Below are 144,179 nucleotides of genomic sequence, written 5' to 3'. Positions count from 1 at the left end.
GCATTAAGAGTATTCATGCTGCTGTGCGAACATCACCAGCATCCATTGCCAGAATTTTTACATCTTCTCAAACTGGAACTCTGTGCCCATTAAATACTAACTCCTCGTGACCCTCATGACCTTCTCCTGAAACTCCAGCCCCCATCACCCAACTATTATATTTCCTGTCTCTATGAACTTGCCTGTTCTGGGTATCACATGCAAGTAGAATCAGACAATATCTGTCCTTCAGTGAAGACTTACCTCACTCAGAATAACGCCTCCCAGGTTCACCCTGGTGGTAGCAGGAATCAGCATTTCCATCCTTTAAGGCTGTATGTGTACACCACACTTTGTTCATCCATTTATCTGTAGATGGACAGCTGGACTGTGTCCATCTTCTGCTATTGTGAATAATGCTGCAAGGAACTTTATAATAATGTTTTTAAGTACTGGGCCCCATACCTCAGAGGCACTCCCTTTCCCTGAACCATTCCCCACCCCCACAGCTGGCAGACGTTCCTAGGGCCCTGGCACAGTCTCCTAGACAGTTACCAAATTCCTCTCCCTCATATGGGTTTTCTCTTCAGCAACCCCACTTGGGCCTTTTACCCACAGATGAATTAGCTATCACAGATAGTATCCTCCATGCTCTCATCAGATACACCCAAGAGGAACTTCCAGTAGTGAATACAACTTAGGCTTAAACTGGGACTTCTGGGGTGTGTATATGTTATAAATGCACATTTCCACACCATACTACAATTCCAAATTATAAGAATGTTTTTAAATTGGCTGTTGGTTACCCAGGATACAATTTCCCCTAAGAGCGATGCTATAATTACTAGTGAGGCTTTCAGAAACCCATTTAATCCATAATACTGAGCCATAGTTTAATATTGACTTAGCATTATTAGTATTGATTTAGTATTGACTCCTGGGATCAGAAAGGCAGGAAAAGAAAGGAAGAAATGGGGAAAAAAGGAAGAGGGGGAGGGAGAAGAGAAAGAGGAGAGGGTAGGAGGAAGAGGAAGAGGAGCAGCAGGAAAAAGCTATTCCTGCTACCTGAGTCCCCCTCCATCTATACCTCATGTCCTATATGTTCTCATAGCAAAGCGTGGAAGTGTTCTGTATTTACTATCTCCGTTTTCTCAATTCCTGTTTCTTTTCAATCCACTTCAGTGAGCCTTGTATCTCCAGGACTCTGCCAGAACGAGATGCCCCCTTTTAAGGTCTCCAATGGCATCCAGCCTAATCCAACAGTCAAGTGCCTGTCCTCATCTTACTTGATCTCTCAGGGATATTTGAGGGGATTGACCACTGTGTCCTCCTGGAAGCTGTCCTCTCTGGCTTGCCATGGTCGATTGCTCTAGCAGGTGCCATTCTTCACTACTCCCCGCATGCACACCCTCTGCCATGATTTTGGAGCTCCTCCCACCAAATAGAAGGAGTCTATTTTCCTGGGCTTGACATTAGTTTCTGGTTGTGACTTCTTTTGGCCAATAGAAGTTTATCCAGTGGGATGTGACCAAAGGTTTGGAAAGTGCTTGTGTGATTAGGCTTGTTGTCTTGCATGGCTGCCATCACCAAGAGAATGTCCCTTGTGCCAGGGTTGGGGGGATGAAGGACATGTGCAGAGGAATAGGACTGCCCTAGATGAGCCAGCATGGAGGAGCTGCTCCCCAGTTGACCCACACAGTTTTAAGCTAAATAAATTCTTATTTTACACATCACAGAAGTTTGGGGATTGTTCGTTACACACCAAAAGTTGACAATTACACTTTCCATAAAACCACTCTCAACTCCTCTTTTACTTACTGCTTATTCTGAGAGTCCTTTTGGTCACCCCTAATCATACCCCACTCCACCAGGCCTCTAAATCTCAAGGAGCCCCAGGGCTCAGCTGTTGACTTTTCTTTATCCACAGTCTCTTCCCAAATGACTCATCCAGGGTCACAGCTTTCAATTGTATGCCAATGACTCTCAAAGTGATAGCCTAGTATCTTCCATGAACCCTAAATTAACATAGCCAACCATCTTCTTAACATCTTTAATTGTCCCTGTATTTAAGGGTGCAGGTATGGAAACAGAGGATGAGGGACAAGCACTCACCACACCACCCTTGGAGAGCAAGAGGGCCGCAGCCACCCCTACATATTCACCTTTTATCCTTCCAAATCCCCTAAGAGTCCCTGGGGCTTGGCCCAGTGCGAATCAGACCAAGCAGGTTAGTCACCTCCCTCCCCTTCTCCTGGGGAGGGAGTTGACTGAGAGAGAAGGAGGTGAGTACCTGGGGTCAGTGCCTGAAGCAGCCCTGCTGGGATTCTGCCCTCCTGGGAGCTAGTGTCCGTCCCTCTGCTATCCTGCTACCCTCAGCTCGCGCTCTCTCTCTCTCTCCATTTGTGGTCCCATATTGTCTCTAAAACTCAATATTTTCCCCACAACTCCCCAGACAGCAGCTTCACCTCCAGGCATCTTGCAGAATGTATGCATGTGATGTGTGGGATGTCTGTGTCAGGCATGTGCTGCGGTGTCACGGTGTGGTGTGCTTATGGTGCATTGTAAGAGTAGCATTGTGATGTGGGATGTTGTATGAGTTTGGCATAAACGAGTGTGTGTTGGAGGAGGGGTACATCTGTGAGGTGGTTGTGACAGGGGACTCCACACCAGCTCAGTGATAACCTTTTGCATATACAAGTCAGGTCTTGTGAGTCAGAAACTATGAGAAAAGAAAGGAGAGAAAAAGGGAAAATTGGTGATACCAATAACTTTCCTTATATGGATATCTGTTTGGCTTATTTACATGTTGTTTAGGCCTTAAGAGTTCTGAAAAACAAAATATGATATCAGGCCCAGTTAGATGCTTAATATGACTTTTATGATGACAAATGTCAGTGATGATAATGAGACAGCTCCCTCCACCTCCTCCTGCTCAGGGCGCCCTTGGCTCTTCACACTTGAAGTTCTCTTTGTAAGAAGCCTCAGTCTCCCCACAGGAGACATTTTTACAGGTAGGGCCTCCCCCAATCTTCTTATCTTTGGACACCTGCTCAGGTGCCCCCTCATATAGCAGGTGCTCATTTAATATTTCTATCTTTAACTCTTAGTGGCCAAGATGCTCCTGGAGGATGCTGCAATGGAGGCAGAAGACCTTTCTTCATGCCACTGTCCTCACTTCTACCAGACCCAAGAGTAGCTCCCTCTTTTTGGTGAAGCTCAGGACTTATGGACTTGCACAATGCCCAAGAGTTAAACAAAACATTTCTCTGTGTTCTTGCAAAATGTGTGTCAGATCCCATCCCTTCCCCAGGAGTAACCAGCACACGTAGAATAAAACACAGTCCCTCATGGCTGCTCCCTCCTTGCTTCACCTCCATCTTTCCTCAGGGGGCCCTTCTCCCCATCAACCTGTAAGTCCTGCATCTTACCTTGCCCTATTTGTCTTTGTACCACTCCCAAATTGCAGGGCATAGTCTCAACAATTAAGCTCCTGAGGATGGGTACTCTTTCTTTCTTATTTACCTTTAAACTGCAGGTTCAGCCAGGCATGGTAGCGCACACCTGAAATCCCAGCAGCTTGGGACACTGAGTCAGGAGGGTGGTGAGTTCAAAGCCAGCCTCAGCAAAATCGAGGTGCTAAGCAACTCAGTGAGACTCTGTCTCTAAATAAAATACAAAATAGGACTGGGGATGTGGCTCGGTGGTCGAGTGCCCCTGAGTTCAATCCCTCATACACCTCCCCCGCAAGAAAACCACAGGTTCAAATAGTGCATGACACGTAGTAAAATATGTGTGTGTGTGTGTGTGTGTGTGTGTGTGTGTGTGTGTGTATGAGTAAATAAATAAATGGGTGTGAAAGAACATACATTTTCAAGAACATATAAAGTCACTATCCTAAGGGCAAGATCCTCCTTTCCTAAAAAAAAAAATATACCCTGTTGCAATTATGGGGGTGGGAGAACCATCCAAGCCCCAGGAGGTCTTGGATTGTAAGAAGACCCCTCCTCTCCCTCTGTACCAGATATTATACCCAGCAGATTGACACACACGTACCCGGAGGACTGAAACACCTGGTTTGCATTTCTAAAACGATGAGGATTATTAATTACATGCATGTTGTTCTCATTCGCTGTCTTTTGGAGGGGACTATCAGCCCCAGAAGACTAGAAGCTGGAGAATCATGAAGTCATTATGACTGCCTCCCCCACACCCTTCTCCCTGTCACATCTGGTTGGACCCCTCCACTCAGATTCACCTTTGGTTTTCTCGACAGGTAGCTGTGTAGAAGCATCTTCCCCCTGCCCAGGTGTAGGGACTCCGTATGACCCACATCAAAGGCAAGAGGAGACAAAGCCCACAGCAGCTGGGCCAGGGACTTGAGATTCCTCACAAGCTGTCACAAGGATGGCTAAAACCTCACAGAGTCGTTTGCCTGCCAGACCCAGCCCCAGGCTTTTCTCTACAGCCCCTCCTCTTACTTCAACCCATCTCCACATCTGTTGGCACCACCCTGGGATGCCCAGGGCTTCCCACTACCCTCAGTCCCTCCTGCTACCTGGACACACCGACTGTATCTCTCTCTCCCTCATCATAGCTCATTCTTCACGCTCCTTCCACCGTGTTACCCTCTCCAGTTCACCTGGGCTCCCTATTTTGCATTGTTCCCAGTTTGTTACAGCGGCCATAACAGCACCCCAAACCAGGGACCTAAACAATAGGCACTTACCACCTCCAGTTCTGAAGGCTGGAAGTCTGCGATCAAGGTGTTGGTGTGGTTGAATCTCTACCATTCTCCTGCGTGCATACGCCTGCCTCCGAGTTGCCCCTTTTGAATAATGCCAGGTTGGATAAGGGCCCACCCTACCCAAGGATGACTCCACCCTCACTCGGCCCAAGTTCAAATAAGGTCACATCCTGGGCTAACCCAGACTTTAACACACGAATTTTGAAGGGACATAATTCAACCCATAACAGCAGCTATCTACAGAATAGCTTATGGCATTCAAGGCTTTCTCTAAACTTTTCGGATCCATGTTTCCAGCCGTCTCTCCCCTACTTCTTTCCTACCTGCACATACGGGTACTCTTTGACATAAAGGTGAGGTTTCTAAGATTAAGGACAGTAACGCTCACTGACTCTATTTAAATGCCGCACTTAGCAACAGAGCTTTTTCATCTACCTCATTTCCTATCGTCCTCACAACAATCATGTGTGATAGGCATTATGCCCATTTTACAGGTGAGGAAACAGAGGCTCTGCAGAGGAGAGCATCTCGATGATCACTTCCATGGACAAGGAAAGCTATGAACCACCTGAAACCTTCATGTGGTTCTCCAAAGCTTTGGCTCCTACCGCTGTGCAGGGTGGGAGAGGAGCCTCTGAGAAGGATGGAGACAGGAAGCAAGAGGCTGGGAGAAAGCCAGGCCAACAGACTGCAGTGAGCACAAAGCAAGAATAGAAGGCAGTGCTGGATGTTTGATAGTGATTCCCCACACAGAAGGGACATGTGGCTGGAAGAGTGGAGACCACCCAACATTGGTTCTCTGAGGAGGCAGGTCAGGAAGATGAGGAAGGCTGAGAACATTCCTACAAGGTGCGAAATTGCAGGAGAACTCTGCAATGTTTAGGCAGCTTCCAGAGGCCTGGGAATGCCCAAAGGGACTCTGTCACAGGACTGTGCCATCAGCAGCTCAGTCCCTGGAATGGGATGATTGGAGCTGGCTTTCTGGAGGCACGTTCCTGGTGGATGCCTTGACACAGGCAAAGAATGCTCCAGGGCATGTTATCAACACCTCTCAGAAGCCGCATGGGGCTTTTCAGGGAGTGAGAACCCTCATCAGTATAAACTGACTGACAGCAGAGTCTCAGAACCCGTATGTGGTCTTGTCAGGCACCTGGCAGAGGAGATTTTCAGATGGGGCTTTCAGGATGGCTCAGGATGATGTGACTGGGAACTGGGGTTCCCACACGGTGAATGCTATTTAAAGTGAAAGATACAGAAGTATTCATATTTCCCACTACTACCTTCCCAGGTCCCACATTTCAGGGGGATATTTTGCCAGCTCTCCGTTCCCTCCTGTAACTTCTTCAAAAGGGAGGTAACTTGAATCCTTCCTGAAAAGAAAAGAGAGGGCAGTGGCAATAGAGCTCACAACCAGGGGTTCACCATGGAATCCCTAGTCTTGGCCACATATTGGAATCACCTGGGAGCTTTAAAAGGCACTAAGGTCTGGGTGCACCAGAGAGTCTGACTTAATAGGACTCGAGGACAGTATTGGGCATTTTGTAAAGTTTCCATGATACCACTTCACACCCACTGTGTGATAGGATGACCACTATCCAAGAAATAGAAAATCACTAGTGTTGAGCAGGATGGAGAAGAATCGGGGCCCTTGTGCTCTGTTGGTGGGAATGTAAAATGGTACAGGCAGTATAGAAAACAGTACCACAGACCCTCAAAAAATTACACATTGAATGACCATTTGGTTCTGCAATTCTGTTTCCATTTACCCAAAAGAATTGAAAGCAGGGACTGAAACAGATGTGTGTACACCTATGTACACAGCTGGGCGATTCACCATAGCCAAAGAGGGGTGGACATAATCCAAATGTCCATTGACAAAAGAATGGATAAACACAATGCAGAAGACATATTCTGGAATAGTTTTCAGTCTTAAAAGAGAATAAAATTCTGACACATGCTTCAACATGAGTGAAACTTGTAGACATTGTACTAAGTGAAAGAAACCAGTACTGTAGTGTTCTGCACATCTGAGGTCTCTGGAATAGTCAAATTCAAATTCCTGTTGACAAAAAGTATAATGGGGCTGGAGAGAGTGGGACAGGGAGTTAATGTTTAGTGGTTTGAAGTTCCACTTGGAATAATGAAAACATTGTGGAGATGGGGGTGGTGGTGACGGCTATACACTAATGTGAATGCTTATTGCCACTGAACTATACACCTAAAAATGGCTAAAAGGGTAAATTTTATGTTATTGTATATTTTGCCATAATTTAAAAAAACAACTACAAAAAATAAAAATAAAATATGAAAATAAGATCCAAAGACCCTTGCAGTTTTTTCTCCAAAGGCCTCAGCAGTTGTTAAAAGAGAAGTTTCCCAGATAATTCCAACATGCAGCCAAGATTTAGAACCATTGGTCTTTGAGATAATTATCTTCATCCTTTCTTGGAGGAGAACCTTCCTCTTCTGTAAGCTGCCAAAGACAGCCCACACCATCTTGGGTCCTAATAAGGACCTCATGTGTATGAGCCAGCTCACCTACAGTACAGGGATCAAGAGCATGGACTGGGGCCACACTGCCTGGGCCAACCCTGCATGCACCCTCTGATTAAGTGACTTCAAGTAAGTTGCTTCACTTCTCCAAGATATCAGTGGGGCCAATCACAGTGCCTGCCCCTGAGGTTGTGTTACGGAGAACCACATGAAAGGAGCCTGTGTAAAATGCTCACCACGTAGAAAAAGCCCCCAATAAATGTTGGTGAATATTATAAGATTTCAAATCACCCAGGAGTGAATAATTCCTACTCTATTCCATTGGCCATGGCAGAGGAATACAAAGATTTGTCGGAGCTGCTTCCTCCCTCCAGGAGTTAACAGCTATGTGACTTTATGACTACATGTGCCATGGTAGAATAAGATGAACTAAATGCTGTGGGAATCCTAAAACAGAGACTCACTAGCCATGGAGTGGGGAATTAGGAAAAGCCTAAAGGTAATGGTGTTTGAGCTGGCTCTTGTTGGGATGTAAATATAAAACTGACCTCTGACATCTTCTCCTTTCCCAGGGAGATACCCAAACCTCAGAAGGGTTAGACACCCCCCCATAGGTCACAGAAAGTTAGTTAGAAAATCCCACTACCCTCCACATTCACACAAGAAAGCAAGACTTAAGAGTCCCATGACCCTCGGCACTGGACAGCACACTGAGACACCGAAGGACCTCCCTGGCCAAACGTGATTCCATCCACCTGTGCCTCCCCACCAGGCTCCAGGCCACAGGACAGCGTGTCCCAGCCACAAGCAGCTGTCCAAGCCCAGGCAGCTCCCTCCTGCCACAGCTTCAGAGGCTGCTCTGGGTAGTGCTCTCTGCTGAGGACTCTAAGCATGAACCACAAATGGAGGTGGCTGTGCTGGGTCACCAGCTGGGTGGAGGAAAGGAACTTGGTCACCCTTAGTTGTCCTGGTATGGAGCTTTCATAATGGAGAAGACTTCTCCAGAGTCTGCATTTTTCCTTACCTCAGAAGGAGCTTCTGGAATATGTTAAGGGGCAACTTGATCATTAGACAGAGTCCCTCTCTTCCTGTGGACCTCTTGGGGTCTGTGTCATTTAGGTTTTTATGGAACACCTGGGCTTTGGAAGCAGCTGGAGGAGTGCATCCAGGAATGAGTGGTAGAGCTGGGTCCGGACACTCTAAGCAGAATAAACTTCACCAGCTGAAGTTTATTCTGAGATGGAACAGCCCAGGGCACATTGGAAACCTGAGAAGAGTCTGTCGGTTCTGACTGGGCAGTGCCACACATGAAGGCTGGAGAGGAAAAACTGGAAAGATCAGAGTTGGTGTGAGGAGTGGGAGGGTTCATCCTTACTTCCAAAGATGATGGGGGACCATGGAAATTTCCAGAATAACAAGTAAAATGGATGACTGTGACTTCTTCATAATTTGTTGAATAAATGAACCAACAAACTAGCGTCTGAAGTGCACACAATAACTATATGGAAAACACTTGTTGCTGAAGAGCTTCACAGGTGGACTCTACTTCTGCGTGTACCATAGTTGTTTTTGTGGTTGGGTAGCCAATAGGAACTGTTGCACAAATTCGGAGTGCAAGAAAAGTCATATCTATTCTGTTTTTTTTTTTTTTTTAAAAATGAGCTCAAACCTACATATCAAGTTAATGAGAAGTCCAGAACTCTCTCCTGATGCTCCCCAGGGCCTTTCCTTGCTTTTTGATGCAATTGCTATAAACATTGGTCCTCTAATACAGGGCTGGAAGGCCACTGCCCCAGGCACAGACTTCCTTTGTCTCTAAGGGAAGGCAGCCCACTGTCTGGTACTACTCAGTCTCCACGGTTCTCTGTGCCTGGGGAACACAGGTCTCCACTCTGCCATTCCACCAAAGCTAACTATTCTAGAAGCGCTGGCAGAGAGTTGGCTGAGGTCTCCATCCTGTGTGACTCCACTTGCTCCCTTCCCTGGAGACCCAACCCAGAGGAGATGGGGCAACTTTTCCTTTCCTGGCCAAGGGATTCAGAGGAAAGCATCTTTTCAGGCAAAGTGGTCATCTTAAATATAGCCAGGAGCCCAAGAGCCTCCAAATAAAAATGGTATAAATGTAACTTTTTCTTCAAAGATAAAGTCACTTACTTTCTTCAGCAGAGACCTGGATCCTCTCCTGGGGACCCAATACCCCTCCCCTTCACGTACCTTTAGTACCTCAAAGATGACTTAATCCAACTAAGAAAAACTGTGGAAGCTCCCCAGTTCCTCTTCAGGAGCAAGAAGGGAGAAAGGGAGAGAAATTTCCCATTATATTTATATTATAACAATCTTCATACTATATTATTATTATTGTTGCTTTACTTGGTGTTTTTCTGAACATTGTATACCCTGCCTATGTTATAATCCCTAGCATAAGACATTTCTTTATTAAATATTTATTGAGAAGGAAAGAAGAGTGAACAGCAAAGTTGCAATGTGGAAACTAAGGTTCAATGGTACCTTCTGCAAGCACACAGTGATAGGCACTTTGCAAACATAGTTTGTACACAGTGATGCACATCTGTGATCCCAGCAAATCAGTGAGCCGAAGGCAGGATAATCACAAGTTCGGTGCCTCAGCAACTCAGCGAGACCCTAAGAAAATGAGCAAGATCTTGTTTCAAAATAAAAGTGAGCAAGTGGTATAGCTCAGTGGTAGAGCACCCCTGAGTTAAATACCCTCAGTACCTAAAACAAACAAACAACAACAACAAAAAAACATGGCTTTATTTAAGTTTTCTAACAACTTTATAAAGAAGGTATTATTATTATTTGTCTGGTTTTATGACCTAAAAAACAAAGAAGTAAATGAGATGATTAAATGAACAAATAGCCGTGCCATTTATCTCTCTCTTTACGTCACTCAAAGATGGCCTACTTTTCTGAATTGTAAAACCTTTTTCAAAGAGTCAGAGAACAAAAAATATGTAATAAAAAAACAGATGAAAGCAGTTATGATTTCTGAACCATTCAGCAAAGGATGAAAACAGCTTTGTTATCCAGAGCCTGCCTTCATAAAGTCGTTGTTATCGTAAGTTAGGGCCTGTATTAACTCAGGAAATTAAAATAATAGCCCCATCTGTGGTCAATTCTGAAGACACACTCGATGGTTTTCAGAGCACCTATTATTAGTCTCCTGCACTTTAGCTGGATCTGAATGATTTACAATAAGAGGAGCCAGTTGAACTGTTCTACTTCACAAAGAAAAAGAAATAAAATAGGATATCTCTGAAAAACCTCTTTTTGTATTAATTAGGACCAAAGTACAAATTCTAAAGTGATCAGAACAATGCTGGCGTTTGTGGAAGTTTTTATACGTGTTCCCCACAAGGTTTCCCAGCAGACAGTTCTGGGACCCCATGAGGAGACTTGGAACATTCTATGGAACAAGTTTATTTGCAGACTTTATTCCAGTGGATCCAAACAGCAGCAGCTGGGACAATACATTTTTAATCAAATCGAAAGGCAAACTTAGGAAAAGATAAACATTATTCAAAGAAGACACACAAAGCATTTGCTTAAAATATATTATTTCACTTTCTGAAAATGCATCTAAAATTATGCCATAAAAAACATTCTGAGGGGGTTAACGATCGTGTCTCCCTAGCAATCAAAGGTCTGGGAGGTTTATTCCTGTTCTACCCTTCGAGATGTATTGCACTCTCTATTTCTCTGCATCTGTTTCTAACATTCTGTTTGGGGCATCTCATTCTGATGGGTCCCTCTAGGGAATGAGCTTTCCAAGAGCTCACAGTTTTCAGCCCTGGGTTTAGACACCTGAGCTCTCATTCCGCTTGCTCTGCCTGGCCCTGTGAGGTGTTCCCTCTGTTGATTCAGTACTTAGGACATTTGCATTTTCCTGTTCTACCACTCAGAGGCCAGCGACCCTGGATATGAGCTGTTTGTATCACAGAAACAATGCTTTGAGTGAAGAAGAGAAGACTACAAATGAACAGGGATCCTTCTATATTGCTTAAGATATACCTTCCTCCAAGCTGCCTGAGGTCAGGTTTGATATCGTATCTCTCACAGCATTTGCAATCAAAAAAAAAAAAAAATGTCTTTACCCAACAAGATTGTTCAGCTGATTTGATTCACTGGACAGATGCTAGAAGATAGAAAAGGAGAGAGGGAAACCAAGGCAGGGAGGGAGGGAGGAAGAGAGAAAAGAAATCCCCAGAATCTCATAAAAAGTCCAAGCTATGAGAAGAGAGTTCTTTATAAACAGAGATCAAATACAAGACTACAGTAGCAGTGAACTATTTCCGTTCTCATTTACCTCTCATGGGAAAAGGGAACCCACACATATTGAAATATCACTTGCAGTAAAAAAGAATTCTTATTTCTACAAAAATTCTTTACCCAGCTGGGTGAAGTGGCTCACATCTGTAATCCCAGTGGCTTGGGAGGCTGAGGCAGAAGGATTGCAAGTTCAAAGCCAGCCTCAGCACTTTAGTGAGGCCCTGAGCAACTTAGCAAGACCCTGTTTCAAAATTTAAAAAACAGAAATTAAAAAAAAAAAAAAAAAAAAACTAAAAACCGGGATGTGGCTCAGTGATTAAGCACCCCTGGGTTCAATTCTTGTTACAGAAAAAAAAAATGTCTTTACCCAACAAGATTGTTCAGCTGATTTGATTCACCGGTGGTTCAAGAAAGACAAAACAACCACAACAAAAAAAAACACTCTCATCCTCTTCCCCCATCTACATACCAGAAAGCAGGGTTTAAGAATCCCATTGGCCAGGCACGGCAGCTCATGGCACATGCCTGTAGTCCCAGTGACTTAGGAAGCTGAGGTAGGAGGATTGTGAGTTCAAAGCCAGCCTCAGAAATTTAGCAAGTCCCTAAACAACTCAGCAAGACCCTGTGTGGATTGTGGCTCAGTGGTAGAGCGCTCACTTAGCATGGGCAGGACCTTGGTTCAATTCTTAGCACCACATAAAAAAATAAAGGCATTGTGTTGTGTCCATCCACAAAAAAGATTCTCTCTCTCTCTCTCTCTCTCTCTCTCTCTCTCTCTCTCTCCTTTAAAATAAAAAAAAGACCCTGTGTCCTGTGTCTAAATAAAATATGAAAAAGGGCTAGAAATGTGGCTCAGTGGTTAAGCCCCTCAAGGCTTAAGAAAAAAAAAAGAAGAATCCCATGGTCCTTGGCACTGGTCAGAGCTCTAGAGACTGATGGCCCCTCTGGCTGAATGTGACTCCATCTACCTGCAGCTCCTGACCACATGACTGTGTCCCGCCATAGGCAGCAAGGTTCTGTCAAAGCCCAGAACCCAGATGTGCACACCCCTGAGAGGCCACTATGGGTAGATAAGTCAGATTAAATTTCCTTCTCTGCTAAGCAGAGAGATTTGATCTCCCCCAAATGGAGAGGACTGTGCTGGGTCACCAGCTGGGTGGAGCAAGGGAGCATGGTTTGTATTCTGTCCATGGTCTTTCTTCACCCCTGGTTCTCCTTTGTATTTGAGTTTTTATGATGCTTTTTTAGGATGTCTTCTCCAGAGTCTGCATTTTTCCTTACCTTAAAACAAGCTTCTAGAATACTTTTGGGGGTGATTTGGTTATTTGAGCTTAGGAGAAAGAGGCCCTCTCTTCCTGTTGACTTCTTGGTGTTTGTGTCATTTAGCTTTCTGTTGCACACCTGGGCCTTGCAGGCGACTGGAGGAGTGCTCTAATGGATTTGAAGATTTGAAGTGGCCCAGAAGTGTCAAGAATCCAGGTGTACCTGGAACGTTAGCCATTTAAATGAAGGGATGGCAAATCAGGCCAACCCAGCCCTCAGCCTAATTTTGTACCTCCAGTAAAGTAAGAGTAGCTTTTACATTTTTAAAGGTTTGTAAAACAAATGAAAAAGAATTCGTGACAGACGTACATGGTCCACATGGCCTAAAATATTTACCCTCTAGCCCTTTGTACAGTAAGTTTGCCTGCCTCTGGTAAATGGAAGTGCTATAGACCATGAAATGTCCAAAGTTTACAAGAAAAAGTGAGGATCCAGAAGAATCCTTGAGGGCAAACATCCATTTCCAATTGGATGCAGACATCTTAGCAGGCTAAGGACTCCCTCTCAGCTGAACCCTGCCTGCTTATTATGGGATGTGGTTTGTTAAGGTGATGGGGCCAAAGTCTCCCAGGATTCAAATGAGCTAGAGATTGTACAATGTGGAGGGGGGGTGGTTAGTGTTATATCAAAGGCACCCAGATGCCTTGTCAAACACATCTGGATGTTGCTATAAAGGTGTTTCTAGATGAGATAACATTTAAATCAATAGGCTATGGTTTGAGTGTCCTTCGAGTCTTTGTCTTCATGTGTAGAGATTTAATCCCTATGGTGAGGTATTAAGAGAAGGAAATTTAATCTGACTATGGTGTTGAGAGGTAGGGCCTTTGATAGGTGATTAGGATTAGATAAGATTCTTAGGTGAAGCTCTATGGTTGAATTCTGGTGATCTTAGAAGAAAAGAGAGAGACCAGATATACACACACCTGCAAACTTCCTGACTCTTACCAGTTAGTGACCTGCACCACCTCAGGTCTCTGCCAGGAGGAAGGCCATCAACAGAGGTGGCCTCTTGCACCTTCAGAACCATGAGCCAAAATAAACATTTTCTCTTTATAACATTAGCCTGCCTCTGGTATTTCATGATTGTAACAATGATGTGGTGGATCTCATCTAAGAAGTCTTTACAAGAACAGAGTCTGACCTCCCCCAAGCAAGAGGGTATTCTGCCAACATATGGCCTCCAGATTTCTCAACTCTACAGCATCTACTCTTCCTAGGGGCTCCCACCTGTCAGCCTATGCTGCAGCTTTTGGACTGCCAAATAGAAAGATGATGGTGAGCAGAGCCAGACACCTACCAACTGCTCTGGGATCCTTAGATGCAAGCCCTGACTCTGAGCCCTCTTTCAAAGTCCTGGAGATGTGCACCAAAAAATAGTTGGAGTCCCTAGAAAGAGGGTGTTGCAGTTACCCAGATCCTGTTTCCTGCACATCCCCAGTCCCAAGGGGGACCTTGGGAAAAATAAAGAAAGCAGAGTCTAGTCTAACTTATAGACACCTTGGGCTCTTTATTGACCTGGATGCCCACTAGCATCACAGAAATTTGTATATGGTCCTGCCCCATGGACAAATGAGAAAGTCAAAGCCCATCCTGGAACAAGTATATACAACACTTTATATTAAATTCCTCTCTTATCAGCATCCTATTGATCTGTTTCTCTGGAGAATGCTGACTACTACAAAGGGCAGGACCATATACAAATCTTTGTGATACTAGTGGACATCTGGGTCAATAAAGAGCCCAAAGCAACCTCAAGTTAAACTAGACTTGGCCTTCTCTATTTTTCCCAAGGTCCCTTTGGGACTGGGGACACACAGGAAATAGACTCCCAGTAATTGCAACATTCTCTCGCAAAAGACTCTTTCCATTTTTTGTGCACATCTCCAAGGCTTCGAACGAGTGCTTGGGTGGGGCTCCTATCTAAGGGTCACAGTGTGGGTGGCGGGTCTCTGGCTCTGCTCACTGACATCCTCTTACGTAGCAGGCAGTGCAGTGATGTAGAGACCACAGTCTGTGAGCCATCCTAGCTCAGGCTCCCGGGAAGCAGATTCTGGGATGGAGCTTAGAAGCAGGAGGGTACTGGGCAGTGGTCTTGGACAAACACATTTGCTGGGTGAATGAGAGAAGCAAGGTTGGGCTAGGGAGTAGCTAAGCTGCCGTGCAGCCAACAGAGACATCTGACTGTCTAGAACTTGCCAAAAGAGTTGAAAAGCTCCCTCTTGTTCCATTGCCAGTGGGAGGCGGCCCACCCAGAAACTCTCCCAAAAGAATGATGACAACCCAGCTTAAAATGACATCAAACAAAGAAACTGGTGTCTTGCCATGGGGAATTTAACAGAGGGATAGAAGAAATGCTTTTCAAATTCACATTTTGAAGTTCCCCCACCTATACCTGGGTAACAGCCACAGCTCCACTGGTCACACCCTCAGTGTGGCCAGGACTGGTACCACAGCAAGGTGGGTCAGACGGATTCTTCCTCTTTTTGCTCTTCCCTTTTCGCTTTATGTACTTGTTCCAGCTTGACTTTCTCTTTTATAAAACAGAAATATTCCAGCCTTGACTATCAGAGCATAAACTTGGACATCAAATAGAAGGATGTCTGAGAAAAAATTTTGTACACTATAAATTACACAAAGGTAGGGTCTCCTTTTCTGGGCTGTGGTCTAACAGCCTCAGCCATACTGTCATTTCTGCATGCTGCTATTCTCTGTTCCTCAGCCTTGGCCTGTGCACCTCAGATAGAGACAGGGACCTGTATTGGCATCAACTGGGGTACAGCTATTAACACACCCACCCCCGAAACAAGATTCTGATATACCCTGGTGGCTTTGGAAAAAGCTCCCCATACAGTTTCAGCATGAACCTTCACTCTAAGCTCAACCTCCCTATTTTCCCCAAGGCCAACTCCTCCCAAGGAACCCAGTGAGAATCAATGACCCAGAAATTTCCATCACTTTTAGCTTGTTCAAAGTTTGCACCCAGCAAAAACCCATCAAACCTTCCTGAACAGTAAATGTCACAAGGCACACATCCCTCCCTCTCCCTTAGCGTCTTTGCTCCACAGCACATTCCTTCCTGTTCCGAGGCTGATGGCCCATCTGGAGACGGTCTCTGCTGGAGAGGCCTGTGGTGCAGCAAATGGTTTCTAAAGGTCCCTTCCAGCTCTGAAGTTTAAAGAAACACATCTTTCCTAAAGCTGTTCCACAAAGTAATAGTGCTTCCACTGGGAGGTAAAGAGCCTCCCTGGAAGCCATTAACCTTTCTGGATCACATGGGGTGTTAGGAAAGCAGTTTGGAAGGATGCCAAACCAAATCAGGAGCACAGGGAGCTTTGGGGTGAGTCTGGCAAGCCCACATTCCAAGAGTATACCTCAACCTATAACAAGGCCACTGCTGGCACCCAGATGGGGCTCCCAGCCTGGGGTGGGGAAGGGAGAAGGGAAGAGAGGAGTGGCTATCGTAAGCTGTGCATCTGCTGGGCCCCAGGGCAAGTCTTCCATGATGCATCTCTGAATCCTCACAATCACCTCAGAAGGTGGATTCTTTGTGAATCCGATTGACAGATAAGGAAGCCAAAGTTCAGAGAAAGCAAGAAACTGTCACTGAGAGCCAGCAAGGGTCAGAATGAGGATGTGACCCTGACTGTCCAACAAAGTCATTATACATGCAAAGAGAGGTTGGGGCAATAACTCTCAGAGAAAACCTGAATGAGGGGGAAGGGGATAAGGAAGATGTTGTTCAAGGGGGTCTAAAGTTATAGTCATACAAGTTGAGTAAGTTCCAGACATCTGTGCAACCTAGCATCCATCACTTTGTTAAGAGTAGATCTCATGTTAAATATTCTTACACAATAATCACAAAGAAATTCAGAGAATGTTTTGGCGGTGGTAGAGATGTCTATTACCTGAACACATACACTCCACAAATTGTACACATTAGCCCTGTGCAGTGTTTTGCAATCAATTATGCTTCCATATGGGATGTTCAGAATCCAGTCACCATGCTGCGAGAAGTCAATGTCACATGGAGAGCCAGGAGAGGGACTTGGGGTGATAGTTCTCACCTAGTACCTAATCAGACATCCAAGTGACTGTGAGCAGAAACTGCCAATCAGATGAGTGAGCCATTCAGGATGTCCAACCCAGTCAATCCTTCAGATGACCTAATCCCCAATTGACATTTAACATAAACCACAAGAAGAACCTCAAATGAGAATTACCAACCACAATCAAATACAGAACAGGAGAGTTGATTTGTAAAAATTATTTTAAGCCACTAAGTTTAGAGCAGTTTGTTACCAGAAGTAGGCAAATAGAACACTTGCTGAATTATACAAAAGACATTTGTGCATCGCATGATATGCAAATTTTACCTCAATAAAAATAAGGTTATAAGGGAGTATGTTGTATTAGGTTTAGTGACATATAACAAATAAAAAATAACAATGGGTCAAATAAATGACTGTATCCCCATAAAACTGCCAGGGGACAGGGGAATGAATGTCCTACTAGACAGAGAGCTTGGACCAGTTCCTTCTTTTGAGGTTTGGCATGCATAGAGTCAGTGGCCTCTGTGAGCTGGGAATGTGGGAGGAGAGAAACATCCCTTCCTGGTGGGCAAGCCTGCACATTGACCAGACTTTCTGTTGCTCCTTGAATTCTCAGGAAGCATCCCAGGTAGCCCATCTTTATCTCAGGGGAGCAGCCTGAGCTTCCACACCTCTTAAAGCACAGTGGAGCTGGCCTCTGCTTGTGTTGTCCTGTCTGTCCTGCCTTTCTAAGGATCCAGGAGAAGGGTGTCTTCATTTGAACTGAAAACAGCCTAGGCTCTTCAGGAGCATCCTGCAAGCCTAGGTGTGGGAGCGGTGGCCCAAAATGTGAAGGAGTGGGGAAGGCTGGATCCTGCCTTCCCTCCACACACTGGCCTGCTCAAGACAAGCAGTGTTTTTCCATTTATTTTTTTTTTCATTTCTTTTTTATTTTAAACACTAATGTTCCATAATAGCTGGTATTCTTCAGTGTTTGCACTCATCATTATAAAGCCTTTATTCCTTAAATATTTGCTTAATGTTTTTTTGTAGAGTGAAAGAGAAAGCTCTATGGGCCTATACAAACATCTGCTTCCCGAAGTGGAAGGAGGGATATGCTCAAGGGAACGTTAAATCCAAAGGGTTCATTGTCCCAGAGGCCATGGCTGAGCCCTGGGAAGCTTCTCCAGGCAACCAGAGAGCTGTGGCCCATTGTGGATGCTGCAGCATTGCTACCTTCAGAACCACTCATTGACTGACAAGGTGCTACAGGCTATGAAGCCTTTGGAGGCTCTTAGAGGAAAGGCTGTTTCACCTCTCACACAGCAGGACCACATGGGACTTACAGTGGCAGCAGCAGGGAAATCCAAGAGACCCATATCCCAGTTAGGCATCTGTGCTCCAGCTCGGCAGGCCAGAAGTTTCTTTGGAGAACTCTGAGAACAGGTCTAGCTCAGGAGTAGCCCACATGGCACCAGTAATGGCGCCATTTTGCAAGTGAGTAGGCACTGATGGTAGGGTTGGCCTACCATCCCTTGAATTCTAGGAGGATGTCCTGGTATCAGAAGCCAGGCCTTGTCACTGTGCACCAGTGGATTTTCCACCACACCACATGCCTCCATGCCTCCCTGCCTCCTGGGACACAGTCCTTGGCTCAGGTTTCTCCAGGGCAATTGCCCCATTCTCTAGCTCCTGAAGCAGAAAACTAGGTGTCACTCTGACTCCTCCTCTAGTCACCCTCCCACCCTTACCCATTCTACCCTAAAAATTTCTCCAGGTCATCCCCCCACCCCCACACTCTGTCCCTATGGTCCTTATTTCTTAAATGGCTGAATGAACATCCTTCACAGCATTCTGCACCTGACAGAGCACAATCCTGCTTATGATTCTTCCTGGGGAACCCTTCAGTGATTCCCCACAGTCATACCTGCCCTCCCCTGGATCCCAGCAGGAAGGCTCACAGGCACAAGGGCATCTAGTGTTGTGTTTTGTGAGAATCCTATGGAGATGTCCTTAAGGGAGGGCGGCACAGGATTATCAGAGAAAGCTTCCCAGAGGAGGCAGTGCCTTTGCTGAGTATGAAAAAAGGAATAGGGAGCTTCTAAATGAGAACAGAAGAAGAGAGCAGGTGCCCAGATCAGGTGGAAATCCTCAAAGACTCCCTTCCATCCACCGGACTCCTCATTCTCCCAGTGTCCTGCTGACTGCAAAGCAAACTACATTAAAGAAAGACACTTCCCTCCTCCAAGGGCTAAGGATTCACCAAAGAACTAATTAAGAAGAAAGACAGCATGAAAGAATCTCCGGAGGAGAAATCAGGTGACTCACACACTAAAAAGTGTGTTCTTGGCTCCCTTCCTGATCAGAACCACTACGGCAGGTGGCACACTGGGACACTGTGAGTGGGCACCTTCATTTCTCAGGCACGTGGTTTCTAGAGGAACAGGAGCATGCTGCCTTCAGGGAAACACAGCCACCCACACAGCTTAGGACAGGATTGATCCTCCAAACAGCCTGCAAAAGAGGCCTCAACTGATGCTGGACACTGGGATCTTTCGACCTGATGATGCTGAGAACAAAACTGAATGAGGGGAGTGAACGTGCAAACAAGGCTTTTATTGGGGCCTTCTATTTGCAAAGGGAGACAGCTCCAACAAAAAGATGTCAGGCTGGCTCTCTGAACAGAAAGAAGAAAGCTTCCCTTGTTGGTTCTTTGCAGGGATGGGAATGTGTATCGGCTGTAGGTGCGCTCAACTCAAGTATTTTGCCCTGTTCTAAAGATAAGTTACTACAGCTCTTCCAGAGAACACACACACAGAGCACCCTGACCTCAAGATACAAAGAGACATTGGCACACACCACACCTCCTGGGGTTTGCAGCCAAGCTGTGAGTTGCAGCCTGGAGTGCATTTGCCCTTTGTCCCCACCCCACAGCTACTTACTGCCATCATTCATATTTCCCCTGATGATCAAGTGATGATTTTCTGGAGGTGAAGACCTGTGTTCTCACCCCACCCTGCTTCTCTCCCTAAGATGTTCTGTGGGTGAGTCTGGGAGAGGTGACTTGGCAAGGGCCTTCCCCCACCCCTCTCTCGTCCCCCCCACTCCCTTTTCACTGCCTTCAAAGCTCTCCTCGACAGAGAGCTTTAAAGCCAGAATAATAGAGTCCCTCTTCAGGAACTTAAGGCTCCTGCACATATTATCTCATTTGTCTTCACAACATCTCTGTAAGGTGGAGAATTGATGGGAATAGTAGGAGGGGGAGTGGGGGGAATAAAGGACCTTCCTTGTGTATGTTCAGCACCAGAGCAGGGCAGCCCTGAGCGCCCATGGGATGGATGCTCCCAGAGAGCCCGCTGAGTCAGGCACATGGAATTCAGCAGCAGCAGCTCCACCCTTCCAATAAGCCTGGAAATGGGGTGCTTTCCAACTGGAAGGGACACCATGGAATCCATGTAAAGGAAGGAATGAACACTGCCCAGAGCATCTGCTCTGAATGACCATGTGACATTTATGCTCAGCCTTGAAGGATTGGTTGGACCTTGGAGGTAACTCAAGAGAGAACAGGAATGATCTGGGCAGACAGGCACCCATGTGTCCCTGGCTCATTGCAGGTGGATCATCAGGAACCCCACAGGGGAAGTGGTGGGAGAAGGAGGACTAGAGATCAGAGGGCAAGCTCAAACAGCAGTCTCCAGGAGAGCAGAGCCAGGGGAGGGTCGACCAAGCAGGAACCAGAGGCCTGTGATGAAGGCCTGATAAGTGACATAGGGAATGAACTAGAGGAAAGATGGAGGGGCCTCCAGGTCAGCTGCTGCTGAGGTGCATGAAATTTGATGAGGTGCTGGATTAGGGCAGGATCTGGAAATGAGAATCCCAGCAGTCTTACTCCACTACAGAGGGGATGTGGTTTGTGCTGTAGGCTGAGAGCATACAAGTGAGCTGAGACATGGCCTTGCCCAGGAGGAGCCCCATAATCTGATTGGACATGAGTAGACATTGACCAACTTGAAAGAAAATTGTCTTGGAGGATGGAGCCCTGGATCCACCTGAAATACAATGTTGGAGAAAGGACAGATCAAGTATGAACGAGATTTGCCCTAGAAGCCACGTGGGAGGGAGGGAGTTGAACTAAGAGGTGCATCGGAAGACATTTGGACTGGCAAAGAGGACAGGCACTCAGAAGGAGTGAGAGGGAGGTTGAGTGAAGGTCCTGAGCTGGGAGCAGGTAAGAGCTCTCCCATTCCCTGCCCTCCATTGCCCCATCATGACCCACATGCCTCTCTCTGTTGGTAATTTGCATAGACAATAAAGAAAGTCATTATATCCCCCTCTCTTTTATATGGAAAATCCACTGTGAGTCCTTTTTTGGGGGTGAAGAATAAATCTGCTCCCCCCGCACACCACAGAGGACCCCAGAGAGCTTGCAAGATATTGGTCCTCACAATGACTTATTGAATACATGAATGAATCAGATTCCAAGCTTTTTTTATTTCCTTTCCCCTGAGTGTTACGGGCAGCTCACTGTGTTCTGGCCTCAGAGCGTTGGAGCTGGGGGAGGAAGGTGCATGATATTTTTATAGAGAAAAAAGTGATGCTGATAATAACTGTCTCAAACTCAGGATGAAATGGAAATGACTCTGCCCCGGGCCACGGTTTCCTTGTTGATAATGTGGGGACTGATGATGCCTACAAGTCACTGGGGTTAATGTAAAAGTCAGTTGTGCCGATGGATAAGAAATTGACCTATAAATTAAAGTGCACACCCCACCTTCAAGGGGTTTTAATCTTGATCTGGACCTGTTATAGGGCCCTGCTTGTTTGTAGAATTGAAAATTTTCTATTGAAGCAGCATAAATTATTCCCTGCTTCAGGGATCATGCCTCAGTTGCTAGATAGATATGATTATAGTTATCACCCTGCTTCTAGCCTGCCATGCAGTGCAGACAACTCCTTTTAATTCTGTGTCCCTAAAATTCTGCACAGGCATTTAATGTGTGCATCTGAGTGAACAAATGATGCTCAACTCTGGCCAACTGTTCTACTTTAGGTGACTTCTTTATATCACTCCTCACTCCCTCAACAGCTCTGTGGCTTTGTTCTTCCAGATCCAGTGTCTAAGGAAGTGCAAGTTCAGAGAGGTTGTTAGTAATAGTATCAACGATTGCTGACCCTCACTAAGCACTGCTTATGGGCCAGGTACTATCCAAATGGCAAAGACAAATCATGCCATTTAATTCCCACAACAATGATACAGGGTAATGCTAATAGCATTCTCATCTTAAAGATGAGGAAACTGAGAAAGAGTTAATAATGCACCAAGTTCACACGATATGTAAATGAATGAAGGAGAGGTTAAATTTGCACTAAGAAAGCATGTGCAATCAACAACAATAGGAAATCACTTCCTTGCACAAAATTGTCACCTTGCACAGGACTGTCTCTGCAGCAGAGGTCAAGGGGACACAAGTAGACTTGGGCCTTGCCCCTTCTCCTGACTCCTCTAGAGGAACCAATGTGATTGTGCCACATGTCCTCTGTCCTCACACTATGGGCACGACCACCAATGCTGAGATATTGCTCTTCAAATGATAAAGGACTCTGGGAAGGGCTCCAGGGGAGAAGAATTAATTAGTTCACAGAAAATAGAGCAGGAGTCTGATTACTCCCACTGCAGGACATTGATGACTTGTGATAAAAGCAAAGCTGGCCCCAGAAAATTCTAGCCTTCTGTACCTGTACAGAATGATCCAGAGCTACCAACCCAACAGAGTAGGATTAAAGGAGACCCCTGAAGTCTCTCCAAACTGAAACCACTCCACCTGTCTTGGCTGGACTACAATACAAGGCCAGCAACCATCTTACACTCAGTAGAGTACAGAGTACAGAAGGCTGAGTTGGCAGGCAAGGCTGCTGGGCTTCTTGTTCCTGTTCAATTGGCTGGATATTCTGAAAGACTTGTTTGGCCTTTTCTAAGGTCCCAAGGTCCACCATTTATAGAGGGCAACAAGAACAGCCCAGGTCTGGAGAAAGATAGTCTTGGTTCGAATCTTGACACATTTATTTACTAGCTATGTGAACTTGGCTACACTTCTTAAATTCTCTGAACATCAATTTTCTTTTTTCTTTCTTTGATATTAGGGATTAAACACAGGGCCACTCAACCTCTGAGCCACATCCCCAGCCATTTTTTTTTTTTTTTTTGTATTTTACTTAGAGACAGGGTCTCACTGAGTTGCTTAGGGCCTTACCAAGTTGCTGAGGCTGCCTTTGAACTTGCAATCCTCCTGCCTCAACATCCCAAGCTATTTGGATTATAGGTGTGCACCACCAACCCCAGAACATCAATTTTCTTATTTAAAAAAAAGTAAAGAAGAACTAATTCTTGAGAACCCAATGGAATAGCATATATAAATTGCCCAACACATTACTCAAAAAACATTCATTCCCTTTCGATCTATAAAATGGGACGAATCTTGCCTTCATCTCTCTCCCTTACGGAGGCTAAATGCTGGTAAGATAAGGCATCTAATATGAAGATGATCTGAGACCCATTATTATGCGGAGCACAACTTTCCAGTCATTCTCATGGGGCATATATGACATTGACTTCCTCCTAGGTCTGCCTGGCACATCTAACTTCTAGTAAAGCTCAGGAGAGAAAAGGAGACAACACCTATGCCCTCGCAAGGAGGGACTAATGCCTAGGACAGCATCCCAGAAGACCAGGGTGTCAGAGCACAGAGTCAATAAACCAGACTGGAGCACAGAGGGAAAAGTCTGTCTAAAGGTCAAACATGCCCACCAGAGTTGGACAAAGTTGGAGGTCCCAACCTGCCTGTGGTGTGAGGCTGCAGGGTAGCTCCTGGCAGGTTTCCTAGCAGGTGAGAGACTACTGGGGAAAGGAGACAGCACACCTGTGTGCCTGGGCTCCCCTACTGCTGTAGCAGTAGACCCCTACTGCTGGGGTCCAGGGGCAAGTCCTTGGAAATCTGGTAAACACAGGCAGGCTCCAAGTGCAGTGGAATGATACCACCCGGGACCACACAGTTCCCAGACAGGACCTTGAGTGTGAAGACAGATGTCTGTTGAACAAGATAAAGGCTGGGGTAGGTGGGCAGGAGAGAGGCTGGCCATGAAGCACAGAGCAGAAACCAGAAAACCAGAAGCCCTGAGGCTAGAGCAAAACCAAGACCAGACACCTGAGGTGATTCCTGATCCTCTTTCTGGCTTCCCACACCCATGACCTTGGACAAAGGCACGCACCCATCCTTCTCAGTACCATTTTCTCATTAGAAAGCCAGAGAAAATAGTAATTATCTGCTTCACTTTCAGAAAGTCTTTAAATAATTAACATTTATGGGATGGCTTTGAACTTCTCAGATATGAGCTGCTGTGAAAATATTATTATTGTTTTAAAAAATAATATGTCTCCAGTCACAAGCTGTTGCTGAAGGGGCTGTTATCTTATCCTTGGGGGTAGCTGTTTGCAAGCTGATTAATTAGAACTCAATTTTTGCCGACTTTTTAATTTAGATGTTAATAAATTCAATAATTTTATCCATTTGTTGTTCTAGATAAGATCCTTTGGGAATAACTTCTCATTTACGATAGTGACCTGAGTGAGAAGGCTCATAAACTATATTATAAATGCCTCAGATATGAAATGATGAAAACCATACTCTGAATACAGCAATCTCTCTGGCCTTCAAATTGCCAGACCCACTCTTCAGGCCAAACACCATCATAGAGTTGAATTAATATTCCTATAAGGAATATAATACTTTCATAGCCTGACTTTTTTATTGGATTTTCAAACCAACTCTACTGACTTTTGCATTTAATTGACTTTACTTCAATCTTTGTTCAAAGGAAAAAAGATATAGAAACAGAGAGAAATGGCTTCAATTGTATCCTTTTCCCCTTCCCCTTTACTCTCTATCTCCTCTCTCAGGCTAAGAAACAGGTTGTCCAGAAAGAAAGACATAGCCTTCAGCCATTGCAGGCCTTGGGCACCTGTGCCGGAGGCAGAGAAGAGACAAATCTGACTCTCGTGTGAGATGGAGTGACTTTTCTCTGCATGAGGAGGCCCAGAGACGGTGCCCAGGAGTTAGGAATGGTCAAAGATTTGGGGAAGGTGGGGGCTTCTGCTAAATTCAAGAGAGCTGTCTATAAACTCCTTCCCTGGAAATCTCTCAAGGACTGGCTCAGTCTCAGAACCTGTCAGCAGCACAGATCCACCCTGGGCATTTTACATGAGGCATAATTTTTTCAAAGAATCCAACTTCAGATCTGTCCAGGTTTCTAGGCCCTTTCAGAGAGGACCCCAACCCTCCTCTGGTTATGGTTGTTGCTATAGTTTGGATTTGGAACGTCCCCCAAATGCCCATGTATTAAAATCTCAGTCTCCAGCTTGGCAGTATTGGGAGGTGGTGACAACTTTGAGACAGGGCTAGTGAGAGGTCTTTAGGTCACAGAGGGTGTGTTCTTGAAGAGGACACTGGGACCCCAATCTCTTCCTCTTTCTCTTTGCTTTCTGGCTATTACATAAGAGTTTTTGCCACAAACAACTGTGAAGTTTCTAAATCTCAGGGAGCCATGGCCTGGTCCTTCCATACCCTTGTTCCCAGGCTCCTCTTCTCCAGCCTGCTCCTCTGTCAACCTTCCTCTCTCACCTCTCACTAATCCGTGGCTCTCCTTGGTCAGTTTGACTCCATGTTCCTAGTAGGTCATAATTGTCTAATCAACAGTTAAGTTTTGCCAGCAGCTCTCAGGTACCCGCAGAGACTCCAAAGCCATAGGTGTTACTATTGTAATGTGTTGGGGGATGGTTTTATAATTATATAAACATAATTATATAATTATCTCAATATTATATGAAATATAAAATTTAATTATATGATTAAATATAAATTTATATTTATGAAATATAAAAATTTTAAATAAATTTAATTTAATGATATAATTAAATATAATTCTATAAAAGTTATTTAAAATTTTATAATTTAATTTTTGATCCACTCCCAATTATGCCTTTGTTAGGGAACTATTAAAATGAATCTCACTCTGTGAACATGGGCTGCTGGCTTGAGGTAGTTTTTCTGCAGGGCTAACAAGGACTGCAGGAAGACACTCCAAGTCCCCCCCTACGCCCCCACTGTGTGCAGAGGGATCATGGAGTCAGCTGTCCCCCATTAGGCTTTTTCTTAGCTCCAGTTTTAAAGGAGAGATACAAATAGCCCCAACATACCCAGGATCAGGTTGGATGAAGAGATTTTCCTTTGAAAGTGAGCAGTATAATCAGACCATCTGCTGAGAAGAGAAGATAAATCCCCTTGGACTTTAGACACAGAAAGAGTACTAAGTGTGTTTTGCCATAGGCTGTGCTGAATCCCAGTTGCATGACAGCTTCCTTCCAGCTGTGCAGACAGACAGAACCCGCTTCCTCACATTAGGGGTTGACCCTGATCCCTGCATCCCTGGGAAACCTCCCACTTCAGGTCCCCACAGGGCACATTGGGTCTCCCCAAAGCTCTGAGCTCACCTGCTTCCCATCTCAGTAGACATAAACATGCTACTTGGGAAGACTCCAGAATCTGCCATATATACTGCAAATTGTGTAGACAGGCAGAGAGGTGAGCACAGGTGGCCTTCTGTTCTGCTCTGTTCCCCTTTCCAATTAGCTCTTGCCATGGACTGCTAAGCACTTCCTGAACTAACTATGTCTCTGAACACTCCACTGCAACATTCCACTCAAGCCCTCTCTCTCATCTGCCCCTCTCCAGCCTGCCCCTTCCCTGCATCCCTTACCTAGCTAATTCCTACTTATCCTTCCAGATTTACGGGTGCCCTTTCCTCTTCCCATGACCCAGTCTCCTCAAGATTTCCCAAAAGTCCTGCAAGGGTTATTTTGTAGCTCTGAAACTCTTCTCCTTTTTCTCCCCCTCTCTCCAGTACAGTCTATGAGGACAGAGTCTATGTCTTCTTCTGATCTGCAACCCCAGAATCTGACACAGTGTAAGAACTCCTGGAAGGAACTCCAGAGCTCATAATGACTTTAATTCCCTCATCACCAAAGCAGAGAGAGACCTGGCCTGGCCAAGGAAACCCAGGTGAGTAGCAAGCAGTAAGTGGCAAGCAGTTGAGCCCAAGGGCTCTAGACCCAGATAGCATGGGCCCTATACCTGACTCTGCCACCTTGCAGCCAGGTAACTATGGGCAAGTTACTAACCCTCTCTATAAACTCATTGTTCCCCTCTCTAAAATGGAACTAATATAGCATCCATTACTACAATGGATTGTCACATGAATTAAATTAATTTATTTAAATATATATGGGTATGTCTATGTATATATATATGATATATATGTGTATATATATTATATAAACTATGATATCATATATATGATATAACTATATATACATATGTGTGTATGTATATATATAGATAGATTAGAATATATATATAGCTTAGAATATATATATAGCTTAGAATATATATATAGCTTAGAATATATATATATATATATATATATATATATATATATATATATATATATATATAGTTAGTGTCTAACCATAGTAAGTGCTTTGCAAGCATTTACTATCATTATTAATAGGGTATTTAACCCTTTGAATGTAAGATCTACATCCCCATATGTCCACACAGTTCCTGACACATAATAGCAAATTCTTCCTGTGTAAAGGCTTAGAAGAGATTCAAAACTGAATTCGAATCGTGGCTGTGTGATCTTGGATGAGTTATATATTAACAATGAAGCTTGGTCTTATTATCTGGAAAGCTTGCAAGTTTGATGTGAGATTTGGAATCCCTGATTAGGGATAAGGGATTTGTTTGTAAAGCCCTTAATAGCATAGTGCCCCCAGTAGACACTGGATAAATGAGGGCTGCAATCTTTATTATTATTGCAGAATGAATGAGGTGACAAGTGAGCGGCAGACCCTCCAGGGTTAGAATTACATCAGTAAATCTTCAGGAAACTGCGCCCCCATGGGCAGGTCTAGCTACATAAATCTCAGGGCTAGGAGCAAAATGAAAATGTGGACCCTGTGTCCAAAAATTATTCAGAATTTCAAGACGGTAACAGTGGAGCATTAAACCAAGCATAGACCCTCCTTAGTACACAGATCCTGCCCCCAGTATGTGAGCAGTGGAAGTTCAGCTGAAGGGGCCAAAGTCCTTTCATTTTGCAGACAAGAGTTCCCTGCCCAAAGAATTCAGGTGCCTTGTGTCGCTTTTCTTTTGAATCTCTCAGCAGGCAAATCCAAAAATTCAGAACTCTTGTTGCCAAGTCCAGCATCCCCAATGCTATCAGTTTCACAGTAGCAGCCCAACATTCCTTCCTGCTCTGCTAAGAACCTGGAGCACAATAACTGAACAACTTAAAGCCATCTTCATGATTGACCAAATTTGGGAACTAAAAAATTTGCATGGGACCTATATTTAGATTGAATTGTTGGTCCTAATTGTTCATTTTTTTCTCATAGTATTAGAACACCACATCTTGTTTATGACTTCACAGTGGTAAGTGTGCCACACCACCCCATGACTTTTTGTTTGTCCATGTTACTTCCTTTGGCCAACGGGAATGGTTGGACTTGTCCTCTTGCATGCCTGACTCACCATGGGAAGAAAATGTTCTGGATGTCCATTGTCTCAGGAGGATGAGAGATATGTGGAGTAGACCTAGACCCAACCTGCAGTCTACATTCAAGCCTAGCCAAATTCAAGCCTAGGTATATGAGCAAGACAAAAGTGCTTATTGCTTTAACCCACTAATTTTCAGGTAATTGGTTAAGCAAGATACTGTGACAAAAAACAACTAATGTCATATCTTGCAACCCAAAGAATCTATCACGTAAAACTCAGACACTTACCAAATAGCTATAATGTATCAGGCACAGTTTTGGGGGACTTAAAAATGAAACACACACATGCACAAACACATACAATGGTGATCTCTGTGAGGCCGTCTAGCAAATTATCAAAAGTAATATTTGGGGGAATTTGGGGGACCTCCTGAACTTGGAATTGGTGACAGAGTAAGGACAATCTGATGAACTGTCCTCTAACTTTGCAGATCTTGGAAAAATTCTCAGAAGGGCAAAGAAATAGATTCAGGACTGCCACCCCTAACTTAAAACAGAACTTCAAACTTATCTCTATACCTGTGGTCCCAAAGATCATAGTTATGGCTGCTACCCAGAGTCCGAAAACTTTAGATATCACTGTGGAGCTTTCCAAACAGCCCCAAGGCAGGAGACTGGCTGAGAGAGAGAAGCCTCTGGAAAACTCACACTAGCCAAAGCTCACACTCCTGCCGCCAAGCTGGATGGGAAGGAAAGGCTCTAACTTCTACTGTGGTTTACAAATCTAGGGCTGAGATGTCTCACTGACAGAATTAAATCTTACCCAGTGCTCTGCAAATTAAATAGTCTAGGAACAGGCTTCTAGGATTCCTGAAATAGGAAAGATCTCCAGGGGATGTAGGGACCTGTCCCCCATTGACTCACCTATAACTCTCCCAGAAAAATCTACTTTCCAATTCCAACTTCCAAGCCAGGTGCAGTGGTGCATGCCTGACCAACACAGGTGCATTTCTCATCTAATCTTCTAAGAAGGAAGATTCTTCTCTTCTGTGTGTATCACTTAGGATGCTTTTGGCTATAAGTATAGCTCAACCCAAATGGATTAGGCATCTATCATCTCACACATCAAGGATTCTAGAGATAGGAAGTTCTAAGTTTGGTTCATTCCATGGGATGAAGTCATCAAGGACCCATTTTCACCATGCCACTCTGCTGTCCTCAGGGTCAGCCTGGTCTTCTTGAGGAGGCAAAAGGTCACCAACCACGAGTCCTCTGGCAATCATATCAGAAAGAGGAACAACCTCTTGCATATTTCTTTTTGTTAGAGAGAGAATCTTTCCCAGAAGTTACCTAGAAAACTCAGGAGGCTGAGGCAGAAGGATTGAGAGTTCAAACCCAGCCTTAGCAACTTAGGGATTGCCCTAAGCAACTCAGCAAGGCCCTGTCTCTAATAAAACATATTTAAAAGGGCTGTGGATGTGGTTTGGTAGTTAAGCAACCCTGGGTTCAATCCCTGGTACCAAAAAAAAGTTTAATTTTAACTACCAAGCCTCTGATGCCCTTACTAAGGAGAGAGGTTTTAGAATACATGTGGCTGGATTTTGGAATGCTCCATGGTATGTTCTGTAAATGGCCTCCTTCCTTTGAATGCTGTGCTAGGAATTAAATATGTGCTAGGAATTATAGCCATGTTCAAGAGCCTGATATTCAGGTCTGAAATTACTAGAGAGATAAACTAAAGGATGAATATATGTTTACCAAACAGGATACCTGGTTTACATCATAATGTACTTTAATAGTAGGAATTTACAGATATTTAGCACTTGTCAAAACAGAAGAAACTACAAAGTGTTAGGCACTATAATTAGTTGAATACCAATTATGAATGCTGAGAAAGTATCTTGGAAACATGTATGAAATCAATGAAGAATTGTAATTTGCATCACACATTGTTTATATGAATGCATCTTCTTAGTAAAATAAGGCCTATCTGTAAATTATGGTATGACATGTATTGGTAAATTCTCCCCAGGTACCTGACAGATGCTGTTATGGTTTGGATCTGGAATGTCCCCTAAAGTCTCCTGTTCAGAGATAGGGCTTTGGGGAAGTGGTTGGATCAGAGGGCTCTGACCTCATCAGTGGATTAATCCATTTGTAGACTACTGGGAGATGGAATCTAATTGGAAGAAGTAGGTGACTGGGGAAGGATTTATCTTTTCTCCAATCCCTTTCCCTCTTTCCCCTCCCTCTCACCATTCCCTCTCCCTCTCCCCCTCCAGGCTGCCATGATCTGTTAGCTTTGCTCTGCCATGCCCTTCTGACAGGATATTCTGCCTTGCCTCAGGCCCAAAGAAATGGAGCCAGCTGACCATTTCAGCTGTCTGAAACCATAAGCCAAAATAAGGTATTCATCCTCTAAGTTGTTCTTCTCAGTATTTTGATCACGGCAACAAAGATCTGACTAACACAGGTGCATTTCTCATCTAATCTTCTAAGAAGAAAGATTCTTCTCTTCTGTGTGTATCACTTAGGATGCTTTTGGCTAAAAGTATAGCTCAACCCAAATGGATTAGGCATCTATCATCTCACACATCAAGGAAGTTCTAAGTTTGGTTCATTCCATGTGATGAAGTCATCAAGGACCCATTGCTTTTCATCATGCCATTCTCCTGTCCTCAGGGTCAGCCTGGTCTTCTTGAGGAGGCAAAAGGTCACCAACCACGAGTCCTCTGGCAATTATATCAGAAAGAGGAACAACCTCTTGCATATTTCTTTTTGTTAGAGAAAGATCTTTCCCAGAAATTACCTAGAAAACTTCCCTTGCTGGTTCCTTCATCAGGACTGGTTCCATGTGCGCTCCTCAGCTGCAAGGAAGCCCGATGGCATTTTCAGCCTCTATTGTATGTAGCATACTCAACCAGAGAGGAAGGAGAAGATTGGGAAAGACAATTGGTTCCATAAACAAGTATATCTACCCTAACGCTATGATTGCTCTCTCTCTCTTACAACTAGAGGCCAATGCTCTGTACATAGTTGGCTGGCGTTCAGTGAATGTAAACTAAGAAATAAAACATTCAAGAGACAATGGAGGCGGTGCTCACTCAACCCAATCTCAACTTCCTATAGGGCATTCACAACTTTGGTACAGGAGGCTCCTTCGCTGGCATCAAGTGGATTAAAATCCATCAGTGGATTAATCCATTCGTGATGGATTAATCCATTCATAAGTGGATTAATCTTACTATCCAGTAAGACTAATACAGGACACAAGTCAAGGCACATTTCTAGGTTTTGTCATCATCTTGTTCTCAAGTCATGCAAGAGACTTGCCCAAGAAGTGAAAACCTAGAGATCCCTGCAGAAGACCAGCTATTGACAGGACCAAAGCTCTCCCCACAGAGATGAGAGTCTTTCCTATGCTTGACCGCAGTACCGGAAATAAAAAAAAAAATCTTTATTCATGTTGCTGGAGAAATCAAGGAGAGTACTAGGACTCTTAAGTTAAAACAGATGCTTCATTCTGGTCCTTTAGAGGAGCTAAACCCAAATGGCTTTCAAGAAAAGAGGACAGTAGTTTCAAGGCAAACTAAATCAAACTATCAGAGAGCCCATCCCAAGCAGGGACCTATGGGTAGGAATACTCCCCTATCCGTCAAAATGTGGAGGGGACTTGTTAAAGTGTCAGAGCCTCTTTAACTTGCAGTGGTGGCAAAACCTCACAGATCTCAGTGGCCCTGTGGCCTCTTAACTGTATTCTTTCTGCGTGCTTCTAGCTTCTTCTAAGAAACCAGAGAAAAATTTAGAGACTTTGCCAGAGATCATGTCAAACAAGGAGATCAGAAGCAGATTTTGCCACTGACAATAGAGGTGAATACCAGGTGCCTCCCAGAGGACTGCAGAGCATCAGCCACGAGTACAAAAGATACTTGTTTCAGCCTGAAGGAAACTGAAGCCCAGAGACAGACACACAGGTACTTCAGCTCATTGGAGAGGCTAATGAGCCCAGTCTCCACTCCTAATTAGTTGTATAATCTTGGACAAGTTGATAACCACTTAGAATATTGGATTTTTCATCTGTAAAATGGAGTTAATAGCACTGACTCCACAGGGCTGCTGGGAGCATCAGACAAGTATGTGGGGGTAGCTCCTTCTGGACTGGGAAGTCTCCATGACCATCTCCCCTCCCACCTGCACTCCTCACTCTGCCTTGGGGTTCCTGGGGCAGCAAGGGACTGGATTTCATCACTAGATGACACTCTTCTCTCACCCCAACACAGCTCTGAGTCTGCCATCCCATTCACAACATCCCAAGAAGAAGACGTAGGCAGGGGACTCACACCCATGAGTCCCCACACTTGGGAGTGTGGCACCAGCCAGTGGATGGATGGTCAGGTGGAGAGGAGGCTGGTTGATAGAGCCCTCTGAGGGACTGTAGATACCCCACTTCCACCCCACACTTGCTTTGAGCCATCTTTTCTTTACCCCCATGGAAAGACCAAACCTTAGAGCCTCAAGGAAAATGGCAGCAGCTGCTGAGATCCAGGATTCATTTCTCCTGCCTCTTCCTTCCAAACCCACACTAGTCCTGCCCTCATGAAGCTGCAGGAACCACTTTCATATACAACAGCCTCCAGAACAGGGAGTCCCTGCCCTCAAGGACCAGGGACACTATCTCCACCTCTTTCCTTACTACCCCCAGGAGTGCCTGGACAGGACACACCTATTATCCCAATTATGCTACCAATTTCTGTACAGTGCATGATCATCTTAACAAGAGCAATATGGCTGGGGGCATAGCTAGTGATAGAATGTATTCTTAGGGTACACAAGCCCCTGGGTTCAATCCCCAATGCCATAAGTAAATTTTAAAATATAAACGAACAACAAATAAATCAATATCAAAGAACAGACCACATGGACCCTCCTGAAATTGCATCCTCAGGAAAATCATTGTTTGTAAAGAAGAATTCTTCTGCCCTATAGCTCCTACTAGGCTCCTGGCACAGGAGAGCCCTTAGGTGTCCTGGGCACTGTGCCCTAATCAAACTGTAGCAACCCTATGTTTAAAGTCTTTCTGTTCCCTGCGAATCTCCCATTTGAATTGGAAGTGTCTCCTTCAGAGGAAGCTTCCAGCACTAATAGAGATATCCAGAGCCTGTGGGCAGCCCTGAGGTGGCAGCTAGCATTCCTGCTAGTGACTTCTCATGGGACCTCAGCAAGTAGCATTGTGCCTCTAGATCCTCCAGAACTTCATGTGTAGACATGATCTCCTCACAAGGGACTTGTAAGGAGTAACTGAAGAGCAACTGTATTTTTAAAGTACTTTGCAAAGTTACTACATAAATAACTCCTCGTGTAAGTGATTGTCACATATATAAAATGCTGGAGATGACAGGAAAAAAAAAATATATCGCCAGAGGCAGAGACACACATCTCCATGCCAGAAAAGCAGGTCTCTGGGAGTGATGCACTTACAGTGTACTGAGAATTAAATGTCAGCCAAGATCTTTTCCCATTCCTCATTTCCCTGATGCTACATGCAGACAGCAAGAGATGTGTGTATGCATTTAAAAAATCATCAACAGTAAAATCCACTTAAAATATTAAAGCAACACTGATGTGGGGTATTTATGGTGACTTTGATTCTACTAATTACTGCCTTTAATACTCTGAAAAGTGTCTGAGAATAATGCATTAGCATTATTTTGCAGTCTTATCTGTGGTTGCTAATTCTTTACTAACTGAATACCTGTAAAGACTTCTAAAAGGAGGACTCATCCTTCCCCTAATAGTATGGTGTTAGTTAGATATCATTTATGAGAGTAGCTCAAGGCCAAATTCCCTCCTGTCCATCTCTCTCTCTCTCTCTCTCTCTCTCTCTCTCTCACACACACACACACACACACACCCACACACACACCCCTTTCTCTATTTCAGTAGAAAAATGTTGGGTTATCTTTAGTCTTAGTGTGAAAAGAAATGGAATACGATTATGTAAAAACACCCAATCCTCCAATCCTTTAGTGAACAACTTTAGTGTTCTAGCTATGAGTTGAAAACAAACAAAAACAGCCAAACATTGAATTTCATCCTGATGACTAAACAAGCTGTTTCAAAATGGAGCCAACAGAGAATATGGACAGACCAAAGTTTCAAAACATTGATAACAAAAGAGATAAGACCTGCCAGGCACAGTGGCACGTGCCTGTAATCCCCAGTGGCTCAGGAGGCTGAGGCAGGAGGATCACGAGTTCAAAGTCAGCCTCAGCCACAGCAAGGTGCTAAGCAACTCCGTGAGACCCTGTCTCTAAGTAAATACAAAATAGAGCTGGGTATATGGCTCAGTGGTCAAGGGCCCCTGAGTTCAATCCCCAGTACTAAAAAGAGAGAGAGAGAGAAAAAGAAATAAGTCCCTAAGAAAATTTGATTGAAGAAAAAGTATAAATAAAATAATGGAAATGAGAGAGGATATAATTCAAAACAACTGATATTTAAGCATTTTTTAGAAAACATTTGAACGAATTTGTGCCAATAAAGTTTAAAACCTAGATGAACAAAACAATTTCCAAAACAATTAAATTCATTGACTTAGAAAGAGAAGGCAGATTTCTGGGTGAAGACCATATATTGAACATATATGTCTAATATTCTTCCCTCCCTAAAGTCCACCATAGAGGACTTACATTTTTTTAAAAGGAAGTTGGAAATTAGGTGAATACGTGGTGATTACTTTAGCAGTTATGAGAAAAATGAATCTGGCTATTCCTAAACAGTGTCTCTCCTGAACTTAAAAACAGTTCTTCCCTGTACTGCTGCCCAGATATCCCCCTATCTGGTGATTGCTATTGAAGGACATATGAGGGGGGCTTCTCACTGTGGCCATGGCTTACTTGTGTTTGATGTCTCCCATAAGAGAGCTGGGGCATCCACCTCATGTTCTCTCCTAGTGCTCCCAAAGCCATAAGCTCCTCAAGGGCATAAGTAACACCACACTCTCTCCCATTCTCACCAAGCCATCCTCTACTAAGGAAAGGACCCTCTGCCACTTTGTATCACACTCCCTGTGCCTTTGCCATACTGATCCTCCTGAAGGCAGCTCTCTGTTTCCATCACAGGGCCAGGGTGAGGCTGGCACATCTTACTTTCCCTACACCAACATCAAATCCAATGCCCTGATGCCCCATTCTCTCCTGGATACTCTTGGAGAAAACACTCCTGCAAAGGGCTGCTGAAACTATCCAGCTACCTCCTGACAATTCACAACACACAGACCCACTGAAATACTACCACTGAGCACTTTAGGTCCCATTATAGGTCCCTGCTATTCATGCAATCTTATATTTTTAAATCTTCTATAGGTGTTAGGAAATAGAAAAATAGATTATGTCTAACTTGTTTGCACTCACAAGGATCGTATCTGATGAATTCAATGTAAATGTGTCCTTCCTCACACAATATTTTGAAATGTAATTAAATTTACTTCAAGTCATTTTAAATTCTCATTTTTTCAGTGGAGCCCTGAGCAACTGAATTCTTCAGCAAACTAGCATCTCTTAGCTTTTATTAGGTTATGATAAAATGAGCAAATTTCAGAGAATACAAGTCACCAACCATACCGTGACAAAGGTAGTTATTATATTTTTTAGAAATAAGTGTCCTCTGATATCAAGAAGGTAGAGAAATAATTTTTTAAGAATAAAAACATTTCTAAAATTTTGGAATGTCTTGTCAGTGTCCCACGTAGGCAATGGAAATGGGGTTCCCCTCGGTGAAATAAGCTGGCTGCAAAATAAAAGCTAAGAAAAATAGAATGATGAAAAAAAACCACAGGACATAGAATGTAGTTTCAAAATGGGGTGGTGGGGGCAGAACAGGCAAGCCAAGCAGATGGATGGAGCTTCTGTACTCTGGCAAAATAGGGCCCATGCTTGCTTTATTTATATCAGGGACATCAAAGGCAGGGATAAGGTTTCAAGGGCAGAGTCTTGCTTTGTGTTGACTTGCAGTCAGCAGGTTGATTGACATATTGGCAAGTCCCACCCATCTCAGGTGCTGTGTGGGATCTCTGGCAGAGCTTGAGGGGGAAGTTCACCTGCATCAAGTGATCAGTCCCTGTGGGGACACCATGGGAGGTTCCCAATGCCAGACTTATCCCCTCATTAGGCTACTATGCAAAACATAGTCCACACACAGCCCATGGATGGCTCATGACAGGAATGTGATTTTTGCTTTTAACACTAAGAAGAGCTATTGCTTATGGACTATCTCCTCTGAACCCAGGGTTGTACATGCATTAATTCATTTAATACTCATAGCAACTCTGGACCAGTTGACCACTAGTGGCCATTTTACAGATGAAAAAAGAGAGAGAGAGAGAGAGAGAGAGAGAGAGAGAGAGAGAGAGATGATGCAGTTATATTAACTTGTCCAGAGTCGTACATCTAGTAAATAAGTTCTTTCTGGAATTTTCTCTAAAATTCTCATTTCTCTTTCTCATTTCTACTGCCATTAATATTCATTTTATTGGGCTTGAGAAAACTAACTTATGCTCAGAATGAGAATGAATTCTCTATCCCTTCAGATGCTCATTCATTTCTTGGGTCAGAGTACAAACTTCTAGAAGTCAGTTTCTCTGCTGAGGTGAGAGTACCAAGGACTCAGGACTTGTGTCAAGTGCTGCCAGGAATAAAACCTGTGGCAACCTGGCCGCACCAGTATTGCTCTCCTAAGATGCCTACTCTAACAGTTTTTGTTTGCCCTAGAACAATATTGAGAAGAGCTTGTGATCCATGGTTTGACTGGTCCCTGGGTTCTGTCCACAAGGAGTTCCTCACTGACCTACAGAGATTGGGTGGTTCCTCTGGGCTCAGTCAGGACCCCCAAACCTCCACCACCAGAACACCCTTTTCTCATCCTTTCTGGGCACAGAGAAACCTTCTAGGTGTCCATATCCCATAGTTACCAAGTGGGATACCAATGGACTCCCCACCTTTGACTCCTTTAAAGAATCCTACATACTCCATTAAAAAAAAAAACACAGTTGTCAGCAACTTGAGCTCAAGACCTGCTGCAGGCTGTACCCCATTACCCACAACCACCCACTTTGTTCCTTCTTATCATCAGTTCCCCCTAATTCACTACTCTTCACTGCATACCTGGGCTCTGCCTTTTTCATCTGACTCCATGGTAACCTGGTCCTTAGGCCAACTATTCAACTCAATCCTTGGCCCCTTCAGACTCAGTTTCCATTCCCGCTCATTGGTTCCCCTAGGCCCCTCCTAATAGGGTCCCCCCACCCCCGCAAAGCTGTGTATTCCTCCCACAGGTCTGCCCTGCTGAGAGTTGTAGGTAGTCAGGGAAACCCACTGACAAGAGAGGAAGGAGCAGTCATAAAGGCCAAGACACTTTGCAATTGTCACTTAATCGTCACAACAACTTGCAACTTATTTATCCTCTATTCCAGAAATGAGTTAAGAAGTCATAGGAGACTACATAAAAGACCGACTTCGCATGAATTAGGAGCAGACAGCAAAAGGAGAAAGAGGCAACAGGGCACATAAACCAAGATTAAAGTGCAGAACATGCTACATAAATTCTTCAATTATGTGTGACCCATAACTTGACTCTGATGTTTCCAGTAGCTGAGAAAAGGAGAGCTGAGGGCTGGGGCTCTAGCTCCGTGGCAGAGTGGTTGCCTGGCATGTGTGAGGCACTGGGTTCGATCCTTAGCATCACATAAAAATAAACAAGTAAAATAAAGGCATTCTGTCCATCCACAACTATAAAAAAAAAATTAAAAAGGAGAGCTGAGCAGTTTTAGGAAGCAGGCACAATCATTTCTGGTTTACAGTTGAGGAAATAGACCCGAGGTCACACAGCTGAGAGGTGGTGAGTGAGGTTTCAATCCAGGTCTGCCCAAATAGAAGACACATTCTAAGTATTATATATAGACTTTCCTAAGCTCCCTGCTAGAAGAACACCCCCAGCTCTTATCTGGGCCAGAGCTTCTTCCTGGACCAGAAGCATCCATCAACTGTGGTCCTCCTCCAGCCACAGCAGCAGCATCTGAATGAGGAGAGAAAGGGCCACCTCAATGCTGTGGGCTTGTCTCTCCTGGGACCGTAGGAAGGTGTCAGGGTAGTGAGGAAAGTGGCCTCCTCTTTCTGTTCTGTCCTAGTGAGAAGCAGAAACCAATTAACCACTGGCACAAGGCAGCGCCAAGGGAGCTGCAGGCAGAAGGGGAAGCCCTTCAAGGAGTCCCACACTACTATGTGACTGTCCTGTTCCCTGCTTCAACCGAAGGCAGCACACAGCTAATAAGCTTGTCACCTGGAGAGAGAACATTAGCCTCATCATTACCATTTTACTAAATAAGTCATTTTAAATTAATTACACTGCACTCTGGAAAGAATTAGCTCTGGTTGACTTTTCCATTTCTACTGATTACCGAGTTGGCAGGATTCATTAGTCCTGTAGATAAACCAGAGTGTTTGTGTGTGCTCTGGATGTAGACAAGCACATGCTCCCAGATGGGTGTCAGGGGCAGGGAACCAACATACACTCAGGAAAGGGTGAGTCTGTGGTTGGGCAGCATGGTCTCAGGTCCTTCTGGGAAATTCTCCCTCAAGTGCAGTCAGGGGCCTCAGAGTCACTTCAGGCTGTAAATAGCCTTTTCATTGGTTGGTTTTGTCCTTTGCCTTTCTCATGGGTTCTATGGGGAATTCATGTGAATTAACACATCAACTGTTTTCCTTGGGGTTTGAGAGTCCTACAGAACAGCTGGGAGCCATGCTCCCAGGGCAAGGACAGGAGGAGGCTTCCTTCTGGGGCCTGGACCTTGTGCTGAGAAACAGGCCAGAGAGAACAGCGCTGGGAACAGGGAGGTGGAATATGGCATGTGGACAGTCATAGGCTTGAATTCCATGTTGGCCCCCCTCTTCGTAGCTTCTTTAAGCCTCAATTTTCTCAGCAGTAAGTGGAAATAATGGTACCTACCACCCAGTGTTAATAGCTAAATTTTAATGGAGTATTTAATGGAACACTGCTGAACACTATTCTGAACACATGGGCCAGTTCATTTAATCTGACCACATGTCTCTATGAAGTTGGTACAATAATTATTCCCATTTTCAGACTGAAAAAAAAAAACTTAAAAAACAGAATATCAAAATAACCACTTGGCCCCAGACCACACGGTCAACAACTGGCTAGGATCTGAAGCTAGATGGTTCCTTCCGCTCTCTGCACTTTGGCATTGTTGATTAAATGAGATGATGTATAAAATATTTAGTAGAAATTCCGGCACTTAGTAAAAACTCCACAACTATTAGCTATTATTGCAGTTAATTATGCATCAGTGGAATGGAAAGAAACATCAAATGGGGCAAAGTCACAAAACTTTGGTTAGAAGAGACTCTACTACCCAGTCTCTTTACTTCCTGTGTTCCCCACTTTTCTTCAGATCTCCATGCTGAAAGGGGCCATGGTTATGAACTCCATTTGGGAACTGTTCCCTTCATAGACACTAATAGTTTCTCCTAACCCAGAAAATTACTTTAGGAGGGCTAGAAAGGAAGCTGCACCACCATCTACCCAAGTCCCTCACACTACAATGAGTCCTGCTAAGGCCATTAAGCCAGTGGGGACAGATCCAGCAGGAACTGGATTCTCTGACACCTCAGGGGTTTTCCCTCAGGTCAAGGTAGATGCCTGACCAGTGCGGTCAAACTAGCAGGTTCCTGCAAGGGATGATGGGAGCTTGGAAGAAATAAGACTCACGAACTCAGAGTGTGAAATAGACAGCTGGGATTGGGTGGAGCGCTGCTCTCTGATGGAGAAGTAGGTCTAAAGAATTACACCAGCAACCTTTATTATATATGTCTCATTAATCAGATTAAAGACTATGCAAGCCTTATTCTTTGTATTCATGGAAGTTACAGAGTTAGCAACAGTATGCAGCTTATTCCTCAGTCACATTCTACAGTTGCAATGTGCAATGCTAGCATTATGCAGCTCTCAAGAAAGTTTGTTGTTTAAAGTTACTGTTATGGGGGCAGGTTCAGGAGCAGCAGAGTTGGTGAAACATTGTGGTTATCTAGAGAATTCCTTCATTCCCAGGAGCTGTGTGCCTGAGAGCAAGGTTGAGGCTGATAAGACTCTAGCACAGAGCCTCCCCAGGAAGGGCATTACTATAGCAACCGGGCATCCTGCACCTTTGCACAGAAACTTTCCCAGGCACCAAGCATGCCACAACCATGAAGTCATCAGGGACTCCAATCTCAGACACTGGTCTCCCAATCACTGTCACCGCTCTCCATAGGTAGATATTCTATACCCTATGTTTTGACAGTGCTGGGGATCAAACCCGGGGCCTTATGCATGGTAGGCAAGCACTGTACCACTGAGCTACACTCCAGCCCAATGTCCTGCACTCTTATTGCCCAGTACTTTCCATGCATGGGCATATTGGTCTCCAAAGACTGTATCCAAAATAAAACAAAAAAAAAATTGTGAACCATTCATTCAAACTTACTAATCAATACTCTTGTAGTGTGGAAGAGAGCCCCAGGCTATAAGGAAAGGGCTGCTAAGGGCCTGGGGAGAAGGATAGACGAGCAGGATGCAGGCTTCCTTGGTGCACATTGGGGGCTCTGGTGAAGGGAGCGAGTCACCCGATACCTAGCATGACCTAGTGGCTGCTATAGGAAACCATGGGAAGAAGCCCTTCACACTGCCCAGCTAGAACGTAGGCGCGTAACACAAATTTTTCTTCATGAGCCCTGAGGCCCTGAGAAGTATAGGGACTTCCCTAAAGTCACTGGATAGTCAACAACAGAGCCAGGATAAAGCTCACGTCTCTTGACCAGAAGTGCTACAATTATGGCAAGTTAAAGTTGCAACAAGCCTCCACTGAAGTGTGATCTGTTCCCTGGCTGGGCAGGAAGAGCCTCGGGATAGCCATCAAGTCTCCCTCATTGGCTCAGGGTGTCTCTCCTAAGGAACTGTCCCCTTGGAAAATCCAGAGGCCAGGAGGCCATGAGCATCTGGTCTCAAGGATAATAATTGCTGGTGTTGTATGGACACAACCTGGGTGGTCCCCTGGGGCATATACCTGGGACAGGCAGCCTCTGATCATGATCTGTCTAATCTGACAACATGGCTGGAGGTAGAACACAGATAAGGAGAGAAATAAAAGTTCTGCAGAACCCTGAATGGAAAATAGAAGTCAATGGAGTATCCTGACCCTAGCTAAGGGGAGAATACTAGGACTGGGGGCCCAGGAATACCTCAGCTCTCTCCTCAAGAGCCAAAGGAGGACCAGGGAAGGCTGAGAAAGAGAGAAGCACAAAGTTAGTTGGGCCCTGCCCCAGCTGGGAGAAGAGACCTGGGGAGTGGTCCTGAGAGCTTCAGTTAAAGAGAGGCTGGCCTGGGGATCCTGGAACACTGAGAACTCAGTAGAGCCTCTCTCTTGAGAGTCAAAGCTGAGGTCAGAGACAGCCTAGAAGATAATCCTTCAGTCTGCTGCTGTACTGCTGGCAGACTCGGCTAAATACGGGAACTTACTGGTTGATTTCATGCAAGGGTCTGCCCAGCACAGATCTCAGGGATGATAAAAAACAGGATACAAGACCATCTTTCTGGATGAGACTGGAACGGAAGCTGGGAATGTCAATGACTCAAGTCCAGACCCTGCAGACCCTTTCCTTCTGGTTGGGATCCTGGCCTTATCTCTCTGCCAGGTTAAGAGTTTCCAGCCAAATAGCTTGTGTGCATGTTGGCATGTTGGAAAAGAGGAAAGAGTCTCTCCCTACTCCTCTAGTGGGTGATGGAAGAGGTGGTGGCAGTGTGGGTGGGGCAATCATAGAGGGGAGAAGAGCAGAAGGAGCACACAGAAAGCACACTTGGTTGTTTTACTTAATACAAAATTTTATCAGGGTGATAAAAAACATAGCAATGAAACTGGAGGAGAATGTGGAAAGATGGCTGGAGATCCATCCAAGAAGGTTCTTGGGTATGATGCTAAGAAATCGAACATTCATTCTGCTGAAAATAGAACCCCACTGAAGGTTTTGAGAGAGAGAGATCCACGAGGTGCATTAGGAAGTAACTCCTAATGCAGGGGTCAAAGAGGCAAGTGTCTGAAAGGTAGTGAGATTTGTTAGATCTGGAAGTTGAAGGATTAAGGAGGCTGAGAAGAAAGAGACTGAAGACAGGTGAAAAATGAAAAAGAAAGCCCAGAAAAATGCAGAGTGGATGAAGGATGGACAAGCAGACAAGGCTTGGTAGCTACAGATGGAGAGGCCACTCATGAGGAGCCAGAGTCAAAAATAAAAACAAACAAAAAGTTTCTACTAGAAATGATGGGCAGATGTTGAGAAAGTGGAGCTTCAGGACATACACAGTCACTTTAAATCCCAGGGCCTATGTGGGAAGTAAGAATTTCTATGTTCATTTGGACTCTTGGATTGTTGGGAAAATGCAAATATTACAGATTATTCAGAAAAACAATTTATATACCTCAGAATATTATAACTTTGCATTGTTCAGACTAATCCTCTCTAAACTAATTAAAATCTTTTTCATCATTTTATAATCATAAATGACTGAAATATTAAAATCAAACAGCCAAACAAAAAGCCTTCAGTTCACGTCAGCCTGATTCTGCAGTTGTTTCAGCCAAAATTTTGTGGTTCTCTTTGACTCCTTTGTTCTGCTCATAACCCCTAACAGATCAGCAATTCTATAAGCTGTCTTTCCAAACCATGTCCAGATTCCAACCACTCCTCCCCACCTCTACAGCTGCAGAAGGGTCTACACACGGTCTCCTCTCACCAGGATTGTGGCCCCCAGCTCCTGACGTCTCTCTGCTATTCCTCAACCCAATGGCTAAAACAGTCCTGACAAAATGCATTTGGGACCTTGTCACTATTCAGCTCAAACCTTCTGAAGACTTTTATCTTCATTTGCTTTTGCTGCTACAACAAAATATCTGAGACTGGGTGATTTATAATTGAAATTTACTTCTCATGGAGGCTGGGAAGTCCACAATGAAGGTACCATACTCCCAATCTTTCCAGAACATTCTATTTGGAATTGAACTACCACACTACCACAATAACACAGTCTCTCTCTCTCTCTCTCTCTCTCTCTCTCTCTCTCTCTCTCTCTCTCTCTCTCTCCTTACACTATTCCCCACACTTGCTTTCTCTTCTTATAATAAGCTATCTATACTACATGATTTATTCATTTTTTATTCATTTATTTGTTTATTGTCTATTTTATTAATTAGAATGTAAGTCTGCCAAAACAGGGATTTTGTCTGTTTTGTTCGCAGATGGGTCTCCAAGCCTAGAAAAAAAAATGTCTAACAGTTTTTAGGTGCTCAAAAATCTCTAGTGAATGGCTGGATCTTCTCCATCCAGCTCACCGGATCTCTATCCAAATCCTGAAGCTCTACAGCTATGATGACTTGCTACATGACCACGCTCTGCCAACAGAGGATGAAAGCAGCAATTGAATCCACTGTAGTTTTTCCAACATGTGTAGATTCAGCCTCCTCCTGGCATAGCCTCTCCCTCCCCAAGACGCCAACTCCTTGGAGGTCTGAGTTGCAACTTGATGGAGTCTCTCCTTTAAGTTTCTAGATTTTGATAATCCCAACCGTAACTGGGCACAGTGACACACAGCTGTAGTCCTAGCTCCCCAGGAAGCTCAGGAGCATCATTTGAGCTCCAGAGTTCAGGACCAGCCTGGACAACATAGTGAGACCCTGTCTCTACCAACAATGATGATAATAATAACAGAAATTCCAATCCCTTCCCTTTGTTCACTCAGTTCCTATGATACCTTGAGCTACTCTTTTTTATCCATTTAGCTACTAGTTTCAGCTTTGTACCTAGTTAGATTTGTGACATTAAATTCTTTCTGTTCAAATAACTGGTGCAGTTTCTGGCTCCAGATGGACATGGAAAATATGACCCATCACTCAGGATAACCATTGCCTAGAGCCTCCCTACCTGACCTACCTATAACCCAATACTGAAGGGCAGCCAGGGCTTTCTGGTCCTCATGATCTAGGCAAGATTAGAGGCAGCTCCGGTTTCATGTTCTCCTGTTCCATGTGGCCTTACCTGAACCCCGAGACAGAGCTCGTGTCTCCTTGAACCCTCATGGCTCCCTATATTGGTCTCTACCACTGCTCCCAAAACCTCAAATCAAAACCACATACCTCCGTCTCCCTCTTCAGACACATGCAAAGGCAGGGCTCTCATCTTATTCAAATTCGTAGCCCTACTGTCTAGTGTAATCTCCCAGCACATAGTAGGTGCTTGATAATGTCCAATGAGACCAATAAACATTTCATAACCCAGACATTCCAACATGATATAAAAGCCCTCATTTGGGTGTGATGTCCAACCTGGAATCTTTTTTACTTTTTTAATTCCATGCAGCAGTTAAAACAAAACAGAAAAGAGGCAGAGAGAAACCGGAGACTGCTTTAATCACCACCATGCAAAATGGAACTTCCAGATGTGAAAACAGGGCCATCCCAGCAAGTCTCCCTCCTCATGATGTGGAGCTGTAATTATGTTTGCATCCAGTCTGCATGTTATTATTTACATTTCTGTGTTGGCGTTTGCACAGTTGACAGGGTTTCCAAGGAACTCCCTCCTATCTGAGCGCAGAGACACAGCTGCATATCTCCTGAAAGGATCACTGAGGTCCCGAGAAGTCAGCCTCACCCTGAGGATGGAGGGATCTTATCGGCAGACTTTTCTTCTCCATCTCCATCTGTCCATCTCTCTCCCTGTTTTCCTCCTTCCCTTTCTTCTCCTTCCTTCCCTTTTGCCCTCCCTGTCTCATTGCTGGTAGAGCAAGTATTAGAATCATTTGTGCAATAGATAATGACCCCGTTATAGCTGCTAGTGCTTCCCCTGTGTAATTAGGAAGTGCATTGTTGTGTAATTCAGGAATTAATTACCAGCAAATGTTTCAAGAATGCAGGTGGAAGTGGAAACCTACTGTGCTCCATCAGCCATGCAGCTGGATTGCTTTCTAGCTCCAGGGGAGCATTTCCGGGCTCACCCAGGGTCATTCCCCATAAAGAACACTATCCAGGTCCGTGAAGTTCTGGGGTATGGCCCCCTCTTCTTTTCCCCTCTGTGATAAAGATACAACTACAAAGGGCTAAACCTGAACACAGGTATTTTAGTCAGTGCTGTACAGTAGCCACCGAAGATATCTCTTAGTTACCCAGAGAGCTCTCAGGGCTCCAACCAAGAAGCGGATGGGGTAGATGTTGCCAAGCAACCTGAACCCTAGGGAGTCTAAGAATTCTCTATGTGTGGAGTAGCTTGAAATTATTTCCCACTGATGAAGTGGGGGAAAGTACCATGTTGCTTAACATAGGCAGGATCATCGTGCCCAAGACAGGAATAAGCAAGGAAGATGACTATATCCTGGTCCAGGCCGTCCTTCAAGGTGGCAGTGATGGCCTCAAAGACACAGGGAAGCTTTGAATTCTCTGGAAGAGCCCTGGCTTCTCCAGCTCCTCTTGCCTCTCTCATGCTCTTCCTTACATCTGGAATAGCTTTCCCTCTCACCAGTGCCTCACGTGACACCTAGAAGATGCCTGATGCTTAATAAATATTTACTGAATGGATGAATGAAGTTCCATCTGTCAAATTCCTACCCATCCTGCGTGAAACCTGCTCTGAAGCATCATTAACCTCCCTCTCCCCTTGGCTGGTCTGGCTTCTCTGTTTCTCTTTTACTGCCTCATGTCATGCTGCTTCAAATTATTATTTGTATACAGATCTGTCTCCCCCATTGGACAGAAGATTCTTGGAGGCAAAGATCTGACTTATATGACTTTGCACCCCTCTCTGCAATTCCCAGGGCAAGCACTGAGCCCTGATATGTGATCGGTGCTTAAGAAATATTTATTGATTGCATTATTGAGCAGAATTGAATGACTTAACCTCCTGAAAGCACCCCCCACTTCCCCTGGGATGGTGAAGGCATGCCACTTCAGGTAGGCAGAAGCAGCCAAGGGACTACACAGGAGCATTCCATGCCCCTTGGGAAGGTCTACTGTGCAAAACCATGTGTTAGTATCCATGATGCTCTGGAACAGACTCCCCAGCAATCCCCCGCCAGAGCAGAAGCAAAATAATTTTGACTACTGGATGATTTTGGCTTGAATTTCATCACCAGATCATGTCTTTCATCTCATTCGATTCAATGAGCCTAATTGAAGGCTTACAATAGGCACAGAACCTTCTACGGTCCTGGAGCCTTCCCATCTGCTTTCCTCTGTTTTTGCTTACATGAGAAATTGGAAGCAGGCTCACTTTGGCAGGGTCTCTCCTCTGGGCTTGGCATCTTCCAAGCCTCAGGAAAGGCCAGGGCAGGCACAGTCTGCACTGGTCAAAAGGAACATTCGGTGAGACCACTGAGAATATTGCTGAACTTCAGGCTCCTCTGTGTTGGACTTAAAACTGATCAAGATCAAAGGGAAACCCAGCAGGCAAGCCTCGAAGAATAAAAGAGAGTCAAACCTTGCCTCTAATAAAAACAAGCATGAAAACAATAGCAAACACTAATATTTATGGCGTATTTCCCAGGGAATGGGCACTGGTTTTGTGTTTTCATGCTGTAAAACATTGATATTCACAACCATCCTATATGATATGTATCTGTTAGCATCCCATGTCTCAGATAAGGAAGCTGAGGTGAGACAGGGACCACCACTGGAAGGAAAGATGAAAACCGGAGGCTGAGACCGCTGACCTGTTATCATACAGTTTGTGGAAAGGACAGAAAAATGCCCGAAAGACTTCAGCCCCTAAAAATTGGCATGCATTTTTTTCTTTACTTTGATCCTTCTCTTCCAGCTTTTTCAGAAAAGCCAAAATATTGGTGCCATAAGGTCTCTAAGAATAGACTAAATAACCACTGATCTGTATCTTCCACAAGGAAAAAAACTTCCTAAAAAAAACCACCACATCAATAAGAAATACCACCCCAGCAACTCAATACAAAGTTGGCCCGTTCCCTTGTCTGGGGAGCAGCCTCAGGTCTCTATCAGTGCTATCTCCCCTCTTTTTCAGGTAAAAATCCCCCAGTTAAAGCTTTGCCTCCTTAGCTTGTCCTCCCCCTAGTTTGTACTCCTTAGCTCTCTCTCATTTCTACTGTGGCTGGGTCAGAAGTTCCCGGCTCGGGAAGCAGAGGCCCAGAGGAACTGGCAAGATGACAGTCTAAGAGATTGTAGAAATCTGCTTGCAGATGGACAAGGGAGGGTGACTCATGTTTGAATGAATGAATGAGCGAATGATGTGAAATTCCAGCCCAGGGGAGCCCTTTTGGAGGGATCTGGAGCCCAACCTTTGCCTTACCTTCCCCTCTCAGCACCAGTGAGCTCCTCCTTTAGTATCATCATGATTCACTAAGGCCTCAAGTCTAGCTTGTTCTCCTTGTGATTTTCCTTCCCACAGCGATGGCCAGAAGGTGGTCAAGCTATGGGCTCTCTGGCTGTTATAGCTTGGATGTGAGGTGTCTCCCAAAAGCTCATGTGTGAGACAATGCAAGAAGTTTTAGAGGAGAAATGATTGGGTTATGACAGCCTTAGCCCAATTAAGAGCAGTTAATCCCTGATAGGGATTAACTGAGTGGTAACTGAAGGCAGGTGGCATATGGCTGGAGGAGGTGGGTCACTGGCTCCTACCTTTGGGTTGTATATTTTGTGTCTGGTGAGTGGAGTTTCTCTCTGCTGTCTGATCATCATCTGATCATCCTGTGAGCTGCTTTCCTCCACTATATTCTTCCACCATTGTATTCTGCCTCACCTCCAGCCCTAAGGAATGGAGTCGGCTATCTATGGGCTGAGACCTCTGAAACTGTGAGCCCCCAAATAAACTTTTCCTCCTCTATAATTGTTGTGGTCAGGTCTTTCAGTCACAGCAGTGAAAAGCTGACCAAAACACTGTCTTCAGTGGATGAATTCTCCCTCCCTTCCTTCCTTCCTTCCTTTCTTCTTTCTTTTTAGGGAGGTAGGGATCATACTGCTAGGATAGAACCCAGGGCATCCTAGGCTTGTGCTCTACCCCTGAGCTACACCCCAGCTCAGGGACTGACTTATGAGAAAACTAGGACTCCAGAAGGGAGCAAGGAGGAGTTAGGAGGAAGGTCACAAAAGGAGGGATTTCTAGAAGCCAGGAAGGACATGCCCCCCAGGATCCTGCTTCCCCACCCAGGGAAGTGCTCAGGCAAAGAATAAGACCTGATAGAAGTTAGGTGTGGGTGCTAGAAAGACATTCCCAGCCCAGACAGTCCTGAACCGCCAGGCCTGGGAGCAGGAGAGGCTGCTTCCAAAGATAGGCAGGCTTGGACAACACCCACAGCAGGATGAAAATTAGACTCCATTTTCCAGCCATGATGTATGGCCCTGGGGAGAGGGAGGAAGCTGGCTAGAAAGGAAACTCTGAGGGGAAACTTCTCAGTTAGACTGAGAAGCATGTAGAAACATTCACCATGCCAGTGTTCTTCTTTAAAGTCCAATTACTCATTAATCATTCAATGGCATGAAAAAAAGGGGAAGATGGCTATAGATTATAAAGAGCAAAATGAGGATCTTCTTTGAATCCCCATTCAAATAAACCAACTCTAAAAAATATTATGTTGAAGTCAATAGAGGAAATTTGAATATAGATTAGTTATGAGATGTGATTAAAGAATTATTGTTAATTCATTAGGTTGGATAATAGTGTTACAGCTGTGTAATAAAATGTCCTTTCATGGGGGATGCATAATATAAAACAAAATGTCATAATGCCTGTGACTTTCTTTAACAAAAAATTCTTCTGAAAACAGATTTGGCAAAACATTAAAAATTGTTCAATCTAGATGGTAATATATAAGGTTTCAGTATACTTTCTTAATTTTACTTATCATGACTTATATAAATATAAATACCAAATAAATATACAAATTGTATAAATATATAATTTTATTTTATTTACTATTATTTTACTTATCAAATATATATATATAAGTAAAATAATAATAAATATATATTTGATAAGTAAAATAATAGTAAATAAAATAATTTACATAGAAATGAATTTATAGGTACTGGGAGTATAGCTCAGTGGAAGAGCATGTACTTAACATGAGACTCTGGGTTTGATCATCAGCATCAAAAAAAAAAAAAGAAATGAATTTATAAAATATATACATGCAAGAATATATATATGTGGGTGTTTTCAAAAAAACAGGAAAATGTCAATAGACGGCAGTTAATTAAAGGATCCCTACTGCCTGCAGCCCTGGCTCAGCTCAGGGAAGTGGGAGACACATCATCAGCCTTCCGGAGACCTCAGGCGGCAGGGACAATGCCTCTGCCATATTTCCACCCCCCCATAAAGTCCTCTCATATTTAACTAGCACATACCTCCCCAAATTGGGAGGAGCCAGCATCTGTCTCCACAACTTGCAAACTCCAAATTATCTCTTGTTCTCCATTGCTGGGATCCCTTTTTCCATGCAGATGCCACTAGGAGTAACTATCATGATCCTTCCCAAAGACCAGAGCCATTCAACCAGGGCAAGCTCTGCATCAGACAAGATTGGAGGCAGAGAATATCCAGGATGCTTCTCTCCACCCTTTCTGTTTTAGTCCATTCAGGATGCTGTAACAAAATGCTACAGACCGGGTAACTTACAAAAACAGACATTTATTTCTCACAGTTTGGGAGACTGGGAGATCCAAGGTCAAGGTGCTGGCAGATTTGATGTGGAGTAAGGGTCCACTTCCTGGCTCACAGACAACGATCTTTTTGCTTTGTCTTCACCTGGCTGAAGGGACCAGGAAGTTCTTGGGTTATCCCTGTATAAGGGCACTATTGTATTCTCCATCCCTGGAGATCTACCCTCATGACTTAATCCCTTCCCAAAGGTTTCACCTCCCAGTAGCATCACATTTAACATGTGAATTTGGGGGAGGGGACACAAACCAGTCTATAGAGCCTGTTATACCACAAAAAAAATGGTCCCCATAGTCACATGGAACTAAATAATGGAGGAAAGCTGACAGACAAATCCCCCTTAAATGGGTTCTTCTGACACTGTCTTTTCTGAAGTGTGTAGAGAGATCAGTGGGAATCCTCATTATTCACCATCAATTCTGTGAACTCTCAAGCTCCACCACACCCATAACTCAAAGGAAATGGTTAAAGTCCAGAATGGAGACATTGATAGATGACTGGAGGCCACCATGGGAGATGAGCAGAGAAGGAGTGGGCTAAGGAAGAGGGGGACAGCCATGTCCTGGAGCCAGAGCTAGAAATGGTTGGTGTTCACAGGAAACTGAGACATCTGAAGCTGAAAAGACACTGGACATCTGAGAAGCAAAGCAGGTTAAACTGGAATCGAGAAGTCGGAGAGAGTGAGCCTCGTCAAGCAGAAAAAGCACAGCTGATGAAAGAAGAAAGACTTTGTTCCAGAGACCCACTGCCCCAACTCAGAGGAACAGCTGGCATTGAAAAGGAGCCAGGAGCCAGAAAGAGACCACCCAGGCCCGGGGAGGGGGGAGCCTCGCTGCTCCTTGTGATGGCTGGGATGCAGATCCGAAGAGCCAGGCTGCTGAGACCCCAACGTGGTCAGGACCTTGGCTGGGAAGAGCCTTCTGTAGCCTGTGGATGGACTGTCTGCCTGAATCTCCCAGCCGCGCTCCAAGCTGTTTCTGTGATTTTGTGTAATTACAAAAAGCCCTGCCTGGGCAGCGGATGTGAGGGGAAAGCTAATCTGTGATTCCCAGCAGGAAAGAGGGACTTGCTGAAATGGCCTCACTGCTGTGGAATGACACAGACTACTCAGTGCACTCTCACTACACATCAGCTTCCCTGTCCCGGGAGGTCTCAGATGAGTCTGGGGGTGGCACGGCAGCCCGTGTTTCCTCACATCAACTAATGAGGATGCAAACGAAGGAGAAACAAATTGGCTCCACGGGCCAGGAAGGGCTGGGGTGCATGAGACTCTGCCCGTGTCTCTCCAATCTGACTTAAGCTCCCCGTGAGCTGCTTTATTTTCACAGAAGATGAGAGAAAAACCAAGAGCTCCTAGGGACTCTGCACAAACAAAGACCTGCTGACCACAGTGGCCACAGCTTCCCCTGTACCTGGCATTGTGTAGATGGGGAGGAGCTTGGGGACGGAGCAGGTACCACATCTTTCCAGAGCCACATGGCCTTCACACCTAACAGAGGCCTGGCTTTCATGCATCCACATGTTAGCAGTATTCCCTCCTGTGGCTTCTGTTCCCATCCACTGCTGGGTCATCTGTGAAGGACTAGTGCAAACCCATCCCCTCTGCTAGAGAAAGTGAGTCACCCTTGTTTGCAAGAGGAAAGATATCATTTCACTCACTGAGTGTCCATCTGGGCCAAGTACAGTGCTAGGGTCTGGGAGAACAAGGAAAATACCATTTCTGCATCCACGACTATAGGACTGAAACAGGGAAGACAGGCAAGTCAACATGTTAACGCAACAAAGTTCACTGTGGGGTCTGACAGGGGAACTGCAGGATGCCGTGGGAGGAACTGATCTCTCTCAAGATGTGCCACATCCAGGACTGCCATAGGTTGACTATGGATAGTGTCTTCAAAAAGTCCATGTGTTAAAGGCTTGGTGCCGAGGGTGGTGCTATTGGGAAATGGTGGAACCTTTAGCAAGTGAGGTCTTATTAGAGGTCTTTAGGTCACTGTGATTGTGAAACCAGATGAGTCCTCTCACTCTGCTTCCTGGCTTATGATACAAGTGGTTTGTTCTACCATATGCTAAAGTCATAATATGCTACCATCACTTGAGGCCCCAAAATATGGGGCTGCCCAATCTTGGACTAGAATCTCCAAAACCTATAAACCTTTTCTCCTTATATGTTAATTGCCTTAGATGATTCATTATAGTCACAGAAAGCTAATACAAGGGGCAAGGAAGAGGCCACAACTAAAAGCAACATCTCTTACTGTTTTAATCTGAGGAAAGGTTGGGGAGATGGGAGTATAAAGCAAACTCTCAGATGTTTGAGTGGAAAACTCTGTAGTGCAGGGGTATTCAACCTGCTTCCTGACTGTATTGGGATCTGAGACCCTAAAGCAAATGTCATTTTTGTAATGAGACTATTTCATTACCAGACTATTTCCTAAAGTAGAGGAAGCCTGTAGGCTTAATACAAAATTAAACTACCTGTTGCAAGTTGACCATACTACAGATGGTCCCCAACTTACCATACCATTTACAACTTTTTTTGTTTTACAGTGGTGCAAAAACTATATACATTTGGTAGAAACCATGCTTCAAATTTTGAATTTTGATCTTTTCCTGGACAAGTAAGATGTAGTGTGCAGCTCCCAGTGAGTCACTCTGTCACAGGGGAAACAAGTGACATTTCATGGTATACAGTGTTGCCAGTGTGGTTTGGATACAGGTATTCGATAAGTTCCATAAGATATTCAACATTAATTATAAAGTAGATCTCTTATTAGATAATTTTGTCCATCTGTAGGCTAATGTGAGTATCCTGAGCACAATTAAGGTAGGCTGAATAAGCTACGATGTTCAGTAGGTTAGGTTATCAAATGCATGTTTGATTTATGATATTTTCAACTTATAGAGGGATTTATTGGGACACAGCCCCAATGTAAGTCGAGGTGCATTTGTACAGCACTTTAAATTTGGGACTTGGTTTGCAGCACTGTGTTTTTAAAGAATGAGGTGGGGTAAGGACTCTTCCTTACTGGATGGGCCTGGGAAGAACATCAGCCAGGCCCACAGTGGAGGCTTGGGGGTATCTCCAGGCAGCCGGAAGGTAGCTGGATTTGTGCCTGCTGGAAACTCTGGCCCTCCCCCACCTGTGCCCCTAAATGGATGAGAAAGGATCCCTTCTGGGACTCACAGGCCACTAAAACAAATATACCTCCTTCTCTACCATGAGATTAACTGAGCATTCCCTCCCTCTCCCCAGTGGGTGAGGCCCCAGAGCCTTGACCTCCCCTGTTCAGCGAAGGCCACCCACCCTGTCCATCCCTCTGTGTCCCAGAAGATGTGAAGGCAGCATGAAGGTTGACAGGTGTGTTGCCATCCTCCCAGGTCACATTCCTACAAGGAAAATTCATCTAGCCCCACTTCTGGAGGAGAAAATCAGTCCTTAATCAGACTAACACAGAGGCCAAGGCTTGTACGTGTGTTTCCCCCTCTGTGCCTCATTTCCAAAGGCAGTGTGTAAGAACCAGCTCCATCTTCATCTACCCAATGGGACACTGTGGTTGTGGCCTCAATTGTTCCAACCACCACACAATTGCTGTGTTCCTCTGTGAGCAGAAGCAGCCTGAACTGCATTTGTCTCTAGCTCTTTGTCAGATAATACATCCCTCTCAGCACAGCACAGCCACACCCCCTGCATGGAAGGAAGAAAGCTCTGGTCTCCCCTGAACCCCATCCTGCATCCTTCCCCCGGCAGGACTGGAGCTGGGTCTCTTTCCTAAAGGTGGCCCCTGGCAGCAGCTCCATATTCAGCAGGGCTCTCCTCCAGGAAATTAATCCACATGTTCAACCTTTTGGTAATTTGGTTCATGTCATTTTCCAAAACATCTTTTTTCCTACAGTGGGAAAAGCCCAAGATACAGTCTACACTTCATATCGCTAGAGAAAGGCAGAATCCACCCTGGCACACAACTTTTAATTGATTGCTTTCCCCCCACTGGGCTCTGGAATCAGCTTAAGTAACTCATGGCTCCAAGCTGTTGAATGAGACCCAGAGACCCCCAGCATGCTCTGGCAGGAAAGACCAGCATTCAAGGAATGAGGATAGGCTAGAACCATATGAATTTGAGTGTCACTTGAGGGTAAATGTTCATGAGATTGTAAAGAAGATGGGGGCAAAGAGGTTTGTGGAGAGGCTGGGAGTGCCATCGGTGTCCAAAGCACTGGGTCAGACCAGCACACAGCACAGCCACTGCAAAAGAAGAGACAGGGTGAGCTCACAGCTTCTAGGGAGCAAGTATCCTTCCACCACCATGTCTCCCAGCCCCACCTAGGCACGACTGTTTATATCCCCACTCTCTAGTGAGTGTCTTCCTCTATCACAGGAAGCCCTTAGCTAAGTCACAAGCTAGCCCCTTAGCCAAAGCACTAGAAAAATGTGGCTTAGAAAAAGCTCTAGACCCAAAGGGGACTTCCAAACATAGGGGTGTGTGTGTATGTGTACAGTTGTCCTTCCACATCCCCAAGTTCTGCCTTGATGGAGTCAACCAACCACAGGTTGAAAATATTCAAATAAAATTGCATTTGTATTAAACATGAACAGACTTTTTTCTTGTCATTATTCCCTAAATAATACAGTAGAACGACTATTTACATGGCATTAACATTTTACTAGGTATTATAAATAATCTAGAAATGATTTAAAATATACAGGAGGATATGCGTAGGTTATATGCAAATATTATGCCATTTTAAATATGGAACTTGAGCATCTGTGAATTTTGGTTTCTGAGGAAGGATATGGAACCAAGCCCCTGTGGATACCCAGGGACAACTCTGTGTGTGTGTATTTCTCATAATTTTTCTTATTTCTTATACTTCTTATATTTCTATATATGTATACATGTTGTTATATATGTTATCTATATTTTTCCTATTTTCCTGTATATGCATCTGTAATATATATATACACACACACACACATATACACACACACACTTCATTTTAGGTTCCACATTATTGCTTGGACATCTGTAGAAATATACAGGTATGTTGGAAGGAGGGCCTTTCCTAGATCTCAGAAAAGGGGTCAACAACATTTCCATTTCAGAGAAGAAAGAAATGTGGCTGGGCCAGGCAACTTGGCAGGGTCAGAAATAACCTGGTCCACTGCCTCAGAAGCAGGACCAGGGCTCATGCCTCCCCACTGACCTGAACCTTTAGGACATGTCAACACCTCCTGCTGCACCCTCAGGCCAGTTAAAGGCTTCTGCTGCCTGAGGCTACAGCTCTTGACTGGCAAGCAGTAGGGTGGTTTCTGCATAAAGCATTATGTAACTTGTACATGGCAAAGAAAAAAAGAACCACTCATTTATTTTGTATTTTCATTCTACCTTGTTGCAACTTCATTTCTTGCCTCTGATGTCCTTCTATATTTCAACCTGAGATAACTGGCCCTAGAGTCAGAGACTTCAAACTATTCCTACTACACACAATTCCATCCAAATTAACAAGAGCTTGCATCTTTGAAAGGATTTGAAAAGTAGTCATTGCTTTATCTTTAAGATAATAATATTAATAAATAACAATGTTTGAAAAACTTCATGATAGACAAACACATTCCTTCCCCTATGCTCACCTAGCCCATGCATGGTATTCATGTGGAAATAAGATGGTCAGTAGGAACAAACACCACCCAGCACTACACCGCCCAAGAATTTCCACGAATTTGCACCCTCAGCAATCAGTTCATCAAACCAGATCATTTACCTCAGCCAGAGAGAGCTGGACAATTCCATTCTGGTCCTTGTCCAAAAGCCTGAATAATTCTAAAAGAAGAATAAAATACCAGAGAAGAATAAAATTAGCCTGTTTCTGGTCTTTGGAACAGAGCCTTGCATCTGTCCAACCCGTCCCGACTTGGAAATCCCCTTTCTCTTACATCCCCCTCCCCTCCAGCTCTTACTTAGCCCCAAGAACCTCAAAAAGCTAGATCTAGGGCTAGTGGTGTAGCTCAATGTAGAACATTTGGCTAGTATACATGAGACCCTGGGTTAGTCTCCCAGTATCACCAAAAAAGAAAAAAATATTCAAGTTAGATCTAGACTTAGTACCCAGGGTGAGCTTTTTTGACAGTAGATGTCCTAAACGGATAAACCTAGTTATCAGTAGAGATGGTCCCTTTCACATCTCTACCCTCAAAAGCTTCGTCTCAGACACTTGCAATTATATTAGCAGGAGGTGAAGTAGTGGGTATCCAAGTCCCTTAGCTCTGTCTCTGACTACTTGATCATTTCTTCTTAAGACTTACCATTTCCCACCCTCCCCAGCCCACCCCCATGAAAGGAAAACTCCCTCTCTGGATGAAGCCTCTTATTGATTATAAAATAGCAGGCTCCCAAGGACCAAGGTGGCGGGAGAACACTTACTACTTTCCAGAGAGGACGCCATCCCTTCCCTGGATGGCTCCTAATATGACCCTCATGGAAGGGCAAATGTGTATAGATACTGAATGCCATCTAAGGACCATTTCTGAGATTCATTCCCCTTGACTAGTGACTGCACATAGTAGATGCTCAATATTCTAGATCACAGCTTTTCAAATCTCCAAGGAAAGGCAATCTCTGTCCTTGGGCCTGGCCAACAGGACCACCTTAGGCCCCTTTAGTGTCCACCTCCCCTTCCCCCAAGGGAGCCTCAGTTGTAGAAGCCCTGGCTATGATTTCTTAGAACCACTGGCCTCCCAAAGGCAATGTTTGGTCCTGCCCCTGTACTTCAGTCCTGTATATTTGAAAGAGAGAAGGACTTACTGAAAAGGGTCTCCAGGCGGATCATACAAGCAATGAAGCCATCAAAGTCAATGCCAAGCTTGCTACACGCATACCGCATGGCGATGGTCTGCTGCACTTGGTTGTTGAGGGTGAAACCTGAGGGCAGAGGAGACCTGAGTCACAGGTAGTGGAGGATTCAGAACTGTCCCTAGTAAAAACTCAAAGGGCTGACATTACACGGGCCCCTTCATGATTCTCTCTAAATTGGCAAACCAACTGACTCTGCCTCCCCCAGGGGCTCCCAGAAGATGTCCTGTCATCCAGTCTATCTTCTCTTAGATAAGCCTCATCAGTCCCTTCCCTGGTCCAACACTAGCTTCAGCCCTGTCTGAGGCAGGGTCCCATCAGCCATAGCAAGCAAAAGCAGAAAAGGTGAGGGACCGCCCGTGTGGCTGGGCCCCTCCCTGTCCCCTTCAGGGCCCCATTCTCTATAATGGCTGTCACCTTCCCAGTAGCACACAGTTCTTGGAACATTCTGAAGCTCTATGCTACCTAGAGTCCAGCAGCATCCTCTCCTTCCTGAACAGGAAGGGTACTTGACAAAGCTCTGTAGCCACACTGAGCTCCAACAGAAGATGGCCCAGTGATTGGGAACATTAACAGTCACCATTCTGAGAATAACTATTAAAACTGGGCACTTCTGGGTCTTAAGACCTTCTCTACAGGTACCGTCCTCACCTGCTTTCTTGAGTGCTGTCCTCATCTCGTGGGCATCCATGGTCCCTAAGTGGTTATAATCTGTTTCCCGATAGATCTCCTACAGCAGGACAGAAATTCCAGATAGAGAACAGCAGCCCCTGGCCCGCAACAACCATCTCCCTCCACTCTACTGCTCCCTTAGAAGGTGAGGGACATGCTCAAGAAGAGACCTCATTGACTCCTCCCATGAAGGTTCCAGAACAAAGAGAAGAGCTTGGGCTGAAGGCCAGTGCCAGCCCTCTTGCCCTCTGGATAGCACGGTCGGTGCAGGGGCTGGCCATTAGCATCTCTCATTGCTTCCGTGTTCCTTCCTGAACCAGGTGTCCAGGTTTGGGTGGTTTTGATCATGACTAAAGGTCTGGTCAAACTAGGGTCCAAAATAGACCAGGAATGAATGCCATGGAGGGTTAGAATGGAGGAAAGGGGCCAAGGCCCAGAGGCTACCCACAAGGGAGAGAAGAGTTACCAGATACTTGTGGATCTTCAGCCACAGCATCTTGAATTCCACCGGTCCCAAGGTGCCTGTCCCATGGCTCTAAGCATGTTAAAGGCCAACATGGTTGAGCCCCAAATCTAAATGCCCTAAGGATTTCTTTCTCTTGTGAGTGTGCAGGACAGCCATAAGCTCTGTGAACCTTCCAACAGAGTGATGGTGGGAAACAGATTTAAAGGCAGATTAAAAAGCCAGACACCCACCAAGGTCCTTCTTTGAAGCCAGACACAGAGGTAGGAATAAAGAACATATATCACCACCCTGAAGACCTCCTAACAATATCACTAATTAGCATCGACAGAGCTCCGTGGTCTGCAAATTCACTTCCAGATTTAAATTTCTGTGACTGGTCATTCAAATGACAGTTTGTTGGAATGTCAACATGTTATCAGAAAAATGTTATCAGAAAAATCATCAGGAGGCCCGGACCATGACTCTTAATCAAACAGTCTCCTCACCAGCCACTGCATAACTAAAGCAGGTGGGGAGCCATGCCTACTCTTCTGTGTCCAACGTGGGTTTTGTCCACCAGTGAACCCTGAATGCTGTGCCACCCTATGGGACTCAGTTCTGAACTGGACTTAACCTTGTGAAGTTTAGTCTCTTTGAAAGTCTACCTTTTTTTCACCACAACAAAATGAATAAACACCAGCATGTTAAAGCACTATGTTCAAATTCTAAAACAGACCACTGATCACTTCCTTAGCCAGCTAAAATTCTTGTAAAACTCACTGCTATAGATTGGATCTGGAATGTCCTCCTACTGTGTGTTAAAGCCTTGGTCTCTAGCTTGGTGTCATTGGAGGTGGTAGAATCATTAGAAGCAGGCCTAGTGGGAGACTCTAGGTCATTGGAAGCATGACCTTGAAGGGGTATTGGGACTTCAGCTTTCTTTCTCTCTCTCTTCCACCTTGGCTTCCATGAAATAAGTTGTTCTGCTCCACCTCATACTCACACCATGATGTGCTGCCTTACCACAGTCCCAAAGTAATAAGGCAAATAAATTATGGACTGGACCTCAAAAGCTGTGAGCCAAAATAAACCTTTCCTTTTTATAAATTGATCATTTCAGGTATTTGGTTACAGTAATGGACAGCTGACGAACACACACCCTTTAAGAAAGTCTATGTTCTTTTATCTATGATCAACACTGAATGTTGACCACAGCCTTCAAAGGCTTATTAATAATACAAACAACATATCTGAGGAGAGTACTATACACAGGAAGTTAACACCCTGTGTCTAGGCACTTCATGTACTTGCATCTCATTTCACCTTTATGATAGCCACACAAAGTAGATATTATTATCCCATTTTTCCAGGGTTGGGGGAGACTGAGGTTCAGAGCATTTAGCAACTTACCCAAATTTATACATCTAACAAGTGGTGGAGCCAGAATCCGGACTTTTGTCTGTTCCAAAGTCCTTGTGCCAGAAAACTAGTAGTTCTAAATTCCAGAGGAAATTGCCTATAGAGACCAGACCTCTAGGCAGGATCTCCGGGACTGAAACTCAGGCAACTGTATTTTCAAATCTCTATGGATAATGAAGTACTAATATATGCTATAGGACTTGAAACATCATGCTAATGAAAGGAGCCAATCACAAAGGACCAATATTCTATGACTCCATTTACATGAATGTCCACAACAGGCAAATTTATAGAGCCAATAGATTAGTGGTGGCCTAGGAATGGGAGAAGATGAGGAGTGAGTTCTAACATGAATACAAGGTTTCTTTTCAAAGCAATAAGATGTTTTAAATTGTGGTGATGGTTGTTGAAATGGCTAATTTGAATTGTCAACTTGATTGGATTAAGAGATGTCAAGGATTAAGATGATTATCGGGGTGTCCATGAGGGTCTAGGAATGATTGGCATGTGGGAATAGCCAACTGAAATGGAGACCCTCCCTAAGCATGGGAAGCATTGACCAATAGGATGATGGCTTGGATGGAATAAAGGTTGGAAGAACAAGGAAGCAGCAGCAGATGCAAGCTCCATTCTTCTTGAATGGGGCTTTGATAGCTGCTGTGATCATCTGAGGATATCAGACTTTCTCTTCTTCACTCTTCCAAAGCGGACTCTGATAGTGATTTACCAGAAGGCTTAGGTCTCAGACTAGGGTGATATCATTGATCCCTCTTGTTCTGGGGCTTCAACCTCTTGGACTGTGCAGCTACTGGTTGTCCCAGCTCTCCAGCCTGCAGATCGCCATTGTGGACTATGCAACTTCTAGTCATGTAAGCCAACCTAATAAATCCCTTTTTTAATAATTATTCTTCCTGTTGATTCTGTTCCTCTAGAGAATCCTGACTAATACAGTTGTACAACTCTGAATCTACCAAAAACCATTGAACTGGACACTTTAAGTGGCTACATTATTTGGAACATGAATTATATATTAACTAAGCTGTTCTTTTTTTTTTTTTAATCTACATGGGTGGTTCTGCTGCACACCATGATTCAGAACCACTGCCCTGTACTATCTAATCTGTGGAAGAAAAACTCTTGAAGAGTGACAGAATCACAGTCCTCTTGGAACTGTGAGAGATACAAATACCACTGGGACAATAAGGGGTTAACGACATAGTAACTCTAGGATTCGAATTAAAGTCCACAGGCAAGGTGTGATGAGAAAGATTCAGAAACTAAGGAACTATTTGTAGCAGAATAGATCAACCCTTAACAGTTCTCCATGGTCCATAAACTACTGGAAGGACACAGGGCTGAACAGCTCCAGCACTGTACAGGGAATAGTCTTCTGCCATTCTGGGACCACTAAATAGCACCATCTCTCCATCACTGATAACCCAGCAGTACATGAACTGCTCATGATGCACTGCATGAAAACTACACAAAGGAAAATCAGTCCTCCTGTCCCATCCCATTATTAGTGAAGAATCCTGCAGAAAAGGGCATCAGATCTCAGGATGGATGAGACCCTAAGAACTGAGGACAACCTCCCAAAGCTCTAAAGCTTCTCTATCGCCAACATTGTGGAGAATGGTAACCTGGAGCTGCCCAAGGCAAAACTTGAAATGATGAAATGATGTTGGACCATCCATGCTTAGCCTTAGCCTTCTCCATCCCTCCCTAAAGTTCCTACCCACTTGCTATAGACTGGGTGTTTTGTCCCCCCAAAATTCATATGTTGAAAGCTGATCCCAGTATGAGATAATTAGGCGGTAGGGCCTTTGGAAGAAATTAGGTCATGAGAGTGGAGCCTTCACAACCAAAATTAGTGTCCTTATAGAAAGGACCCCAGAAAACTCATTCCTTCCCCCTTCTGAAGTTATAGTCATGAACTAGGAAGCAGTTCCTCACCAAACACAAAAATCTGCCATGCCTTGATCCTGGACTTTCTAGCCTCCAGAATTTAATAAATAAATTTCTGGTGTTTTGTTTTGTTTTGGTGGAAGGTGGATACCTGGGATTGAACTCAGGGGCACTTGACTACTGAGCCACATCCCCAACCCTATTTTGTATTTTATTTAGAGACAGGGTCTCACTGAGTTGCTTAGCACCTCACTTTTGCTGAAGCTGGCTGTGAACTCATGATCCTCCTGCCTCAGTCTCCAGAGCCACTGAGATTATAGGCATGTGCCACTGCACCAGGCATTCCTGGTGTTTATAAACCACTCAGTTTATGACATTCTGTTATAGCAGCTGGAAAAGATTAAAACCATTCCTTGACAGGAAGAGAGTGTTAAATTAGATCAGACAGAAAATATCTTGTGTGATGATTGTATAGTATTGGTAGAGAAAGTCCAAAGACTATGCGAAGTTTCTGAAAAAAGTCTTCGTCATGATGGGCAGTGGATGGATGGTGGGACCAAAGGAGGAACACTGCAGTTCCCAATGTGGGTGGTGGAGGAGGGGCACAATACCACCCATTTGCTATCTTTAAATTGCATGATTTTAGACAAGCCACTTAAACACTGCCTGACTCTTTTTTTTTTTTAACCTGGAAAGCAGAGATAATATCAAGTTTATTGAGGAATATTCATGAAATGATACCTTTTTCTTTGAAACTCAACCATGATTCCTAATATATGCTCAATATATGCATGCTTCCCTTCTCATTTCCCCCTTTTCTACTCTGCCCTCCTTTCCTACTGGAAAAGGTGGAGGAATCTTTAAAAACAGTAAAAATAATGTGACATATAAAGGATACATCCAACAGACTGATCATTTCTCTGCAAGTATTGATGTTGAATCCATTGAATTTAATGTCTGTTCCTAAAGATTGAAATAGAAAAGAGGGTGAGAATGAGGATTGTTTGAAGATAAGGGAAATAAATAACCTCCACAGTAGGAGACCACCAAAGACACCAGCCAGACTATGGAGCTGAATGTGGGTCTCCACAAAAAAGTGAGAACATTGCGATGGGCTCATGGGCAGATACCCCCCAAACCTCCTGGATCACATACAGACATACAGACAAGCACCAGAATCAGAGTTCAATCTCTGAACCCCGAATTTGCTGCTCATCAGCATGGATTGGGCAGATTAATATCTGAAAGCTTAGTTTCCTTCTCCATCAGATGAGAATGATAATATTAATGCCAATACTTGCCCCAAGAACTGGTGAGCATTAATGAGATGATGTAAGTGAAGTGTTAACCCAGAGATTAGTATATAAATTCTAAATAAAACAGCCAACTTTTCACTAGCAAGATATTGTTCTAATCACTATACATCTACTCTTCCAAACCACCTGATTTGGTAGATGCCATCATTGTCCCCACTTTATAGATAAGAAAACGGAGGTCCAGCCAGGTTATACAGTTTGCTCAAGGTCACACCACCAGTAGAGGGCAGAGTTGGGGCTCCACCGCCTACACTTTTAATTACAATCTACAGTCACTCAATTGAGCACTGCTATTCATCCCTGGCCTCTAACATAACCTTCCTCACACCTGGGAGTCAAGGCAGGTGTCAAAGACCCTGCAGCCTTCTCCTCTTCTCTCCACTCTTCTCAACAATAGCAGCAGCAAGAGAGGAGCAGAGGATGAAGAGCCATCCTGAGCCAGGGCCTGGGCTCAGAGCCCTGGGGAGCTGCTCAGCTCTATGTCCATCTCCAGGAAGCCCCTGTTTCCTGTATTCTCATTCAGGGTGAAAGATAGCCTTTACTCCACCAACTGGAAGACTTAACCAGGCCCATCCCTGGACCAGAAGAGAAGGAGGCTCCATACCAACTCCCATGGTGCTGAGGTTTCCAGGGGAGGCATGAACTTCTCCTCCTGGGTGTAACTGAATGAACTCTGAGGAAGCCCCCAAGACTGGCTGAAGTCTGAAGATGGGGAACCTAGTACAGGCTAGGACAGTCAGAATCATCCCTTCTACCCTGCCTCCCCAGATGGCTACAGAAGAAGGTCCTTAATCTGCCATGTCTCATGGTACAACCATATTAAATGTGTGAGACAGTGTCACATAAGTCAATTGCAGCCCAGACTCCCAGGACTCAGCAAATGATTGCATTTGACATCACAGGTTATTGATCCATTGTGCAAGGTCTAGCTGATCTCCAGCACCTCCCTCACGCCCACCCAGTGCCTCCTCCTCACTGATCTCTCCTGCCTTATGGCTCCCATCTTGCTGGACCTGTGGAGTCAGAGGCCAAAGTCCCCCTTACAGTGATCCTGGCTAACTTCTGCCTGCCACCTCCCTCAGTCCCACCCCAGCATCTTTCTTAGGTGCCCACAGACTTTCTGAGAGGCCCCAGGGAGGAACTTACGTTTGGAAAACACCCCATTCAGAACTGTCTTGAGCTTATTGGCACCGATCTCAGAATCCTAGAAAGAGCAACCAATTGCAAATCATGTCAGCCCTGCCAAGCTACTTAAAGATGCTAAATTAATTCAGAGCTTTTTCCATGGTCAGACACCCAGCCCACCAGCCTTGTGATCTTAAAAGTATACGACAGCTTTAAAAACTCAAATTCTCCATTTCCTCTGGGGTCCCCAACAGCCCAGAAGGGGTGTGTGCTAACACTGTGAGCTTGGTGCCCACCACAGCAGAAGGCTGCCTGCCTCTGAGGCTCTTGCTGCCTTGCATGGGGCTTGCCTAAACAGAAAACAAAGTGTGACAAGTAGCAATAACAGGAGCCAGCTCAGATGCGCCCCACATATGATATGGGATAAACTTAAATCCATAACACAAGTGTGTTCCATGTTACAGTTAAAGAGCCATGGTTTTGTAAACTGCTAAATGCATGATGTCATTTGCCATTTTCATGGGATATGATGGCTTGAGGTTCACAGTTACCAAGTGGTGGAGCTAGGATTGTCTCATCCCAAAGTGCCACTTTGTTCCACTGCACCCGTGGGAATTGCTATTTCATGCAGAAGCCCATTTCAGACTGGGACTTGATATTTAGAGGAGCAGGATATACCCTGTATATTTCTGATAAACACTGAGCCAGAGGGAAGATTCATGCCTTAACCCTCTAATGGAAGACAGGATGATGACGGGGCACTGAACCGAGAGCTGGGATCCAATCTGAACCTCGCTCCTTATCCTGTGTCCTTGGCACAGTTACTTGCTCTCCTCCCCAGCCAGGCCTTGGCACTGGAAAAAGAGAAATCAGAGCCACACAAGGCAGTATTTCCTGTGAGGACAGCTGGCCTCACTGGGGCACAGGATGATCAGTCCCAATAATAACACCTGAGGTCCTTCTGAGAAGCCTCCAGGCCAGAATACAGCCCTCATTTGCCTGACAGGGAAGAAATGGAATGTTGAAAGTCTACATTTGAACCTTGGCCCTGTCTCTCGTGAGGCTTGATGCCCTCAACCAGCTCCTTAACTCCCTGTGCCTGTCATGTCCCCAGCAGAATGGGGAGAGTGGCCAGTGCCACCCTCCTCAGCAGAAGAAAGAAGAAAGATAGGTATAGGAAGAACTCTACACATATGAGCTTTTCTATCATTCTGGATGTTCTTCTAAATAAAACATGGCCCCTTGGTAAGCTTTTGTTAGTAAAAACATTGTCCTGAGCATCTAAAACATGAACTGACTTTTGGCAAGGATTTTTCTCCAATGGCAATGTAAAAGAACTGTTGGCAGGTTTTCTTTTCTGCAGAGATTTCTGATGCATTTTCTTCCATTGCATCATTTTTATTGTTATTATTCTTTTTTTAGATAGGGTCTTGATATGTTGCCCAGGCTGGCCTTAACTCTGGGGCTCAATTGATCCTCCTGCCTCAACCTCCCCAGTAGCTGGGACTACAGACACATGCTTCTGTGCTTAGCTTCCATTCCAGCCTGAAGTCTAAAAAGTCTTCCAGAGCTTTTCCAGGGCATGGAGAGCACTTCTTTTCCCTTTCTGAGGTCTTTTGGGCAGTTTATTATGCTCCAAAGAACAGGGTCAGTCACTCTGTATGGGGCCACCTGGGGCACTCTGAGTTCTGGGTAAGCTCTAATGACCAAAACAAACCTCGTCCTGCAGTGCAGAGAGGAAGAATCGGGGCAGCTCTATCTCTGCTTCAAGCACCCCGTTATCACGTTCGCACCCTGTCCAAGCTTGGGTTCTGCAGGCTGAGCACTCACTGCTGGTCTCTTGGGCCAGTGGGCCTAGCTGTGCCTCCAAGCCCAGGCTAGCTTAACTGAGCTGCCTCCTGCCTAGGCTGGGCAATCCCACCTCCAAAGGGCATCAATTTAGAGAGATTTTGCAGCCATGACTCTCTAGCCAGAAGCCCCCATCCGACCAGGCCAAATAACAACAGAATCTAGAGATTCCGCTTTTCTGTTTTCTCAAGTCAGCCAACGCAGGGAGAAAAAATGACCTCAAGATAATGATTACTCTCCCCCAGCAGTGTAGGAAGGGCCCTCTGTCCTCTGAGAGGATGAGGGGACAGGCACAGAAGCTGGGCACCCAGAGAACACGGCTTCATTTTCTGTGCTCCTTCAGACCCAAGGGAATAAAGACAAACCTGACCAGAGCATTCTTGAGTGTGTTCCTGACCATCTGGGAAGTTGCATCTGCCCTCCACTCACCTTCCCTGCAAATTCCTCAAACAGGCTCTGGATCTGCTTGTCTTCTTGATCCACCTCACTGGGATGTGGCTAAGAGGAAGGAAAGTTGCAAAGTCAAGATAGGAATCATAGGAAAAAAAATGAAAGACAAAGATTCGCTATTCATTCATTCATCCATTAGTATCTATTGTGCGTCAATCCTGTGTCAGGTTTTGGGTTAAGTGGGAATGAACAAGAGAGCCATCTGAGGTCCCTGCCTGAGAGGGCTTAAGATCCAGCAAGGATGTCCTGCCACAGCCCAGGGGATCCTCTCTGAGTGATGTGGGAATTGAACCCCCCCCACACACACACACACACAATTCCTGATTTCAACCCGGAAAGTGGTTCAGAGAACACCAAAACCCTGACATTGAGGAATCTCAGTCTAGGTCTGTGGACACAGGATCTATGGGATTCACTGATGACCTTCATAGGGACCTGTGAACTCCATAAATGGCATGAAAATTTTGAGTCATATTTATATGTATTTTCCTAGTTTTTATCAGATTCTCAAAGAACAATACTGTTATGATTTGGATCTAGAATGTCCCCCTCCCAAAGACTCACATATGGAAGGGTTGGTCCCCAGTGTAGCAGTGTCCAGAGGTGGGGCCTTTGGGAAGTGATTGGGATCCCGAGGGCTCTGTTTTCATCAGTGGATTAATTCATTGACAGCTGAATGGACTATTGGGAGGTGATGGAACTACAGGTGGTGGGGCATGGTCAGAGGAAATAGATCACTGGGAGTGTGCCCTGGAAAGGTATTTGTCTCTGGCCTCTCTGTTGTTTTTCCTGGATATTTGTCACAGTGACAAAAAGCTGACTAATACAAATATGATTAAAAAGTGGTTGAGAACACAGCCTAATTAGATACAGCAGAACTAAAAGCCAGAAGACCAGGGCTGAAATAGCACATTGGCCACTTACTGGATCCCATGTCAGGGCTCTGAATATCCATTTCCTCAACTCTAAATATTAAATTAACTTGAGCTGTTTCATAGGGTCATTTTGAAAATCAAATAAGCACTAATGTATGTCAAAGTCCTTTGAAAATCACAAACCATTATATGAATGCCTTTGACCAGAGACTTTCTGATATGATAATGGGCTCCATCCAAAATTAAACAATCCTCCAACTGTCACCACTAGACAGAAAAGTCACAGCTTCCCAGAGGGTTGGAAGAGCTTTCAGAGGGCCAGGTCAATGTCTTCCAAAACCATCAATAAGATAAATATAAAAGGCCCAATACAGCCTGACAGTTCTACACTAATATAAGAAACAACAGTAGGAATCAAAATTATTTTTGTTGAGTACTTGCTACCATGAAGTACTTTAAATGAATTATTTCATTTAACACTCATGACTATACTGTGAGGGGGTCTCATTACTACTCACACTTCACAGACAGAGAAATTTTTTAACTTCAAGAGTTAAGTAAGAGGACCAGATCACACAACCAGTAAATGATGGAACCAGGATTCAAACTCCAGCTACACACTTCTCCACCAACATCTAAGATGATAACCAGAGATTTCTGAATAAATGAGTGAACTGTGACTTGGAGACTTATAGGGGAAGAAAGCAGAGGTTCTGGAAAGCAATGACCTTTCCTGTCTCTGGCATCCTATTGCTCTCTGCATCCCATCCTTGGCCTGTCAGGGCTATTTCCTCACTCATCACGGGAGGATGTTAATGCCTACCATTACCAATAAGATGAGGAAGGGGTTGGGGTTGTGGCTCAGTGGTAGAGCGCTCGCCAAGCATGCATGAGGCACTGGGTTCCATCCTCAGCACCACATAAATGTAAAATAAAGATATTGTGTCCACCTAAAACTTAAAAATAAATAATAAGATGAGGAAGTCCAAAAACACACACATATATATTTTTAGAAGGAAAAAATGATAAACACTTCCTACCTCATACATATGATTTTAAAGTAGTTTTGCAGGAGGAAAAAAAGCCAAGGTTATATTGTTCATGTAATGTGGACCACTAGAACCTAGTGAGAAGTCTATAAATTCTAGACATGAAATAAAAGTCTATTATTCTGGGAAAATGTTTTACTAAAACCAGGGAATGGATATGAGCACCTACTGGCACGGAGCAGGCACTTGGCCACTAGGGGGATCATTGGACACAGTGGAATTTTGGGACACAGGGAATGAGAACTATGTGTTCATTATGATGGTAAAAACATAACTTAAGTTTGTTCATTCATTCAAAAAGGACTCGCTCAACACCTGGCACAAGTTGGGAACTGTCCATCATCTGTGTCTGAATGCATTGATGCATTGTTCTCAAGGAATTTATTATCATGGAATAGATATGTCCTCATAGAATATATGCAAAAAAACTTTGCAAATGATAAGGTGATATGGCAAACTCAAGGAACTAGTTCTTGTTATTATGTCACCTGTCAGTCAGTGACATCTTTACAGCCCTGCTCAATGTAACACGTCTAAGTTCCAATCTTTTGTTGGTTCACCCTCAATTTTTTCCCCTTTGCACATTCTAAGCAGGCTCTCAGGCCCTTTGAGCATCCAACTGTCCATGTCTTAGAGGTTTCTGGAGGGAGAAAGAGAAGTTCTGGAAGGCAATAACTCTTTCTGTCTCTTGTAAAGTCCTGAGTTCCCTGAACACAGTATCACTGAATTATGTGTGTACATGTATCCGTGTACTGTGTGTGTATGTGTGGTATGTGTATACATGTGGTGTTTGTATGTGTATTTGATATGTTTGTGTGTGGATGTATGTGGGGGTATGCATGTGAGGGGTATGATATGTGTATGTGTATGTGCATAGCATGTATGTAGTATATGTATGTAATTTATATGCTCAGTTTGTGTATGCTAGGTGTAGGGGGCAGGTGTTGGGGTGTGTAGTATGTGTGTGCTATGTGTATGTGCACCTGTGTGGTATATGTGTGCTGTGTGTGTGTGGTGTATATATGTGTGGGTATGTATGTGTGTTTTGTGTAGGGTGTGTATGTATTTGTGGTGTGTTTATGTAGTACGCATGTGTGATGTGTATATGTGGTGTGTGTATGTGTGTATGTAGTGTAGCATACGAGTATCAGGGGAAACTACCCCCAGAGAGAAAAAGTAGAGTTTCTATGATATCAAGGACACATTGGAAGTCCACAAGGTCTTGGAATACTAGGGACCTTTGTATGGCTCCATAGCCAAGCTCTGGGGACCCCAGAAGGCTGATCCCTGCTTGGGGGATCCTACTTCATCAAGCCACAGGCCAAGTGCAGAAACACAAAAGCTGTAATCTATGCAGGAAGCTAAGAGCTGACCATGGGCTGACCAATCTGCATCCATGGCCAGAAGAGGTGTTGCTTTGGGTCTTCAGAAAACCTCAAGACCATGGGAAATAAAGATGGGGAGTGATCACCAGGATTGAACTTCTGCCAGCCTTGTCCAAGGGAGGCTTAGAGTCGGTTTTAAGCTGATTTAGCAGAAACAAACAAACAAACAAAAAGACTCAGATCCCTACTCCACACTGGAGAACTGACTCTTCTAACATGCCTGGGTCTGACAGTAAGAGATGCCACTGAGAATGATCAGCTCCCTGGGGGCAGCAAGGAGGCTGAGCTGGCATCTGCGACTGGGGGGAGGTGAGAGTGGGAGGAAGAATTCTGACGGGCTAGGCCACTAGGAGCCACAGCACAGGAAGGACCCCTGGGGCCAGGCATTGCAGCTGACTTGAGGCACTATTGACAGTGGGTTGCAGTACTGGGCTCCAGGACCCAGGGGAGCAATCACATCAGAGCAGACTAACCCGAGTAGGAAAGGACAGACAGTGGGAGTGTGCTTTTCTATCTGATAGACTCCCAACAAAAACCTCCAGGACAGGATGGGTCCTTATTTGTCATTTTCTCATGCATCTTCAGAAATACAACCTTACAAATTTGATATATGTCCAGTAATAAAATATGCCTGTCCCCACCTCCATTCAGCCAAGGACAAACAGCTCAGCCCCTGGGGTGAAGATTGCTTTATGTGACATCTGCAGCCAGAGACACCTCAGACCATTTGGGTAGGTTGGAGGGGTGAAAGCTGGGCCCATGCCCCCATAAAGATAGTCCTGCCCCACCCCTGGGCCCTGCACCAGTGCCTGCACAGGGTGACCCTCACAGAGCAGCAGCATGGTAATGCCACACACATCTGAGAAAAAGGACAGGAAATTGAAGACACAGTGAGGGATAAAGGGAGGAGTTTGGTGAACCCACACTGAATACCACATATACTTCTTCCTCCAAAGGTGGCTCTGAACTCACTTCCTCCATGGGACCTTCCCAGAGTAAGTGCTAAACCAGCATCCCTAAATCCCTCCCCTTTGCTGCCCCAACCCTACACACATGCAAGCTTAGGGAAGGTGTGCACTTCCTTTTATCTTTTTCATATGCTTCCACCATTTGTCCTCCAGAACCCTGGAGATCAATCCAAGAACAGGGGACTCTCTCTATTTCTCCCATTGACTTCTTTATCCTGCACAGAACACTCAAGCACACAGTGAGCTCTCTAACTGAATGTGGCAGATGCTAAGACCTGTCCCTTAGGGAGTGGGGATGCATTACAAAGCCTGCATTCCAGTGCTATTTCTATCTCTCCTCTTCTCAGGAAGAGCCAGCACCTGGGAAAATATTGTGGACTTGATGAATAAGAAGTTGCCATCCTTAATATGTAAAAAACTCTGTTAAATCAACAAGAAACTCCCAACTACTGCTATACAATATGTCAAAACTTACAATAGTAAGAGACTGCATACCTCATGTGGATTTCCAGCCACAACATTTCCAATTTCCCTGAAACACAAAGAAAAAAAAAAAAACATGAGAAAGTTAAAAGCTCAGCTAATAACTAGGTTCTTATAGGAAGTTTTTGGCCCTTCTGAGGAACTGACTGACTGCCTGAGACCTGCAATTCCTACTAATAACTGCATAAACTGAATCTTCAACCAGAATCCCTCTCCTTGGCTGCCCCAACCCTCACCCCTCCCTAGATTTTTCATCAGAGACAAGAGCTTCAAGTTAAGTATTGTCTCTAATGGATTCTAGAAGATCTAGCCTGGTGATTTCTGGGGAGTTTTTCCATTACCTTACCCCAGTTATCACTCTTCTCCTTCCTTGGGAACCCGGTTACGTGAATCCCTGTTGAAATGACCTTACGGAGATGAGCCAGCAAGAGACCACAGCCCTATGTGCATGTATGTACCATGTACCTGTGGCCCCTGCACCTGGGTGCGGCCATTTCCCTTGGCTGGCCTGGCACTCAGGCAACCTTAGGCCCCACCTCGGAGCGAAAGGAGACTCACAGGGCCTTGGCCTTCTTCTCGGAGAACACCCTCAAGCAGAAGTCGCCGTCCTTGAAGGGCTCAAATGTGGACGGCACCACCAGGTACTCCCCAGGGGGCAGCCGAGCACGGCCAGACACCTCCCGCAGGTTGACATAGGTGCTGGAGCGAGTGGAGGGCTGGTGACCCAGGAAGAAGTCCCGGCCCAGGTGTATATCTGTGTGACTTTCCAGCTGTAAGCAATAGGCAGAATCAATTTCTTCCTAAATCCTGAAGATGAGAGCTAAGAGCTGGGTTTTATAGTGCTGATTTAGGGATCATTGATTTTTAACACCACTCTTGAGAATCAGAAAGCCTTGAATTCTGTCATGATCTCACTGTGTATCAATCATCAAATGTATTTGAAGCATCTTCTTGGTGCCAGGCCCTATTGGAGGCACTGACTTGACTGCTTGAGAGAGGCCGGACCTTTTCTCTCTGAACCTCCCCAAATTGAAAGGTTGAGCCCAGGACCTCTGGTGTGTGCTATTTGGATAACTTTCCTCCTAATTCCAATAGACTCTTACTCTGCAGTTATCCCTGTAGATGTGACAGTGACCTTCCCAGTACAGACCCAAGACTGGAGAGTGAGCTTTGATCTTGGTCCTTAAACACAAGCTGCCAGATGGGTCACTCACTCTTGGCTACCTGGGGAAATTACTCAGCAATGTGACTGTGGTGGTCAGGCTGGGGCCCAAAGAGGCAGCTCTAAAGGAGGCAGGCAGAGGAGGCAGCCACAGCCAGCCCAATTTGGGGTCCCTCTTGGCCTCTTCAGGGCCTAGTTCTCCTCCCAGAGGAGAAGATGCTCCCTAGGAACCCCTTACTTTTGTAGGGAAGGGAGAGGCTATTGGTTTGTGGCACAGGCTAATTAGTGGCTGCAGAAGGCTTCGAAAACACAGGTGCCACTGTTGTTATTGCTATAATTAAGCCTCCCATGGCACTGCATCTTTATGATCAATCTTCATCGTGATGTCTGTGACAGAGGGCAAGTGCTGATAAGCTGCAAAGGGCAAAGACTTCTGCGTGACCTGGATCTAGAATACCCACCCTGGAGTGGGCCGTGTCCATATGTGGTCACTTCTTGAACCACATGTCTGCTAAGCAGGGGAGGAAAGTAGAGCCACCTGTCCCCATTGCTCTGGCCAGGAATTCATAGGGATCCCGCAGGCAGCCCCTGCTGACCCAGCAGTCACAGTGCTTGATATTCCCACCGAAAATATTTACAGTCTGGGCATAAGAATGCTGGGAGCATGATCAACAAGGTCATGGCTAAGGCCTAAGTGTCATGAGTTACATGTGTGTTTGTGTGTGTGTGTGTGTGTGTGTGTTTCCCCAGTGTGGGAATGAAACCCAGGAACTCATGCATCTTAAGCAAGGGCTGTACCATTGAGCTACATCTCCAGCCCTAGTTAAATGTTATTCTTGCCATCCCTGAAAATAACAAGGGGAGAGAGAGAGAGGGCCCCTTCAGAAGAAATACTAAGTAATGTTGAAACGGGGAAGCAGTGGGGAATGAAATTGACCAAATTGTATTGTTCTGTTGTGTGCACTTACAAATAGGTAACAACGATTCCTGCTATTTTATTTAATTATAATGCACCAACTTAAAAAAGAAGAAGAAGGAAATGGAGAAGCAAACTCTAATTGGGTTGAGCTGGGAAGAAGGGAAGCTGAGTTCCAGGGTGGAGCAGCTTAGAGAAGCCCTGTTTGGGAAGTTGGGGTGGGAATTGGAGACACTAACACAAGAGCTGGATCCCCTCTTCCTACCAGGAACCCCCCACAAGCTAGGGCAACAACATCCCTGAACTTAAATATTCTCTCAACTTGACTCAGGAGCAAAGGGACAGGAATCCGGCAGGTTTAACTAATTGTGCTTCTCAAAGTGTGGGCGTAGACCAGAATCAGTATAAGAAATCTAGGGGCAATGCAAATTACTGGGCTGGACACCTACAAAACCAGAAACTACTGGAGTGAGGCTCAGCCACCTGTGCTTTAGCAAGCCCTCCAGGGGATTCTGAGGCAACTTCAAGTTTGATAACCATTGACCTAAAGACTCACTGACACTTGGAGAACACAAGATCCACAGGGTCACACTGAGGGAACCATGAAGTGCTATCGAGGAAAGTTCTACTGTGTGCACATATATGATCCCTCACTCATATTAATGGGGCATTTCTGATGGGAACCATCATCAACTTGATTTAACTCAGGTTTGGTTTTAATTTAAGTAGCAACGAGGTGTTTGCTCTGAATCATCCATATGCCCTTGTCTGTTCCCTCCATAATAAAATGCATTTGTGATCTAAGGGCAGGGTAGACCAGTAGTCTCTAACACTTTATAGGCCTGGGGTCTGTGAATATTGCTTTTGTTGGTATGTGTTACATCACTGGACAAGCCTGAGAACCTGAAAAGGCAGGAGGAAGGCTGCAACAGGGCAGGTACACTGCTACATAGTGAGTGCAGCTGACTCCAGAGTGGAATAGTGGGTCTCAGCCTTGGCTGTACATTGGAATCACATGGGTCATTCACAAATCTATGATGCCTGGATCCTCCACTCCCACCCTAGAGATTCTGATGCAGCTGAGCTTTGGTGTAGCCTGAGCATTGAGACTCTTGAAGGCTCTTCCAGTTATAACCCAGGAGTCCATCACTAGCATGTGTAAAGGCCTCGTTTTGCGCTCACTGCGTCTCACAATGAGTTATGCAGGTTTCCTCCCAGGAGTGCTGCCTGAGGCTCCTGCCTTCAACTAGCTGAGTGGATAGGATAGCTGGGTGAAGCCTGGGATGGCAGAGGACATTCCGGATAGAAGTGTGACACTGAAAACATGGCCCCCTAACCCAGCTGGAAATGACTGAGGCTTGGGAAAAGCAGAGAACTGAGAAGATAAAGTCAGTAATTCCTTTTCTTACCAGAAATCAGAAAGCATTTATTTCTGTTGTCCAGGTAAATAGGAATCTAAGTTGTACTAAAATCATCTTGTTTAGACCAGAACATCAGACACACAGGGGCAAAGATGGCCTCCATTCCCTTCCCGGGAATCCTGACAGGTGGGAATGGGCTCGTCTTTACCCATGGTGTCCATGATGAGGGCTACCAGCTCAGCGGATCAGTGAGTCCACAGGAGAACTGGCTTCCCTCATAGGAAGCAGATGGTGCTGGGTACCTGTCCCAAAGGCAGCCAAGCTCTTTCTTACCAAAGGAAGGATGTCTCGGTCAGTACAGTACTCACATACCTCCTTGGGAACCTACAGGACAGAAGATAAAAGCAGGTTACCTCAACCTAGATGCCCTTCAATAGATGAATGGATAAAGAAACTGTGGTGTCTACACACAATGGAATATTACTCAGCATTAAAAGATAATAAAATTATAACATTTGCAGGTAAACAGATGGAGTTGGAGAATATCATGCTAAGCAAAGTAAGCCAATCCCCAAAAAACCAAAGGCCAAATGTTTTCCCGAATAACTTGGGGGTGGGGGGTGGGGCAAGCATGAGCAAAGTGGGGGAGGGGAGGAGAGGGGGGCATGGGGATAGGAAAGATGGTGGAATAAGACGGACATCATCACCCTAGGTACATGTATGATTGCATGAATGGTGTGACTCTACTTCATGTACAACCAGAGAAATGAAAAACTGTGCTCCATTTGTGTACAATGAATTGAAGAGCATTCTGCTGTCATGTTAAACTGATTAGAACAAATAAAAAAATAATTTTAAAAAAGCAGGTTACTAAACAGTTTAAGGTCCTTCCTTTCTGCTTTTGCATTCCTTCCTGCATCTTATAGATGATACATTTTAGTAGCTTTAGTTGTTGCTTAAGTGAGGAAACTAGTTAGCATTTCTGAGTCTGGACAGTTTTTAATCAATTTCAAGGCCATTCATAAACTACTAAGTCCTAGAAATCTGGGGGTAGAGGGAAGGTTTTACTTTTTTACTTTATTTTCTTGTTGTATAATCTACCAAAGTCCTAGGTTCTTCAAGAGTTAATAAACTTCAGGGTTAAATAAGAGCTAACATCTTCTTATAAACCTACAGACCTGGCTTCCCAGATCAAGGTCCTGGTCAGAAAAGGGATCTCACTCAACTTGAGCCATAATTTATCTTTCCCTTGGTCATCACAAGTGGTCCAAGAATAGGCATGTGACCCAAGTTCGGTCTATCAAAAAATTCTCTAGGATTTTTGTCACTGGAACTGAGGAAAGGAGCCCCTTCCCTTATGCTGGTGATATTACAGGATAAAGACATCTAGTCTGGGAAAAGAGCACCAACAGTAAACAGGAGGTGTGGAGAGAAAGAGTCTTGGTAGCACCCAAGTCCCTTGTCCCAAGCATCCCTCTCTTTCCCTCAGTCTGGCCATGAGGTGATAAATTCCTTTCTTACAAGCTTAAGACTTCGGTTCTCTTATTTACAACTGCAAATGTTGACTCCCACAAGAGATGAGTCTCAGATCCAGAGTGGGAGCCTTGCCATGTCCACGGCTCCTGTGCTAGGCTAGAGAAGACTTCCATCCCCCACGTGTCCTTTTCCCTCCTTCTTCTCTATCACACAGGCTATTTGGACCAGAAGGGCAGGGTAGGCATTGTTGGTGGCTAAGGTCAGTGGGCAACTGCCTACAACTCTGAGAAACAACAAAATGAGGGAAAATTGGGACCAGCAGGCATCCATTTGTCATTGGCAACAGACATGGAACAGTCTGGGGTCACTGTTTCCTTCTTTAATTTTGAGTTCAAACCCAAATCATCCATGCAGAAGCCCTGACTGTCTGGGAAAGCAGAGCAGCCCCCCTCCCCCCACCATGGAAATCTCCCTCTCCACTCCAGGCCTGAAAGCAGGGGCATTTCCCTCCCCAGCAGGGGCTTCCCTAACCACTTTGGCAGTCTTTTCATAACAACTCGACCACTGCAGCTGCTATCAATATGCTCCAAATCCACCCCGCCAAGAGTCACTGGGCAGGAACTGAGCCAGGCAAGTGCAGCGAGACAGAAGAGAAGGCCTTAGCCGTTGCCCGTGGAGGGATAGGAAGAGACAGCTATCTAGGAAGTGCAGGATCCTGAGTGCAAATGACAGGCCAGCCTGGCAGGAGGCTGTTGTCACTGCAGGAAGATGAAAGGAGGAAAGACCAGACAAGCAGGGCTCTTTAGCCTTCAGGGATTCCTGGCTGCTTTTCAGGTTTTTAGCCTCAAACTAGACTCCAGTTTCAGACAGTTAAGGCCAGAGAAGGAAGATACATGGATAAGAGTATGGCATCCCTAAAACACCAGCTACTCTATAATCCCAGCTGCTCCCTGCAACCCCAGCTGCTCCCTATAGCCACGGCTACTCCCTACATTCATTCCCTCAATCTAATTTTAAAACTGCTTCTGTTCACAAATGTCAGGCCTTAAATTATGTGCCTCTTATAAGAAGAAAGACCATGGATCACACACATGAGAGTATTTCATAAGCAGCTATAATGTGATGCCTGAAGAACTGGCATGCTTTATGTATTATTTATGAATGCAAATGCTATATCACACAATGCTATCATGAAACGAATGACTATGTAAGGTAGACTCAATGGATGGAGAATTGGAAGCATTATCTCTGAGTAGCTAGCTCACCCTGCAGCCATGTCTGCTTACTCTTCTCTCTCCAGAACTCTGACTTTCAAGCCGTTGAGATGCACATGATATTCCCTCAGGCTAGAATGTTCTCCCTGCTGCACCTTTGAAATCTAGGAAATCTTTTGAGGCTCTGATCAAAGTTTCCTTCTGCATAAAGCTGAGGATCCCCCAGCCCACCATGTTGGTCACAATCATAGCTGATTAGACTTGCCCAGTGGTGTGCATCTGATTTTCCACACTAGATGGTAAGCACTCTGAGAGCAGTAACCGTGATATTCCTGTGTGTCCTCAATTTTCATCTCCACACAGGGTATATTGTAGATGCTCACTAAAGTTTGTGGTATTGGCATGCATATAAAAAGTATCTTCTTATGTTTTTATGCCTATAAGCAATGATTCTGGTTTTGTAATATTTACATTTTAGGTGAGGCTAGAAGAGCTGATCAGGAGTAAAATTATAATTTATTTATTTGCAATTCTTTATCTTGCCATTAAGCAGTAACTATTCCATATACCATCCCTCCAACATGTAACTAACTAACACACACACACACACACACACAGTGTAAGGCCCTAAGTTCTAGAATATGAAAGATTAAGGGGTGGAGGAGGATGGTATGAGTTTGGCAACTGCACTTTTCTTTACTGGTTACAGCACTTCTTTTTCTTGCATGTTGGGCCATTGGACTGCCTATCAGCTTTTTGATTAAAATTATTACTATGTTTTTATCCCAAGAAAATCATTTTTAACAAAATTATTTTAAAAAAAAACACAACAACACCACAACCACCATGAATCCCTCTGGAATTTGTTCTAAGGAGTCTTTGCCTGTATGAAGAAGCAGATTCCAATTTGTTCCTTGCTGGGTCATCAAGACCTAAACATTTTACTTTAACATATCTGTGAGGTTAAATTGGCAGAAGGGTGAAGGCCAAGAGCTGTACTGGTTGTGTTCCCCAATCTAGAGACATCAGAACCTAAAATGGCCGTGTGTCCCCAAGTCATGCTCTGTATGTTCCACAAATGTCTCCAGATTCCCCATGGTGAGAAGAAGGGGGTTTGTATCTTCAACTCCCATATCTAACCTTCTTCTCCTACCTAGTGATGCCTATCATCCACCTATGTCACCTCAAGTGCCTTTTGCCCCCATGTTCTTCTGTCTCTTAAGATGCCTATACTTGGAAAAGCATCTAATAAACATATTTTTACTGAGTTCTCAATTAACAGGCAAAGTTAAGGAATTGCACATCTCAGTGCTAATAACAGAGACTTGATCCATAGGAATGAATCTCTAATTATGGAACTCAGGCCTGTCAGTAAGGCCAATGGGAGAGGTATTTAGGGGAGCAAAGACAATGCTTGATTGGGAATATTTAAGCAATAGAATATGCAGTCCAATTATGGGTCAAGACATTCAGACCAAAGACATGAAGTTTACAGTAAATAAGAACCCAACTCTTCAATACCTGGTAGATAGCATAGCCGATGCTAAGCATGCCCTGCCCTAGCTTCTTCTGTCGCCTGCGATTTTTCTGCATCAGACCCAACAGCACCGTACAGCAGGGTTCACCAACTCCCTCCTCCTGGTCTTCATCTACCTCATCCAAATGGATTTTGAACTGTGGATTGGTCCAGTAAGTGGCTGGAAATTGCCCAGTAATGGTGGTTCCATTGTGGGGGGTAAGGAGATGGGAAAGAATAAAAAAAAAAAAAAAGAATCTTGATCATCCCATTGAAAGCATAACTGTGGCCAAGCCGTGCCTGGTGAGCAGGCCCCAGAAAATGTTCTTTAAAGGTGGTCAGGCACTTCTCCTCCCTCCTTCCCACACCACACATGAGCAGACTCATCCCATAGCACTAGGAAAGTTTGCACCTGTCAATTTCATCCTCCCAAGCACTCAATCAAAGCCAGCCCTGCTTGACTGGCAATATTCAAGTTCCCAGGATCCTGGGATTACCCTGGGCTGCGCTGGGAAATAACCTCCAAGTCCCACTGGGGAAATAGTTAATAGCTCCTTGTCCCCAGCTCCTGGACTATGGGGAAAAAATCCCAGAGGAAGGAAGATCTCATGAGAAAAGCATGTCTTAGACAGAAGAGGACAGAGTCCCAGAAGAGTCTGAGAACTCCCCTGAACAGCTAGAAAGCCCTCTGACTGATATATGTTCTCCTTCAGAGAAGACCCCAGCTTCAGACCACAGCCCAACGCAACCCGGAGAACAAATCCTCTGTCCACCAGCCCAAGGACCTCATGATGGTAACGGTGTTGCAGCCCATTGATAAAACACACTCCCTTCAAGAGAAAGTCATTTAATCATGCATGAGGAATCATGCAATTAAAAAGCATTTGTACACACCATCTATGGATATTTAAAAGGAATTCTTCATTTCAAAGATGAAGTTAATTTAAAACAAAAACAAAAAAACTCTGGTGACTGCACAAGCCAAGAGGCACAGAGAAGTGAAAAGGATCATCCAAAGGCACACAGCAGCAATTCTATGACAGTTCAGAGCAGAGGATAATTGAAAAGGATCAGCCTGACAGGTGTCTCTAGGCAAGGGCCTCAACAATTTCAATAATGATGTGCCCTGAGGGGACAAAGGAGTGGGAGAGGGTGATTGGTTTTTGAACTCTGTTTCGGTTTTATTGTTGTTGTTTAGATTTGGGTTTTTTGCATCCTCTAAGTGAGGAGCCAACTCCATGAAATAACAATAGCACTCCCAGGTGATCAAGAGCCACTGGTTATTTTTTTCTTAACAGTATTATTCAATGCCACCTTCCCGGAATCTCCACTTCCAGGTTTTTGATTTGAGGCACAAGTGTATGGATAAAGCCAATGATCTGTAGATTCCAGGGGAGATAGAAAATTCAGTAATCTTCTATACTTACATCGTTACCAAAGGGCAAGAACAATCCATCTCTTCCTGACAGCTAGTTGGCAGCACAGATGGGATTATGATTTGGTACAGACAGATACCTTGGGCACCCCCTACAGTTCTGAGCTCCCAAAATGATCCATGCGAATTTCCTCTACATTCTCTAAGAGCTTGCTAATGGTGAGCATATTTTAATTTCTCCCAAATGCAACATTACTGCAATCCCTACATTTTTTGTTTACTCCTTAACAGTACTGTAGGAAAAGAATGGGCCATAAAGATAATACATCCCATTTGTATGACGCTACACAGTTTACAAAGTGCTTCCTTACACATTCTGCTTTAAGATGCTCACTGAGACCCAAGTAAGGTCGAAAGTTAAGAATTATCACCCCATTCTGAGGATCAAAAAACTGAAGCTTAGGGAAGGGAAATGTCCCTCCCAGGAGTTCACAGCTGTTCAGCTAAGCAACAGGGTCAGGACTACAGACTCCCCTCATTCCTGTCTGCCCAGCATTCTGGTTTCTGCCACCAAAAAATAGGAACTCTGGTTGGATAAGGATGGAAGAGAGACCTTGTCAAGCCCCCAGACCATATCCACATGAGATTTTATGATAATGCCACTTCCGGCACTGAGCTGTGTGCTGAGAACAACATGACTGGCCCCACCCCTGAGCATACCCGCTGAGTCAATCAACCCAAATCAACTCATCAACAGCAAACTCGGCAGGGAGTGGGAAAGAGGGGGGTTGCAAAGTGAAGAGAGTAGGTTTAGCTTTCCTTCATTTCTCCTTAAGAGATGTGGAGTCATTTTTCAGAACTTCTTCATCAGGTGCTGCTTCAGCAGATTCAACCTAGGAGGAGCCTATGCATGTACATATTAATGATCTTTTGTGAACCAGGAAGACTACCCCCCTTTAATAAGATGAGGACCCAGGTTAGTGTGGAAGCAATGGTTTGCACCAGGCTCTCCCTGCAGGCCAGCCCCAGTGACTCCCATAGGAGTTCAAGGTGGCCACACGCATGCCCTGTGTGTGGCCACCCCTGACCTCCACTGTCTCGCCCTTCCAACTCTGACTCAGATGCCCACACAGAGCAAACCAGATACTCTGTGGGGTGCAGCCTATAGGAACAGCAGCTGTTGGGCCCCTGTTCCTCTAGCAGGGAAGCCCAGGAGAACAAAAGGTCTTAGCCAAGAGCAAGAAAGCGGTTAGTAAGAAGCACATTCTTTGGAGGCAGGAGCAGCTGGGCAAAGCAGGGCTGATTTGAACACACAGAAGCTGAGATCAGGCCACCCATCCTTGCTGCCCTGGCCTCTGAGCATGAAGACAACCAGAGCCTCTAGTCTACAGACATTATCCCAAGATTAACATATGAAGTCATCCAGCTCAGAGAGGACCAGACAGGCAGAGCTCCACCTTACCTGGGTAGTTCTGGCAGCCACCTGCGGTGGAACCCCGTGTCCAGCGGCCATTGAACAGCATCAGGTTCCATTTGTGCACCTCGTCACTGCTCAGAGAGTCTGGAGAAAGGTTGCAGATCTCCAGGCGGGAGAACTGCTTTAAGAAATCTGAAAATGACATCCTGGGGGGACAGAGGAACCGGAGGACTCTCAGTCAAGGGAGCTGGGCTGGAGGGGTGATTAAAGGGACACCCAGCAGCAGAGTCCTGTGAGTGGTCTCAGAGGCTAAGGGCTCAATGACTCTGTTCAACAGTCCACTGATAGGAACAGGCAAAGGTTACCATCCAAATTCCTCTTTGTGGTTAGCATCTCAGCTCTAGGAGAACCCCACTTGCAGACCTACCAGCCACACAGAGTCAGGGCATGAACTGGAAGAGCCCCTGCCTTTGTCTAGGCTGGGTTAAGTCTGAGTCCATAGGAATTTTCTTCCTATTTAATTCTCAGTGATGTACAACATAGAGATGTCCCCCTAACTCCTACCATAGAAGAAGGGGATCCTTTTCATCTTCCCTAGCCTCCAGCAAAGGAAGCCATCCTATTGTGATGGTAAGGCAAATCTTAGCTCTAAAAAACTAGAAGTAGAGCTCTCTGTTCATTGGAAAGGCAGACAGGCTTGTGGCTTAAGGCCCAGATATCTTGATCTGGGTGCTTTAGATACGTGAGTAAAGGTAGAATTATACTAGAGCAAAAAGGGGGTGAAGAATGAAAGACACCAAGCCAGGTGCAGTGGCGCATGCCTCTAATGCCTGCAGCTCAGGAGGCTGAGGCAGGAGAATTGTGAGTTCAAAGCCAGCCTCAGCAATGGCAAAGCTGAGCTGGGGATGTGGCTCAGTGGTGGAGTGCCCCTCAGTTCAATCCCCGGTATCAAAAAAAAGGAAGAAAGACACCAAGGCCAAGAACCTTGTCACTTTCCTAAGACCTGGAGATGGGCTGTGCCCACATCAGAACTTGGAATGGACTCACAACTAAGAGGTGGCTAAGCAGCCTCTTTTTTAAATATTTTATTAGTTATAAATAGACACAATGCCTTTATTTTTTAAATATATATTTATTTGTTAGTTGTGGGTGGACACACAATATCTTTATTTCATTTTTACGTGATGCTAAGGATTGAACCCAATGCCTCATGCATGCTAGGTGAGTACTCTACCTCTGAGCCACAACCCCAGCCCACAATACCTTTATTTTATTTGTTTATTGTTATCTGGTGCTGAGAATCAAACCCAGTGCCTCACACATGCTAGGCAAGTGCTCTGCCATGGAGCCACAGCCCCAGCCCACTAAGCAGCCTCTTACCAGAACTCGCCGTCGTCAGCTTTCCTGTCCAGCTCTTCCTTCTGCCTGGGATCTATATAGTTCCATTCAGGTGCACTGGAGGGTCAAGGGTGGAGCAGAAGTGGTCATTCCTGAGGGGCAAGCTATTTACTGCATCAAAAGAGCCCCCTAAGGGCCAGAAATGGGGTCCCAAAATACAGCAGGTAGATGGACAGGCTGGACCATAAGGGTGGAACTACAGTCTGGAGAGGACATGAGGCCAGAATATGGGCACCAGCAGGTGACCTTGAGCATACAACAGAAGCATTATGGGCCTGCTCTAACTGTCACTCTCTGAACAAGTTTTACAATTTCATATAGGATACCCAGGCCCCTGGTCACAAGAATGAGGAAGTCCAGGAGAGGAGATACAAGGGGTCCAGTGACAAGAAGGGCAGGCACTCTAGTATTCTTTAGTAAGTTGTCATTCTGGCTCATCTGTCAATCTGGGATTAATATATTCTAAGAAGGTCTGGCCAGCTTAGGGTACATAGATATGGTCCACTTTCTAAGCCTGCAAGAATAACTATCAGGCCCAGTTTCATGGCAGCTTCCCTGAAGGAGTGTCACCCTGTGAGGCCTCCTGCTGTTGACCTTTCCTTGGCAATATCCATATACTTTGTTTAAATGCCATTTCCAGTTTATCTGACATTTCCAAAGTCAAGTTTTCCTGAAATACATATGCAACATCTAAATAACTGAGCAGTATCAAGATCCACTTAAAACACACACACACACACACACACACACACACACACACACACACCCCTACCTCTTTCCTAAATATTTTCAGCAAAACCCAACCCCTACCTGCCCCAGCATAGAAGCTGAGGCACACCCAAGTTCAGCATCCCCCAGATCTGGCCTCCAATGCCCCAGGAATTAGCAGAAGAGTTTAGGAGAGTTCTTAAATTCATGGAAACTCTCATTTAATCAGAATAGATCTTGGAATGTGCCTGTTATAAATAAAGATTAGAAGACAAGTTGGAAATTTGCAGATCTAAATCTTCCAGTTGGTTTTTACAAACTGGGGAGAAGGGGGACAAAAATCTATCTAGACATTGCACTGAGTTTAGGAATGTCATTTCAGAGTTCCAGCACTCTCCGCCAACAGCCAGTATGTAAGTATCCCGAGCTGTGTCTAGCTGGTAGAGCCTCCGGGACTTGATTCCACCCACACCCACACCCACACCCACACCCACTCCAGCCCTTGAGACTTTCCCACCCTGTCAGGGATTGGGTGGCATCAGGGAGAGGAGATGAAGTCAAGCAAACCCTTTTGACATCTTTTGAATGGCTTTTGGTGAAAACGGATAAAACTTGAGGTTTCTATTTCATTCAGTCATGTCATCCTTTTAAGGCAGATGGCAGAATTGAAGTTTTGGGGTGTGCTCAATGTTAGGCAGTGGACTGGAAACTCTCATAGAGGAAGCCCATCTTGTGCCCCTTCCTGACAAAGGCCTGGAGGAAAGTTCTGTAGCTCTGAGAGATAATAAGCCATATTATCCTTAATTAAATGTGATAAAGCACTTTCCTAAGGCCCTGTGACATCACAGAATATGGACAGAGGGTACACTCAAGGCTAAAGGATGTATTGGGAGAGGGTAGGATGGTGACAATTCTCATTTCTAGTGGCTCTTTATTTAATAAGATTTGTGCATTGTAATTCATTCCCCAGCACCAGCCTTCCTCCCCTGGGCCAGCTGTGCTAACTTGACAGAAAGCACACCATGCCTTCCCCATCCTCCTGTGTCACAGAGACATCAATTCCAGGACACAGCTGTCCCAGGATATCACCATTTCTGAGTAACTTCCCCTCAAGCAGAAAGGCTGCCCTCCAGTCAATGATCAATACCCACCCAGGTCATGAGCTCATGGGGTGAGCAACACCCCCATTCATCAATGCCTGCCTGGGGCCATGACTTCCAAGATCAAGTTTCATTTTCTCAGCATCATCATTTCCTTTCATAGCTGAGGGGCTTGGCCTTTTGTCAAAGGAACCAGTGTTTGTGGAGTGGAAAGATCAGATTGTGAATGAGCGATTTGACCACCACGGTGTAGTAGGTAGAAAACAGGTAAACTGTTTGGCACTAAGCAAAATTCAATGGAGCTGCCCAATTCTCAAATGCCAAGTCAGAAATTCGGAATTACAGACTTTGCTTTTCCCAGCCTGGAACCAGTTAATACTCTTCTGAACAGGCTGAGTGATTTTTGGACAGTAAGTACTTCAGAACTCACTATGATGTTGGTCTCATTATTGTGCTTCACAAGACACTTCTCTGTGGAAGGAAGTAATACTGGGGGAAGTAAAGAGGAACCTACTCATCGCTCCAAGCTCCTGTCCACTCCACTTCGCCCCATGGATTCCTGAGTCTGATCAGCTTCTCTGGGCAGCCACGGAAATCCACCTGCAAGGTCCATACACACAAAAGCAATTACTGCCTGCCCTGCATTCATGTGTGCACCTGGAAGGATTTGCATGAAATTTTTCAAATGTCCCTAAATGACCACACTTTTACTTTCTTTTAACAGGTGCTTTCAGGCTTTGGCCAAGTGTTCTATTTTTCACAATTTGAATAAGTAAAGAGTGAGCCGAGTACAAAATCAAGTTCATGTCTTCTTTAACTTGGATTTAGATTTCATGGTTGACTAAGATTGACTCTGTTCTTAATATATGAGACATCACGGTACACCCTCTGAACGAATAGCACAGCAGTTAATATTCATTAAGTACATATGAACTAGGCACTGTGCTGAGCATTTCAAATGCATAATTGCCTCATTTAAACCTCAGAACAACCCTGTGAGGTGGGCACTATTATTATCTTCATTTTGCAATTCAAAAATCTGAGACATAGAGATGCTCAGTTTTCCAAGACTACTTAGCTATTAAGTGGTAGGTGCAAGATGAAAACCAGAAACTGTGTTGCCAAAGCCCAAGAGTGGGGATACCCACTGAATTTCTTTTTTTTTTCTTTTCAGAGGCCATTGGGAAATTCAAAGCAAAACCAATTTCTCAAAGATAACACTGTCTTTAGCCTAGGTGGATGTATCTTACCTTAGTTGCATGGTGTCTATATTTTTCATTGTAAACCCTCCAAATGTTTTTGGAAGTAGTCAGAAGATAAAAAATAAAATTAATGAAAATTATAGTCCAGGCTTTCAACTAATTGGGTTAGAGAACGAGAAACACCTGCTTGCCTTCTCATTATTATAGCCCACCCTAAAAATGGAAGTGGGAATTTATTTTTTTTCTTTTAGGGATCCTATGCATTTCCACTGTTTATACAAACAGACATCTTACAATGAGTATAGAACCTAACTGACAATCTCTACAACTCTCCTGGCCACATCTCAGAAGAGAAGTTAACTAGAACTCATAGAGATGCAGGTCAGAGGCGTTAAGTTACCCATCCACAAGAGTGTGAAAATCAGAAGGGCCTTCGTAATGAGCAAGAACTAAGGGCACATCTGTGACATCAAGGGCTCTGTGCAGCAAGGTGACCCCCTTCTCCAGCAGGGCAGGAAGCACCAAAGCCAACTCTAAACCTCTTAGGTGACCTCCTGTCTCTTCTCTCAGGTATGTTCTGGATTTGTGGTAACAGCATTTCACATTACCTTCCCCTCCTCCACCTAATTTTACCTCTTCAACTCCAGTAACAGAGTACGCATGACTCTTAACCAACTTCTGGCTGGTGATGGCTTCTGCTTCAGCTGCACTGGAGACCTGGGTTGAGGAGAAAGTCAGGTCAGGTAGCTAACCTGAACGCTTTGGTGTCATCCCTTTCCAAAGATACACTACAAAGCCAGAGGGCCCCAGTGTGGAACTAGCAAAGCAATGAGCCTCAGGTAAATACAGCCGTCTCCATTCAACACTCTTTAATTAAGCCAGGCAGGTGCTATGTGGCTGCCAAGCTGGGAATCTGACTTACCAGTCATTCAAATGCCAGCAGCATTTATTCTCTGTGAGTATCCCTCTGATGCCCAAAGAAAGCTATCCATTTTGGCAGCAAGAGAGAAAAGGAAAGTAGGTCTGTTCTCTTTGACCACCTTGAAAGTCCAAACAGGCAACCCTCCTGTCGGGGCATGATACCTACCTGGTTTCAGAACCTCTTTCCTTTTTCTTCAAGGATCTCCAAGTCCCTTAAGTATTATAAATCACATTCATTTTCCCAAATCTCAAGATGATTTAGCAAAAAGAGAGTAACAAAAAATAGAGTCTAGGATCCAGGGAGGAAGACTATGTTCTCGGGGCAATTCCTGCAGTACTAAAGAGGTTCTACCAGCAAGGGAGAAATCAGGGCTCCAATATGATGAACCCCAGTTTCTATCCATTACTTAGGTCTTAGCCAGCTCACATGTGCCATGGACACCAGACTTGCCCATTAAATCCCAGATACTGTCAAAGCTTTCCCAGGCCTCTCCCTCCCTATCCAGTCCCTTCTCGACCACACCCGGGTAGAGGTGACAAAGAAAAGTATCCTGGCTCACATCAATGGAGCAACCCAGGAGAGACCCCGCACGGAGGGCTTTTCTGATGATATGGTACAGATTGGTTGGTGGCTTCTTCAGGTCATAAAACTCGGAGATACCACCTGTGAAATCCTCAAACCCTTCCATTGTGGACCCTCCAGCAAGAGCCTCATAAGAACCATTGAGCCTGTTGGAAAAGAAAAAAAAAAAATGTGCACCATCCACAGCCATTTGCAACCCCAGCAGAGGACTACAAGGGTCGAGGGAAAAGATAATGTTTTGACATTGTGGTCTGGAAGGTCAAGGGGGGCCCTTTGCCAATTTTGACTCTGGGTCAGGAAGGGACTTAGGCCACTGTTTCACAAGGTCAGCTCAGCATTTCACTAGCAATGGACCTCACACAATTTCTCTCCAGGCTACACACTCTTTTACAAAGCCAAGGGCAACCCTTCCATGGGTGACCCCAACCGCTTAGTTTTCTGGAGGTTTCTAGGGACAAAGAGGACCCTCTGTAAAGACTGGAAGGCATCTGCTGAAGCTCACTTAGGGAACAGGACTGGAAATAGAACTGGGATTGCAGAAAAAGTTATCAGTAAATAAAATGAATTCAAAGAAGTAGTCTTTGAACAATGAATGCCAATGAGAACAACGGCTCCTGAGGAAATGGAAGAATTTTGGTACCTAAGTACGTTTATTTTCTTCTTCATCATCATCATTCTCTCTTTAAAAAGTCACATGGGACTGGGGTTGTATGTAACTCAGTGGCAGAGCGCTTGCCTAGCATGTGTGAGGCACTGGGGGTTCAATTCTCAGCATTGCATATAAATAAATAATTTTTTTAAAAAACTCACATTGCCCTAAAATTTACCTTGGGGTTTGAAAGAGAAAAAAGCTAAGACCCAGAGAGGCAATGCAGCAAGTTCATCATCCCCACATTCCCATGGGACAGAGCTGAGATTTTAAGCTCCCAGACCAAATTTCCATTTCTCTTCATCCCCGAGGGATGCTCCTCTGGACCTTGGAGATCCAAGTGCTGGGGAAGACTTGGCCATGACACCCTGAGTTTGGGGAGGGGAAACAGGTGTGGGAGAGGACAGGTGCCCCACTTACTTGGCATAGGCTTTCTCCAAAAGTGCGCTCCAGAATTCATTGCCTTCTTCAGAGTGTAGGAAGAGCAGCTGCCCGTTCTTGGTGGGCAGCCTGTCGTCAATGACCACCTCCACCCACTCTCCATACTGCCAGAACTGGGTGTGGGAAAGCACAATGGCTGTTCATACAAATAAAGAAAGGGAGTCCCTTTGGTGGCCCTCAGATGGGAACACTGTGCTGCCAGAGATCAAGTCTCAGGCGTTTCATGAACCCCAAGCTCCTGAAGAGCAGGATTTATGTCAGATGAGCCAGGAAATATCTAATTCAGTCTCTTGAGTTTGTGCTTAAGAGAACTTTCACAGCATCACCCAGTGTGACAATGGGTGACTCATTCACTCCTTTCCTGATCCTCAGTCCAAAGTGCCTTCCTCAAGGGGAGATGGGAAGGAGATAAAGGCCTGGATGATTAGATGGAGGTATTAAATAAATGGTTCTCCAGCTTAAGTATACATGCACTGGAATCACTGGGAGGGATTGTTAAGCATAGATTACTGGGTCCCACCCCCCAAAGTTTCTGATTCCATCTGAAGTGGAATCTAAGGATGTGGAAAGTAGTGACAAAGGCTAGGAGCAAAGCACAATACCTGAAAATGAAAGATGCCCGCATAGTTCTTCTGGAAGGTCTGGTCCCTGGGGACCACCCGGTAAAGCAGCTTTTCATTCAGGGTGAGAGAAGCAATGGCCGCCAGAAGCCAGCAATCACCTGCACAGCATCATGGAGGACACAGACTGGTCAGACGGGGTTGGTAGGGTCTCTGCTTTCTCTGACTCCCACTGCCCCAGTCACTCAGAGTCCACGTCTGTCTTAGTCTGTTCTTGCTGCTATAACAAAATACCTAAGACTGGGTCATTTATAAAGAACAAAAATTTAGTTCTCCTAGTTCTGGAAGCTGAGAAACTCAAGATCAAAGCACCAACAGATTCAGTGTCTGGTGACGGATTGCTCTCGGTTTCCAAGATAGCACTTCATCTCTGAGTCCTTACATGGCAGAAGAATGGAAGAGCAAAAGGGCCCATCCCCCTTCAAGCCCTATTATAAGGGCACCAATCCCTTTCGTGAGGGTGGAGTCCTCATGAATTAATCACTTCTGGAGGCCCCCACCTCTTAATACTGTCATAGGGGGGTCTTAAGTGAACTTCTCATCGTGTGAATGAATATTTCATCTTACTGGCCCAATGTTGCCTCTTTTCAGATTCACTACAGATCCCTAGCCTAGAAGTCTGGGTCTTAGGTTTCAGCATATGAATTTGTGGGGGACTCACACATTCAAACCACAGTGACATCACACAACTCCTTTCTAAGTCAGGTAGTCAGATTCTCTTCCTTTCACCCGAGACTCACATGTAGCAATCGGCTTCTGGGGCCTCACTGAGAGCTGTCTACACAGATGGGGAAATTCTCTGCTCCTTCCTATCACCACTCTCCTCCCACACATGCTGACTATTTCACATCTCCCAAGCACCCAACTAGTGCAGTGGGAAATGGAAAGAAAGCAAAAGGGAACAAAAATGAGTCCCTTTGGTCCCTTATTGGCAACTCTGATAAATTTGGTTGGCAGGGGACACTGAAGCTGTGTAGCTAGCCCATAATGTGTGCATGTGAGTGAGAGTGTGAGAGAGAGAGTGCGTTCCTTGCCCCTTGGGGCCTTGGGTTACAGGCACTGGCTCTGTGTGGTCCGTCTAGAGCACGGTCCTTTTATGTTTCAGAGTTCACCATGAAAGCGTTGATGGTTTCTTTTAATACTCTTGAGATATTGATTAGCATTAAATCATCATAATCTGAGGCAGAAAAAATAAAAGTCAAGAGAGGTTAAAAATCCTGGAGCTTGCTGTTTGTCACTTTGAATATTTAAGTAAACTCAAGAGCAAACAGAAAACCCCTTTCTGGGCAAGTCAGGACCTCCCAGGCCAATGGCCCTGAGTGGCACTTTCTGGGAAGGTGTAATTGTCCCTTCGTGTTGATTTCAAACAATTAAGAACAGGTGCCAGATGCTGATTGCTTACCTTAACATCCTATGGGGGACCTATCATCTTGCTCCTATTTATGAATATGCTTATTGCACACCAGCCTCTGGGTTCTCAATGTCCTTAAATGAACTTCTCATCGTGTAAATGAATATTTCATCTTACTGGCCCAATGTTGCCTCTTTTCAGATTCACTGCAGATCCCTAGCCCTAGAAGTCTGGGGTTTGGTGAATGAGTCCCTGTTTTGCCTATTTTCATTTGTCTCCACTGGCTCCAAAATCCAGTCCATGTATCTCAGCCTTCATCTTTTCCATGGAAAAAGTCTAAACCTTCTCTGTGTGTCTTCAGATAGAAGAAGACGGTTCAATGTTCTGGAGGCCATCCAGGTCCTTATCTAATCTACATTTTCTTTCAACCCTATGGCCAAAGTTGCATGCATGCTCCAGGTGAGGACAGAACTGGTTTTGTTCTGTTTCTCAGATTCAGGCTGTCTATGCAAGTAGTTAGTAAACCATGGCCCCAGGAGCCACTTCTGAGGATCCGCAAAATCTCCATCACCAGGTCATCCAAGAAATCCTTTTTCTATCTTACCTTATCTTTTTCATTGAAGTAGCTCATGATTTGACCCCAAACTAATTCCTTTCCCCCAACCAGTCTCATACCTTCAATCAATTTCCTTCCTCCTCCTCCTCCTTTTCTTCTCTTTCTTTCCCTCCTCTCTCTCTCTCTCTCTCTCTCTCTCTCTCTCACACACACACACACACACACACACAAACACACACACATTTAGTTTTTGAAGGATTTTCTGACCCAGGAAGCAACCTCCTCCTGCCTCTCTCTTCACCAGGTTTCTCTTTACCTGATGGCATCAGAGCTTCAAGGTAACCCTAGAGATAGAGTTGGCATAGATAACAACCATGGCTTCTGTTGCTTCTTACCACAGAAGCCTTGAGTAGGGCAGTACCTCATTAAAAAAAGCAACTTCTGCAGAGTGAATGAAATAACATAGTGTCCTCCTCCCTCCCCACTCCTCTCAACCCAGATTGCATCCTATGATCACCTATGAGCATGTCACTCCTCTGCTCAAAAACCTGCAACTGACCTCTACTGCTTAGGAACAAAATTAAAACCCCTGACAGGGCATCCAGACCCATCACAACACAACTCCACCTGCATCTCCAGTCCTTCTCCTTTATACCCCCAGCATGAATCTAATCTCCCAGTCAGCCTGGAATATGCACAGAAAGAGCCCTGGTTTTTTTGGCTGCCGTGGTTTTCCTCATTTGTTCCCTCTGTGTGCAAGGTCCTTGCTGCAACTCACCAGCTGAATCTTACCCATTATCCATGAGGCCTTCCCTGAAGCCTCCCACCCTCCAGATAAAAGCCACCTCTTATTTTTGTGTGTCCTAAAGACCTTATTTAACCTTCTGTTGCACATTTACCATGAACTGTCTCAGATGACAGTTAGTACCCAGACTGGACTCAAAACTCCATTCACATATCCACTCCTCACTGGTGAGTCCCTTGACCCTACCCTGGTTTTCCTTAATGGCCTCAAACCCTCCCTTGTCAGAGCTCCCCAGCACTTCCCAAGGTCAATGATGGCATCTGATCATTGCTTTCCCATTTCTTTCTGATCTCTTCTGCAAAGCAGGGATGTGAAGTCCATAATTGTAGCCTTCCCAGAAGGTGGCTGACATATAGTGGGGACCCTGTGAATACTTGATAAATTTTAAAAAATAAGCAAATGACCAAACAAATTGATGAATCATAACATATTTTGCAAATCTCCTACAGCTCCTTATATACATTTGCACCTGAATCTCCCAGGTCTAAGGTCCGGTGAGGACCTGCATTGAAACTGACAAGTTCTACCTCTCCAACATCAAGGTACTTTGGTGTCTAAAGCTCTGAGGCAAAGGGAGATAAATAAGGGAACATGAGTGCAGATGCACAGTCCTCTGGGCATGTTCAAGATGATGGCTCTACAACATCTCTGAAGCAAGTAGCTCCTCAAAGAGCCCACAGCAGCTGCAAGCCTTCTTTAATGGGTGTGGCCCTGGCTCCCTTCTGATGTGAACTTGATTCTCCCAGTCTGAGCTACTTCCAACAGCCCATCCAGAGCACTCTGGAGACATCATGATTCAAGATGCAGCACCAAAATATCCCTTGGATGCTGACATCAAACAAGGCTGCCCAGCCAGGGGAGAGGTTAATTTTCTCTTCATCTACCTCATTCCTGACATTTCACAGCCTTCACCAGGCTGCTGCTATAAGCAGAGGCCCTAAGGAGATGCTGTGGGTGTGTAGACATTTGGATCTCTGCCAGTTACTATGTAACGTGTGAGTGGATTGTTGGGACAAGATGCTTTTTCCAAGGAACATGTCCAGATGAATGTGTTCCCATTCAAAGGGTCTTCTTGGGACAATAAACACTTATTCTGTCGCTCAAACAGTTTAGAGACTTGTTTGAGGAACTGCTTCTAAGCTCATGGCACATTAGTGGGTTCTTCTCCAAGGGGAAATAGCCTTGATCTTTGAGCATAGTTTTACTTTCTGAAAGCAGGCAAGAGGATTTGGGATCCAAGTTTGGTGGCAAATAAGATAGACCAAAAAAATAGGAAATATGGACTAGTCTCTCCTCCCCAGACACCCCTCAGGTAGGGCTGGCCATGGGGTAGAGGTCTTACCCATGAGCTTTAAGCAGATATCTGAATTCAGGAAAAACATCTAATTTCCTGAGGAAGTGGGACAGACTAAGCTGATCAAGACATTTTGCCCATTACCCTTCCCCTTTCCTTCCACCTAAAAAGTCTGCCTTAGGCCTGGACATCACACAGCCACCTTGCAATCCCAAGGTTACATGTGCAGGATGACAGTCAACACACTCGGGAGACTAGAGTAGAAGTACAGTGTGAGCCAGGTCTCCAAGGACATGAGCTACATTAGCCCCGGGCTAAGCGCATATAGACTCCTTGTTATAAAAGAAAAATTAGCCCTCTATTTGTTCAAGCCACTAGCAGCTGGGTTGTATGCTGCTTGCAGCCAACATTTTCCTAACTGATCAAATGAGAATGACTATGAAGGGATTTGGTGTGCCCCATAAACAGATTCAGAGAAAAAATTCCACATAAGGAGCTCTTTCTAAAACACTGGAAATACGCCGGATACCATGGTGCGTGCCTGTAATCCCCACAGCTCAGGAGGCTGAGACAGGAGAATCACAAGTTCAAAACCAGCCTCTGCAACATCGAGGTGCTAAGTAACTCAGTGAGACCCTGTCTCTAAATAAAATACAAAATAGGGCTGAGGATGTGGCTCAGTGGTCAAGTGCCCCTGAGTTCAATCTCCAGTACCCCCCCCCAAAAAAAAAAGAAAAAAAAATGCTGGGAATGGCAGCAGTTGAAATACACACATTGTTCCATGCACTGGGTTGTATATGTTCTGGGGTTACTAGATCTGGCTGGGAATACCTGTATCTGCTCTCCAAAGAGGGAGGGTCACAGCATACAGCACTATAGAATATAAGCATTTGCATATGGGACCTCAAACAGCTGAAGTAGGGAAGAAGGCTGCCTAAGGAAATCCCAGGGCTCCCTCAACCCCAAAAAACATATGTATGCTTTGCAATACAGAAATGATGCTCTTCTAAAGGACACAGATGTCTTAGTTGTTTTGCTGTTGCTATAACAGAATACCTGAGACAGAGGAGTTTATAAAGGAGATGAGTTTATTTAGCTCGTGGTTCTGAAGGCTGGGAAGTTCAGATACCAGCAAGTATCTCATGCTGCTTCAACACATGGCAGAAAGAATAAGAGCAAGTGGGCACAGAAAGAGGAGAGAAAAGAAAGCCCATCTCCTGCAATAACAACTCATTCTCAAGAGAAAGCCATTAATCCTTCCCTCTTAACAACCTCTGAAAGGCCCCATCTCCCAACACTATTACACTGGCAAATAAATTTCAACAGGGGGCTTGGTGGGAACAAACCCTACCCAACCACAGCAGTTAGAAAGCAATTCTGAGCCTATATTGGTGTGGGGGGGGCGGGGGGGGCGGGTGCACAAGTGGGAAGGCACACAGTGTCAAGGAGAAGAGAAAGAGGAGTTTGGATTGGGGTATCTGGGATTCCTGTAGCCCATCTGGGTGGGTCTAACAGATGAGATGGAGCAGCAAAGACTGTTCTGTCCTTTACCCAACACAGACAGTGAGCTAGCGGCCCCTCGCACATGGCAAGAAGTAGCAGCTTGGATAGAAATAGAGGTTCCCTAGAAGGCACATTGGGGAGGACCTTTCTCAGCACTGTGGTCTACTGAAGCAAACTTCAGCTGCAAAGTTTTGGGAAAAGGAGCAAATGCCAGGAGCTGCTTTAGGAAAGGAGTGGGTTTCATCAGAGTCACAGGGGCAGGTACCCAAGGACACAGAGTTACCAGAGCAGGAACCCGAGGGCTCCAGTTGACTCTGCTCTGGTCATTGGTTAGGAAGAACTTTGTGTCGCATGGTAATTCTCAAAATCAAAATAGGAAAGCCATCCAGGTGTGACATTTGACAAAAGAGACCTAATGAAAGAAGAGGGTCAACAGAGAGGGAAACTGGTTGTAGGCAGCTTTGGGTCCCATGAAGAAAATAACTAGAGATAATAAATACTTCCCAAGATTTAGGGGTACTTTTTTGAAAGGGCAACAGAAAAAAAGGGACTTCTAGAACCTTTTCACAATGACTACAGTGAAGGGATTAATCCCATTAGAGGGAAAACAAGACAAGACAAGGTTATTTACCTTATCTTCTCAAGCTGTGTGAACTCAGGAAAAAATATGCTACCTCTCTGAACCTTAGTTTATAACCTATAATAGAAGCAACAATAATACCTCCTGTGAGGTATACTATGCCATCAAATGAGACCAGTGATGGACAGAACACAGTAGGTTCTCATTAAGTTACTGCTCTCAAAGTGAAGAAGACCAAGAAGAAACCACCAACAGCATAGGAGGCAAACACCATTCCAATGTGGGGCCCTGAACACCAAGGTTTATCATCTGGGTCAGAGTTTACACACAGATCCAAGAAGATGAAGACTGGGAACTGATCATTGGATTTAGCAGTGTGGAGGACATTAGTGACTACAGCAGAGAGACATTTACTCTTTACCATGTATCTAAGTGCTCTACATTTGTCCCAGCTCCCTTGCAGGGTGATGTGACTAGTTCTGGTCTTATACATAATGAAGAAAGAGTTTCATGCCTGGGCCAAAGCATTTAGAAGCCAGCACACAACCCTCCAGCCCTCTCGTGCCTGGAAGGTATCTATTCTAGATGGCATAGCTTCTTGGTGTGGGCTGCCTGGGTACCTGAGTCACTGCTTGGAAGACAGTTGCCTTGGAGAGTTCCAGAACCCAAAGTAAACCAAGGTAAGAAATAAATCTTTAGGTGCAAACACATTAAAAATAAATTATTGTTACCATCTTCTCATTAGTAGGATAATCATGGTGTCGAGTTTGGGCCACTCACAGAATCATTCATTGAGCAAGATTTAGGCCAACGAAAGTCAGCGTGAGGTCTTCTGGGTCACTGACCTCCCGGGAAGTTCTGAGAAAAATGTGAACTTTGTTCTTCCAACTGCTTACTCTGCTTATATGTGTAATGAGTTTAATATTAATTAAATTTTTAATAATTTTTTCTTCCCCTCAAATAAGAATCCCCTAGATCACCTCATACATTGTAGCAGGGAGCTGCAGGACTTCTGGTAAGGAGCAGACAGACCCTATTCACAACAATGAAGGTGTTTTTCTCCCCTGTTGGAAAAAAAACTTTACTATCTACCAAGAGACAATCATTCTGAATGAAGATTAACTTTTTTATAAAGAAATATCTTGGAATGTGATGGACATCAGTATCCAAAGTATGTGTTTGAAGACACGAATTGGTGTGAACATACTTAAATACAAAGAGATATGAAAAATTGTGCTGTATATGTATAATAAGAATTGTGATGAATTCCGCTGTCATTTATTTTTTAAAAAATCAATTTAAAAACTTTTTTAAAAATTAAATAAATAAAAAGGAAACATCTTAATTCAAATTTACACATTAAATTAAAACTTGAAGTCAGGCACAGTGGCATGTGCCTGTAGTCACAACTACTCAAGAGCCTGAGGCCGGAAGATCACTTGAGCCCAGGAGTTGGAGACAAGCCTAGGCAACAAAGAGAGGCTTCATCTTGAAAATAAATTTTAAAAACAAATAAATAAAACCAAAGCTTGAATATTTGAACATACCATGTTATTATAAATGGTGGGTGGCAAGAACTCTAGATAGAGCTCAAGAAAATTTCCCAAACACTACCATCTACCACCCAGTTGGGCTAGGGAAATGAGATTGGTTGCCAAGAGACCAAAGAAGTCACCAAGATGGGATATGAGATAAAGGGTTCATTGAGAAATGCTTACTGGGGAGGTCCAGAGGTAACGGGCAGGACAGGTGTATCTCTGCAGCACGCAGTGCCTCTGGCACCTCACCACAAACTAGCAGCTCCCATCCCTCTCCATGCTTTGCCCAGGGACAGCATTCATCCTCACCAGTCACACCAGAGAGGGGGTTTATAGGTTAGGTTACAGAAGTAGCAACCACTTAGCTTGATTTGTCCCCTTGTGTGACCAGTACCCCATGGAGCAACCTGGTGTACATGCAAGAAAGCAGCTCTCCACCAATAACACTAACTTGCCCTAATTTCCCAGCATGCATGAGAGTGAGCTGGTGTCCTGCTAGTTTATCTGGGCAATCCTGACCCACAACTGCTCTCCTTGTTTTCTTGATTCATCCAGGTTCCTGGGAAATAATGTAGCATTCCAGGGACATGGTGTCTTTCTGCCCTCCTCCTCTTTATGGAAGATAAACAAGTGGAATTGCTTCTGGGCCACAGGTGGAAGAAGAGAAAGAGGAAAGGAAAGAAAGAAAACATTGGAACCTCTGCAGAAGCCCTTCCCTTACCTCAAGGATGAATAATGACTAGAGTAGAAACAGCGGTAAAACTCCAGATGGTTTCAAGAGGAAGCTCAAGCAGGGAGCCCTTGTGCCCTACTACCCACAGAGGAATCCAGGAGCTGAACAGAAATGGCAATGTGAAGGAATGAGGCAGAGAGAAGGTGAAAGAAGATTTACAGCACCTCAAGTCTGCCTCAGCCATCATCTGATGACTGAGCAGAGAGCAGGGAAGAAAATGGTGGATTAATCCTTTTGCAGGGGCTGTGAGGTAGACTCCATGAGTCAAGCACTGAACAGAGAGGGTGATGTGTCATGTCGGCATCACTAATAAGCACTCAAGTTGGGGTGGATCAGCTAGGGATGGTCCACTGGACCATGACAAACCAGGAAAAAAGTTCACACAATACACCAGCCACATCAAGTCACACCAGTTAGCAAGGACCCAGGACAATACCAGGCTGCACATAGACCAGCTGCCCACTCGCCATTGCCAGAAGGACGTATATCCAGGCACCATCTTGGGGAAGCAGGGGGGCGGGGTAGAAATCCTTTAAGAAGTGAGCAACCCATATTAGCCCATGTGTGCTACTATTACAAAATATCAAACTGGATGTCTTATAACAACAGAAATTTATATCTCACAGTTTTGGAAGCTGGAAGTGCAAGATTAAGGTGCTGGTTCCTTGTGATAACCCACTTGGTAATTCATAGATGGCAACTTCTCACTCTGTCTTCACATAGTAGAAAGGATATAGTAACTCTCCATGTTGTCTTTTTTTTTGGAGTGGGGGACTGGGGATTGAACCCAGGGATGCTTAACCACTGAGCTACATCCCTAGTCCTTTTTTATATTTTATTTAGAGACAAGGTCTCACTGAGTTACTAAGTGCCTTGTTAATCTGCTGAGGCTGGCTTTGAACTCACAATCCTCCTGCCTCAGCCTCCTGAGTTGCTGGGATATTACAGGCATGCACCACTGTGCCCCGTATCCATGATGTCTTCTATAAGGGACCAATCCCATTTACAAGAGCTCCATCCTCATGTCCCAATCACCTCCCAAAAGCTCCACCTCCAAATTCACTGGATGTTGAAATTTAATAAATTAAATGGGAAAGCAACGTAAAAATTCCACTTACAACACCCTCAAAAATAGTAATAGAAGAAAGACTTCTTATCCAAAGGAGACAAAAACCTGAAACAGGCAGAGTCACAATACCTTAACAGGCAACTCTGTGTCTTCCTCCCACTCATGGCCAAAGGACATGGGGGGCCCTGGCAAGCTGAAAATAGTTGAGAAAAATAAAGAATCCTTCACTGATTGCACATCTGAATGTAACATAGAGATTTTGACCCTGTTAAAATAAATGCTTGTGTTTTTCTTAATCCATCTTCAATATTTTATCACAGCTAAGAAATCCTTTGCCTACTCTACGTGGTTTTATGCACAGGGCACTAATTTAGCTCTGCTAAGCAATCATAGAAAGCTCGTTCCCTCCCTCCTGTTGGTGAACAGCATTTAATTCAAGCCTTCAGCATTTAATTCATGCCATTTGGGCTGCATTAAAGCACAGGCATGTTTGGTTATTCTTGCTCAGCTAACACAATTCCCTTCTCTCTGACTAGACTGGAAGTTGGCTGGGGGCAGATGACAGATTTTATGCTTCTTATAGACCCCAGCACAAAATTTTTACTGAGTGAATTCACTTCAAGGTGAATGTGTCAGGAGTGATTTGAAAATTCATACCTCAGATACCAGCAAGAAAGTCTGATGATTTGATTTAGCCCCACAGAGTTGAATTGTGTCCATGTACTTGTGGTGGATATCTCAATCAGGGAAAGATACAGCTGCCTGTGTTAATACTGTGTATGACTAGAACCAGATTTAGAATTTAGAGCTCCTCTCTTGGTGCATAAAGCTGCAAGTCGATCCAGCTAGAACAGAATTTCTCAATCTCAGCCATCATGATGTTGTGGTATGACACATTGCTCACGTGTTCATGGTGGTGCTGGTGTAAACACACCTACTGCACCTACATATGCCAGTCATATGAAAATATAGCATTTAAAATTATGTACCGTACATACAGACAGACATAATACTTGACAATGATAAGAAATGTTCTCATTACTGGTTTATGTATTTGCTATCCTGTAATTTTTATTACAGGGTATGCTCTCTACTTATAAAAACAATTTATTGTGAAATAGCATCCCAAGTTATACTAGTAGAAGCTTCATACATCTTGTGTTTACTGCATCTCTCCATGGCATCACAAGGTCACATCGAGGGACTCACTTACACCAGGTTTGTGTAAGTGCACTCTGTGATGCTGGCCTATGGACAGATTTCTCAGAGCTCATCTCTGTCATTAAGGAGCACAAGGCTGTGTGTATGGTCTCCTGGTAGGTAGAGAGGACGCTGGGACATAAAAGATACACTTGAGTATATATGTAACAGTAGGCATAGTATTTTTGGAGCACCTCTTGAGTATCTTGATTAAGATTCCCTGTAAGTAAGTGAGCCTCTCTCTTTCTCCACCCCATCTGCCAATAAGATTCAGAGAAATGATACTGGAAATAGCAGGACGGGTAGGATTCTAAACTTCAGAGCAGGGAGGAGGTGCCTGTCTGGGTTGAAGTGGGCACAGAGGAACAAGGACCTCTTGGCCCCTTATCAACTGGGACTCAGAGAAAACAACTCTAGAGAGAAGTCCTGCATAGGCCCGGGCATCTTCCCACAGGGTTAGAAAAGTGGGAATCATGGCTGGACAGAGATACCAAGCTGGCTCTCCAGAAACCCCTCAGTTTCCCTGTGGCCTCAAAACAGGAAAAGAGCCGGGTGCAGTGGCACACGACTGTAGTCCCAGGGGCTCAGGAGGCTGAGGCAGGAGGATCACAAGTTCAAAACCAGCCTCAGCAAAACCAAGGTGTTAAGAAATTCTGTGAGACCCTGTCTCTAAATAAAATACAAAATAGGGCTGGGGATGTGACTCAGTGTTCTAGTGCACTGAGTTCATTCCCCAGTACACACACACACACACACACACACACACACACACACAAAGAAAAAGACAAGAAGTCACCCGTGTGATGACAGCAGGGGACACCAGCAGAAAGCCCAGAGTGGGAATTAGACCAAGCACACCTCCGCAGGCAGGGCCAGTCCTGCGGGTGGCTCCCCACATGCCCAGCACCATCTTGGGACCAGGAGGAGAAAGGCAGAGGGATATGGGATTCATACAGGACAATTATCCCAAAGGACCTGAGTTACTCTGAAATCCGTTTAAACTATTGAATTAGACAAAGTTGTAAACAGATTGGACTAAATTTAGTTTGCCACTTCCCTGGCCAGGGCTCCTAAGGAAGATGAAAGCAATTTTAGATCTCAGACCTGTGCTCCGTGCCAAAACCAGGGACTAGCGGACCTCACCGGAGATGTGCTTAAGTGACTTCAGTAAAGTCTCCCCCCAAAAGCAACCACCTCTCTGCTCATAATGGAAAATTTCTTGGCCTCCCCACATCCAGAGCAAAATAGGATCCTCAGCTCTTCCCAGAACCACAGATAGGGCTGCCGCCAGCACCTCAGGCTCTGCCTACAGAGGTCTCTTTACCCCCCTCCAACAGAAAACATGGAGCCAAAGGGAACACTTCTGTGAGCAGCAGCTCACAATTGCAAACGTGAGCCCCTGCTCTGGAGCCCTGCCCTGCCCTGAGCTGTCTACCCTGTTAACACCACCTACTGAGTCAGCTTTAAAGCACCAGCTCTCTGTGGCCTCCTTTAAGCCTGCAAATCTACTTCAGGTTAATGAACCACATCTAAAAGTTGCCCACATACAATAAATCCTGCTAAAGTAGAGTTTAAGTCAGTTAATCCAACGGTTTCTGGACAAGGTGAGTTCTACAAAAGGAAGATTGGGATGGGGCAGATATGTTCTAGGCTCAGCCTTCACCCTCCCAGAGTTTCCCTGAAATCACATCAGCCATCTGCACTTATTGTATTGAGCCTGCCTTCCTGTTCTGGACACAGGTAAAGCATGTTCTTAATACCCATTGCTTCATGAGTATAGCTGAGCCCCTAAGCATTCAAGTGACCACCCAAGGTCAGAAAGTCAGTGCCAGAGCCAGGACCAGTCCAGCAAGGTGACAAGTGGCTGCCTCACCCATACCCTGCAGGGCCACTCAGAAGCCAAAGTAAATGTGATCATCACCAGCTGAAAGACATGCCCTAATCCTCCCTGCAAGGGGAAACAAGAAATTCCAGGAATGGTCCTCATATCTTCCACCCACATGTGTCTTCTCAGCCTCTCCTCATCTTCACTTTCCAATTGCTTCTGAACATACCCTCTCCCCACCCCTCATTAACATTGGGCTCACCCTCTGACCTACCTCATATAATAGCATCTACTTAACATTACAGTAACTAAGACAGTCACTGCTTCTTAAAGTTGTTATGAAGATAAAAATTAGATAAGATGTATAAAATGCTTAGCTTAGTGCCTGCCACAGAGAAAGCCCTCAATAAACCTCCTCATAATTAGCTATTATCACCCGCCCACACAATTAACCCAAAACTCAGGGGGACACAAACAAGTGGATCAGCAAACATTTATTGTCTACTACCTTAAGAAAACAAAAACAACAATGATAGCAGGAAGCTGCCGGTGCCTTCTCTATGCCACCCACGTTTGGCATAAGAGCAGGACTGCTATCCTGTTCCCAGCCAGTACCCTCTGCCCAGGCCTCCCCCTCCAGCAGCCACACAATTGGTTTCTTGGTTGCTCAAGTCTAAGAGCCATTCTGATTCCTTCTCCCTTCAAATATCCAGTCGCTCCCCAAATGCTTTTGATTTTATTCCTAAATAGCTCCAGAATCCCATCCTTTCAGTCCAATACCATGGTCACTGTCTCCTCTCCCTCTGGGACTATAAGAGACATTCTTTCTCCAAATATTCATTATTCAGGAGATGTAATAGGAAGCTGCAGAAAGAAGCAAAGTTATCATGACATGAAAATATTCATGAGTTTGCAGTCCAACATCCTTTCCCACTTAACATTAGTAACTTGTAACTATCAACCATTCCTGCTGTACATGCAAATACAATGTAAATTGGTCAAAACGTGGCTGATATGGTTTGAATGCTTGTGTCCCTCCAAAATTCATGTTGAAACTTAATCCTCAATGCAACAGTATTAAAAGATGATTAAGCCACGAGAGCTGGGCCCTCACAAATGAGATTAGGTGCCTTTATAAAAGGGTTTGACAGAGGGAGTCTGACCTGCTTTTACCCTCTGCCTCCTGCCTTCATCCCCTCCACAGGACACAGCAACAAGGCACCATCTTGGAGGCAAAAACCAAACCAAACCAGCTGGCACCTTGGTCCTGGACTTCTCAGCCTTCAGAACTGTGAGAAATCAGTTTCTATGACTGACATATTACCCAGTTTGTGATTATTTGTTATAGCAGCACAAACAGAATAATTGTGACTCTGAAAATTTTGCTACATTTGCAGGATTTCATGAGTTGATGAAAGTGACATTGGAGTTGTGCTTCACTGCCACTGACCAAGGAGAACTTGACAGAATTAAAATGGTTACAGCTGAGGAAGAGAAAACAGCAAGACTACTGAGGATCTAGGCAGCATTGGTGATTGGCTTGAGCATCAAGGATAAGAGAGAGAGCTCCTTGGGAAAACTAATGAGTCTTTGAATATTTTCATGATTCTGCTTCAACAGTCAAAAGAGGAGGGTGCTGCATCCTGTTATCTTGTAATGTTTTCAAACCCAGTGTACCCATCCCTCAAAAAAGTGAAAAATTGATTCATCCTCTGTTCAAAGAGCTAGCCCAAACCAGTAATTATTACATAAGTTTGTCAAAATATACAAGATTTTTTTCAAATTTTCTTCTTTTTATTTTTGTACCAGGGATTGAACTCAGGGGCACTCAACAAATGAGCCACATCCCCAGATCTTTTTGTATTTTATTTAGAGACAGGGTCTCACTGAGTTGCTTAGGGCTTCGCTAAATTGCTGAGGCTAGCTTTGAACTCACAACCCTCCTGCCTCAGCCTCCCGAGCCACTGGGATTACAGATGTGCACCACTGCACCCAGCTCAAAATTTCTTGTATCATTTTTCAAAGTAATACACTAATCGAATATTTTTTTTAATTGCACACTAAGAAATGAGGTCTTCCATTTTACATTGAGTGCCCCCCCATACTGTTAGGGAACAGACAAATGAGGATGGTGGGAACATGAGGTTAAGAGAATAAATCTATAAAATGGGCCCATTGTGCTGACCCCCACATGCTTTCTTTTCCAAGAAGCAATTTAGCTGCAGCCCTGCCTGGCCTCAGTGGACAGGATATGTCACATTCCTCAACAAACTACCTGTTCACTGAAGAAGAAATGCAGGTCCAAAATAATGTTGATAAGAGGAACACAAGTTACCCTGAAGGAGGAGAATTTTGTGACCAGATCCTGAAACTCTGGGAGATAAGGATAGTTCCTCCTAACCATACAATCTGTAAGAATGTATAGTTAAGAATCTAATTAGAACTTGTCAGCATGGGCCAAGGTGGACCTAGAGTTGCCCTGACAGTGGGGATTTAAAAGTCCCCTGATGTTACCCTGCTGTCAGTCAAAAGTCAAAAGGTGGACCTGGGCAGGACTCTCTGGAAACTTCTCTGGGATCTCCAGTAAAACTAGAGTGCAAGGGAGGCACATTGTCTCTCTCCTGTCTGAAAGGATCCATTCTCTCCCTCGAGAGTATATTCTTTCCCCTTTCCTCTTCCTTCAATAAACTCATTCCTATTACTCTAAGTGACACGTCTGAAATCTTTCTAACTTGATTGCAAGAATTGGTGTTTGAAGAGGAGGTCTTCACAGTGTTTCAGTTTCTCAGAAGGGCCCAGCTCCATAGCAATACCAGTTATCCTCAAATAATGAGGGTGTTTTGGTAATGCAGCTGTGTCCTGCCTGGTGTTCCCAAGGTCTACGCAGCAGCAAACCTGGCTATATACACCCTGTCCTTGGCAATAAAATCCAAAATTCTTCACACAGCATCGGGGCCCCTAGTGATCTGCCTGCTGCCCCCTGCACCCTCAGTTTTGCAATCCCTGCCCCCTATTTGCTGCAGCCCTACTACCTCTTTGCAAGTCACCTTTGAGGACAGACTCTTTCTAGATGAAGGACTTTTATTCATATTTCTGCTGCATGGAACCCTTTCACCCAGCTCCACCAGGAGAAGAGAGACAGCACCTGTCTTTTGTCCACTGTTTCCAGCACAAGGAAGAAACTTAATCAATATTTAAATGATGAAGGAGCTGTGAAAGTTCTTCCTGATTCTGACAAATGAGTATGTCAGATAAACCACATGTTCCTTCACTCTTATAAGCATCTCACCACCAGCCTGGATCCCCTACCACTCGACACCTCCTGCTGGAGTTGTAAATGAGCTTAGCACACCTTACTGAAATGCCATCCTGATTTTATGGCTGCATTATAGCAAGATATCATTGTTCTAGAAGCAAGACATCAGAAGTCCAGAAACCCCAGAGGGCCCAGGTGCCATGGGCTTAGCAGGGAGTGAGGTATTGGGGTCACCCGGGGAGGAAAGTTACTGATACAGTTTCAAAGATAGCCCCAAGTATTACTGGTAATTTTCTGAGCAACGGCAGTGTGACTCACTTGCGGCAACTGTAATTTTTATATCCTCAAAATAACTCTTTCCAGCTGTACCACATATAATAAAGCACACTAAATAATCCACTCTGCTGCCCCCCACAGGTCTCCTTGCGCTGCCACTCCTGGTTCCCATGACGACCCAGAAGGGGCTTTTCAGACCTGACAGCAGACCCACAGCAGCAGGGGGGCAGCTCAGCACTGAGGGCCACTATCACACATCACATTTGCCAGAGGACAGTTCCAGGCCAGGGGGTCTTCTGTTTCCAGGAGCTGCAGAGCACCCCAGAGAGTTAATATGCTTCAGAGAGAGAAAGAGAGAGAATAAACAGGGAAAGTTGGCAGGCCACCTTTGAATCAGAGGCCATCTTGCTTTATCTTATAAGTCATCAGAGGGGAGAAAAAGGGGAAAAGAGCAAACAAGGAATTCGATTGTCTCAGATTGTTTCAGAGTTTCTCAGAGTTGCTCAGAAAGCCAGCCAGGCCAATTCTCATCTAATTTCCACTCTTGTTGAAGAAATCAGACTCAATGGCGTGAAACTGTTTTAGGACTTCCTGCTCTTTTCTTCCCACCCCACCCCAGCTTTAAATTAGAACTTCAATGCTACTTAGAGGGGAAAAAAAGATTCTTAGTAGATTGTTAAAAATGGAATTGATTCACCAGAGGAGGAAAAATAAAATCACTAAGTAAATACATTCAGGGCTTATGTAAATACATCTCAGAGCCAGTTTCAAGAGAAAGTGGCTTGCTTGCTTCTGAGTTTAATTGTAATGCCCTTTGGATTAAAAAATAAGACACTAGAAGCTAGGTGAAATGGAGAAAAAAATGAAAAGATGAGAAACACAACAGAAATGCATGTGATAAGATACAGAAAATGGTCCATTTACTGTCTGTGCTGGGGACAGCCTTGTTCAATGTCCCCCTCCAAAGATGTAAAGTGTGTGGCACACCCAAATCAGAGCTAGGGTCCTTGAGGCTTCCAAACATATGTGGGTCCTTAAAGTACATCAAATATTAAACACAGGGTAATAAAGAGTGTCCATGGAAAAATGAGGGTGGCCTTCCAACCTCAAATATACTACAAGATGAAGTGAAGTGAACTCAGGTGCAAAAATGCACATGAGAACAGAGTACCATGGGCTCCCCAGAGCCCTGAGGACTAGGATCTTGAGTCCCTGGTGCTCCATCAAATGCATGGCCTTCAGGTAGCCCCAGGTCTCCTTTAATTAGAGTGCATGGTGTTTTTAGGCTGGGAAAATATCTGAGCACAAGTGCATAAGAGCAAAAAGATGTGAAAGGATGTGTGGGCTCTCTCTCATCCAACGAGAAGGTCCACCGAACAGGGTAGAGGACAGTGTGGCTGCAGAGACACTAATCAAGACCTCCGGAGACCAAGCAGGAAGCAGTTCTGATTTTATTGTGCAGTTACCATATATATATACTCAGGCAGTAGCTAAGCAGATTACAGGCAGCCACCAATGCAATTTCTGGCCAACTATCCTTGCAGTGACCAATCGAGGAGTGGGCTGTGGAGCAAGTGCAGGGACTGCAACACGTGGCCTAAAGCCCAGGTCTGTGCCTATGGGGTAAGCGGTTTGCAGCTCACACGCCTAGCGCAGGGGAGTGGTTTGCCACTCAGACGCCCTTAATGTATACCATGTATGCAGTACTGCATGCACTTGTCCCCACAAAAGGAGACAGGAAGGAAGGAGACTTGGGTGGGAGGACTCTATCAAAACTCTTGATAGAGGGGACTTCGTCTAGCTCGGGAAGAGAGCAACTGGACAGAAAGTAATTTCAACTAGAAGCCAGTATAGAGGGGCCTTGGAGTGCATTCACCAAAGATCATTCCTCCAAAGACCATGAGTTGCAGCAACCCAAAGGCAGATCTGAAGGGGGAAAGCCAATTGGAATATAGAAAGTTCCAGAGTCAGTGCTAAACTCAGGCCAGTGTAGACTGAACTACAACAAACCAGTTAGAAGTGGCTTGCAGATCTATTCTGTTCGAGGTGTACAGTACCCACCTGCATGGTGATTTATGCATTTGAATTACAGGGGTTTCACATAAAAATCTAGATTTCTGGCTTATCTTGACTATGGCAAAACCTGATCAAAATTCCTCTATATATTCATTCTACAAGTATTTATTGAGCATCTCCTCTGCACCAAATATGATTCTATTCCTGTGTATACCATGATAGAAAAGAACATCCTAAATGTTATGGAGTGCACATTTTAGTAGCAAAAACAAACAATAAATAAATCCATGAGCCAGGTAGCGATAAATACAATAAAGAAAGCAAAGCAGGGTAAGGAACTAGGGAAGGGCTATTAAGTGTAGGGCAGTGAGGGAAGGTCTCCTGGCTCCTTCCTGGTGACCCGCAGATCAAGCCGAGTGATGGCTTTCGCCCTCACACAGGGAAACGCTCTAGTTCACCACAGTCCCCACTACTCCTTGCCTACCTCACTCATTTATGTGGCCTCTGTAGGCATTTGAGCTGTGGCCCCTGGAGTGAATCCTTCTCTAGGTCCTTCCAACTCTGGTGACCTAGAAGAAAAGTGATATTGGCCTCATGTTGATGAGGAGGCTATGTACAAGCAAATAGGAATTGAGTAGATAAGGCAAGGAAGACCCCAGTAAATAAGGTCCATGATCCCAAGCCAAGCCTGCTGAGGGCAACTCTTCAGGGACTGGTGGAGAAACATGATCCTTGAAACCTGAACAGGTCTACAGAAGGATGCCAAAATGCATGTAGGTCATTCCCAGCTCTCTTTCTCTTCATAGAGTAAAAGACTGGGGAACCAAGGTGCCAGAGCCTCAGGGATCAAGGTGAGGCAAGAATGCAAGCCAGTGACCAGCGTCATGAAGCCCAGAGCTGCACAGCCATCCTTGGACCACCAAGGAAGTTACGAAGAAGCCTCTTGAAGCAGATGAGAGAAGAAAAACCAAAGCGCAAAGTAGGGAGGGTCACACCCTCAACGAGCAGATAAGAGGGGATGGGGGTAGGTATAGAGTGGCTTTGTGCAATTCCCAAGCCAGCAGGAAACCCTACCTGTAACTTTAGAGGGAGTGACCGTGGGGTTGAGGGAGTCTTTGAAGAATGGACTATGCCCCTACATGGGGAACATCCCACCAGCTTCTGTTGGGTGTTCCCAAGATCACCCAGGGCAGCTGAGACGGCAACAGGGAGGTAACAGAAACTGAAGGGCAAGAGGAAACATCCAAAATGAAGCAGAATCTGTAAAGGGCTGGTGGGGTGGCATTTGTTTCCATTCATCAAATTGGTAGCCTCTCAGAAGGAAGGAAGCATCCATCCTTTCTCCTGTGAGCAGATGGTGTGCGTTTGCTTCCTGAAGAACCAGGCTCTTGTGGATTCTGCTTCTGGTCCTTGGATGGCAAGAATCAGCCTGTTAAGTGCTGAAGGTGTACATCTCTGGGCTGCAGCTCCAGATGCAGCTGGTCAGGCTTCCAATAAGGGCCCCTGGCTGTCTTGGATGTGACAGAGACCTGAACACAGCCTGTGATCTCATCGTGCCCGCCCTGCACCAGCCTGCTTCCACCTTTTCCTTCTGCAACATGGCCCTGAGTTAGCACCCGTAAGCTCCCTGGATCCCTCCATCAAACACACTCCCTTCAGGTAACCCCAGGTCTCCTTTAATTAGACCCTTTAACCAGCCCCATGTGCCAGACCTGATGACTAAAATGGGAGCAGCAGTATACCCCTACTACATCAAACAGAGCTACAGAAATCCAAGACTCACGGCTCATGTGTGATGAAGGTATCATCCTAGGTCCCTGGGTAGACTTCTTCAAAACCTAAGCTGCAGGCAGGAAGCTGATAGGCATGGAATCAGACCTTAAAAGTAGGGTCTGTAGAATATGTTAAAATAATTATCCCCTAAAAATGTAGCACTGGTGGATTCCCCTTTGAGTAGGAATCAGCCTCAATCTGAGATTTGGTTTTCCAGACCCAAACCTCAGGCTACTCAGCCAAGATGGGGCACAGAGAGCAGTGCCCTGGCCTGGGATCACCCACTACCTCTTCCTACGGTTAAGCAGCCTCGTTAAAGAGATGTCTCCCTGGGCAATCAGAGGTTCACCTGTACTTTTCACAGTTCTCTTACAAAGTGAGAGAAACTCAGGACCTAGTTCAATTTAAGTAGGTAAAACTGGAGCCCACTGGCAAAAATCCCCTTCCTGCAAAAGAAATCTCTGCCTGGAAGAAAGAGCCTCACAATCACACGGTGCAGAATTCTCAACCTCTCCTACGCATGGACCCCGCTGGCAGTTCAGCAAAGTCAGGGTCTGATCTCAGAATAATGTCTCTAAATGTGTAAAATAGAAACAAAGGCTACAAAAAACCAATTCCATTGAAAGTTATCAAAAATATTTTTAATTATAGTAATGTTTGTGTTTCTTTCTTAATGTCCTGTATAAAAGATTTGGAGAAGGGCCTAATAAACAGCATACTTATGAGGTACTGATGAGCAGAAGTGGCATTTTGGATATTTCTAACAACTGTTCTGTGATATGAAAATAATATGTGATTTACATTACTGGGCTTCATTGCCTGCATTCATAACAGAAGGAAATAAGATTGTTAAGGTTAGCAGAACTGATTGTTTAATGTAGAATTCTTTCATGCTCTTGAAATAATGCTCAATATATAAATCCTCTTGGAACCCACTGTCTCAAATTTGCATTTTGTCCTGGGCACCTTTGCTCAGAGTAGACAGGGCAGAGGAAGTAGTGGGACAGGACATGGGAGTACTGAGCACTAGGAACAAAGTTATAGGGAAAAGATAGAAGGATGAAATGGAGCCATCCTAGAGAGGGAAGGATCCCCTTAGCAAACCAAACTTCCCCCACATCACAATTAAGCCCACAGGGCTGCATGGAACTGTCATCTGCAGTTTTTCCTGCCTCCCAGAAGTCTGACCCTGTGCTCTCCAGAATCAATGAGCAGATTTGGCCCTTTATGTTCTCTGAGGCTTCCCTGATTGCTCATTAAAAGTAAGCAACCAGTCCTAGTGAATGAATTTACTTCACCCCAGTCCTTGAAGGATGCTACAGATCAAAACGTGTCTGGAAAAAAATGCTCTTAAGGATGCTGACACTACTCCCAATTACTAACGAGTGTGTGCACCAGGCCCGTTCCAGGAGTCCAGGCCCCGGCGCCATGGGGGGGCATCGGCTCACAGAGGAAAATCAATGTGAGAGATGCATACAAGAAGGCAATGAATTTAGGTCATTGCTGTTGGTTCTTTGTCTTTAGAGACTTATGAAATGGTCCATTCTTTTTTTCAAAACAGGTATGCGGAATATAAATTCTATTTAACAAATACAATAAAGATGAAAAAGACACCAACTCCACAGAGGTGAAGAGAAAAAGCAGATCAATAGCGAAAAAGGGATTTTTCGAAGAAATGAGCATACAGAAACACAAACACACTGACACAGGACTGGGAGTGAAAAATAGGTGGGGAAAGAAGGAAGGAAGGAAGGAAGGGAGGAAGGAGAGAGAGATGGAGGGAGGGAGGGAGGGAGGGAGGGAGAGAGGAAGAAAGAAAACAAGCCACCCAATAGATTCAAGGTTTAGATCACATGACAGCTTTTGCTCTCCAGAAAGCACTCCAATTTCTATCTACATTGTGGAAGTCTCTGGTCCTCATTTGTTAAATAAGAACATTTCCTATTCCTTGTTCCTGAAAGCAGCAAGCATCAAATTTCATTTTCCAGAGGCCAAGATCTTTTATGGTCATAGATTAACATCTCTTTTATGGCCTTTGGGTCCACTGATGTGAAGATGTTTCAAGTCTTGTTGCACTTCCACAACCACAGGCACAAATGACACTACATCTTGGTGTTTCCCCTCCTATGGATAACTGGAGGTAAGGACTGAATGTAGCCCAGGGCAGGTAGAGTTAGTGGTTACTAAGGAGCTTATGGGTGACTGGACAATTCTGAGAGTCCCAGTGGGGGCCACAGAAACCAGTGTGGCCACAGAAACTTCTCTGTGTGTGTGTGCCTTTCTCCAAAGCCACCAGCAGGGGCTTGGGGACAGCCTCATTTGTGGTCTGTTTCTGGAACATTTTTTATTGTTGAGGCTCAGCAAGCACCTTCAAACACCTCTATGTTCCCATCCAGCAATGTCGGCAAGCTGGGGACTGACAAGCAGAAAAGTTGCTTTGCAAAAACTTTGAAATCCTTTGAAAATCAGTACATATAGGCAATGTCAGGATGAGACTTTTATCGTCAGTGCCTGACCCAGCCCGATTGTCAAGAGGTACTGGTAAGGGAGAGAGGAAAACACAATTAGCCTCAGATTTAGGCTGTTTTAAAGTGTTCTAGTAATAACATAAGAAAGAATGTTCAGATCAACTGATCAAAAGTGCAACAAACCTTCTCTGAGCTCTGGTATGCACAGGGCACAGTGAACCCAGAGATGACTAATACGGTGCATACAGCACAGGCAGGACTCCCAGGGTTACTCACATCCACTCCACCCATGCCTACTTCCTAGAGCTTAAGGAACCAAGTGTTGATTCTCTGCTTATTACAACCCTCTGGCAAGTTGGTTTTGATTATATCCCCACTTCATAGTTGAAAAAACTGAGTGGGCAAAGCATGAAGACTCTGGTTTGTTTGGATTTGCTGAATTAGGCATGGCTAAGGACAGATCCAATAACAGAGGAGGGGCCCTCAGGAAAGGCATTTCAGGGAGTATTGCAAAGTAATGGATTGGAGGAGGGGGCGCATATCAAGGCCACTGGGCACAGAGGACAAAGATGATCAGGGAGAGGGAAAGCCTAGGCCAGGTCAGTCCTATTTATATGGTGAGATATACTTTCCTTATTCTATCTTCCCAGAGCCATTGTCTTTCCCTTTTGGAGGATTCTCCTTGTGGTTGGAAGGGAGGCTCCAGTCACTAAGGCTCCCAACCACAAGAGTGAGCCCATGACCCAGGTTGAATCAATCATATGGACCCTTGCCCCTTTACCTGCAGTAACTGGCTTAGGGAGTGGATGAAGAACCAGATCATCCCACCAGAGGCCTTTCCTAAATGCATAAAATCAAATCTGGTGTATGGTGTTGCTAGGATGAAGCTTGGAACCACTAGGAGTTGTGATTCCTGCCACATGGAGCCTGTCCGCCATGGAAGAGAATGAGGCCAACCCATAGAGTCAAGAGATAGGCAGAGAGTATTCCAGGAACATTAGGATCCCTGAGTCCAGGTTTCCCCAAGGCTAACACTACCGTCCTTTTCCATGGTCTACTTGGGTGAACCAAAAGATCCACCCCTCTTTTTCCTTAAGCTAGTTGGGTTGGACTTCTAAAGCTAGTGACCAAAGAAGTTCTGGTTGATACATAGGTATAACTTGTTGTGTGAGGTGCACAAAGCCAGAATGTGTACTTTACACATAGGACAGGGTCTAATCAAGCAGCCCCAAAGGCCACAATATGCTTTGGTGCATGCCTGGGCCAAAATGCAACGGAGAGACAGACTGTACTATTATGAGCAGCAGAGGGACCAGCTAGGTCCCTGCAGCTCCCTGAATGATCTATAACCATGATCATCCACTGAAAATGGACACCTGCAGATGTTGGAACTGCACACCTACAGCTCACTCCATCCCAACATGGGGTGGCCCTGAGATATCCTCTTACTCTAGTGGACACTATGTGTGGGTGGCCTTTGCGAGAGCTGGTGAGTATGGCCCCCACTGAAAAGATGAAGCAAGACAAGGATTGCAGAGGATAGCATCTTTGGAGAAGAACTCTCCACCTCGGTGTACCAGGAGGCATGGGGGTTCAGAAAGGGGTTTTGTTGGGGGGCTGTGTCATCAAAGGACACTCATTTAATGACTTATGTGGATGTAGAACCACACTATCTTCCTGCAAGGACTGAGCTATCCAAAGAAAAGTCACCTGCTACAGTAAGAATTGTTGGGGCAATTGGATCCTTAGCTTTCAGTTTCTACAATCTTTATTTTCTTTCTATTATCTCCAAAGAAAGCCAGGTCCTGGGCTCTATGTGAACATAAACTTGGATGAGAACCAAGAGACTCACACACTTAGGTTGGTCAGGAGGAAGGTTCTTTGGATGCCATACCGTGACAGCAGCCAGCTAGCTTCAGACAGACAAGACAATGTGTGATCAAGGAGAGTCACTGCAATACTCTATGATAGCAAGACAGAGAAAATAACAAGCATCTGTCAACAGGAGACAGGATAAACCCACTGAGGTACATCCATACAATGCAGTACCATACTCAACGGTTAAAAGATGAATGAAGTTCTTTACAGAATGATATGGAGTGATCTCCAAAATGGTTTTTTTTTTTAATTTTTTAGTTGTAGATGGACACAATACTTTCGTTTTGTTTATTTATTTTTTTATGTGGTGCTGAGGATTGAACCCAGTGCCTCACACATGTTAGGCAAGCGCTATACCACTGAGCCACAACCTCAGGCCCTCCAAGATGTTTTATTCAATGAAATAATGTCACGGTGTCAAACAGTGTTGATGATATGTCACCTTCAGCTCAAGAAAGGGTTAAAAATAAGAATATATATATATAGATTTGTTAGAATTTGCATTAAAAAATAGAAAGGTATTTGTTTTGTTCTTTTGTTTTTGTTTTTGTTTTTTGTGGTACTGGGGATTGAACCCAGGGGCTCTTAACCACCAAGCCACATCCCCCATCATATTTTTATATTTTATTTTAGATACGGGGTCTTGATGAGCTGCTTATGGCCTTGCTGTGGAGGCTGGCTTTGAACTCACAATCCTCCTTCCTGAGCCACTGGGATTACAAGCATGTGCTGCAACACCCAGCCAGAAAGGATTGTTTTAACAAGACAGTGAGTGATGGAGTAGAGGGAGACAGGTAGAAGACAGGTGAGAAGCACATTTCTCACAGCATAGCTTTCAGTTGTTTTAATTTTTGAACCATGTGTATTCAAAATAATGAAATAATAACACAATTCTAGGGAAAAGACATTTTTTGTTACACAGATGAACTGTTATAAAAATAATTTTTTTTAATCCCTAGAGCAGACACTGCTGTCCTGTATTGGACTCTGAAAAGCCAGCAAAGCATTAAACAAACATTAATCCACATCCCACCCTGGTTCAACAAGTGCTGACTGTGTGATACCTTCCCTGGCTCTTTTGGAATATGCTCTGTATCCTGGGTGGGATCTCTATAATCTTTTTTGTGTGTGTGTGTGTGTGTGTGTGTACCAGGGATTGAACTCAGGGGCACTGGGTCACTGAGCCACATCTCCAGCCCTATTTTGTATTTTATCTAGAGACAGGGTCTCACTGATTGCTTAGTGCCTTGCCATTGCTGAGACTGGCTTTGAACTCACGATCCTCCTGTCTCAGCCTCCAGAGCCACTGGTATTACAGACTTCTACCACTGCGCCCAGCTAGGATCTCTGGGTTTTTTTGTTTATCTTGCCGCTCTTTATCAAGTCTTAATCTCACCACAACTCACCCATTAGAGAGGGCAGCCCTGCCTCAAATTCCACAGGTCACTGCAGATTGCTGTACCAGCCACAGCCTCAGACCTGTGAGGCACCTACTGTTCTACTTGCTGAGGCTCAATCTGCTAAACCAAGCCTCAAACCCTTTCCCAAGCAACAGGCCCCTTTCAGGAGGTTGGACTCAACAGCCACTTCCTGTTCTGTTCATTTAAAATCCCCCACCACTACAGCTGTCCCATTTGTTTTGATGTGAGCCTGATTCTGAGATCCAGTTGCGTTCATTTCCTGCCCTTCCAATGCCTTGGTCTCCATCAGCCGCCATGGTAACGCTCCAGCCCCTTTTAGGAAACCCTCAAACGTCTTTGCTTTAAGCTATTCAAAGGACAATCCCCCCACGCCAATCGATGAAAAGACACTAATTAAATGCTTTTCCCAAGGTTAAAACATTTTTAACAAGGAGCAGTAAAGGCGCACATTCGAGGTTGCTTCCCTGAGACGCTTGCTAAATTAGGTTAAACATTCAGCTCCAAGTTAAAAGGTACAGAACACTTAACCAAGAGCAAGAAAAGGTCAGCAAGCCACCCCTCAGCGAGCCACACACAAGAGCCTGGGAGATACGGGCTGTGTTTTCAGGCAACAGGGCACGCACTTGTGTGCGGCACCCCAAATTGTTCTCCATGCTTTATAGTCACGCACCATGAGCTCAGGCTGAGGCAGATTTGCTATACTTATTAAAGGAGAGAACATTAGAGGCATTTAAAATAAAATGCCCTGCAATTTTCAAAATCATGATGGTTTCCAGCAGGCTGAAGAGAAAAGGTTTTCCTAGCTGGAATAAAGAAGGAAGAAAAAGAGAGGAAACTTCCTAAAATATAAAAGGTTATAGAGTCAGTATGGAGACTGAGGGTTTTTTGTTTATCTGGCTGCTTTTCATCAAGTAGAGTCTATTTCTTCTCTGCCTTTGTGTCCAAGTCTATATTTTGCAGTTGTCACCAGACAGTGGTTTGGAAGGCCAACAAATTCGATTCAGGCCATGTTGTCCCATAAAATGTTAAGTGTGGTCTACTCAATGCAGAAACTCCCGTCTGTGAGGCTTGGAGATTCTGAGGGTTTATGAGATCAACAAAGCTAATCTGCCATCTAGAAGAGCCTGCTTTTCTGACAACTGAGGCTAGAACTTAACAAAACAAAAAATGAAAGTACATCCTAAGCTCAACGGCACCTGACTTGAAAAGAATATAATAAGTTAGGCAATAAAGGGGAGTTTTGCTTGTTTGGTCATTTTGGTGCTGGGGATGGAATCCAGGGCTTCATGTGTGTGACACATGTGCTCCACCACTGAGCTCCATCCCCACCCCCTAAATGAAGTTTCTTGATTTACAAATCCCAGACCTATGAAAGAATATCTGGCTAGAAAGATGCAATACCAATTGTAAAAGGATCTATTCTGGCAGTCCATAATTACATGGACAGGGCCATTCCATAGATAACTATGACTGCTTAAAAGCAAATATTTTAAAAACATGGTACAGCATGGTTATCCACTCCATGTATATATAGATTCCTGGCTTGCTACTCCAGCATGAAAGGGAGTTGAAACGAGTTGGCAGAAAATCTCTTGTTAAGAGAAGCCAAAAAGGGTTGCAGCATTCAGATCCATAGTCAAGAAGACAATTTCTAAAGCACAAACCCATGTGGGCAAACCGTGTACATAATTTAGCTGGTCAAGACTAACAGTGTAATCAGACGTTGCTCATTACACACACTCACCTGCCCTCTCCCAAAGCAAACAGGACTCTCCCCAGTTACTCACCTAGACCACCCTGACGAATGTCTGTTCGCGTGGCTCCACCAACGATAAACTGAGGGTTGGGACATAATTCCTGAAAGTAATTTGGAACAGAACACAAGTCACAAGATGCCCAGTCATGGTGGTGGGAGCTCCAGTAAAGGAACATTAGAGGCATAGAATTCAGAACTGGAAGAGACCTAGGAGATTGTCTAGTACACATATATTTTGTTGTTAGGGACCCTGGAGGCCAGCTAAGGGAAGACACCTACCCAGAATCACACAGAGTAGGATCTGGAGCCCAAAGTCCCTGTTGTGACCAGTATTTTTATCACTATGCATATTGTGTGGGTGTGTGGGTGTGAAAAGGCACTGAGGCATATGGAGGTAGGAGAAAGGCACAGGCTGAGATAATAATGTGATGAAATGTGATCCCACCCATTCAGACAACACCCCTATTTACATAAAGAGAGGATTGAAGTAATGTTGGGCAAAATGCCAGGCACCCTGTGGACACTCCTTAAATACTTGACCTTGACAAAGTGATAATGACCCCATGCACTGATGGGAACACTGAGGTATGCGAGTACTATTTCCAGAGAGCAAAACTTAATTCAGATGCAGTCAAAGGTATCAGACCTGCCAAGCCTCCACTCTCCAACTAGCATCTGCCCCCAGGCAATGTCCCAGCCCTGAGCTCTGTTCAGGCCTCCCCACCCCCTTCCTCTCTATTTGCTTATCCAGCAAGGATTTTTGAGTCCCCATTCTATACCCTGTACTACCTACACAATAGCAGGCAGGGAGGGGGAGGGGGAGCATGGTGAAATGGAAAAAGAAAAGAAATAAAACACTTGGACCCAAAGTATTTTCCATCTACATGGGAACGCCAACCTAACATTATTTAGAAGAAAAAAAAAAGGCAGAGAAAAAGACTAGTGCATAAAATGAGAAATGCCCAGTAGGGATGACGGCTGAAGATTACCCGTGGGAGACCATATGCATGTTGTCAGGAAGGCAGACTTTAGGAGCAGTCTACAAGGAGGCCCCCAAAGAAGAGCTAGATCTTCCTGTCCACCTGGAGGGCAGATCACTGGGGAGCAAGGATGGGACTCAAAATACAAGAAAGAACTGGCACTACATTTAATCAGAGGCAATTAAATCAATGGGTTGGGCTACATCAAGAACTCTCTGGCTGTGGAAGTGTGAGAATCATTTCCCTTACTCCACAGACATGAATAAATGATAGGTCAAAAGGAGGAGGATGGGCTGAGGGAAGGGGCATGAATGGGGATTCTGAGATTTTTACTCTGAGAGATGGAAGCTTCTGAATAACAGTCCTACAATCCTTTATAAGGCTGTCAGCTCCTGCCTACATGACCAGAAACAGCTTTATTTCTCCAAGAATTTAAATTAAAAAAAAAAACTTATCAACTTGTTTTTTATTGAGAAAGTAATATGCCCACAGGAAAAAAAAATCCATCAGGAAATAATGGCATGAGTGGCATGAGACAAAAAAAAAAAAAAAATTCCTTCCACTTCAGTTCTTCACTATCAACAATTTTTCCCCCCTGTCAACAATTCTTATATATCCTTCCAGAAAACTGTTTTCCAGTATAAAGGCACATTTTCATGTATGTGTGTGTGTGTGTGTGTGTGTGTGTGTGTGAGCTTTCTATTGCTATAACAAAATACTTGGGATAATCAAGTAAAAAAAAAAGAGGAAAAGTTTCAGTCCGTGGTCTGTTAGCCCATTGCTTTTGGGCCTGTGGTGAGGCAGCACATCATAGTAGGAGCATGTGGTTGAAGAAGCCCATTCACCTCATGGTAGTCAGGAAGGAAAGGAAAGGAAGAGGAGGAGCCAGGGTACCATAATCTCCTTCAAAGGCATGCCCTCCACCCCTCAACCCTCCCACCCCCGTGACTTAACTTCCTTCCACTAGGCCTCACATCCTAAAGGTGTCATCACCTCCTAATAACACCACCCTGGGGACCAAGTCTTTACCAGATAGGTCTTTGGAGGACATTCCAGACACAAATGATAGCAGTGTCTGTGGGCATAGGTGTACTGTCACATATACCTTTTACATTTTTTCTTAGGACATAGAGAGGTTTGCAAATTCATTAAAATCCCTCAAATTATGTAGCCAGTCCTCTAGTGAGAGAATTTTAGTTTTTGTTTTAGTTTGGGTTGTTGTTTTTTTTCAATCTTTTGCAATCTCTGATGGTAATTAAAAGAGCGAAAAGGCACCAGCCAATCTCAGTGTTCTCAAGGGCAGCTACCACCGTGTTCCCAGGTACCCAAGAGTTCCCAGTCCTGGGGTGGCCATTTCTTGGTGAACAAAAAGTGAAAAGATGTGGAAAAACTAATAAATAAAAAGAAATGGACAAAAAAGCAATTCAAAATTTGTTTTTCAAAAGAATACAGATCACTTGATCAAGAAAGAAGGGAGGAGAGCTCTCAAGAGGGGTTCTCAAGAATCTCTTCCCTTAAACATTCTCTCAATGTAGTCTCCCATTCCCCATCACCCGTTCACCCATCACTGCCCACAAATCTGCCTTTCTCCTCCACACCTCCAGGAAATTAATCTCACCAAAGTCACCAGTAATCACAGAATGAACATTTTCTATTCCTGTGCTACTGACTGCTTCTTAACATGTGATATTCTTGTCTTTCTCTCCCTCAGAAAACTCTGTTTCCTTGATTTCCATATCCTTGCTAGCTCTTTTCTCCTCACCTCTCTAAATCTTTCTTTCTAGTTTCCTTGATGGGTTCCTTTGCTCAACTCTGCTCTACTCTCCTAATAATCTGGGAACCCCTGGGCCCCCTCCTCAACCTGCTTGCAATGGTCCCATTTGATACATCAATCACATGCCCCTAAGCATTCTCTCTTTGTGAAATCATTCAAACCCATGCCTTCAGCTACTGACTATGATGACGCTTCCAAAATAACTCCCTGAGCTGTATATTCAGTACCCCTCACACTCCTCATGTGATATTGGCACATTATATGAATATTTAATAGATCTCCTAAGCTCTTCTAAAATCAAGCATTCAGTCAAGTTTCTCAATAATCTAAGAAGGTATAGGTAGTATTATGGTTCCCATCTCATGAATAAGGAAACCGAGTCTTAGGGAGCTTAATAACTTATCCACAGTCACTCATTTAGTAAGTAGCCGATAAGGGACCAGAACCTTGATCCATCTGACACCCAAGCCCATTTCTTCACCACTCTTCTGCCTAACAGTCCTCTGCTTGTCCATGGGTCTCTCTCTGCAGCTCCACAAGGTCTCTCTCAGCCCTAATCCCTGCAGATAACAGCATGCAATAAATCGTGGCTGAATTAGAAACTCCAGGTTCACTAACCCAAGGGGGAGCAGCTAAAGAAAGAATGGAAGTTCAAAAAGGAGGCCTCTCCTGCTCATTCTTATTCTAACCTCCCCACAATTCAACTCCTCCTTTTGTCTCTTGAGTCCTTGTTATGCAGCTGATGTGGTCTCACTCCTATCTCTCTGTATTTCTTCTTAAGATCAATAAATTGCTTAATTGCCCCAAAATGGACACTTCAGAGAACAGTATCATTGACTAAGCCACACCAGGCCCACTCACACTGGGCATTCGTCAAACTGTAGGGGCCTGAGCTGGGCATTGACCCAGCACAGTGGGAAAACCAGAAACCAGGATGCAGAGAAGCAGCTGTTAAAAGCATTCCCTGATCGGCACAGCCAGACATTTCCTTTGTGATAGGATTGTTGCTCTTTCCCAATACCCTGAGAAAAAATTGCCTTAAGATTTTGAATAATAATTTTTAAAAAAAAAAGCAATTCATCCTGAAAACCCAAGTTAGACTTGAGACCTTCATCTAGGCAAACTTGTCTTTCCAACCCTTGGGACAAAATCCAGACAAACCTTTTGCTCAGCAACTTAAGAATAAGTAGAAACACTCAGCAGGGTGAAAACATCTACAGATCAGGATTTATTCATTATTGAGAGGGAAAAACATTTACATATGTGTTCAGTCCTTCTCATCTCCTTTCCGCAAAACTTAACATCCCTTTGGGAAACAGGATCATAAGAGCCACATCCGAGCAGTTGACTTAAGGTTTCTAAACTAAGCAAGAAAGTGAAAAGCACAGGAACAAACAGCCTGAGTAAAAATGTCAAAGAACTTGAACAGACATTTCTCCAAAAAAGATGGTCAATAAGCACATGAAAAGATTCAAAATCACTAGTCATTAGGGAAATGCAAATCAAAACCACAGTGAGAGAGCAACTCACATCCATTAGGATTACTATTATCCAAAAGTAATAACAACAATGTTGGTGAGAATGTGGAGACACTGGAATTCCAGAGAGCTATTGGCAGGAATGTGAAACTGCACAGCCACTGTGGAAAACAGTGTGGTGATTCCTCAAAAACTTGAAAACAGAATTACCATATGAATTATCATATGACCAACTTGACTTCTGGGTATATAACCAAAATAATTAAAATCAGAGTCTAAAAGAAATATTTGTGCATTTTTTTATGGCAGTATTATTCACAAGCACCAAAAGTGGAAACAACCCAAGTGTCCACTGTAGACGAATGGGTAAATAAAGCAGGGCATGTAGACACCAGGGAACCCTGCAACCATAAAAAGAAAGAAAACCCTGACCCATGCTACATCTGGATGAACCTGGAAGACATTTTGCTAAGTGAATTAAGTGAGTTACAAAACCACTGATACTGTGTGGTTCCACATATATGAGTAGTGAAGTTCGACCTAGAGTAGACAAATTCATAGAGACAGGTGATTGCCAGAAAATGGGGGAGAGGGGGATAGGAAGTTAGTGTTCAATGAGTATAGAGTTTTACTTTTGCTTGATAAAAAGAGTTCTGGTGATGGTTGCAGAATAATGTGAATGTGCTTAATGCCACTGAACTGTACACTTAAAATGGCTAAGATGGTAAATTATATGTTTTCTATATTTTACCACAACTTATAAGTAAATAAATAAATATTAGATAGGGAAGTAGATAAATTGATTCATTGATTGATCAATCGATCAATCAAGCAAACTTTAGCAAACCACATTTCTTGAACACTCCACTCTGCTTGCAGATTCCTGAGAGGCCTTTTGGGAGAAAAAGATAAAGCATTTAGGGAAAGGCCAATTTTCTCAGAACCCAAGACACATCCATCCCCAATAGAGATACAATCATCTTCATGAACTCAGGAGTCTATTGTTAAAACCTACAAGATCGTAGAGGATAAGGCTGTGTCCTCTAATATAGCTTTGTGGGATGTGAGCATGAGGGTGGCTGAAGGCAGCCATGTGATAACTCCCCCTTGTTAACTGGGGAGGAAGAGGTTAAATTCTGACATCATTTATTTTTTTGACATGCACTTGAACATCCCAAAAAGGAGTCTTTCAATTCCACATTAATCAGTTTCCACTGCCTCATTCTCTGATTTCCTTGCTTCCCTTGACAGGTACAAATCAGCACATCCAACCTAAAATTACTAAGTTGACACAGACAGTGACACCAGGTGAAGACACGGTCGGGGGGAGCAGACAATGTGGTTGAGGAGTTAGTTAAGGGCTTTAAGATTTTCAAAGGGGAGTTTCAAGATGGCGGACCAGAGGGAGGCAGCATTCTATGTTACTCTGTGATCCAGATCTCACCTAGTCGGAATACTGCATCTCTGAGAGAGTTAGAGGACCCCTATACAGCTGCTCTCTGCAGAAATCACCAGCGCTATGACCCCGCTCAGGGCTCTGGGCCTCAGTGTTCGAGCAGGACCCAAGGCCCGAAGTTCCAGGTCACACAAGACTTGGCAAGCATCTAAAAACACATCTGCAGACCACCAAGACTTCACCCCGCTCCCACGCAGGTCACTCAGCTGCTACCTACCCTCAGCACAACGCCATGGCCTGGCTCCCCCAACCTCACCAGACAGCCCGGAGATGAAAGCAGACCTTCCGCCATCTTGGCTCAACATTTTTGCCATATTAGGTGGGAGCAGTTCCCAGATTGGATCTCCAGGGGCCGTGGATTTTTGCAGAAATCACCAGCGCTGCAACCACCCGCGCAGAGACCACCGGTGCAGAAATAAGAGCCTCTGGGCTCGAGTAGTCTCCGGACCTGGACCCAAAGCCCACAGTTCTAGCCCATGCATGGCTCACAAGCAGCTTAGCAGAAACATCTGTCAGCACATCTACAGAACTCCAGACTGCGCTCCGCTCCCATGCAGGTCACTTGGCTGTTACCTATCCACAGCACAAGGCCATCGCCCAGCTCTCCCCACATCACCAGACACCCTGGCGTTGGAAGCAGACGGACTCCATGTTGGAAAACCTTCCTCGCCATTTTGTGGTGAGTGTGGCTATCAGATCAGGTCGCCATTTGAGCAGGTACCCGATTTCCAATTCTTCCTCCTCCCCAACAGCGTTAACGTGGCACAGTGGCCGCCTAACACAAGAACAGCTCTCAGTTGGACAGGAGTGCAATTTGAACAGGGCACCACCCACCTGGTATGAGCCTGGGGATGAGAGGTCCGCAATTGGGAACTGATAAATAAGAGAGGGGAGGGGACTAAAGTCTGGAGCAAAACAGAGAGATCAGGATTTGGGAAATCTCCAGGCAAGAGAGGGAGACAATACCGGGGGCTCAAGTCACAAAAAAAGACCCGTGAGGTGCTATTTCCCTGCTAGGACTGGTGGGCAGCACTCCCCGCTTCCAGATGCTCCACACCAGGTCCAGTCTTCACATCCTAGTTACCTACACCATCCTGAGGGTAGAGACACCAACTGGATGAGACGACCTCACCTACTGGATGAGAAGAGAAAGAAGTGGATCTCTAAGAGTATTTTTTTTTTCTCTTTTTCTTTCTCTTCTACCCTTCTATCCTCTGGCCCTCACATCCCCAACATATGTAAAACCAAGAACTTTACATGAAATAGGACTTTGAGGACTGAGTCAGCTGAATAATATAATATAGAGGAATTGCATAAGCCTTTTTTTTCTTTTTCTTTTTTTTTCTTTCTTCTTCTTCTTCTCTTTTTTCTTTCTTTCTTTCCCTTTTTCTCCTTCTTCCTTCACCCTCCAAATTATACTATTTTAACATCCTGTATTTTTCTAAAAACATATGTGTTTGTTTTATGTACTCTACTGTCTTCCCACATAATTGTCTACCCCAAATTACCTCCTATCTATTCTCCTGCTACTAATACTCTTCACTAGATTTCTTCTTCACATTTCCTAAGATATGTTAACTATATACCCTCATATCTTCTCTCCTCAACATATTGTCCTATGCCTGACCCCCAGTTTATTGTCCACTGCCAGAAACTGTAAACCTTTTTATGAAAATACTGATTATATTTTAAAAAATAATTGAATCCAACATTTCTGGACATTGAGACTAAACTGTAAATGTCTTAATAACAAAAATTTGTTCATAGGTGATGTATTGTTGATATTGGGATCTGCTAACATTGTCCTTCCCCACAAAGGAGAGATCTTGGAACCCTACAAGAGCACTACAAATCTATAGGGTAAAAACAATAACGCACCAGATCCACAGAGCTGGAAAGGAAGACACATGAGCAACATGAAAAGAAAAGGGAAGAAACACATCATCAGAAGCATTGGCAGTTATAGCAGAAAAAAATTACAGAGAAAGATTTCAGGATATACAAAATGTTTTGGGACCTCAAAGAAGACCAATGTGATCCTGCAATCTGTACATGTACCCCATTTGAATCAAATGTATGATATGTCAAGATCATTGTAATGTTTTGAGCAACTAATAAAAAAAACTTTAAAAAAAGACATAAAAGAACAAATACAGGCAGTGAAAGATCACTTCAACAATAAACAACATAAACAAATCCAAGAAGCAAAAGATCATCTCAACAGGGAGACAGAGGTTATACAAAAAAAAAAAACAAACAGAAATCCTTGAAATGAAAGAAATTATAAACCAAATTAAAAAATCAAATGAAAGCATCACCAACAGAGTAGAGCACTTAGAAGATAGGACAATGAAGATCAAATAAATCATCTTGCAAAGAATATAGTCCACACAGTGAAAATGATAAGAAACCACGAGCAGAACATTCAAGAAATATGGGATAGCATAAAAAGACCAAATTTAAGAGTTATTGGGATAGAGGAAGGTATAGAGGTCCAAACCAAAGAAATGAACAATGTATTCAATTAAATAACACCAGAAAACTTTCCAAACATGAAGAATGAATTGGAAATCCAAATTTAAGAAGCCTACAGGACACTAAATGTACAAAATCACAACAGACCCACACCAAGGCACATTATAATGAAAATGCTCAACATACAGAATAAGGAGAGAATTTTAAAAGCCATAAAAGAAAGAAATCAGATTACATATAAGAGAAAACCAATTAGGATAACAGCAGATTTTTTCAACCCAGACCCTGAAAGCTAAAAGATCCTGAAACAACATATATCAAGCTCTGAAAGATAATGGGGGCCAACCAAGAATCTTATATCCAGCAAAATTAAGCTTTAGATTTCAAGATGAAATAAAAACCTTCACGATAAACAAAAGTTAAAAGAATTCATAGCCAGAAAACCGGCACTACAAAATATCCTTGGCAAAATATTTCATGAAGAGGAAATGAAAATCAGCAGAGGGAGGTAGTACACTAAAGGAAAAAAACTGATCAAAGAGGAAAACCAATTCAAGTAAAATAACAAAAATAAACAAATATGGCCAGAAATACAGATTGTGTCTCAATAGTAACCCTAAATGTTAATGGCTTAAACTCACCAATCATAAGACATAGGCTAGCAGATTGGATTTACAAAAAAAAGAAGACCCAACAATATGCTGCCTCCAGGAGACTCATCTGATAGGAAAAGACATACACAGACTGAAGGTGGAAGGCTGGGACAAATCATTCCACTCACATGGACTGCAGAAGCAAGCAGGGGTTTCCATACTCATATCAAATAAAGTAGACTTCAAACCAAGTTTAATCAAAAGGGATAAATATGGACATTACATACTGCTAAAGGGAACCATACACCAACAAGCATAACAATCATAAATATATATGCCCCAACAATGGTGCAGCTATGTTCATCAAACAAACTCAAGTTCAACACAATAATCTTGGGTGACTTTAACACACCTCTCTCACCACTGGATATATCTTCCAAACAAAAGTGAATGAAGAAACTATAGAATTCAATAATACAATCAATAGCTTAGACTTAAATGACATATATAGAATATTTCAACCTGCATCACTTTCTTCTCAGAAGCACATGGATCCCTCACTAACATAGACCATATGCTATGCCATAAAACAACTCTTAGAAAATACAAAAAAGTACAAATACTACCATGCATTTTATCAGATCATAATGAAATAAAATTGGAAATCAACAACAAAATAAAAAATAAAAATTTCTCAATCACCTGGAGACTAAACAATATGCTACTGAATGAACAATGGGTCACAGAAGATATCAAGGAGGAGATTTAAAAAATTCTTAGAGGTAAATGAGAACATAGACATAACGTATCAAAATCTCTGGGACACTATGAAAGCAGTACTAAGAGGAAAATTCATTTCATGGAGTTCATTCCCTAAAAGAAGAAAAAGTCAACAAATAATGACCTCACACTACATCTCAAGCCCTAGAAAAAGAAGAACAAACTGGCAGCAAAAACAGTAGAATGCAAGAAATAATTAAAACTAGAGCTGAAATCAATGAAATCGAAACAAAAGAAACAATTGAAAAAATTGACAAAACAAAAACTTGGTTATTTGAAAAAATAAATAAAATTGACAGACCCTTATCCATGCTAACGAAGAGAAGGAGAGAGAGAGAACTGAAATCACCAGCATACGTGATGAAAAAAGATAATATCACAACTGACACTACAGAAATACAGAAGATAATCAGAAATTATTTTGAAATATTATACTACAATAAAAATAGAAGACATTGAAGGCATTGACACATTTCTTAAGTCATATGATTTGCCCAGATTGAGTCAGGAAGATATATACAATTTAAACAGACCAATATCAAGTGAGGAAATAGAAGAAGCCATCAAAACCTTACCAACCAAGAAAATCCCAGAACCAGATGAATACACAGCCAAGTTCTACAAGACCCTTAAAGAAAAACTAATACCAATACTCTTCAATTTATTCCAGGAAATAGAAAAAGAGGCAGTAATTCCAAACTCATTCTATGAGGCCAATATCACCCTGATCCAAAAACCAGGCAAAGACACATCAAAGAAAGACAACTTTGAACCAATGTCTCTAATGAATCTAGACGCAAAAATTCTCAAAAAAATTCTGGCAAATTGAATACGAAAACATCAAAGATTGTGCACCATGATCAAGTGGGATTCATCCCAGGGATGCAAGGTTGGTTCAACATATGGAAATCAATAAATGTAATTCATCACATCAATAGACTTAAAGATAAGAATCATATGATCATCTCAATTACCACAGAAAAAGCATTTGACAAAGGCTATCTACGTAAAGGCTATCTACGCTAAGCCTCAGGCCAACATTATTCTAAATGGAGAAAAATTGAAGGAATTCCCTCTAAAGACTAGAACAAGAGAGGGATGCCCTCTTTCACCACTTCTATAGTTCTTGAAACACTGGCCAGAGCAATTAGACAAGTGAAAGAAATCAAAAGGATATATATGGGAAAAGAAGAATTTAAATTAGCACTATTGGCTACCTAGAAGACCCAAAAACTCCACCAGAAAACTTCTAGAACTCATAAATGAATTCAACAATATAGCAGGATATAAAATCAACACCCATAAATCAAAGGCATTTCTGTATATCCGTGACAAAGCCTTTGAAATGAGGAAAACTACCCCATTCACAATAACCTCAAAAAAATAAAATAAGATACTTGGGAATCAACTTAATGAAAGAGGTGAAAGATCTATACAATGAAAACTACAAAACCCTAAAGATAGAAATCAAAGAAGACCTTACAAGGAGAGTAACTAAGATCAGAGTAGGGATGAAGAGCAGGAGAAGAAGATTAACATTTAACAGGGATGAGAGGTGGGAGGGAAAGGGAGAGAGAAGGGAAATTGCATGGTAATGGAAGGATACCCTCAGGGTTATACAGTGGAGGGGGTAGAGAGAGAGGAGGGGAGGGGAGGGGAGAGGTGGGGAGGGGGGAGGGTGGAGGATGGGAAAGGCAGCGGAGCACAACAGACACTAGTATGGCAATAGGTAAATCAATGGATGTGTAACTGATGTGATTCTGCAATCTGTGTATGGGGTGAAGGTGGGAGTTCATAACCCACTTAAATCAAAGTGTGGAATATGATATGTCAAGAAATTTGTAATGTTTTGAACAACCCACAATAAAAAATTTAAAAAAAAAAGAAATTAAAAAAAAGAAGACCTTACAAGATGGAAAGATCTACCTTGCTCTTGGATTGGCAGAATTAATATTATCAAAATGACCATACTACCAAAAGCACTATACAGATTTAATGCAATTCCAATCAAAATCCCAATGGCATTTCTCTTTTTTTTTTTTTTTTTTTTTTAATTTTTTATTGTTGGCTGTTCAAAACATTACATAGTTCTTGATATATCATATTTCACAATTTGATTCAAGTGGGTTATGAGCTCCCATTTTTACCCCATATACAGATTGCAGAATCACATCAGTTACACATCCATTGATTTACATATTGCCATACTAGTGTCTGTTGTATTCTGCTGTCTTTCCTATCCTCTACTATCCCCCCTCCCCTCCCCTCCCCTCCCCTCCCCTCTTCTCTCTCTGCCCCCTTTACTGACATTCGTTTGTCCCCCTTGTATTATTTTTCCCCTTCCCCTCACTTCCTCTTGTATGTACTTTTGTATACCTCTGAGGGTCTCCTTCCATTTCCATGCATTTTCCCTTCTCTCTCCCTTTCCCTCCCACCTCTCACCAATGGCATTTCTCATAGAAATAGAAAAAGCAATCATAAAATTCATCTGGAAAAATAAGAGACCCAGAATAGCTAAAGCAATCCTTAGCAGGAAGAGTGGAGCAGGTGGCATTGCTATACCAGACCTTAAACTATACTACAGAGCAATAGTAACAAAAACAGCATGGTATTGGCACCAAAACAGACTGCTAGACCAATGGTACAGAATAGAGGACACAGAAACTAATCCACAAAATTACAATTATCTTATGTTAGGCAAAGGTGCCAAAAACATGCACTGGAGAAAAGATAGCATTTTCAACAAATGGTGCTGGGAAAACTGGAAATCCTTATGCAACAAAATGAAATTAAACCCATATCTCTCACCATGCATAAAACTTAACTCAAAATGGGTCAAGAACCTAGGGATTAAACCAGAGACTCTGTATCCAATGGAAGAAAAAGTAGGTCCTAATCTCCATCATATAGGATTAGGCCTCAACTTCCTTAATAAGACTCCTTGATAAGAATTAAAACCAAGAATCAATAAGTGGGATGGCATCAAACTAAAAAGTTTTTTCTCAGCAAAAGAAACAATCTGTGAGCCGAACAGAGAGCCTACATCCTGGGAGCAAATCCTTACCCCTCGCACATCAGATAGAGCACTAATCTCTAGGGTATATAAAGAACTGAAAAAGTTAAACACACACAAAAAAAAACCCCACACAAATAACCCAATCAACAAATGGGCCAAGGACCTGAACAGACACTTCTCAAAAGAGAATATACAATCAATCAACAAATATATGAAAAAATGCTCATCATCTCTAGCAATCAAAGAAATGCAAATCAAAACTACTCTAAGATATCATCTCACTCTAGTCAGAATGGCAGCTATTATGAAGACAAACAATAATAAGTGTTGGAGAGGATATGGGGGAAAAGGTACACTCATACATTGCTGGTGGGGCTGCAAATTGGTGCACCAATATAGAAAGCAGTATGGAGATTCCTTAGAAATCTTGGAATGGAACCACCATTTGACCCAGCTATCCCTCTCCTCGGTCTATACCCAAAGGACTTAAAAACAGCATACTACAGGGACACAGCCACATCAATGTTTATAGCAGCACAATTCACAATAGCTAAACTGTGGAGCCAACCTAGATGCCCTTCAGTGGATGAATGGATAAAAAAAAATGTGGCATATATACACAATGGAATTTTACTCAGCAATAAAAGAATAAAAATCATGGCATTTGCAGGTAAATGGATGGCACTGGAGAAGATAATGCTAAGTGAAGTTAGCCAATCCCCAAAAAACAAGTGTGGAATGTTTTCTCTGCTATAAGGAGGCTGACTCATAGTGGGGTAGGGAGGGGGAACATGGGAGGGAAAATGAATTCTAAATAGGGAAGAGGGGAGGGAGGGAAAGGGAGGAGGCAGGGGATTAGCAAGGATGGTGGAATGTGATGGACATCATTATCCAAAGTACATGTCTGAAGATATGAATTGGTGTTAACCTACTTTATATACATAGATATGAAAAAATGTATTCTATATGTGTAATAAGAATTGTAATGCATTCTACTGTCATGTATTTAAAAAAATAAAATCAATTAAAAGAAGATTTTCAAAGGAAAGAGAAAAACTAGGCAAAGGGTAACTGACACCTGACTTTGGTCATGAAATGAAGTATTTCATGACCCCTCTCCATTCCCGCATCACCCCCTCCCCCAAGCCACCAGAATGTTTCCTCTTCCCTCAAGTCTCTCCATCATTCAGAGGTAACACCTCAGGTTCTACAATCTATCCTCTGTGCCTCTGCTGAGTACATGCTTCATTCTGTCCTGAGCATCACTTCTTGAAACTACAGTATAAAAGTGTAATCCCAGGCCTTGATTTTTTCCCAACATTCCAGGGTAAACTGAAGGTGTCAGCAAGGTAAAGGAAGAGAGGCCGTGGTGGGCAGGAGTTGCTGGGGGGGGGGGGGGGGGAACTATGGTACAAAACAGAAGGAATTGCTGGAGTTAAAATGATGATTTTGATCAATTAAATGATGAGAATAATTTTGAACTTTTCTTATGTTCCTTTTTCAGCCACTTCCAGGAATAGAAACTATGACTTGATCTCCTTATCATGTTTTAGAAGAAAAAAGGTGCCCTGAGCTAAGGGCTCCTGAGGATATCCATTTAATAGCCCTGAGACCATATCAGGTGCCAGACACTAAATAGAGCATTTCAATTCTCACAGCCATTCTTTTTGGATGGGGTTCTTTTCCCTGAGGTTAAATCCCCTTGACAATGGTCATACAGTGATGGGTTCCGGGCCTAATTTGGGAAGACAATTCTCCATCCTCTGCCTTTGAGTTTCTGCAGTTATCAGTGGCAGCATCCAGGAGCTGGGAGCCTTCTATCTGCATCCACAGAGGCATGGCTCCCACCTGTCCTCTCCACCTGTCAGCCCTGATAAAACAATGGCAATCCATGACCTTAAGCAACCTGCACCTTTCAGGAAAGCTGTTGTATCACTCACCCCAGGCTTCCTACATTTAGCATTGATTTCCTTTGGGCACTGGTCCAGGGGCCACTGTGCAATAATAACTACCATATATTCTGTGCCTCTTACATGATAGACACTATACTCAGATTTACCTCTAGTTCTTATATCAACACTGAAGACTAGTGCCAGGAGACCATTTTACAGATGAGAAAACTGAAACTCATAGAGGCTAAGTTATCTGCTCAAGGTCTGCACAGTCAGGATTCAAATCTAACCTGTTTACTTCCAAAGCCTGTGCACCCACTTTCTGGAATAACTCACTGCCTAAAAAAAAATGAAATATGGAATCCAAAAATTTATAATCCAAAGCCATGATTCTTCAACTCCTGACCAGATAGATGCAAGGTTCCTCAGCCCTATAAGACACTCCGCTACAACCTCACCCCTTACCGTGGGTCGCTTCCAAATGATGCCTTGAGTTTGGGGGGAACCTGGTCCAAGATCCTTGTAGCCCAAAGCTGATGGACATGCTGGGAACTCTGGGTCCTTAAATAGGGCTCCTGATTTTAAGCACTGTTGCCTCAGAGTCTCAAAGTCCTGGCCCAAGTATTTCACAGCGTTCTGGTTGGAGCCAAGACCCTCAGCCACCGCACGCTGCTTGGACATTCCTGCTGCCAGGGCCGCCATGACCATAGGCTCTGTGAGTGGACAGGAAGACAGAGATGCTCCTCACTCTCAGACTCCTGCCCCACTGGGAGGGGAGCTATAAGACAGCGCAGAGAGAGGTGGGGCAGGTAAACATTTCACCCAGGGCTCTGATCCAGAAGGAAGTGAGTCATGGCCAGGAACAAATATGTACCCAAGGTGCGAATGAGTCTGTCTCACAATCTCCTTTACCTTTCACAGACAATTCGGAGTCAGGGGACCTTCCAGTGCACATCCCAGGCTCTTAGCCTAAGAAATACACCAGGGCCTCTACCACTTCTCTTTGCAAAGCCTGCTCACCTCACACTGGACCCTTTGTAGATATGAGAAGGTTGTTAAAAATTCACCAAGGAATTGGAGACGTGGCTCTGAGTGGGTAGAGGGTAAGTGGTTAGAGCCATCTCCTTTTTCTCCAGGAAAGCTTGGTTTCATATTTTCTAGGAAGGCAAAAATACCAGCGAGATGATTCATGGAGCTGATTCAGAGTAACCCGACTGGAGGCGGTTCAACCTATGAACAAAGGTTTGGCCTCTGACTGCCTTGGTCTACCAGTAATTAATCTGGGCTCCACCAGTAATTAGCTATCACCTCAAGCCAGTTATTTAACCTCTTTCCCCTTAATTTTCTCAGCTGCAAAATGGCAGATAATCAGAAAATCTACCTCATAGGATTGTTTGGAAAAGTTGATGAAGTAGCACAGGGAATTTACATAGAATCCTACGTGGAAAGCATTTAGCAAATGTCAGATATCATTATTCCTCAGAGTGGGGACCAAAAAGAGAAGCCCAGAAATCAGGAATCTTGGTTCTAATCTCAGAAGTCAGTGACAGGCTGTATGTCCTTGGATTAGTCACATCTCTCTGGGTTCCAATTTCCTAGACCCCATCTACCCTAAGGATGCACACCTTATCAATGTCTCTCAAATTTCAGTGCATGTGGCAGGCTGTATAATGAACGCCCAAAGAGACCAGGTCCTAATCTTTGGAATCTGTAAGTGTTACCTTTTTCAGAAAAAAAGGATTTTTGCAGTTATGATTAAATTAAGGATCTTGAGATAAGGAGATTATCCTGTCCTAAATGCACAAATGTCCTTATAAAAGGCAAGCAGTGGGAGACCTGACAACAGACAAAAGACAAGTCAAGGTGATCAGGGAGGTGGAGGCTAGAGAGATCCTGCCACAGGTCAAGGAATGCTGCAGCCCCCAGACACTGGATGAGGGAAGGAATGGATTCTCCCCTAGCATCACTGGACGGAATGTGGCCCCACCAACACCTTAGTTTCAGCCCAAGGAGGCTGATTTAGGACTTCAAGCCTCCAGAACAGTAAGGGATTATGTTCCTGTTGTTATAAGCCACCACATTTGTGCTAATTTATTACAGCAGCCACAGGAAACTAATGCAACATGCATAAGAATCCCGTGGTGCACTGGCTTAAAATGGTGATTCCCTAGCAGGCCTTACTACTGCCCCCATTCGGAAAATAAGGAGTTCTGATTTGGTAGGTCTGAGGTAAGACCCAGAATCTGTAGTTTTTAAACCATTACCTCAAAGACAATGCAAATACCAGGTCCAAGGACCACACTCTAGAAATTCTGGACCAGCTTACCCCTAAGGCCTCCAGCAATGACCTTCAAGCAAGTGACCATCCATATGTTCAGCACTTAGCTAGGTGGGTGGGTCTGAGTGAGCAGAAAACAGGGTCTTCTTCCCAGGTATGCAGGAACAAAAAAATTGTGATATCTCAGGTTTCATCAGAAATTCAAGGTCAAAATGACCTTCAGAGGCTCAAGTTAATATCTGAAGGACTAAGTATGGCCCCTTGGGGGTTCCACTTCATTCCCTTAACATCCTTTTTACCTTGATCCGACATCTCCCCACTATTCAGCTGATCACCTGATTATTATATTTTCACAGCCCACAAAGTTGATTATCATCTTATATGATGGACCCAGCCTTCCTTAAAACCAGAACCACAACTCCATCCAATCCAGACAAAATCCCCTCAAGGATTTTGTTCTTATTTGGTAGATCTGAGGTAAGGATTCTAGGAGAAATCCAGCAACACTGCATGGGAAAGGAAAAAGGAATGTTCTTTTTTTTTTTTTAATCTACCACCTAATTATTTGAATCCTGGGATCAATGTCCATGAGCAGTTTCACTCTTCCCAGAGTGGACATTTCAAACACAAACCTGACCATGTCACTGTCATGCTAGAAAGCTCCCCAGTGGCTGCATACCACTCTTGGGAGAAGAACAAGGGAATTTTTGCACAGCCAGTTAGTCCAGGATCAGAGTGGCCCTGCCCACCTCTCCTCCTGTCTCCTGGGCCTCTCCTCCCTCCCAGTTCTCCCCTCCTGGCTTTCTTTCCAATCCTGGAAGATCATCTGGATTCCACCTGCTGTGCCCTTCATCTGAAATGTTCTTCTCTCACCCTCATCCTCTGCTCATTCTTCAGATGCCAGGTGCCCAGGAAAGGTTTCCCAGACCCCACTCCACACCAAGTTGTTTCTCCTTTTATGGGCTATCATATGCTCTCATAGCAACTGAAATACCCTACAGTCACTGAATGATTCCCCTCCACCCCGTTCAGCTCTGATCTCCACAAGGGCAACTACCAGCATTAATTTTGCTCAGCATTGTATCCCTGGATCCTAAATAGCTCCTGAAACAAAGGAGGGTCTCAGCAAATATTTGCTGCTCCCAGAGATCAAAGATGTCCACTGGCTGGATATGTCTAAACCAAATATAATGGACATGACACCTCCCGGCAGGGTTGTTAGTTGATGAATAAGGATCTCCTGGGATTGCTTTCCCATGCTGTTTCTTCACTATGCCTCCCCCAGAACATTCCCTTTAGACTGACAAAAATGAACAAGTCCTCCTCCAGCCAATTGCCGAATAAGCACAGCTGGTAATTTTCTTTCCCCACCAGAGAACTCCTTTGGGGTTAGCAATCTCCTTCCCACCCCACCTGCCTAAATTACCTCACTCCTGCATCCAGATGCTACACAAACAAGCCCTTTCTCATCTAGGCAGGCAGGTCTGAGCCACTGCAAATAGAGCCCTCATTTGCTCAGTCATGAAAAGAATAGCAAATGGAGTTGGGAGGTCTCTGATAAGCAGCCTCTTGTGAGCAGATAGCAAACATCTACCTGTTATCCCATCGGGAGCCCAGGAGGAGGCAGCCATGCCCACTGTCTCTGTCCACCTGGACAGATGTTATCTCCTCCCTCATGCCTCAGACACCTGCAAGAACCCGTGCCAGCTCCCTGCCAGGAAGCCTCAGGATCCATTACAGAGGTGATGAGGCTGTGCAGACACACGCCTGGCAGCACCTACCTAATAAGAACACCTCCTGGCAAACAGCCCAGGTAAATGTCGCTTCCTTCTCGGTGCATGTCAGGTGAGCCAGAACACTGAGTTTTAACCACAGGAAGGACCCAGGCAATAGAATCTCCTCAGCAGCAAAAAAGATAAATGACCCTGGTTGCACCCAAGAACTCAAGTGTGTTCCTCAGATAATTAAAGTTTGCAAAGCTTGTTTTCTTGCATAACTATAACTTTAGAAAAGGGAGAGGTGAACTCCAGCAGCATGTTTCTGCCTCTTGAGGCTCCCAAGTTCAGAAAGCTAAGGCAAGCAAGAGTTAAATTCAGTGTCAAGGGTATTACAGAGTCTCAATCCTTGCTGATAGAACATAAAGTGGTGTGGCTGTTTTGGAAAGCAGTCAGGAATTTCGTCAGGATGCCATGAGTTGTATGGTAACTCCCAGCGACATTCCCCATGTCACAAGAAATTGAAAGAGAATTGAAAATATATAGCCACACAAAAACTTGTACACAAATACACATAGTAGCTTTATTCACAGAAATCAAAAAGTGGAGACAACCCAAATACCCATCAATGGATTAGTGGATACACAAAATATAGTAGGCATATGCAATAGAAGAGGGAAATACTCTTCCATATTACAACATAGATGAACTTTGAAAACCTTATGCAAAGTAAGTTGAAGCTAGTCATGAAAGGACACATATTATATGGTCAAATGAAAAGTTATGAAATACCCAGAATTGGCAAACACCTACAGACAGAAAGTAAATTACTTTCTAGCGATTAGGCAAAAAGAGGAATCGGGATTAACTGAAAATAGGTAAAAGTTTCCTTTGGGGAGTGAGGGAAATATTATGGATTTAGCTAGTGGTGGTGGTTGCACAGCTAAAGATCACATTTTGAATGGATACTTGGAAATAGTGAATTTTATGCTATGTGAATTTTACCTCAATAAAAATTTAAATGGGGAGAGAGGGTATTGCAGAAGGAAAAAGCTGTAGTGATCCAAACATTCACCGGTGGTCTCTAAGGAAAAGATTGGCTTCCCATCTGCCCAGGACATCAAGTGCCCCATTCATGCCATGGAGTTCGGGGGCTGTAAGACTAAACCCTGTCTAACAGGCCCCAAGAAAACATAAAACTGGATGGATCCAGGTGCTGTAGGCTCATCTCTTTCCAGGTTTCTGGAATGGCTCATTGCATCTTGGGATCACACCTCAGGCCCTCCTTTCAGGCAAGAAAGTACTCAGGCAAGCCCAGCTGTAAGGCCAGTTAAGATTGCCCCCTAGTGGCCAACTCAGATTCTGCTGACCCAATATAACTGATATAAAACCCAACATGAGAATGGAATATTAGGTACACCTAGCTCTTTCAGGTCTGTAGTTAATTAGACCCAGAGCAAGTCCATTGTCAGGTTAGCCCAATGACACTCATGCAGCAAACTTGAACACAAGTCTTCTGAATTTAAATTCTATGTTTTTCCCATGAGATAAGACCTACACTTCCCAGGGGGAAACCCTCAGCTGGGAAATAGGCCATCATGAGGAATGGTGCCTGAAAGGGATCCAAAGACACACACCCCTTCCTCCCACAAGGCTCCTCTGTGCAAACACCATGGACTGGCATTCATAAGGGGTAGAAGGGTAAAATGACAAGCACTGTCTGCCCACAAGGAACTTCAGTGTCAAGGCAAGACGGGGCAGCACTCAGAGAAAGGAGAGGTGGCTTCTGAGGCTAAAGAGCAATAAGGAGAGCTTCTTATTAGAGAAGGTGGAGAAGGTGGCATTTCAGTGCTAAAGAATAGGGACTTGGAGGGTGATGAGGCCTTTTTAAAAAGACTGTGGGAAGGGGATGCTGAGATATGGAAAGGGCAGGAAACAGTAACCCTGCACACAGTACCAAGAGAACATCAGTGATCAGGGTGGCTCAGGAGCAGGAGGAGAGATGGAAGATGAAGAGACAGAGGACCCTTGAATGCCAACATATCAGGTGTGCAGTTTTTCACTCCAGTTAGGAGGCAGCTTGTTATGATTTAGATATGAGGTATCCCCCAAAAGCTCATATGCCCAATTAAAAAAATGGGGTAGGGGGAATAAATCTTGTACAAATTAAAAGAAAAAGAAAAGGGGTAGAACCACAGCCTCTGGGACAGGAGTCCCCTGTACTTCTCCCTTGCTAGTAAAACTATAAAACTTCTTTTTCCTTTTTTCCAAAAATAAATAAATTAGTTAAATTAAAAGAAAATAGTTTAATAAACTTTCTTTTAAAAGCTCATGTATGAGACAATGCAAGAACATTCAGAGGTTCAATGATTAGATTATGGGAGTTGGGACTTAACTACTGGATTAATCCACTGATAGGGATTAACCAGGTGGTAACTGTAGGCAGGTAGAGTGTGACTTGAGGAGGTGGGTCACTGTGGGCATACCTTTAGAGTTTGTCCCTGCTGAGAAGAGCTCTCTCTGCCTCCTGACTGCCATGTGCTGAACTGCTTTCCTCCTCCACACCCATCCACAGTAATGTTCTATCTTATCTAGGGCCCAGAACAATGGAGTTGGCCATCTATGGAATGAGATCTCAAAACTGAATAAAACTCCTCTAAAATTGTTCTTGTCAGGTCTTTTGGTCACAGTGATGAAAAAGATAACTAAAACACTGCTGATATGAACCAAGCAAGAATTGATGACAGCCTACATGGGGTAGTGGCAGTGAGGCTGGGCCGGTGGGGAAAAGAGTTCCCAAGGTTCTTCCTCTGTGAGTCCAGGGAGGCTGGCAGGAATTCACAACCAGGATATCTCCTGTGACACTGCAATAAAATAAAAATATTACTCAGTCTTAAAGAAGAATGAAATTTGGCATTTGCAGGTAAATGGATGGAGCTGGAGAATATCATGCTAAGTGAAATAAGCCAGTTCCAAACAACTGAAGGCCAAATGTTTTCTCTGATATTTGGACACTAATTCACAATAAGCAGGCGGGGGAGGGGGGAGCAGGGGAGGGAAGTATAGAGGTTCTTTGCTTTAGGCAGAGGGGAGTGAAGAGAGAGAAGGGGATATGGGGATAGGAAGGATAATAGAATGAATCAGATATTATCACCATGTGTACATATATGATTACATGACTGGTGTGATTCTACATCATGTACAACCAGAAGAATGAGAAGTTACACTCCATTTATGTATGATGTGTCAAATGCATTCTACTGTCACGTATAACTAATTAGAACAAATCAAAAAATGTTAGACTTTAAAAAAGGGTTGCAAAGCAACATATATAGCTGACCCAATTTATATGAAACAAATGCAAAGCAAACTACATTTTTTATGCATGAGAATGTGAAACATATTTACGTGAAATTGGCTACATGTATGTAAATTTCAATACATGAATACGCACAAAAATCTTAGACAACCAATTCAGTTCAGTTACTTCAAGAGAGAATGAGTTTGTATATTTGAAATGGAGAAATATTATTTTTTATTTTAAATAAGTTTTTATTTTGATTTATATATTTTTAAAGTACATTAAAATGAGAAATAAATATATTGACGATAACTTAGATAAACAACGGGGAAAAGAGGCATGATTTACTATCTTAAAGATATTAGTTTTTTGTTTTTTTATTTAGATTTGGGTTTTGAAGAACTCAGTTCTTTGAGAAACTAAAAAAAAAAAATGTGCTTTTTCTTTAATTCACTGTTGATTTAGATACATTCAGTCTTCACTTAGGCCTACAGGAAATAGGGCAAGTTTGATGGCTTTGTAAACTCAAACTTATGCTTCACTGCGTTATTCTGTTCTGTCCACTGTAGGAAAAGAGTTAGTAAGTTAATTACTGTTTTGATAACAATATGTCCTTCAATCTATCTTCTAATACTAAAAAACTAAGCACTTTTTTTTTTCCAAAAAACAAAATTGTAATCTGGTCTTCATTTCCACATTCTGACACAGAGCTCCTAAATCCCTTGGAATTTCCTGGTGGCAGGAGCATCTTTCATTCTAATGAGGTGACTCTTGATGGACTCTTAGACGGGGACTGGTCACCAGAAGAAGCAAACCATGATTCAGAGATTGGAACTTGCAGACCTCTCCCCATCCCATCCTCTGGGAAGGGAAGAAGAGCTGAAGACTGTGTTGATAATCAATCATGTCTGCATGATGAAACCCCCATGAAAATCCCTGAACTGTGTGGAGTTTGGAAAGGCTCCAGGTGGCTGAAACACATGGAGGTTCTGGGAGGTTCGTGCACCTGAAGAGGACGTAGAAGCTCTAAGCCCCTTCCCAATCCCTGGCCCTATGCTTATCTCCCATCTGGCTATTTCTGAGTAGCATCCCTCTCAAATAAACTAAGATTCTAGTAAGTATGTTTTGCCTGAGTTCTGTGAGCCTTCTAAGCAATGACCAAATGCAAGAAGACAGTTGGAGGAACTTCCAATTTGTAATCAAATCAGACAGAAGCAGCTACCCAGGCCCCACCATTGGTCATGAGATCTAAAGTGGTGGGCAGTCTTCAAAGAAGGAGCCCTTACTCTGTGGGGTCTGTGCAAACCCCAGACAGTTAGTGTCAGAACTGAGTTAAACCATGGGACACCATGCTGTTGTTGGGAAATTGATCAGCAGAGGAAAAAACACACATGGGTGGCATCAGAATTGAAGTGTGGTTTAAACACAGGAAAGCAGCCAAAGCCTCCTATATCTCTCTTCTGGCTGGCTGAGATCTTAACCTCACCCTCCCCACCAGCTGCCACAGTTCAGAATTCTGGATAAATAGGGAAGACTCCAGGAAAGAGGCAGGGCAAAGCCAGAGATTCTCCTGGTTTTGGAAAAGAAGCCCCTGAAATAGCAACTGTGTGCTTTTCAAGGCCAGTGTGAGATCAAGGGAGTTTCGAGTTTACAGAGATGCATGGAGATTATGCATAATCTGGGAGGCAATTACTTACACTTGAGGTTGTTCTTGTTGGGTTTGTCATCTTATCACACACTTGCCTGCCCTCAGTCCCTGTTGCCAAGTGGCCACCTGCAGCATCAGTTTTCTCCTTTACTGGGCCATTTCCTCTAGCAAGAAAACTTTTATAAATTCTAGTATCCTAAAAAACAAAATGTTTTTTAAGCCAGGTGTGGTGGTGCACATCTGTAATCCCAGTGACTTGGGAGGCTGAGGCACGAGGATCACAAGACACCAGTATTCTGCCCTCACCCCTCTGAGTCCTTTACTATCTTCACGTCACAGGCTCTGGTGTGAGTCCAGTCAAAGCAGCCAGTCCTGCTTGTTCTGTGGGAGGGTTGGACTGCTCTAGAGCTGTCATGGCCACTTTCACAGGGGTCACAGAAGACAGCCGGGGCTTTCTAACTAGGAATATTTGCCCCCCCCAGACTGTTTGGTGACATACTGGAGCATAAATGTGTTCTCTTGGATTGTCAGTTTTTTATCTGAAGTTTACATTTTATAAGAGGATTTTTTTAGGTTTTTAATAAAAACTGCTATATGTCTCCTTTGAGACACATAAAAGGACTCCAGACTCAATTTTCAAAAATGTATATTTGCTCTTCAAGTGTAGGGTTCTCCTCTTCCCTTTTTAGTGAGGCGATTGTGAATATAAATATATGAACTAGAACACATTTTAAAAGGAAAGATAAATACAAAGATCAGAATGGTGACCCCTTCCATCCTGGATTCGGGGATGGCAGCCCATAGAGAGATTTAAGTTTTAGATAATGTTTTAATGTTTAGTGAGGCCATGGAAACTGAAGGGTTCATTATACTATTAATAATAAATAAAGGAAATTAAGGAAAGCCAAATGTGGATGAATGATGAACGTGTCACAGATTAAAGATTATAATTCATCTAATTGGGAACATTATCAGTAAAAAAAAAAAAAAAAGAAAAAGAAAGAAAGAAATTCCCACAGCAGAGAGAAAGAGAAAGAGTTATGGGTTGGGAATCCTGCCCAAGGAGGGTCAAATCTAACAGGATCTGGAAGTGAAATCAAGTTGGAGGAAGGTGGCTGCAGGTGTCAATCATGTCCCTCTTGGCTACACTTTGAAACAGCCACACTTCCCATCTTCAGTTCCCCTCATCACTGGGACAATAAAAACACTGAATTCTCTGCTGGGATTTTTTTTCAAAGGAAAGGCAAAGGAAGAAAGAAACTTCAATAGAGTCTTATGACACTTCCATTGTGCAAGGAAATTTAGAGGGACACTCCGACCTGAACCTGTAATAGATAGGTGGCAATTAGTGCATATCATAGCAATTTCCCAACGTTGTCTCCAAAACATGACTGTAGATCCTTCCCTTGATTACTGATTGAGCACATGTCCTGCCCAGTCTTCCTCCTAAATGTCCCTTCAGTCACTTTTCTCCTCTCCTTCCCCACGGCCATTATTTAAATGCAATTCTTTATTCCTTCCAGTCTGGATCATAGCTAAAGCCTTCCAAATTTCTCCATCTGTAATCTCCCCATTCTTGTCCTGTAACTTCAAAGTATTCCAATGCTCCTCACCTAGCCTTCAAAGTGACATCCCACCTCCTTGGCACAGCACCATGACCCTAACTATCTGGCTCCTGTCCCAGCCCATCACCATCACAACTCTACCCTCCCATGGGTCTTCCACACAGAACTAGCTGTGGGCAGCTCCTCCACCCTCCCCACTTCTGCTGACCCCTCTAGCTCAGTTGACAGAAACTACTACTCTGCTCTCTCCCTGCTTCGCCATGACTCATCTTCCTGGATTAAGTTCAAATATCATTCCTCTAGAGAGAGCCCCAAGATAAATACTACCCTGTGCATCTGTTCTTGTCAGCTTTTTTGCTGCTGTAACTAAAGGATCTGACCAGAACAATTTTAGGGGAGAAAAAGTTTATTTGAGGGGCTCACGGTTTCAGAGGTCTTAGTCCATAGACAGCCAGCTGTTCCATTCCTCAGGTCTCGAGATTAGGCTGAACATCAAGGTGGAAGAGTGTGGCAGAGGGAAGCAGCTCACATGATGATCATGAAGCAGAGAGAGGGGTATCCACTTGCCAGACACAAATATATACCCCAAAGGCACGGCCCAATTCCCACCTCCTTCAGCCACACCCTACCACTCCAATTACCACTCAGTTAATCCTTATCAGGGGATTAATTCACTGATTGGGTTAAGATTCTCACAACCCAATCATTTCTCCTCTGAACATTCTTGCATTGTCTCACACGTGAGCTTCTGGGGAACACTTCATATCCAAACCATAATAGCATCACACCGAATTGTAATCATTAGTTGACTTCTCAGCCACCTCCACTCCTTCTGTTAGAGTTAGAATCCCTTGCATGCAGGAACTATATTTTTTCATTCATATGCCTTTATCTCCTTATTTCCTAGTACCTGACATATAATAGGTGCTTGATGGATTAGATATCCTAGATATGCAAGTCATATTAAAGTTTTGTATCTCATACCCTTGGGCTGACAAGAGACAGTACCATGAATCCCAGAATGGAAATAACTATAGATATTTAAGTACACATGCATCTTGAGGACTTTCATTTCATACTTGATTCTCTGAAAATGTTTGAAAGCATCAGTTACAACAAGACCACCCAAGAAGGATCAAGGGAAGTTCTGATTATCTAGAGAAAATAGCAATAGATGCAGCCAATAAGAGCCCAAACCAAGAGTCCAGAGATTGGGTTTCTGGCCTTGGTTTTGCTACATTATCTAGTTGCCTGGGGAAGTCACTTTAATCCTGGGTCTTCCTTTGCTCATCTGCCACAGAGGGTGTGAGAAGCCCAGAGAACAGCCCTGCTATGCGCTCAGTCTAGTTAAGCTTCTCTGAAGGGAGGGCTGCTACTTCAGTTCCCCTCATCACTGGGACAATAAAAACACTGAATTCTCTGCTGGAATTTTTTCAAAGGAAAGGCAAAGGGATACCTGGACAAAGCCACCAACCCAGAGCTGGACCAAACCTTATCACCACCACCACCACCACCACCACCCTGTTTCTGCAACAACACTCCTGTGCAACAGCAACTGTCATCAACCATGTTCCACAAGCAAGGAAACTGAGTTTCATCATAGCCACAGAAAAGAATTTGAACCCTGGTTGTTCCCAACTTAAACCCCCATGTCTGACCAAGGTGCTGTACTGACACTGTTAAAGTTATACATGATCACTTTATTATATGTAGACTGCATATTATGGAGACTGCTCCATATTATGCACAATATGGAAACTGCTTTTTTGTCACTGGAGTCCCCATGGTGGGGGTGGGGGGCTGGGTTCCTGCTGGCTATCCCAAGGGAGATACTCCTCACCTTCCAACAGCAGATAGTAAGGGCTTGGGGCACTGGAGGCAAACCCTGCCCCAGGGTTGGGACCTCTCAAATCAGCTGATATCCTAGTTAGCTGAAATTAGACTGTGAGCAGGATCAGTCAGCAGTAACAAATGTTTAAAGGAATCAAAGCCACAGTGTTCTGGCTCCGGCAGCTGGTGGTCTCTGCTGCCCCCTAGAATTCTATTTGCTCCCAACAGATCTGTGGCCTCTAAAACCAAGTGCCTGGTATAACATTATCTTGTAGCAACACCCTTTTTCAATCCTCAGAGGATGGATACTACCTGAGTTTTCTGAAAATACCTATGAATCTTATTTTAAGCACATTTTGAAGTAACTAGGGACTCTGAAAATTAGTAAAGGAAAAGAATCATACTTGAATCCTGCCTTTCCTGGGTGGACTGTGTTTTAAGGTAATTTAGTAATTGATAATGCAATGCTTTTCTCTATAGAAGAATTGCAGTGTAGGAGAACCAGTGGTAGAAGTCACCATTTTACAACCCTCGATGAAATAATGGAGGTAGGCAGTTGCCACCAATGGATGCTAACACGATTAAATGAAAGACTAATGAAGAGCTTTAAGATGGACAAAACAGACTGAAATACCTATACATACTTATGTACAGAACAGTATTTCCCTGTTATGTGATATAATAGGGTGCATCATACAGGCCCACCTGTGAAGAATTGTGTCCTCTCCCCAAGAACAAACTGAGTCCAGACCTTATTGCCAATCTAGAGAAAACAGGAGATTAAGCAGTGTTTCTCAACCATTGCATCACTGACATTGTGATCTGGATAACCACTAAAAGAATAGCAAAAAGAATATATAACTAAATAACCTTAACAGTGGAGTGAAATAATAAAAAAATAGTTAATACAAAAGAAAGCACAAAAAAAAGAAGAAAAGTGGATATAGAATAGATGAAACAAATAAAAAGCAAAAAGAAGGCAATAGGTTTAAATACTATTTCAGTATTCCATTAA

The 144,179-nt window shown here is 44.1% G+C and overlaps 1 protein-coding gene across 1 annotated transcript; it reads right to left on the bottom strand.

Moving 5' to 3' along the window:
* Positions 1-54,192: 54,192 nt before the first annotated feature.
* Capn8 (calpain 8) lies at positions 54,193-131,529 on the bottom strand. The gene is made up of 21 exons (XM_027934774.3): positions 131,293-131,529; positions 116,415-116,484; positions 89,068-89,186; positions 88,445-88,578; positions 87,353-87,521; positions 86,505-86,588; positions 85,184-85,269; positions 82,844-82,918; positions 81,509-81,669; positions 78,677-78,852; positions 74,838-74,849; positions 71,585-71,796; positions 71,039-71,075; positions 66,246-66,314; positions 63,990-64,047; positions 62,426-62,490; positions 58,225-58,293; positions 57,738-57,816; positions 57,039-57,155; positions 55,999-56,057; positions 54,193-54,481 (listed from the first exon to the last, which is right to left on the bottom strand). The coding sequence occupies exons 1-21, from the start codon at positions 131,527-131,529 to the stop codon at positions 54,458-54,460; spliced, it is 2,112 nt and encodes a 703-aa protein (XP_027790575.2). The 3' UTR covers positions 54,193-54,457.
* Between the last annotated feature and the right edge of the window lie 12,650 nt (positions 131,530-144,179).

This window comes from Marmota flaviventris, chromosome 12 (genome assembly GCF_047511675.1).
Source record: "Marmota flaviventris isolate mMarFla1 chromosome 12, mMarFla1.hap1, whole genome shotgun sequence".
Lineage (NCBI taxonomy): Eukaryota > Metazoa > Chordata > Mammalia > Rodentia > Sciuridae > Marmota > Marmota flaviventris.
The sequence above is the reverse complement of the archived record's forward strand: the minus strand, read 5'-3'. Positions and strand labels throughout refer to the sequence as shown.

Excerpts from the sequence above, each read along its gene's own strand:
- Capn8 (XM_027934774.3), bottom strand. The coding sequence starts at position 131,529 with ATGGCGGCCCTGGCAGCAGGAATGTCCAAGCAGCGTGCGGTGGCTGAG. Across the intron at positions 64,048-66,245 it reads TTGAGGAATTTGCAGGGAAG|GATTCTGAGATCGGTGCCAA; the intron begins GTGAGTGGAGGG and ends TGCTCTTTCTAG. Across the intron at positions 58,294-62,425 it reads AAATGATCAGTCTGTTGGAT|AGCCATGGGACAGGCACCTT; the intron begins GTATCCTTTATA and ends TAACATGCTTAG.